At 36.7% G+C, this 144,179-nt stretch overlaps 2 protein-coding genes across 2 annotated transcripts in view; both read left to right on the top strand.

Moving 5' to 3' along the window:
• LOC116420029 (probable E3 ubiquitin-protein ligase TRIML1) overlaps nucleotides 1-1,155 on the top strand; it is a 1,223-nt gene extending 68 nt beyond the window's left edge. The window contains exons 1-2 of the mRNA XM_031943345.1: nucleotides 1-10; nucleotides 514-1,155. The exon at nucleotides 1-10 is cut by the window's left edge and continues 68 nt beyond it. Of these exons, the coding sequence (XP_031799205.1) occupies nucleotides 1-10; nucleotides 514-1,001 (498 nt within the window). The 3' untranslated portion in view covers nucleotides 1,002-1,155. The remainder of the gene's footprint in view (nucleotides 11-513) is intronic.
• Nucleotides 1,156-47,931: 46,776 nt separating this feature from the next.
• On the top strand, nucleotides 47,932-135,277 carry LOC100920583 (zinc finger protein 260-like). Its single transcript, XM_031943512.1, has 7 exons — nucleotides 47,932-48,159; nucleotides 51,624-51,750; nucleotides 53,124-53,219; nucleotides 55,358-55,419; nucleotides 55,754-56,252; nucleotides 134,082-134,135; nucleotides 134,220-135,277. Exons 1-7 carry the CDS (start codon nucleotides 47,932-47,934, stop codon nucleotides 135,275-135,277), a joined length of 2,124 nt encoding a protein of 707 aa, XP_031799372.1.
• Nucleotides 135,278-144,179: the final 8,902 nt, after the last annotated feature.

Genomic DNA, 144,179 nt, shown 5'->3' with positions numbered 1-144,179 from the left:
ACATTCAGAGGTGAGCATTGATGGCACTAAGCCCCTAAATGGATGTGTGGCTTAACTCACTGGGATTCAGGTGGGTGGGGGTGCATGTAGGAGGACCTAGCACTTTTTCCAATCTTGGAACTGGCTCCAGAGCGATATAGGGAGAACCCTGATCATTACTGTGTCCAAGTGCAGTGATATTTATTGATTTAAAAAAAAAACTTGCCATGTATTCTGGTGCTTATTACTGAATATGAAGTCAGATCACAACTGTTATGTTAAAGGCTTCTACTTCAGATAGAGGCAGTCTCTAAACATCTTTGGTGTTGAATGGTGGGGATAGAGTGTATTTAATTTTGAGAACTAAATCAGCATCCACATTTAGAGGGTCCTGGGAGACTTTTATTCTCATTCATTTGTCCAGCTGGACTCCTTAGTAGGAATGCAGTACTGCACTTATGGGCTCATTCAAGTTTTGAGAATCTCAAACCTTGATCTTCTTAACATTTTTTTTTTTTTTTGCTTTTTTTGCAGTGAATGTGACCCTGGATCCTGAAAGTGCCTCTCCCCATCTCATCGTGTCTAATGATCTGAAGACAGTCAGGAATGTAAGATGCCTGCAGAATGTACCTATGACCCCAGACCGATTTGAAGATGAAATCATTTTGGGGGCTCAAGTTTTTACTTCTGGTGTTCACTACTGGGAAGTGGATGTGGGAAACAGTATGAAATGGAAAGTTGGGGTGTGTAAGGAGTCAGTCAGCAGGAATTCTAGTGTCCCATTCTTTCCTGGAGATGTATTTCTGATTACTTATATACAAAATGAGGATACTTGCACTGTGATCAGCAGTTGCTCCCATATACCACCACTGGCAGTGAACCCTATTCGCATAGTTGGGATTTTTCTAGAGTATAATCAAGGCAGGATTTCATTTTATGATGTCCTGAAGAAATCCTTTTTATTGAGTTTTCCAACTTTCCCCTTTTCTGAGCCCCTGAGACCAATATTCCATTGTTCATGAGCACATATTTAATGGTTCTTCTATGATAAATACTTTCTAAGATTTACAGATCAATCATGTTCATATTTTGTGGTGTAAAAGCATTTTTTCCTTAGTGATTAGAAGTCATCCAACATCCATGGTTTGAAGTCGAATTTAATTGGATCAATGTAAATTGAATTATAAAATAAAGGATTTTTTTTCAAAAGAGGTCAGAGTTCTCAAAATTTTTTTAAATAACACTCAAGTGAATCCTAATTAGGTCTTGTTTCATATCTGGTATCATTTTCTGTCCATGCCACAGCTCTACTTCTTTGTATCTATATTTCTCTCTATATAAACTAAGAGGATCAGTTTTTCCTTCAAGACTGACTTTTCATAAACACATACGGTTTTTCTTGGCAAAGATACTGGAGTGGTTTGCTATTATGTTCTCCAGCTCATCTTGCAGATGAGGAAACCAAGGCAAGCAGGGTAAAATGTCTTGCCCAGGGTCACACAGCTAATATGTGTCTGAGATTGGATTTGAACTGAAGAAGAGGAATCTTCATTTCTGCAGCCTGGCATTCTGATAGCTGTGTGACCTAGATGCCTCTGTCTCAAGCCTTCTTCAACCTAAGCCATTTTTCCTTTTCATATTGGAGCACAGTTATGTTTGTTTATGACTATAAAATGTGCTTCACACCACCCTATCCCCAGATCTCAAGCACCACCATTGCCCTTTAAAAGTTGAGCTTTTAAAAGATTTGGAATTTTCTGATTATGGTCCTCCAATGTTTAAATGTAAATGATGGAGTTGGGCATTAGCTGACATACTTTTTCAGCTCCCTCCCAGATCTGATATGAAACAGTTTTTAGCCACTTTTCTACACATAATACAAGTCCATATTGTGGTACCAGAATAAATGAAGGTTTACAATTCATATTACAAGATTGCCTCAAGAATCATAGGCAACTGTTCATTCCATTGTCACTAAATGTGTCTTTATATAGTAGTTACTCCTTAGAAAACAGTTCTTCCTCAGGCAAATAGTAACACATGTGGCTTTGCACTTACCACCTGGTGCTGCCTCTCACATTTGTCCTGGATATCTTTATTGCCTACCTCAGAAATCCAGATGGGCTAGATTCCATAATCTTGTACTGTGTCTACTGATCCATTCGATCTTTGGGAACCTCAACCACTGCAAGGAATCACTGAATCAAAGTAACAAATATAAATCTTTTCTTTCCACACTGTTTTCCTTCAAACAGCCTGCAATTTAGCATCTCCAGTGTCAAAACACCTCACATGATCTGGAAAGAAATTTCCACCTTTGTTTTTGTTAATTCTAAGAATGAATAGGTCATACCAAATCATAGAAACAATACATAATTTCATCCAAGAAAATGACAATAATGAAACAACATACCAAAACCCATAAAATGCAGCCAAAGTACTTCTCAAGGGAAAATTTATATTTCTAAATAGCTACACTAAAAAATAGAGAAAGAGGAGATCAATGAATTAGGCATGCAACTAAATAACCTCAGAAAAAGAAGAAACTGAAACCCCCTAATTAAATATCAAATTATAAATTTTGAAACTCAAAGGAAAATTAATAAAGTAATTAAGCTAATAAACAAAACAAAGAGTTGGTTATATGAAAAACTACAAATTATATAAACATTTGGTTAATTGGAAACACTTGAAGCAGAGCAATACATACAGAGTAAAGGTAAAAGGCTGGAATAGAATCTATTGTGCTTCAGGTGAAGTCAAAAAAGCAGGAGTAGCCATCCTGATCTCAGACCAAGAAAAAGCAAAAATTGATCTAATTAAAAGAGATAAGGAAGGGGACTATATCTTGCTAAAGAGTAACATAGATAATGAAGCAACATCAATATTAAACATATATGCACCAAGTGATGTAGCATCTAAAGTCTTAAAAGAGAAGGTAAGAGAGCTGCAAGAAGAAATAGTCAGCAAAACTTTAATAGTGGGAGATCTCAGCCTTGCACTCTTAGAACTAAATAAATCAAACCACAAAATAAATAAGAAAGAAGTTAAAGAGGTAAAAAGTTAAGTATGATAGATCTTTGGAGAAAACTAAATGGAGACAGAAAGGAGTACACTTTCTTTTTAGCAGTTCATGGAAATTATACAAAAATTGACCATATATTAGGACATAAAGACCTTAAATTCAAATGCAGAAAGGCAGAAATAGTAAATGTTTCCTTTTCAGATCATGATGCAATAAAAATTACATTCAATAAAGAGCCAGGAGAAAAGAGACCAAAAATAATTGACAACTAAATAATCTCATCCTAGAGAATGAATGGGTGAAACAACAAATCATAGATACAATTAATAATTTCACCCAAGAGAATGACAATAATGAGACATCATACCAAAATATGTGGAATGCAGCCAAAGTGGTAATAAGGGGAAAATTTATATCTCTAGAGGCCTACTTGCTAAAATAGAGAAAGAGAAAATCAATGAATTAGGCTTGCAACTAAAAAAGCTAGAAAAAGAGCAAATTTAAAAACCTGTCATACACTAAACTTGAAATTCTAAAAATAAAAGGAGAGATTAATAAAATTGAAAGTAAAAATAAAACTATTGAATAATTAAATAAAACTAAGAGTTGGTTCTATGAAAAAAAAACAAAATATATAAACCCTTGGTAAATTTGATTAGAAAAATGAAAGAGGAAAATGAAATTGTTAGTCTTAAAAATGAAAAAGGAGAAATTTCCACTAATGAAGAGGAAATTAGAGCAATAATTAGGAGTTACTTTGCCCAACTTTATGTCAACAAATTTGATAATTTAAATGAAATGGATAAATACCTTCAAAAATATAGATTGTTCAGATAAATAGAAGAAGAAATAAATTGGCTAAAAAGTCCCATTTTGGAAAAAGAAATAGAACAAGCTATTAATCAGTTCCCTAAAAAAAAATCCCTAGGACCAGATGGATTTCATGTGAATTCTACCAAACTTTTAAAGAACAGTTAACTCTAATGTTATATGAACTATTTGAAAAAAATGGAATTGAAGGAGTCCTACCAAATTCCTTTTATGATATAGATATGGTACTGATATCTAAACCAGGTAGGTTGAAAACAGAAAAAAAAATTATAGACCAATCCTCCTAATGAATATTGATGAAAAAATCTTAAATAAAATATTAGTAAAAAGATTACAGAAAATCATCCCCAGGATAATACACCATGACCCAGTAGGATTTATACCAGGAGTGCAGGTCTAGTTCAATATTAGGGAAACTATTAGCAAAATTGACTATATCAATAACCAAATTAACAAAAACCATATGATCATCTCAATAGATGCAGAAAAAGCATTGATAAAATCCAACATCAATTCCTATTAAAAAACACTTAAAAGTATAAGAATAAATAGACTCTTCCTGAAAATAGTCAGTAGCATCTATTTAACATCATCAGTAAGCATCATATGTAATGGGGATAAACTGGAATTACTCCCAGTAAGATAAGAAGTGAAACAAGGTTGCCCACTGTCACTATTACTATTTAATATTGTATTAGAAATACTAGCTTTACATTTGATAAAATCCAATATCCATTCTTAATAAAAAACACTTGAGAGTATAGGAATAAATGAACTTTTCCTTAAAATAGTTAGGAGCATCTATTTAACAGTCAGTAAGCATCACATGTAATGGGGATAAACTGGAACGATTCCTAGTAAGATAAGGAGTGAAACAAGGTTGCCCACTATCACCATTACTATTCAATATTATATTAGAAATGCTACCTTCAGCAAGAGGAGTTGAGAAAGTGATGAAAGGAATTAGAGTGGATAATGAGGAAACCAAATTAGCTCTCTTTGCAGATGATATGATGGTATATATAGAGAACCCTAGACATTCTACTAAAAACTATTAGAAAGAATCCACAACTTTAGCAAAGTTGCAGGATACAAAATAAATCCACAAAAATCTTCAGCATTTTTATACATCACCCACAAAATCCAATAGCAAGAGATATAAAGAGAAATTCCATTCAAAATATCTGTCAATAGCATAAAATATTTGGGAATCTAAAAATTCTACCAAAGGAAAATCAGGAATTATAGGAGCAAATCTACAAAACACTTTCCACACAAATAAAATTAGATTTAAATAATTGGAAAAATAATAAGTGCTCTTGGATAGGCTGAGTGAATATAATAAAGATGACAATATTACTTAGATTAATCTATTTATTTAGTGCTATACCAATCAGACTCCCAAGAAACTATTTTAATGGCCTAGAAAAAATAACCAAAATTCATATGGAAGAACAAAAGGTCAAGAATTTCAAGGGAACTAATGAAAAAAAAATCAAATGAAGGTAGCCTAGCTGTACCTGATCTAAAACTATATTATAAAGCAGCAGTCACCAAAACCATTTGTTATTGGCTAAGAAATAGACTAGTTCATCAGTGGAATAGGTAAGGTTCATAGGATAAAATAGTCAATAACTATAGCAATCTAGTATTTGACAAACCCAAAGATCCCACCTTTTGGGATAAAAATTCACTATTCCACAAAAATTGCTGGGAAAATTGGAAATTAGTATGGCAGAAACTAGGCATAGATGCACACTTAACACCGTACATCAAGATAAGATCAAAATGGGTCCATGATTTAGGCATAAAGAATGAGATTATAAATATATTAGAGGAACATAGGATAGTTTACCTCTCAGACTTGTGGAGGAGGAAGGAATTTGTGACCAAAGAAGAATAAAAGATCATTATTGATCACAAAATAGAAAATTTTGATTATATCAAATTGAAAAGCCTTTGTACAAACAAAACTAATGCAAGCAAGATTAGAAAGAAAACAATAAACTGGGAAAACATTTTTACAGTTAAAAGTTCTGATAAAGGCCTCATCTCCAAAATATAGAGAGAATTGACTCTAATTTATAAGAAATCAAGCCATTCTCCAATTGATAAATGGTCAAAGGATATGAACAATTTTCAAATGATGAAATTGAAACTATTTCTACTCACATGAAAAGGTGTTCCAAATCACTATTGATCAGAAAAATGTAAGTTGGCATTTTAGAAAACCACATATTCGTTCATTTTTTAAAAATTTAAAACAAATACAAAGTAAGAAAAAACAAAATAGAATCAATCTTCAGCCACTTTTCTACATATAATACAACTCTGAAATACCACTACCCACCTTTCACATTGGCTAAGATGGCAGGAAAAGATAATGACGAATGTTGGAGGGGATATGAGAAAACTGAGACACTGATGCATTGTTGGTGGAATTGTGAATTGATTCAATCATTCTAAAGAGCAATTTGGAATTATGCCCCCAAAGTTATCAAACTGTGCATACCCTTTGATCCAGCAGTATTACTACTGGATTTATATCCCAAGGAGATATTGAAGAAAGGAAAGGGACCTATATATGCAAAAATGTTTGTGGCAGCCCTTTTCATAGTGGCTAGGAGCTAGAAATTGAATGGATGCCTATCAGTTGGAGAATGGCTGAGTAAATTATGGTATGTCAATGTTATGGAATATTATTTCTCTGTAAGAAATGACCAGCAGGATGAATACAGAGAGGCTTGGAGAAACTTACATGAATTGACGCTAAGTGAAATGAGCAGAACCAGGAGATCATTATACACAACAACAATACATTATACTATATAAGGCTCAATTCTGATGGAAGCGGATATCTTTGGCAATTAAAAGATCCAATTCACTTCCAATTGATTAGTGATAAATAGAACCAGCTACACCTAGAGAAACTCCTTTTGGAGTCTTAGCCCTCCTGGGGAAGGCATATCCCCCCAGATAAGTTATCTTTCTGGGATACCAGAGCTTTTGATTCAATTAGAAATCCGGATCAAAAAGGAACCCTTTGAAGTTTTGTTAATTTCAATAGGAGATCTGGGCTGGAGACTGATAAGCATCTAAGCCTGGGAGCCTGAGTCCTGAAGTCTCAAGACTCCTTTTAAAAGGCAGTTTCTGGACTTACTCCTTATAGAGGTCCAAGCAATTTGCTAGGACCCTCTGTCTGCTGAGAAGGCATTCTCTTCTCAGTGCAAGATTCTATTTCCCTGATAGGATTCTGCCAGTATAGAAGTCAGTCTCTTAGCAAACTGGCTTCATTCCAACAATAAACTTTCATTTTGCAATTAATAATTCAGGATAAGTGAATTCTTTCACTTTGAATCTATGGCCGACCAAAAGGGGATTTTAACAACTCTCTTATTGTTACTAACCTCATCACCACCAGGAATAGAGGGGATGTAAACCTCATCAGTTTCTTATAGAACAAACATATAATCATAAAATTTATATATAACTTATTCAACCAATCCCCAACTGATAGGCAACAATTCAGTTTCCAGTTGCTTGCCGCTACAAAAAAAATTTTTTTCTTCACATGTGATTCCTTTTTCCCTTTTTAAGATCTCTTTGGGATACAGGCCCAGTAGAGACATTGCTGGATCAAAGGGTATGCCCAGTTTGATGGCTCTTTGGGCATAGTTCCAAATTGCTCTCCCAAATGTTTGGATCAGCTCACAATTCCATCAACAATATATTAGAGTTTTAGTTTCCCCACATCCCCACCAACAATTATGATTATCTTTTCCTATCACCTTAGCCAATCTGAAAGGTGTGTAGTAGTACCCCCGAGTTATCTTAATTTGCATTTCTTGGATCAATAGTGATTTAGACCACTTTTTTCTTATGACTAAAAATGGTAAAACTTCATCTTCTATAGGAAGCCTTTCCTTAATTCTAGTGCTTTTTAAAATTTTTGCTTTTTTTTTTTTGTTTCTTATTTATCATGTATTTAGCTTTCATGTCTGTGTTTCTTTGCTTATTATCCCGTTCAGCAGATGCTGAGCTTGGGGACAAGAATTTCCTTTGTGTCTTTTTTGTATTCCTAATGCTAATTACTGAATGTGACATATAATGATATTGATTTATGGACTGTATGATGTGGTAAACTCTTCTTCATCCTACCTCTATCCTTTACCTCCATATGCAATGATTCTAGTGATGTTATAATTCTACAATGAACATGGGTTTGCTCAGACTTTTCTAGGAGTCTGTGCTGGTTTCTTTGCCTTGTAGCTAAATGACCAAAGACTGCTAGGCTTTTTGCATTAGGAAAGTAGCCCAGAATTAGTATGTTTCCAACTCATCTTCATAAGGTGTACATTTGGTCTCTGACAATGTCCTTCAATCTCTATAATCTTAAACTTTGAAAGTGTTAAGAGATTCCCTACATAAATCCTCAGCATTTTTATACATCACTAAAAAAGTCCAACAGCAAAAATACAAATGGAATTTAAATTCCATTTAAAATAACTGTTGAAAGCATAAAATATTTAGGTATCTATCTGCCAAGGGAAAGTCAGGAACTATATCAGCAAACCTACAAAACACTTTCCACACAAATAAAGTCAGATCTAAACAACTGGAAAAATTGCAAGTGCTTTTGGATAGGTCAAGTGAATATAATAAAGAAGACAATACTCCCTAAACTAATCTATTTATTTAGTGCTATACCAATCAGAATCCTAAGAAACTATTTTAATGACCTGGAAAAAATAATAGCAAAATTCATATAGAAGAACAAAAGGTGAAGAATTTCAAGGGAACTAATGAAAAATAAAACAAAAAACAAATGAAGGTTGCCTAGCTGTACCAGACCTAAAACTAGATTATAAAGCAACAGTCCTTAAGAGATTATAAATAAATTAGAAGAACACAGTATAGGTAGTCCAAAACAAAGGCTGGGGCAGAGCTAAGTATGAAAAACCCTTAAAAACAAATCTATCTATTAAAATGTAAAAATACTAATTATGCTCTGTGAATGAGATAGAGGCAAAGAATCCACACAAAGGCATTAAATGGGGGAGGAGAGTGGGTAGTTCTAAAAACCTACTTACATTAGGAATGGGTTAAATGGGGAAATGCCTATGTATAACCAAGAAGGGTATAATAACCTCCAAATTCCAAAAAAAAATAAATAATGGGGGAATGAATAATATAACGTGGATTATGTAAGAGTGTTTAGATTAATGGGAATAGGATAAAGTGTGTAAATTAATGAGAATGGCATAAAGAAGGAGAGAAAGGATAGGGGTATAAGATAAGGGAGAGATGCATGGTTAAGGGGGAGGTTAGTAATTGCAAGACAACTTAAAGGTAGCAGGTTAAAGAGTAGAATTAAAATAGAAGAGTTAGCAGGGATAAAAAAAAGAGATATATACAAACACAATAACAATGATCAGGAGTAGAATTTATTAGGACAATATAATGCTAGTAATCACTGATCTCAGAAAAAGTCAAACTTAAAGATCTGATAAAGAGTGAAATTTACATTATGTCTCAGCCATATTAATTTTGTTTCAGTTACATGTTTACATATGGATAAATGTGTATATAGATATGGATGTGTTTCTGTGTGTATATACATATATTTATATGTACATAAATATATCTATGTTTAATTATAGCATGCTGGAAGGAGGTGGAGGGGATAAAAAGGGAAAAAAAAAGAAGAAAGTAAAAATTACACAATAGATTAAAAAAAGAACCTACAAAGAAGCAAAATTAAAATATGGATTGTCACAAATATTATGTCTTCTATTATTACACATGTTTACTAGAAATGGAAATCCACATATTCTGAATCCTCCTTGATGTTCTCCTGGGCAAATAATATATTTTTTTTCATTTTTCTATGTTCTTTTTTTCTATTTTGTTTTTTCTTACTTTGTATTTGTTTTAAATTTTTTTTTTAAATGAACAAATATGTGGTTTTCTAAAGGTTTTCTACTCTATTAAATGATAGGGCGAGATTTAAACCTGTTATAATATCAGATTTGGAACATGTCCAAGTGAGAATTTAGTGAATATTTATTGGCAGCATAGTAACCTTTCTGATAACGTTCTGTTAAAAAAAAAATCAGTATTTTTGCCATATAATAGAAATCTAAGGTTTCCTTACCAAGCACCCAACATAAATGCTTTGAGATAACACTTTATGAATAACATTGAGAGCTAGCCAGATATCTGTTTTGGAGTTGCGTCTTGATTATTACAATGCTTTAAAATTAGAAATATGACAAGGACTAATAGTCATGGGAGTCCTATTCTCTTCCCCTTTTGGAAGAGGAGAAAAGAAAGGCCAAATTGGTCCAAAGAAGGAGAAATGAGGCAAATGATATATGAAGCATTCTGCCAAAGCATGTTAAAAGAGAAGTATCTTCATTACAGTCTAGCAAAATGCCAATTGGATAGATAGGGAAAGGAACTAGATGTTTAAAACAGGAGGGAATAGTCATGATATATTATACTCATCCTCTGTTTTACCACTTGAAAGAAAGAGTAATTTATCAAAAAAGAAAAGGAGACCTCCAGTTCTCCTCTTTGACTTCTTGAATACATCAACTGCCCATTGTCTGGAATCTCCTACTTAAATCCCCAAGTAGTGGATACCAGCTGTGAAGATTTGAGCCCCCCAAATGAAATTACTTTCATCTTGATTGGGGAAAAGGTGTATATTCTGCTGGTTGCTCCTACATATGACAGTCCTCAGGTCATCAGATAGAATGAGAAATGGAGAGATATTTTTTGGGATTCAGGGTCAGGGACACTGATAAGAAAGAACAAGTAGTTAAGTGATTTAGGTTCTTAAAGTCCGAGTAGACAAAGAGACATAATATATTGTTTCCACTAATCAAATTCTTCTGGATCCATGAAATCAGAGCAGAAAAATTCCCCAAAGAAGATTTATTTCAGTTGGAGGACCAAACTGTCTTAAATTACCTCACAGCCTGCATATGGCAAATGTCAGAGAATTACTATTAATTGAAGACAAGAATCTTCACTCACTGTATCACTTGCAGGATGACATTGCTGCTTAGAAATATTTCCAGGTCTAAAAAAAAACAATTTTTTTCCTTAGAAAAACATCAACAACAACCTTGAATTGTTGCAAAGAAATAATCTTCATGCTCCTTTTGCTGCCTCTGGATAATCTTGAATTGAGACAGTATGACAGTTTCCTATATGCCCACCCAAGTAACTGCTTTTAAAAAAGTAACTAGGTACTTTGAAATGGAGATCAAATGACTCCCGGGCTGATTCTAACCTTTGAAGCTTTTCAGCATTTCCCACATTATACTTTTCTGAAACATTATCCCCAAAGTGGTGACAACCTCTGGACATTGACCCAAGAGGAATTCACATCTGCAGAGGACAGACCCAGTTATCTTCAGATATTGACAATGGTTTTTCATCTTATTGCCCTTTCCTCCCATTGGACAGACCCTGCTAATCATTACTTCTTTCCATGTTTGCTCCACTCTTCTTAACAGGACTCAAATTTAAATCTTACCTGGTCAGTGTGCCTCCTACCACATGGAAAGAAGGAGAATGAGAGAAGGTGAGCTCTGGGTTCTGCTATATACTGACACTTTTGTGACATGATTTTCCATCTTGCCCATAAAATCATATACGCTGAGGAAAATTGACCCTCTTTTCTCAAATACTGCATGGATCTCAGCTCATTATGACTTGAGATATTCATCAAGAAAATATGTCAGAAGTGGAAATCTCACCATCCTTCTGCTTACACAAGTTAGTTTGGTTTCTAACATATTTCCATGAAGTCTTATTATAACATAGGCCCTAAATCCCTTAGCTTCTCAACCAGGGTACATGAAACATATTTTAATACATTCCCAGCAACATTAGAAACACATATTACTGTTATGAATAATTGAATGGTACTCTATGAAAGAGTCTGTGGGGAATTTATGACTGCGCTAAATAAGCATAAGTTTTTGATTTAGGAAATTTGCTCCTTTTGATGGTGATGGTTTTTCTATAATAATTGACTTTTTCTGCAGAAGTCTCTGATATTTTTCTTATCAAGCTCTACCATCTTCTAGAAAAATCAGAGGACCAGTCTTATTAGAAATATGTCTAAACTGGGAAGCAATATTTCTTAAGCCTATGATTTATTGAATCAAAGCCAACCTTTGGAGGTCTTGGGGGCAGGGGGCTGGGTTAGTAAAATGCTATTAAATTATTTGATTTTTTTTTCCAGTTCTCACCTTTAGAAGCTGGCTATTGGTCTTCCTACTATATTGTTCTATATCCAAGATCACCTCTCTCAAGCTATGAAATTGTTGGGATAGTGTTATCACACTTTATCTTAAAATCTTCAAGTTGTCACTATTTGAAAATAAACCTTTACTTCTTTATCCAGCAATTCATGGAATGCTCTATACTCAGCTGCCAAACTCTCTCTCTAAACTTTGATCTTTTCCTGCAAGGAAGTAACTTAGTCTGATAAGGTACATGAATCCATGTCCCAAGGCCCTTTCCTTTGTTTTCCCTACAAAACTTTTTCCAGAAGTATAAATATCTCTAGTGCCAGAGACAATTTGAAGTAGTTGTTGCAAAGGGAAGAAAACATGTTTGTAATGCACTATATAGGCACTCAAATGCCCTCAGACTCAAAGTTTGAGACCTGTTTCTGACATTTACTGGCCTGGTAACCTTCTACATATCTCAGTCAATTTTGGCTCTACGTAAGTCTCTGAGACTATAGAGAACTTTTAGGGAAGTTGTTGACATCTGTGCTTTAAGGAGGATCCTAATCCAAAAGTTAAAATGCCAATACAGTTATAAGGTCTAATCCCTCTGAAAAACTTATAAGTGAAATTTGTTTTTTTTTTCTATCATTTATAGTTGTATGCCTAATTCATTGATCTCTTCTTTATTTTATTCATGTAAGTATTTAGATATATAAATTTTCTTTTAAACACTGCTTTGGCTACATTCCTTAAGTTTTGGTATATTGTCTCAATAAATTTTCTCACATGAAATTATTGTCTTTATGATTTGTTATTTGATTCCCTCATTCTTTAGGATTATATAACTTTTACACTTAAAAAGCTGAAATGTTTAAGAGGGAAACTACTGCCTTAAAGTAACCTCAAGAACACTTTTATCAGGCTGTCATGAATACTACTAATTCCCATCTCAAAGAGGGCAAGACAGTCACCTTCTGAGTCTTCTCTTTCTTTCTCTCTTCTGTCAGTATGTTCTAAACTGTTGCTATGTTTTTCCAGAGAAGATCCAAAGTCTTTTGGAGATTTACCTAAGGAAATACCACTCATCATTTCCCATATGTTGCCCTTCCCCCAAGTTAGATCAACAAAATCTCACAGATCAGAGTAGGGAGGCCAATGATGTTTAGATTGCCTCTACTATTTGTAGTCTGGGAACTGAAAGACAAAGCTAACCCATAGGTCACCCATAGGCTCCATGGGATCCAAAACAGTGGCTTCTTACACAAGTGACTGATTCAGAAGATCTACCAACTGGGAGAGAAGGAAAACCTGGATAGTTTTTAACTAGACACACTTACCCTAGAGTCCTCTGCAGCCTTCTTTATAGTTTACATTGTATCCCTGATGTGCTCCTGGGACTGAAAACAGTTGACACAGAGGAAAGATTTGTCCTTTTCATAAAAACATTTTCTCTTCCTGGTGTTTCTCACATGTGACTTTTTTCCCCTTTTAAGTGTGGTAAACAGGATCTCAGGGTCCTGCCTATGTTGGCCGGCTTCCCAAGAGATGGTTGAGCTCTTTGTCTCTCACATGGAAGGGTCTACTGCACAGAGGACAAGGGCAGGGTCTGTCATCTTCTCCCCAGCTCTAGAGAAGACAGATACGGGAAAAGCTGTGGCCACAGCTCAAGGTTACTGGTTGTCTGAAGCAGTGCATGCACACAGAGCAGGTCAGTTCTTCCTTGAAATTTTTAGTTAAATGAGCTTCATCCATGTCCTGAACCAATAAAAAAAATACAAATGAGTCTCCTGAAACAGTGGAGAGCTTCATTTTCTTCCTTAATTCACTTCCTTTAGAAACTCAATTTCACAACCTCAACAATCATTAAAAATATTAAAGTATGATCAATGCTGACTTTTACATTACCTCCATTGTTCAATAATTATAATGGAGAAATTGTCTGTCTTGTTGGGAAAACATAATACCTTTGTTATAGACTATTGCTTCAAACTTCTGTACTTCTGAATCTTCAACACGTGTGGGGGATACTGAAGTGGAACCTGGACAGGTCTCATTCTCTCTGGATCTCTATACCAGACAATTCTTGTGTCCTTAGCACAAGGATGTCTCTGGCTATAGAGTGCCTCTGTGAATCTCATCTTAGAATTCTGCTGTGGTAGTCAAGTCTGTGGGAAGATAATGCATTAATATTCCAATCTTTTTTCCCCTAAGGCAACTGGGGTTAAGTGACTTGCCCAGGGTCAGGAAGTATTAAGTGTCTGAGGCCAGATTTGATCTTAGGTCCTTCTGACTTCAGGGATGGTGCTCTCTCTACTTCACCAGCTAGCTGTGCCTCCAGTCATTTTTAATAGACAGAATTGCTTTGACATAAGACCATGGTGAGAAAAATGGTTGCCCAACATCAAGTTGCATTTTAAACCTCCACTACATGCCACATTTACAAGAATTATCTCAAAAGTCAACTTTCTTCTTTACATAAGCTCAGTTTCTACCCATTTTGTAAAAACAACTCAGATAATGCTCATTTCAGAAAATAATAATATAAATCTATAATAACATCCCCTTGAGAAGAACTAGCATCTCCTCAATTCAATGAAGTCTCTGCAACAGTGGAGTCTTTACAGCCTTGAGCTTCCTTTCTTACCCTTATATATCCTAGAATCTATGAGGCAGAAATTCAGGTGAGAGGTACATACACATGGAAATATTAATATTGGATTTCACTTAAACTTTGAACCTTGAAAGTAAATCAGAGAGAGGCAGGGTTCTTTGTATTATTTATATTATTTGTATGGTTCAATTAATTAAGTTGGATTGCATGCATTGAGAAGTCTAAATTTATTTAGTATTTCCAAAGCATTCCTTCATATATGTGACATCAAATTAATGGAAATCATATATAATCACGTATCATGTATTACATTTAGCTATATGACTTATAGTTAAGATTTTAAGGGAATGACCACAAAAAGAAAGGAAAATCAATAGTGACTCAGATCAACTGTCATATATTGAGAAGTCTTTTAAAGAGAAGTTCCCATTATAAACTCATTTCTTCTGACATTTTATGGATAAATTGGGAAATCACAAGTGTCTTCATTGTCAGATTATTACTGATCTGAGAGGATATTCAAGAATTATGGGTGAACACGATGAGGATATTAAATCAGCATCAGAGGACTTACAACTTTTATAAAGCCAAGGTCATAGTAATATGAATTGAAAAGCACCTCCCCTACAAGACATTGGGAATTTTTAATTTAAAAAATCAAAATGGAAAAAAAATAGACCTAGTTTCCCAGTAATTAATATTCCCTGCCTTTAGAAAAAAAATTAAGAGACAGTCAAAACAACTATTAGATTACCTAAGTCACACTAGAGGCCCATGCCAACTGGTTTTCCAACCACAGGTCATGAAAATGGTAAGTAAAAAGCTTTTCTCTCTTGTGCCTTTAAATTAAGAGTAGTTTTTAATTTGTATATTTTGTTTTAGATAATGTGAGTCAGACATATCAAATACTGCTGGGGCCCAAATGTAAACTGAACCAAATTCAAATCTCTCTCAATATGCCCTCCCTTCTATCAACTTTTTCCTTTTCCTGATTACTTCCTTATGCTTCTACTGATTCCTATATTTGAAAGTTAAATTTTCTATTCATCTCTGGTCTTTTCATTACAAATCCTCTATTTCATTGAATGTCTAACTTTTCCTCTGAAGAGTTATACTCATTTTTGCTGGGTAATGATTTTTGGTTGGGATTGCTCTGCAAAAGATTATATTCCAAGCCCTCCTATCTTTTAATGTAAAAGCTGCTAAATTTTTTGTTATCCTGACAATGGCTCTACTATACTCGAATTGTTTCTTTCTGGATGGTGGAAATGTTTTCTCCTTGACCTGCGACTTCCAGAATTTGGTTACAATATTCCTGTGAGTTTTCATCTTGGGATCTCTTTCAGGAGGTGATTGGTAAATTCTTCTATCCCTCTGATTCTGGAATATCAGGATAGTTTTCCTTGATAATGTCTTGAAATATGATAACTAGGCTCCTTTTTTTTTATCATGACTTTCAAGTAAGACAACAATTCTTCAATTTTTGCTCCTGGATCTGCTTTGCCAGGTCATTATTTTTCCAATGAGATATTTCACATTTTTTTCTTTTATATATTTTTAAAATTTATTTCTCATAAAGTCATTACCTTCCCTTTGCTCAACTCTAATTTTGAAGGGATCATTTTCCTCAGAAAGGGTTTTTTTTTACTCCTTTCCCATTTGTCCAATTTTGCTTTTTTAAGTCATTCTTATCTTCATTAGCCTTTTGTTTTTCCTTTTGTATCACTCTCATTTCTCTTCCCAAGTTTTCCACTGTCTCTCTTACTTGATTTTTACAATTCCTTTTGAGCACCTTCATAGCTTAAGACCAATTCTTATTTTCTTGGAGACTTTGGATGTAGATAGTTTGACTATTATTTTCTTAGGAATGTTTGTGGTGGTCTTCCTTGTCATGATATTAACTTTCTAGGGTCAGAATTTTTTTCTGCTCTTTTCTCATTTTCTCAGACTATTACTTGACTTTTAACTCTTTATAAAAGTAAGGCTCTGCTTTGAGAATAGAGGATGAATCACACCAAGCCTAAGGTGTTTTGTGCAGCTGTTTTTACCCATATTTCTATGGACATGTAAGCTTTTAGTTCTTCCAATGTGGAGAAGTGTGTTAACTACTTTCCCCAGTAAAAGTGTGTTTACTACTTTCCTAGCCCATGCTCTGATCTATGAGTGATCACAAGCACTCTTTTCTGCCTTGAAGTTCTAAGGAGGGTCTTAGATCCATTCTGACTTTAAGTACTAAAGGACTAGTGTTCCTCTTCACTCTGATATTATGAGCCAGCACTGCAAACCAAATCTGAGTAGGGGTAGCAAAATCTGCAATCTTCTGACCAGTTGTTCAATACTTTTACCATCTGTGGACTTCTGAAAGTCATCATCAAATCCACTGCTGGTGATTCAATGGTTTGCTGAGGCTCCCCTCACACCCTAGTGTGGCCTTCCTGATGATCTTCAAGTATTCCTTGGGCTGAAAGGCCTGGAAACTATCTCTACTACTACTCATTCAGAGCTCCCAAGGCCTGCTTCTGCTTTTCTGACACCAGATTATGCTTCCCTTTTTCCCTGCTCACAGATCTTTCCTGTTGACCTTCTAAATTCTCTTTGGCTAGAAATTTGAACCACTCCCTCTTTTTCTGAGTTCTCATGCTCTACAAAATTTTACAGTCATTATTTAAAGATATTCATAGTGGTTTGGAAGCAAGTTTGGATAAGTCCCCACTGTTACTCTGCCATATAGGCTCTGTCTCTCAAGTCAATGCATTTTCAAATTCTTAAGCATGAAATCAAATTGGAAGCATCTTATTTGGCAAAATGAGAAGCTAACTGAAAATCTTGAAATTTCATGAAATTTTTGTTTTGAAAATATGAAAGAAAATTGTGATTATTGTAACAGAAATTCAAAGATATAAAAAGAAACCAGTTTTGAAAACTGTTTGGGACTTAATTTGCAAACAAAGAAGTGAAGCGCTAAGAAACTAGCAATGTTGGAAAGGGGTGGGGGGAAGCAGATTATGTGTAAAAAGAAACATCATTTGCAATTTTTCAGGTTCAGACTGGATCTTTATTCTAACAAAGATTCTAACAAAGAAATTCCAAAGAATTTCCATATCGAGGAGCAAGGAAGACTTCATTTAGGCTTCATTTGGTCTTTGCACTGCTTCAGCAAAGTCTTTATCCCCTCATCTTCCCCAATTTCTGTGATGAATTAAGACTGCACTATTTTAAGAGAACAGTTACCCATAATCATAAAATCACACAATTAAACTAAACCATTAGGTAAGAAGGAAGTGAAATAACAAAAGATAAAGAATTATTTGAAGCTTACAGATACTGCTTTAAGCAAAATATAGATTACAATCTGAATAAAAAATCCACTAGTGGAAAAAGTAACAAAATTGTTTTTTTAATGAAATGATGGCTTTGTTTAAAAAAGCAAAACAATTTTCTTCTTTTATTCAACAGCTTTCAGATGTATCAAGAAATAAAAGTCAGCAGAGTACTGTTAGGGGCAATCAAAATATACATACATAGTTACAGTTAACCACTGAAGAAATTTTCCACAAAATGAAGAACCTAGGACCTGATGATGCAAGAGTCCTGATTCAAATTGCTTTTATATGAATAGCTTAATTGCTAATTAAGAAGAAATTCAGGATCCATGATTTTCTTCTGAGATACCACTGTGTTCCTCAACCAAGATTTTAGGTTTCAAGCTGTAATGCAACAATCTTACCTATTTGTTCTACTCAATTACTACATTTTGACAGAAGAAGTTGTCAATATATTCTTTTGCATTTCTATGCTTGGGCATTACTTGAGTAACAGTGAAAAAAAAGCTGATCCTTTAGGGGATGTTTCATTTGGTGTTTGAAATTGCCTGCAATGTATGTGTTACACAATGAAATGTCAAGGTTCAGTGTAGAAATGAAATAGGTCATTAATAAATAAAAACAATTAAGATTCTAATTAACTGGTTTATTTGGCTATTGTACCCAATTAATGGAAATAAATTCAGCTCTTACCATTGTCCCTTGAGTTAGTAATGGTTTTTATCTTAAACATTCCCCCATTATGTCATCCCCATCCCAGCTGTCTCCCCCCATTAGTTCATCCCCATCCCAGGTACCTGCCCCAATAGGTCATAATTCTCATTACCCCATAAAAGAATCTTTATATCTCACATTCACTGCTGGATTCTTGGAGACTATAGTTTCATTCAGCACTGGCACCAAACCTTGGATCCCTTTGGTCCCAGTAAATCTCTCCCTTTCAAATAAAATATTAAAAACTCTCTAAGCTCTGTCTTCCCTCAGTTTCTCCATCATTACATTTTGGAGGCTCCCCAGCGAGATATTAGAAACTGAGAATGGGAGTAGAGATTAGGGACCTTTGTGTTTCTGCATAGGCCCTTGGGATAGTTGAGGATATGGGTTCTTGGCCTGGAGAGGCTGGCCCTCTGGATTTCTCCAGAGTCTCCAGGAAAGGGCACAGTTTTCAGGCACAAACATGCCCGATGATGGACATTCCATTTTGGCCATGGAGAATAAGTCTGGATGTCTTAGGATGTAATGTGATCTGTTTACCTGTTCTGTCTATGCAAGCATCTGGATTCTAAGAATAACAAAAGGGGGACGGGCATTAAATTCTTAGAAGGGTATCATTCTGGGACACTGGATGATCCCCTTTGGTTTGGGTGTTTTCTAAGACACATCTGGTCTGAACTGATTCTGAACATCTTTTTGGACATTCTCTGGTTATAAGTGTTAAATGTTTTGTTTAATGTTGTAACTATGCAGTCTATATCTGTGTTCTGTGTCCTGTGTGACTTGTCTGTTTTGTTGGTTAAAGAGTTCTACTAAAGGTTTTGGAGAACCGGTTTAAACCTCAGTGAAAAACTAAAAAGTAACCTGGCAGTTAGAGAGGAGGAAAAAAAAAAAACTATAAAATTCAAGCCTGGTCTGGGCTGGGCTGGGCACATATGGCTTCTGGAGGACAGAGGAGTTTATGCTAATTGCTTTTAAACATGGGGAAAGGTTTTGGAGAACTAATTTAAACCTAAGTGAAAACAAAATAAACAAAAAAATAACCTTTTGGGCAGTTTTAAAATGATTCTACTGTTGCCAATGGAAGCTAGATTTGGTTATCTTTGTGTATAAAATCTTAAGAACAATGGTTTGTTAAAGAGAAGTTCTATTACCTTGCCTGAAAGGGGTCACCTGCCTCTAATTAGTTAATTATGTTACCTTCTGAAATACATTGGGTAATTTGTTATGCTTTGCTGTTCATGTGTGGGTTTTATGAAGTCATTTGCCATTCACTATATTGTGAATCTTAAAAGTTTTGGAGGGAAAAGAAGAGAATGGAGGTGATTTATGAATTATTGATTTGTAGGAGCAATTAAAGATTTGGATGATTTAAGAGAAAGTACAGGGAAGGCATTTGGGAGGAGAAAAGAAAAGGTGGGGGAGGGAGAAACGGGAGAGGGGAGCAGTTTAGCTCTCCTTCCCTCCCCCCTGCCTCTTTGGAGGTGGAGTGGGGGGAAGAGTGTCCATGTGGAATTCTGCTCTCCCTCCCCCAAGTGAATTCCAGCCATTTTTTTTTTTTTATCAAATTGTAGCCACCTGGTTCTCAGCTGAAAGGACCAAACTGTAATTTAAGTTAATTGACAGAATATTTGTTTCTTTTGATAAATAATGATTTCCTTGGTTAAAGAATATGATCCAAAACTTGGTAGGGCTGTTTCTAAAAGCTTAATTAATACTTTTAAGAACTTCTTGGATTCTTTTATGTGGAATTAGGATATTCTGTATAAATTTTACTTGATTGTTTTGATTGTATCCTGAGGTTATGCCCATCATTTAAAGGGCTTCTGAAAATAATAGTTATTTTTCTTTGTCCTTTTGAAAATGTTTCTGTTATGGACAATATGTAATTTGGGATATTTGTCTATGTATTGGGTATTTTAAAGCAAACTGATTTGTATCAATATAAGGTCATGGTAAATATCTGTTTAGGATTTAACTGAAACTTTGGTTAATGGGATTTATTATTGGAGGTAAATTTTTTGGGGTTTGTAGTTAATATTATTTGGAAGTTTTAAAGTTCCATTGGGACAATTATCTGGAGTAAAACTGGGTTAAAGTGACTATTTATCCTGTATGAGTTTAGGGATCAGTTTTGATTGCTTATGTTATGTTATAGTTATGTCCCTTCATTTTTTCCTCCTGTGACTGATTTCTATAATCAGAGCAATGATCAATAGAAACTGTTAATGCAATTCAATTATGTCATACCTTGCTGTTTCCAATCTGGTTATCTGTAATCATTATATCCTCAATACTTGGGCAAATAAGTATTTAGTCTGGTTATCTATCTGTTACTGGATATTGTGTCTGGATATTCAAGTTTTTTTTGTTTGTTTGTTTGTTTGTTTTTTATTTTTTTTAAGGTTTCTAACTAATGAGAGGACAATTAACAATGGTTTGTGAAACCTAACTACTGTTTTATCTTTTGGGATTATAGCTGACATTCATTTGCCTGTCCTTTGAAGAAAACCTATTATGCTGCTGGCCAGTTCATACTGGCCTCTTCACATTTTGTCAGTTTGTTGGAATTTTTATTTGTTAGATTTGTGTTTTGTTGTTGTTTTGTTTGTTCTAGATGTTGGTCAAAGTACAGATAATGACTTGCTTCTGGGACCTAGATCAGCTTTATTGTTAGCAGGCCACCTCACACCCATCCCCCCTCCTGAACTGAGCATCTTCATCCATCTTTATCAGGAAGCAGTTTTTGAGAGACCATGGACCCTGCTCCTAGTGTACTTTGGACTGATATGGGGAATTTGGGAAAGGTTGAATGACTGTTAAACCCTGACTGGATCATCTGTTACTATGTGTTTAAGATTTGGGATAGAAATTGTTAAAAATTGTGTAGCTATTGCTGTTATGTATAAGGAAACCCCACTGGCCTAGTGTGTTATGTACAGGGATTTTGATTCACTCTTGGGATTTATATGTGGGATGGTTATTTGATAATTCCTTTCTGAGAGAAAAAAAGGGAGGAAGATATAGGAAATTGGGAAAACTGGTCGATTTTTCTCAAAAAAAAAAAAAAAAACCTGAAAGAATGGGAGCCCCTAGTTCCTAATCACTTTGCCTTAGGCACCTCTGCCCCACCCCTTATCTCGCTAGTTCAGATTGAATTGGAAGTTATATATATACATACATATACATGTGTTCTTAATATATACTCATAACAGAAATATAGCTCCCAAGATTTCTTACCTTTTTATGTTTCTCTTGAGTACTATATTTGGAGGTCAGACTTTTTGTTTAGTTCCAGTTTTTTCATCAGAAATAGATGGAATTCACCTGTTTCATTGAATGTCCATCTTCTTCCCCGGGAAAAAAAATGCTCATTTTGGCTGAGTAAGTTATTCTTGGCTGCATACCAACTGCCTTAGGCTTTCAGAATATCAGATTCCAGGCCCTTCGATCCTTTAATGTGGATGCTGCTAGATCATGAGTAATTCTCATTGTGGCTCCTTTGTATTTGAATTTTTTTTTCCTAGCTGCTTTTAGTATTTTTTCCTTCATCTGATAGTTCTTGAATTTAGCCACAATAATTTTTGGAGTTTTGATTTATTGATTTCTTTCGATAGGTAATCAATGAATTCTTTTTTTTATTGAATAGCCTTTTATTTACAGGTTATATGTATGGGTAACTTTATATCATTAACAATTACCAAACCTCTTGTTCCAATTTTCCACCTCTTACCCTCCACCCCCTCCCCCAGGTGGCAGGATGACCAGTAGATGTTAAATATATTAAAATATAAATTAGATACACAATAAGTATACATGACCAAACTGTTATTTTGCTGTACAAAAAGAATCAGACTCTGAAATATTGTACAATTAGCTTGTGAAGGAAATGAAAAATGCAGGTGGGCAAAAATATAGGGATTGGGAATTCAGTGTAATGGTTTTTAGTCATCTCCCAGAATTCTTTCTCTGGGTGTAGTTGGTTCAGTTCAATACTGCTCCATTGGAAATGATTTGGTTGATCTCATTGCTGAGAATGGCCAGGTCCATCAGAACTGTTGTTGAAGTATATAATGATCTCCTGGTCCTACTCATTTCACTCAGCCTCAGTTCGTGTAAGTCTCTCCAGGCCTTTCTGAAATCATCCTGTTGGTCATTTCTTACAGAACAATAATATTCCATAATATTCATATAGCACAATTTATTCAGCCATTCTCCAACTGATGGGCATCCACTCAGTTTCCAGTTTCTAGCCACTACAAAAAGGGCTGCCACAAACATTTGTACACATACAGGTCCCTTTCCCTTCTTTATGATCTCTTTGGGATATAAGCCCAGTAGTAACACTGCTGGATCAAAGGGTATGCACAGTTTGATAACTTTTTGAGCATAGTTCCAAACTACTCTCCAGAATGGTTGGATTCGTTCACAACTCCACCAACAATGCATCAATGTCCCAGTTTTCCCGCATCCCCTCCAACAATCATCATTATTTTTTCCTGTCATCTTAGCCAACCTGACAGGTGTGTAGTGGTATCTTAGAGTTGTCTTAATTTGCATTTCTCTGATTAATAATGACTTGGAGCATCTTTTCATATGGCTAGAAATAGTTTCAATTTCTTCATCTGAGAATTGTCTGTTCATATCCTTTGACCATTTTTCAATTGGAGAATGGCTTGGTTTTTTATAAATTAGAGTTAATTCTCTATATATTTTGGAAATTAGGCCTTTATCAGAACCTTTGACTGTAAAAATATTTTCCCAGTTTATTGCTTCCCTTCTAATCTTGTCCGCATTAATTTTGTTTGTACAAAAACTTTTCAGTTTGGTATGGTCGAAATTTTCTATTTTGTGATCAGTAATGATCTCTAGTTCTTCTTTGGTCATAAATTCCTTCCCCTTCCACAGGTCTGAGAGGTAAACTATCCTGGGTTCCTCTAATTTATTAATAATTTCATTCTTCATGCCTAGGTCCTGAACCCATTTTGACTTTATCTTGGTGTACAGTGTTAAGTGTGGATCAATGCCTAGTTTCTGCCATATTAGTTTCCAATTTTCCCAGCAATTTTTGTCAAACAGTAAGTTCTTATCCCAAAAGCTGGGGTCTTTGGGTTTGTCAAAGACTAGGTTGCTATAGTTGTTGACTGTTTTGTACCTTGAACCCAACCTATTCCACTGATCAGCTGATCTATTCCTTAGCCAATACCAAATGGTTTTGGTAACTGCTGCTCTATAATATAATTTTAGATCTGGTACAGCTAAGCCACCTTCATTTGATTTTTTTTCATTAATTCCCTTGAAATTCTTGACCTTTTGTTTTTCCATATGAATTTTGTTGTTATTTTTTCTAGGTCATTAAAATAGTTTTTTGGGAGTCTGATTGGTATAGTGCTAAATAAATAGATTAGTTTAGGTAATATTGTCATCTTTATTATGTTTGCTCGCCCTATCCAAGAGCATTTAATATTTTTCCAATTGGTTAGATCAGACTTAATTTGTGTGAAAAGTGGTCTGTAATTTTGCTCATAAAGTTTCTGATTTTCCCTTGGCAGATAGTTTCCTAAATATTTTATATTATCAGTAGTTACTTTAAATGGAATTTCTCTTTGTAACTCTGATTGTTGGATTTTGTTAGTGATATATAAGAATGCTGATGACTCATGTGGGTTTATTTTATAACCAGCAACTTTGCTAAAGTTGTGGATTACAATGAATTCTTTCAAAGTCTATTTTACCCTCTGTTTCTGTTACACCTGGGCAGTTCTTTTTGATGATTTCCTTAAAAATACTGTCTAGGCTCATTTTTTATCATAATTTTCAGGAAGTCCAATAATCCTTAGATTATCTCTCCTAAATCAGTTTTCCAAATCTGTTGTTTTCCTAAGTAGGTATTTAACAATTTTTATATTTTTTTTCATTTTGGGGGTTTTGTTTGACTGGTTCTTGGTGTCTCTTCAAATCATTCATTTCCATGGTTCAACTCTGATTTTAATGAATGATTTATTTTTCATTTACTTTTTTCATTTCTTTTTGTATTTGTCCAATTGAGTTTTTAAATGAGTTGTTTTGTTCTATGGATTTTTTCCATTTTGCCAATTTTATTATTTAGAGAGCTATTTTCTTTTTACAATTCACTAATTCTTTTTTTTCAGGGAGTTGATTTCTTTATCCATTCTATCTTTTAATGAATAGGATGATTTATCCAGACCCTCTTGCCAAGCTTCCCTTTTCTTTCCCCATTTTTTTTGTAGCTCTCTTGTAAGGGCCTTTTTAATTTCTTCTATGAGAGCCCTGTTTGGTGGGGATCAGATCATATCCATCTTTTGTGTTTCATTTAGAGACAATCTGTTTTTAGTTTACTCATGGTTTGAAGTCTTCTCTCTATCAGTATAGATGCTATCTGTAGTTAGAGCCTGCTTTAACTTTTTACTCATTTTGACAAAAAAGAAAGAAAGAAAGAAACAAAAATAATAAGTGTAGACTGCTTTTAAGGCAACGTGGTGCTACCAACCTCCCTCTACAGACAACAGGAAGCAGCAATGAAGAAGCAGTGGGACTGCACTGGGGTCAGTACTTGTGCTCTGAGAGTGTGCTGAGTAATTCTGGGAGTTGGGTGGCTGTGGCCAGGTCACAAGACACTCTAGTGTTTTGGGGTTATAGTCTTTACCCTTTGCATTTATACCTTCTCTGATGATCTATTGGCTTGCTGCGAGAGCAAAGTAGCTCACACTATGGTAAAGTTTTCCCCACAATTTTTCCAGCAGCTGGGACCACACCCTGCCACACTCTGGTCTGTTCAGTGTGAGCTGGCTTTTGTACTCTCACTGCCTACTTCCCTAACTCTGCCTGGTCTAACTGTCCCTGCCCATGAGCAAAAACAGACCTTTTCTGGAAAATTTTGAGAATATCTTCTGTTGGTAATGAGTTGTACTCCCACTATTCATTGGTTTTGATAGTCAAGCACTAATTCCAAGGCCTTCATAAAAGAAGTAGTCTGAGGTGAAAGAAGACCCTAGATATATGAGTGTGTCCTCTCCAGCATCTTGGCTCCCTCCAAGAATGATTCTTAAAGGGAACACAGCTTCAGTAAAGGGAATAGTTTCTCTCCCACTTCAAAAATCAGCATCATGATTTCAGAGAGCCCTAAAGGGACTTCTATGAACTGATGCTAAATGAATTAAGAATGAAGAGAACATCGTACACAGCAACAAAAATGGATGGACATGGCTCTTTTCAGTAATGAGGTGACAGGCCAGTTTCAATAGACTTGTGGTGGAGAAAACCATTTGCATCCAGAAAGAAGACTGTGGGGAGTGAATGTGGATCAAAACATAGTATTCTCACATTTTTGTTGTTGTTTAGTTGAGTTTTGGTTTTCTTTCTAATTTTTTTCCCTAATTGAACTGATTTTTCTTGTGAAACATGATAAATTTGGGAATGTGTATTTAAAAAAAAAAAAAGATGAGGTTTTAGTTGGAACTTAAAGGAAGTAAGGGAAGTCAGTCATCTGAGTGGAAAATGGAGAGTTTTCTAGGCACAGGGGACAGCCACAGAAAGTGCCTAAAGAGAAATGTCTTATTTCTGGAAGAACAAGGAGGCCACTTTGACTAGATGGAAAAAAACTGGGTATTATGGGGTGAATCATGTAGCTAGATGGGCCATAATTGTGGAGCAATTGACAGCAAAGGGATTTTATTGGATTTAAGTGGACTTAAATGGGCCTTTGTTACAGTGGACCCTAGTTGAATTCCCAAAGCCACAACCTGAGCAGGGAGGTAAGAGCATTGACAGGATTACCTTATCCCTAAGTGGGCCCCTTTGTGGTCCTCAAGTGGGCCGTGTCACAGTGGGCCCTTTTGCATTCCCTGCATTCTGTATGTTGACACAAATTACCATGACTCTCACAATTTCTATAACCAATCAGAAGGCCATGTTATGATGTCAACCCCACCAACTTAGTTTTCCTTGTATAAAAACTTACTGATATCCCACTTCTTTGCTACTCTTTGTAGGGTTTACTGGCTTACTAGATGTCACAATGGCTAACTGCTTTTTGGGAATTTAGCCTTCCAGTCAATGATCCCCCATTAACTCATTTAAAGAACTTACCCCAATTACAAAGTGGCAGGTTCATTAGTTTCATCTGGAACGTGCTCAACTCATGGCCACAAGATCTCTAGGAACTTTGTCAGCTAAATGGTGCCCTCCTACTTGTTAACAGCGAATTTTTTTAAGGAATTTACCCCAAATCTTTCCCTTGCTAATTAACTAATTCCCTTTTGAAATTTAGCCTGCCAGTCAATGGCATAATAATACAATCTTTTCCTCTTAATTTGGAGCTTCTCCAAGTCTACAAATTCTTTTGAGACACCTTTCAACACTGGTCAGAAACTCCAATATAAATGGTGGTTCATTCCTCTATACTAAAATTTAGTGGCCCATACAGGGAGAGGTGGCCCAATATACAGAGTACAGAGAGAAGTATTAGAAAATTTGAAAAATTGGGAGGGAATGTATGGGGCATTATATGAACACTATAGAAAGCCATTTGAATTTATTGACTATGAGATGGGACATGGCATTATCAAACTTCAGGAAAACCATTTTTTGCATGTTGTGTGTGGTGGCAAGGAATTAGAAAATGAGTGGATGCCCATCAATTGGGGAATGGCTGAGTAAGTTAGAATATATGAATGTAATATTATATCATTCTAAATACAGAATGATTTTAAAAGGAATGATGAGTAGGCTAATTTCAGAAGAACCAGGAAAGATTTATATGAAGTGATGCTGAGTGAAGTGAACAAAACCAGGAGAATATTTTACACAGTTACAGTAAGGTTAATGAATAATCTACTATGATAGACTTGGCTCTTCTCACCAGTATATTGATCCAAGACAATTCGAATTGATTTGGGTTGGAAAATGATATCTTCATCCAGAGGGAGAATTCCTGAGATTGAGTGGGGGTCAAAGGTTACAATTTTCAGCTTCTTTTGGTTTGTTTTTTCTTGCTTTTTTTTTCTTTTTTTTCCTGATTTTTCTTTTACAACATGACTGTGTCGAATAGAGAACTATAAGGTGAAGAACTTACAGGAATGTATGAATTCTTTTTCTATATTTTATTTTCGTTATTTCTGTGTTTCCCTTATGACTTGTATAATATGTGCAGGCTTATATTACTTGAGCCTTGATCAGCTTTAAACATATTTACTTAATCTGAACTGATGACATTTATCAATATTTGACATTTATCGATTAAGCCTAAAGGCCTGATTTTCTGTTTCCTAGAAATCAGGAGATTTTGGGAAAACAGAAACCTTCCATTCCAATCTCTCCAAATAGCAACAACCAATTCAATGCCTTCCCCTCCCCTTCTCAGGGCTCTCTTACTTGTGATGTAATCTCTTGTATAAAAGCTATGTATCTTTACTACTTCTTTAGCCCTCCTACCACAAGCTTTCTCTTTCTTATCTCATGATGGGATGGCTCATCCTCCAGAAATTTTCAATAAACAACTTTTCTGCTTTTTTACTGAATGATCTCTCAGTAGTCATTTTGGGTAAAAGGTCTTCTACATCCCTCACATGACTAATTTGGAAATGTGTTTAAAATGACTGTTTATGTATTACCTATATCAGATTGGTTATTGTCTTGAGGAGGGGGAGGGAAGAGAAGAAAGAAGAAAAAAAGTGGAAATCACAATCTTACAAAAATGAATGTAGAAAATTATATTTATATGTAATTGGAAGAATAAAATACTGTTGAAATTAAAAAAGAAAAGGAAAGAGATTCATTCATAATATCATAATAGAGATGAGATAATAACTCATATTCCCTCAGCTTTTAATGAGATTATTAAGCAATGGTCACACATATTTTTGAAAGTGAACAACTTATACAAATAAAAAGCATTAACACCATTTTATATTTTGCATTTACATTACAAAGAACTTCAGTTATAGTACATCATTTTGTCTCTTAATCACCCATGTACAGTCAATGGAAAAGGGGAAAATATGCTCATCCCTGGTATGAAAAAACACAAAAACAATAATATCCTGTGTATTCAAAACAGTGCATCTATTAAAGGACTTGCTCCCATGGCAACACCATATTTTGATTAAGTTCAGTTGATGGGTTGTTGGATGTTTATATTGGAAGAGAGCTGGCTTTCTGGAGAGGCTTCTTTGATAAATCAATATTGATATCAAATAATGTTTCCCTACCAATCACCCAAAAGGAATGCTTTAAGATTGTACATTATGATCTGTATCTGTAATAGGCCAAACATATCTTAGGCCTGGAGCTGTGTCCCTTAGGAAAAAAACTAGGAAGAGGGTAACTAGGTGGCAAAGTGGATAGAGCACCAGCCCTGAAGTGATATGGCCTTAGATATTTACTAACTGTGTGAATGGACAAATTACTTAATCCTGTTTGGGGGGGGGGAAGGAATTGTCTAAGAAAAAAGCTATTTCAAGCATACTTGAGGGTCATTGGAATTCCTCTCTCTTCCCTTATTGGAGGACAAGGAGAAAAGAAGGGTCGAAGATGTTCAGGGGAGGGGATGAAGCATTTCTTGAAGGTATCATAAAATGAGACAGACCCTTCATCACAGTTCAACCAAATTCCAATTCTGAGGATAGGACAATGAACATCATGACTGAAGTTGGGAAGAGTAGTCATGATAGTATAATGATTTCCATTCCTAATATGTGAAAGAAGGAATACATCCTCAGCAGAGGGGACATCATCTCTCCTCAATGATTCCTTACATACACCAACTTTCCATTTCCTATTGTTTCCCACGTCAACCTCCCAGTAATGGATTCCAGATTGAAAGACTTAAGTCCCCAAAATGATGCTCTCTTTAAATCGGTTACATGTGAAAGTTAAAACCTGTTGGTAACCTCCATGTGCAACACTTTTCTGGTTATCAAACCCAATGAGATATGGACAGGCATTTTCAGGATCCAGGGTCACATTCTCTGAAAAAAAAGAACAAGAAGTTGTTTCTCAAAACCTGAATGGACAACTAGATATAGCACAGTTCCCACTACTCAATGTTTGTTGTACTCATGCACAAATTTTGCAGAAAAAAAAAAATTCTGCCTTGTTACAAAGTGGTAATTTGGAGGTTTCTTTGGTTGATCTGTAGCTAGTCTGGGGACTGAGAAAATGTTATGGCTTCCTTAGGATGCCCACCCACTCAACTTCCATTGATCAATATTCAATACCATGAGTGCAGATTCTCACCTTTGAAGCTTATCAGCATGTCACACATCATAGTGTAAGAAAAGAACATCCTTGGGGTGGTGACAATTTCTGGACAGGAATCTAAGAGTGATTCACATCTGAAGAGAGGACAGACTCATTTACCCTCAGTGATAGGGAAAAGATACCCAGTTTCTCTATCTTCTTTCCATCAGACAGACCTTCCATTACATAACTGTTCATAATTTCCATTCACAAAGCTCTGCTGCCCTAGTTCTGATAGAAGACTCCAAATAAATCTTACCTGGTCAGTATATTTTCTGCCACCTAGGGAGAAAAAAGAGAGAAGGTGAATGCAGGACTTTGCCATGCCTTATACACTGGCACTTCAGTGACAGAATTTTCTATTTTGCCTACTCAGTCATATGTACTGTACACGATTGACCCTCAATTCCCATGTACTTTATTGACCTAGGTTTGTATGGCTTGAGATTTTCCACCAGAGAATTGTCTAAAAAGGAAAACTCAAGGATTTTAGGCTTTACACACTTAAGTCTGATTTCTAACACATATTCCTATGTTTTGCTAAAAACTTAGATCTTAGATCCCTGTCTTCTGAACCAGAACACATGCATTTAATTTTAATATTTTTTTCCTTTGCTTGGTGACACAACAGCATTATGAGAAACATGTATTAATTTTAAGAAAAATTTAATGATTTCCCTAGTTCTACTGATGAGTGTGTACCATTACTATACTTTTTGAATAAGGAAAAAAAATTAATGTTGCTTTTTATTTGCCAGCCATCATATTTTTAGACCCATAATTTCCAACTCAGCTTGAGGAAAATCCCCAAATAATTACCTTTTCCTCATCTACTCTACCCTGAGAAATCTGAGGATTGAGCATGTTAGAATTCTATTTAAACTAGGAAGCAACCAGCTTCCTAGATCCTGCTATTAATTCCATCTGTTATTTGCTCATTCTTTGACAGGATTTGGAAATCATTAAGAGCTGTGTAAGTCAAGTATTACTGAATTATATGACAATTTAGTTATGTAAAAATTATTTGATAAACATCTAATAATAATCCAATTAATACTTTGCCATTCCTACCTACAGAAGCTGGACATCGGGTTTCTGATAATTTTGTTCTATGAGCACAGTTGCTTGTCTCAAGCTTTGAAGGTACTTGGAGAGTCTGGTCCCATTTTCTCTTATATACTTCAGATGGTCACATTCCTTCCTGGTTTCCAAGCAAAGATGATTCTTTTCTTCCATCAGCAGTTCATGGCAACTTTTGTCTTCAGCCCTCAGACTCTCCCTCTAAACTAAGCCCTTTTCCTACAAGGAAATAGTTTAGTGTGATTAGGTCAAAGTTCTCTCAATCAATGTCCAGAAGAAAACATGGTACTTATCTCCACTTCATTAATATCTTTCTGCACAAATAAGTATTTATTTACTGATATTTCTGATTATTCTTTAAATTGAGAGATTTGTTGATTTAGTGGATAAAGAGATGATGTTAAATTCAGGAAGACTTGCTTCTGACATATAATATCCTAGTGAGCCTATCTAAATTCTTTAACTTTTGGGAGGTACAGGGGCATCAAATATCAAATAGAAATGAATCCCTACTTGTTGCACATCCTCAGAAAACCTCAAATTAACACTATCTGTGTTGTATTATTTTTTTCTTCTTTTTCATTTTTTGTTAAATACTTTGCAATTACATTTTAATTTGATTCAAGTTAAATCAGGAATTTTGTAGGCTGCTTGTTGTCCAGTTGGCCTTGAATTGAACAACACTGCAGGCAGCCAACTCTCTTCCTTCCTTCCTCTCTCCCTTTTTTTCTTCCTTCCTCCTTTCTTCTTCCCTCCCTCTTTCCTTTCCTCCCTTCCTTCCTCTCTTCCTTCCTTCCTTCCTCCCTCTCTTTCTCTCTTCCTTCCTTCCTTCCTTCAACCAAATCTCTAAAACCAAAGTTCAGAGAAGTTTCAGACCTATGTCATTGGATGACATTCCTCCTTTACAAATTTCCAATGAAATAGCAAGACCCAGGACTTCTGGATAATATTTCCCATAGTGGAAAACTTTTAGGAAATAAGACTGTCATAAAGATCTACACTCTGAAAGAAGTCTACAAACTTTCCTTTGGGATTGTGCTAAAGTCTCTGGAGCTGCAGACTGTCCTACATTTACTGTGTCCAATCAAAGGGAACTCAATTTACCTTTTAATTATATTCTTTCTCTCTCTCTATTCAGCAGTTCCTCAACTGTCTTGATTTCTTTCCAGCAAAGATGTGAAGCCTTTTGGAGCTTGCCCTAAGGAAATATCACCATTAATTCACACATTATGCTCTTTCATAAGCTTGATCAGCAAAGTACCAACACATTAAATCATGGAGGTCAGTGATAGTGATGTGGTGCAATCTTTTGGAAGAATATAGCAGTACCCTCAGGCCACTTCACCTTGGGAATGATATAGTTAGAAATTATATATTTCTTCCCTTAGTCTATCCTGCCCCAGTTTATTCTAGGTGGCTAGGATTCTGAATACATAAATATTGTTGCCTGTCAGATAACAGCCTGCTGTCAGTGATAATAGAGTTTCTGAAATTAATGAGCAATAATGAGGTGCTTAAAGTTGACACAGGTACAGAACAAAATTGGGTGCCCAACACTTAATCTAGTGACATTCAGGCCCCAAAATACACTTTCAGAAGATCACCTACCCATTATGCATCCTGTACTTGCCACAAAGTCAGAAGCAGACCACTCCTCAGCTCCATCTCTAAGCCAAAACATGAGCTTATCACTGACAGGAAACATCCGGTCCCTCTCACTTTTCCCTATACATTTGCTTTCTTGTTTCTGGTTTTTGCTAACTTCTTTTGGAATTTAATCTGCTTTAATTGGTGTTACAATTATAATAAACTGTGCCCCTAGACTTGAAAATGGGTCCCAGCCAACAAATTCTTTTGAGAAACCTTGTGACATTGGTCAATGAGAGTAATGTAGTACAGCCTTTTGGAAGGATGTAGCAGGCCACCTCACCATAGGAATGCTGTAGTTAGAAATGATATATTTCTTCCCTTAGTCTATCCTGCCCCAGTTTACTCTATGTGACCAGGATGCTGAATGTACAAATGTTGTTGGCTTTCATATAACAGCCTGTTGGTCAGTGATAATAGAGTTTATGAAATTAATGAGAAACAACCAGGTGCTTAAAGTTGACACAGGGCCAAAAGAAAATTGGATACCCAACACTTAATCAGGTGACATTCAGGTTCAAAAACACATCTTCAGAAGATTATCTACCCATTATGAGTCCTGCATCTGCCACAAAGTCAGAAGCAGACCACTCCTCAACTCCACCTCTAGGCCATAAAATTAGCTTATCACTGAGGGGAAACACCTGGTCCCTCTCATTTTCCCTATACATTTACTTTCTCCTTCTTGGTTCTTTGCTAATTTCTTTTGGAATTTAACCTGCTTTAATTGGTGTTACAATTATAATAAATTTTCCCCCTAGATTTGAAAATAGGTTCCAGGCAGCAAATTCTTTCATAAAACCTTGTGACATCAGTCTGGAACCTCAATGTTTTGGGGGTTCCCCTTGAGTCCCAACAATAGTTAGAGTATCTTCAATACATTCATAGCCTCCAACCCAGATATATTTAACACAAGTGATTGGTTAATAAGAACCACCAGTGGGAGCAAGAGAATGTAATTCCTTCTCTGACTTGCTTCTCCATAGACATATTTACCTTCTACAGCCTTTTCTATAGGTTGTTCTGTATACCTCCTATGCTCTGGAGTTTGAAAGCAAAATGCAGAAAGGACGGCTTGGTCCTCCTCACAGAATAGGTTTTGCTCTGCCTAGTGTCTATTACACAAAGTGCTTTCCTCTTTAATCTTCAGCAAGTGGGGTTTGATGTACCTGGCCACGTTGGCCAAGTTTTCTAGATTGTGATTGTACCCGAAGTCTCTCATCTGGAAGGTTCTTTGGCACTCGGGACAAGGGCAGTGTTGGTCAACTGTTCCTCAGTTCTTCAGGAGGCAGGAGAGGGGGCAAAAGCTATGGCCACAGCTCAAGGTCACTGGGCATCTGAAATAGTCCTTGCACATAGAGCAGGTCAGCTCTTCTGGGATGTTTTCCACTAACTGAGCCATGGCCATGTTTCTGAACAGGAACAAAGACTGATGCAGTTTCCCCAAGTAATGAGAATGGGTTCTCAGCTTGTGCTTATTTATCTCCTCTAGCTACTTTCAGCTTCTCTCCTTTGCTGAAAGAGAAATATCATTTTACTGAAGATGATGAGGAAAAGCCAAACAGGCCTAAAACCCAACCCTTCAAGCATCTGGATTTGAAAAACTTCAGCTCTTTCCCCTGAACCCACCAATAGTTAGATCAGCTATTTCAGTGAACTTGGAAGTCACCCTCCCTCTTCCCTTCTAATGGATCAAATTGTCCCCTCTGCTTCTACTCTTCTCCTTCAACCACAAAGTCTAATACATGCCCAGGTTCTCTTAGAGATAATAACCAGTGATTAAAAAGGAGACATATTCTGAAACTCCAAAACTTAAACTCTTCCAGAAATTCCAACTTCTTCCTAAACAGGTGTATTTAACAAGCATTTAATGATGATTTCTGAACACTTTCACATTAGAGCTTGGCCAATTTTGTGATGTGAATTTTAAACTTCAAATTATCCTCGTATCTAAATGGTATGCTCATCCTTGGAGAGCAAAGATCACAATGATGAGGCTCTCAGGTATCTGAGCAGGCAGAGATCAGAGAGTCTGCTAGCCAAGGTCCTCATTTTTCATTTAGGACTTGGATGTCCAGCAAATCTTAAATCTCTCAAAAACCCAATTTTAAGCTAGACAATTAGTCATCAGAGTAATGAAATATAAGACTAAATAACATTATGTGACTTCATCTGGGGCTGGAAACAAATGTACCTTTGCTATAATCTGAATAAAAGTAGCTGTGTAAAACTGAAACCCTCCAGGTTCACTCGCACCTCTATTATCTGCTCCTTTCTCTGATTAAACTGGTGGCTTCATAATTTTTTTCACCTGGAACAAGCCACCTTCATGTCTTTTCATAGAAAGGAGTTACTACCTGGAAATGAGAAAAAATGATTTCATAGTGACAAATTTAACTTTACTGGCACAGGTCTAGGTTTCCTTTGGGGTCTTCATTCCAGAACTGAAATTCCAAGAATGGAACTCTGATCTTAGATTATTGACATGGCCCTATTATTCCCCTAAGAACCTCTAGGTTCCTTCTCTCTGGTGTGAACTTCACTTAACACCCCAGTGAATTGATTCTGTTTTAGATGGAGCTGTCACTGCACCCTCTATTTCCAGGTCTGAGTTCACACCTGAGTTGGAATCTCTAAGCCAGAGCTTCACAGAGTACTAAACTCAAACACTTCTTAAATTCATATTAGTGTAAAGTACTATTCTAAGTAATGTTGAGGATATAAAGGTGAGAGCCTTAATGATGCTAATAGAATGATTTATAGAAAAATATTATAGAGAAAAAGGAATTTTGAATGACTTCAGAATGCTAATCAAAGCACTAATAAATCACTATTCCAAAATAATGAACACACACTTATCTTTCAACAGAAGGTGAAATATGGAAAGACATATTTTTTGGTTCATATCTAATATGGGGATAATAAAATATGTATTGAAAGATTTATTTTGTATTTTTACACAACATTTTTTTTTGCTCAGTGAACAAGACGGTAGAAACATTAAATTCTTCTTAATCTTAAAAATGGCAAAATATTTAAAAATATTTAATGAGAAATCTTGATTTTTTTTAAATATAAGAATGATTTTGGAAGGAGGAGGGGTCCACACTGATAGCATCATGTAGGTTTTTTGTGTTAGAATATAAACTATAGCAACAATTTCATCTGCAGATATTATCTACTTTCTCTCCATTACAAAAAAAATGTTTGCTGGTTTTAAATAGAAACTACTTATTCTTTTTAGAAAAGCTCCCTTTATCCCTATACTCTTTAGTGTTTTTAATAGAAATGGATGCTGTATTTTGTTAAAAGCCTTTTCTGTGTCTATTGAGATTATCATATGAGTTCTGTTGGTTTGCTTATTAATATGGTCGAGTATAATAGTTTTCCTAACTTTGAACTAATTCTACATTCCTGATTTGAATCCCACTTGGTCATACTGCATTATCCTGCTGATAAGCTGCTATAATCTCTTAGCTAATATTTTCTTTAAAACTTTTGTATTAATATTCATTAGGTAGATTGGTCTGTAAATTTCTTTCTCTGTTTTGGCCCTTGCTGGTTTAAATATCAGGGCTATATTTGTGTCATAGAAGGAATTTGGCAGTAGTCCTGCTTTACCTATTTTTCCAAATAATTTGCATAATATTGCAAATGATTGTTCTTTAAATATTTGGTAGCATTCACTTGTGAATCCTTCTGATCCTGGAGATTTCTTTTTAGGGAGTTCATTAATGACTTGGTCAATTTCTTTTTCTAAAATGGGACTATTTAAGTATTTTACTTCCTTTTCTGTTAACATGGTCAATTAATATTTTTGTAAATATTCATCCTTTTTGTTTATATTGTTAGACTTGTGGCTAGAGTTGGACAAAATAACTCCTAATTATTACTTTAATTTATTTTTTTTACTGGAAATGAGTTCACCCTTTTTGTTTTTGGTGCTGGTAATTTTTTTTTCTGATCCAATTAACCAAATGTTTATATAATTTGTTAGTTTTTTCATAGAACCAAGTCTTTGTTTTGTTTATTAGTTGAATTTCTTTATTAATTTTCCTTTGAGTTTCAAAATTTATGATTTGGTATTTAATTAGGGGGTTTCAGTTTCTTCTTTTTCTGAGGTTATTTAGTTGCATGCCTAATTCATTGATCTCTTTCTCTATTTTTTAATGTAGCTATTTAGAAATATAAATTTTCCCTTGAGAAGTACTTTGGCTGCATTTTATGGGTTTTGGTATGTTGTCTCATTATTGTCATTTTCTTGGATGAAATTATGGATTGTTTCTGTGATTTGATATGACCTACTCATTTTTAGAATTAACAAAAACAAAGGTGGAAATTTCTTTCCAGATCACGTGAGGTGTTTTGACACTGGAAATGCTAATTTTCAGGCTGTTTGAAGGAAAACAGTGTGAAAGAAAAGATTTATATTTGTTATTTTGATTCAGTGATTCCTTTTAGTGGTTGAGGTTCCCAAAGATCGAATGGATCAGTAGACACAGTACAAGATTATGGAATCTAGCCCATCTGGATTTCTGAGGTGGGCAATAAAGATATACAGGACAAATGTGAGAGGCAGCACCAGGTGGTAAGTGCAAAGCCACACGTGTTACTATCTGCCTGAGGCAGAACTGTTTTCTAAGGAGGAATTACTATATAAAGACACATTTAATGACAATGAAGTGAACAGTTGCCTATGATTCTTGAGGCAATCTTGTAATATGAATTGTAAACATCCAGTTATTTTGGTACTTTAATACAGACTTGTATTATGTGTAGAAAAGTGGCTGAACATTGTTTCATATCAGATCTGGGAGGGAGCTGAAAAAGTATGTCAGCTAATGCCTAACCCCATCATTTACATTTAGACATTGGAAGACCATAATCAGAAAATTCCAAATCTTTTAAAACCTCAACTTAAAGTCCAATGGTGGTGCTTGAGATCTGGGGGTAGGGTGGTGTGAAGCACATTTTATATTCATAAACAAACATAACTCTGTTCTAATATGAAGAGGAAAAATGGCTCAGGTTGAAGAAAACTTGATATTGGGGCATCTAGGTCAAACAGTTATTAAAATGCCAGGCCTGGAAAAAGGAAGATTTATCTTATTCAGTACAAATTCAGTCTCAGACACATATTTAGTTGTGTGACCCTGAGCAAGCCATTTCACCCTGCTTGCTTCAGTTTCCTCATCTGTAAAATGAGCTGGAGAAAATAATAGCAAACCACTCCAGTATCTTTGCCAAGAAAACCCCAAGTGGGATCATGAAAAGTCAGCCTTGAATGAAAAATAACTAACTCTATAGTAATATAGATTATAAAGTAGAATTTGGGGCATGGACACAGAATGATACCAGATATGAAACAAGACCTAATTAGGATTCACTGAGTGTTATTTAAAAATTGTTTGAGACTTCTGACCTCTTTTGAAAAAATTTGCTTTATTTTGTAATTCAATTTACATTTATCCAATTAAATTTGATTTCAAATAATGAATGTTGGATGACTTCCAATCACTAAGGAAAACATGGTTTTACACCACAAAATATGAATATGATTGATCTGTAAATCTTAGAAAGTATTTATCATAGAAGCACCATTAAATGTCTGCCCATGAACAATAGACATTGGAACTGAATTTTCCTCCAAAATTGGTGGACAAGGAGAAAATATTGGTCTCAGGGGCTCAGAAAAGGGGCAAGATGGGAAACTCAATAAAAAGGATTTCTCCAGGACATCATAAAATGAAATCTTGCCTTGATTATACTCTAGAAAAATCCCAACTCTGCGAATAGGGTTCACTGCCAGTGGTGGTATATGGGAGCAACTGCTGATCATGGTGCAAGTATCCTCATTTTGTATATAGGTGATCAGAAATACATCTCCAGGAAAGAATGGGACACTAGAATTCCTGCTCACTGACTCCTTACACACACCAACTTTCCATTGCATACTGTTTCCCACATCCACCTCCCAGTAGTGAACACCAGAAGTAAAAACTTGAGCCCCTAAAATGATTTCATCTTCAAATCGGTCTGGGGTCATAGGTACATTCTGCAGGCATCCTCCATTCCTGACTGTCTTCAGATCATTAGACACGATGAGATGGGGAGAGGCACTTTCAGGATCCAGGGTCACATTCACTGCAAAAAAAGGGGGAAAAATTGCTAGGAAGATCAAGGATTAAGATTCTCAAAACTTGAATGAGGCCATAAGTGCAATACTGCATTCCCACTAAGCAATCCAGCTGGACAAATGAATGAGGATAAAAGTCTCACAGGATCCTCTAAGTGTGGATGCTGATCTAGTTCTCAAAATTAAACACACTCTATACCCCACTCTATCCCCACTCTTCAATACCAATGATGTTTAGAGACTGCCTCTATCTGAGGTAAAAGCTTTCAACAAAACAGTTGTGATCTAACTTCATATTCAGTAATAAGCATCAGAATACATAGCAAGTTTTTTTTTAAAATCCATAAAAATCACTGCACTTTGACATAGTAATGATCAGGGTTCTCTCTATATCGCTCTGGAGCCAGTTCCAAGATTGAAAAAAGTGCCAGGTCCCCCTGTAGCCCCACCCACCTGAATCCCAGTGGGTTAAACCACACATTTATTTAGGGACTTAGTACCATCAATGCTCACCTCTGAATGCATTCATCATTTCGAATATCCCAGTGATGTGAATCCTTGCCAGGCTATTTCTTGCAGTGTCTGGACGCTTGCTCAATAGTGTCTGAATCCTAAAAGGAGAACAGATTCATTTACTATTGGTGATTAGTAGAAGCCGTTCATGGATCTTGCAAGGTACTTTAGCCCACTCCCCCATTGAAGGCTCTCCACTTAATCAGTCCTTGTTACAGGCTTTCTTCCTATGCCCCAAACATCCATACACTCACATAACTCATGTGGTCTAAAGAGAATCTTACCTCCTAGATGTGTCTCCAGCAACCTATGGAGAAAAAGAAACAGCAGGTTAATAAGGAGTTTAATATACCCTGGGACCAAGAATTCCTTGACAAGCTGGGGACAAAGGTCTCTAGCTATACTTTTATTTTTTTGTTAAAGCTTTTTATTTTTCAAAACATACCTGGATAATTCTTTGACATTAACCCTTGCAAAATCTTGTGTACCAATTTTTCCCCTCCTTCCCACATACCCTCCACTAGATGACAAGTTGATCGATACATGTTAGACATGATAGAAATATATGTTAAATACAATATATGTGCATATTTACATAATTATCTTGCTATGTTGTGAACCACACTCAGTTCCCACAGTCCTTTCTCTGGATGTAGATGGCTCTATGCTTACAGGTCTCACCAGTTAAGGTTTCATTCAGAAAGTACAAGTAAAATAGAAGAAAAAGTCAGAAAAAGAATTCCAGAGAGAGGGAAAGATGGAAGGAAGGAAGGAGGAAGTAAGAGAGGCAGAGAATGAGGAAGGAAGAAAGAAAAGAACGGAGGAAGAAAGGAAAGAAGGTAGAGAAAGAAGGAAGAAAGGGAAGAATGAAGGGAAGGAAAGAAGGGAGGAAGGGAAAAAAGAAAGAAGGCATGGAAGGAGGGAGAAAGGAAAGGTTGTTGGTAAATTCTCCTAGTGAAAATGAAAATGATCCAAGTCTCATCATCAGAAAAGGGCCACTGGTTACCCTGTGGTAAAGAATCATCAAGAGTTCCCCATTTCCCACATACCTCAGGGAACTACAGTCATTATAGAAACCCCGTTCTGACAATAGCTCAGATGTAAAAACACTGTACTCAAAGTATTCTATTTCCTTTCTTCTATTCTTCCTTTCAAAATTAAGACATTCCTCTTTGTTCCATTTCATTGCAGGGAAACCAGAGCACTTTGTAATTAAGGGAACATGTGCTTGCTGACACTTCTTTTCCCTTACATCACTGGGGACATCTCATCCATAACTCTGGTGATACACTGTATGGTTTGCTCAGACTCTCTCGGGGAACCTGTGCCAGAGTCATTATTCTGATCCTAAAATACAAGTGGGCTTCTAGGCTTTTTGGATTAGAAAAGTGTCCCAGCTGATACATTGTTGGTGCAATTGTGAATGCATCCAATCATTCTGAAAAGAAATTTGGAGCTGTGCTCAAATTGTTTATCAAACTGTGCATACCCTTTGATCCAGAAATGTTTCTACTGGACTTATATCCCAGAGAGATCTTAAAGAATGGAAAGGGACCCATATGTACAAAAATGTTTATCGCAGTCCTTTTAGTGGTGGCTAGAAACTGGAAACTGGGTGGATGTCTATCAATTGGAGAATGGTTGAGTAAATTGTGGTAAATGAATGTTATGGAATATTATTGTTCTGTAAGAAATGACCAGCAGGATAATTTCAGAGAAGCCTGGAAAGACTTACATAAACTGATGCTATACTATACGATGATCAATTCTGATTGACGTGGCTCTCTTCAACAATGAAATGAACCAAATCAGTTCCATTTATGCAGTAATGAAGAGAACCAGCTACATGTAGTAAAACAACTATAGGAAATAAGTATGGACCACAACATAGCATTTCCACTCCTTCTGTTATTATCCACATGCATTTTTGTTTTCCTTCTCAGATTATTTTTACCTTCTTTCTAAATCTGATTTTTTTGTTCAGCAAGATAACTATATAAATATGTATACATATATTGCATTTAACATATACTTTAACATATTTAACCGGTAATGTTCTACCTGCCATCTAGGGGAGGGGGTGGGGGAAAAGAGGGGAAAAGTTGGAATAGAAGGCTTTCCAAGAGTCAGTGCTGAAAAATTACCCATGCATATATGTTATAAATAAAAGGCTATTAAAAAAAAAAGAAAATTGTCCCAGGATTATTCAATATCTTTCCAAGTCTCACCTCTAAAAATTGGAGATTGGGAATCTGGCAAATTTGTTCAATCTTTGTGACCTCCTCCTTTAAATTCTGAAGGTGCTGGGAGAGTCTGTTTTCACTTTCTGTGAACTTCTGCAGGTGTTGCTTTTCGTCCCAGGCCAACTTGGTAAGGTGCCGCTTCTCTTCCAACTTGAGGAAATCCAGTAATCTTCTATATTCAGCTCTAACACTCTCCCTCCAAGCATTTGTCTGTCTCTGTAAGAAAATAATTTAATATAATTGAGGCCAGAAACTTCTCAAGCAGGTTCAAAAGAAGACAATGATCCTCTCCTACATCACTGTGAAGTCTTTATGTATACAAGTTGCATAAAATAATTGTAAATCTTCTTAGGAAGGAATATAAAGTCACAATACAAGAACCATTTTGAAACACACTTTATAGAAGAATAAGAAGACCTAACTGATTACATAAATAAGAATTATTCATGGGAAGGCAGAACCAAAATCTTCAAAAATCATTCACTAAAAGTAACAGAATTCAAATTGAGGAACAGGTAAGCAGAATTCAAATTGAGGAAGAGGTGAACAGAACCAAAAGAAACCAATTCATGATAACAAGAACATCATAAGGACAACCAACTTTGCAAGTCTAAAGAATTCTGTGCAATGCAAAGACCAACCACAATCCACAGGACCAGGGATGAAACATGCCAACTCCTCCAGGACAGAGTGGTGAGGAGATAAGACATGTACATTATGTATAAAACATAGCTGATTTTGGAATTCTTTTGCTTGACTCTGCATTTTGGTTATAAAGATTATGGTTGGCAGTTTTGGTTTGTATTTTTTGGGGGGGAGGTCAGGGTAAGAGGGAAGGAAAGAATGGTGTATCCACTGAATAAAATGAGGCAGTTTTAAAGGACACTGTGCAAATGAAAACCATTCTGAAGAAAGTGATTCCTCTTTGAGCTGTAAGATTGTGGGGTGGGTTTGACAGAAATTTCTTATCCCTGGGAGAGACCTCAAGACTTCCCCTCTGGATTGTATTAATGTCCTTTCAACTCCAGACCGGTATTGGGGTCCTTCCCCCTCCCCTGAAATGACAAGATACTTACTTTCCAGTTCTCTTTTTTCTTTCTCTCATTAGTCAGCATGTTCTCAATTGTTTCCATTTCTCTCCAGAGAAGATTTGAAGTTTCTTGGAGCTTGTCCTGGGGAAACAAACAAACAAACAAACAAAAAAACACATGTTCACCTTCAGTGTTTTCTTTATGCTCTGGAGCTCCTGTGCTGGCCCAGCAAAGTCCTCCTCACCTCCTGAAAACCCCTGATATTTGGAGGAGGTGTCTATATAGCTGTCCCTGTAGGGTACTTGGTAGAGCTAATGAAAACCCCTGATATTTGGAGGAGGTGTCTATATAGCTGTCCCTGTAGGGTACTTGGTAGAGCTAACACAGAGCCTCAGGATCTCTCTGGCTTCCATTTCTATTTGGTCAGTGTCAAGAAGTAAAGATAAAGATGCTACAGGGGGAGCGAGGTAGCTGGTCTGGATTCTTTCTAAGCAGAAACACTTACCCTGGAAGCCTGTGCAGCCTTGTTTATAGGCTGCACCAGGTGGCTGCTGTGCTCCTGACTTTGGAAGCAAGATGCACAGAGGAAAGCCTGGTCTTCCTCACAAAACAGGTTTTGCTCCTCCTTGTGCTCCTCACACATGGTTCTTTCCTCTCTGATCTGCAACAAGTAGGGTCTGAGGTTCCTGGCTATGCTGGCCAGCTTCCGTAGGCGATGGTTAGGCTGGACTTCTCTCATCCAGAAGGCTCTCCTGCACTCAGGACAAAAGCTGGGCTCTCGACCTCCTTCCCAGCTCCTGAGCAGACACAGGTGGCAAAAGCTGTGGCCACAGCCCAAGGTCACTGGATGGTTGAAATACTCCAAGCACACAGCACAGGTCAGCTCTTCCTTGAGGTCTTCAGCTAAATTAGCTGCAGCCATCTTCCTGAAGAGAGAGACAAAGGACAATGAACTGCTGAAATGATTGGAAGAAAAAGTCCTCAGCACTTTCCTAATTGAACTGATTGAGCCCCCATGGCCTCTGAACACTTCCAGCTTTGTATCTTCTCTGAAAAAGAAGCAGCAGCATCCCAAAATATTTCCAGTTGGGAAACTCACCTGTATTTCTGTGAATCTTATTGATTTCTCTCAGGATCTGCACTTTCCCATATGAACTCCCAAGAATCAGAGTGTGGCCTGTATTCATGCTATATCCCTTTTATATTCCTCAGAGCCCACAGTCTCCACCTCTGTAGAGTCACAAGTGGGGATGGGAGGGAAGCTAACTCACCTAGTTCACACCTTGGTGCGGGTTGTGCCTTAGTCAGGTTCCAGAGCTGAATTCACATCAGGTGACTGAGTTAGCAAGTCAAAAGCTTCACAACTCAAGGAATTCACTTCAGCAAACATTAACAATGTTTTTTATTGAAATGACAAGCAGGCAGAATTCCGAAAAATTTGGAAAGGCTTATGTGAACTGATACTTAGTGAAGTGAGCAGAACCAAGAGAACACTGCATATAGTAACAGTAGCACTGCTTTGATCAATTGTGATTGACTTCATTCTTAGCAACACAATGATCCAAGATTTTTATGACCATGTCTAGAGAAAGAACTGATGGAGTCTGGATGTAGATGGAAGCACACTATTTCACTTTTTCCCTTGGTTTTGTTCTTTGGTTCTGTTTCTTCTTTCAACAGGCAACTAATATGGAAATCTGATTTATATAATTGCACATATATAATGTATATCTGATTGCTTGCCATCTTTGGCAGGAGAAAGGGGAAGAAGGAAGGGGGGAAATAGACTTAAGATGGAAAATGGAGACTGGATGAGGATGAAAGTATACTATGTTTAGTTTTTTTTTTCTTTTCCTTTCTGATGGTTTTTCCCTTTTTTCCAGATTTGTCTTTCACATGAATAAGGTGTAAATATGTTTAACATAAATGCATGTATATAACTTATAAAAAAATTTCTTAAAATCTTGAGTATGAGGGAGGGGAAGGAGAAAAATTTGAACCTATATAAAATTTCTTAAAGTCTTGTGTATAGGGGAGGAGAAGGAGAAAAAAATTGAATGTTGAAAACTCTTTACATATAATTGAACAAAGAGTTTATATGAAATGAAAAAACATTTTTAAAAAAGTATGAGTCATACATATTAAGTGTTCCATTTGATTAATCCCTTCATAAAACAATCTGTATATTTTATGATAAACCAAGGTGGAAATAAAACTTTTCCTTTTGTATGGCTATAAATGTTGCACTTCTCAGGAGGAGAAAAGGAAGGAACAAAAATATAACTATAATTTGCTATCAGAAAAAAAAAGAAAAAAAATGATTGTTGTGTTTACCAAAAACAAAAGCAGACATCAAACAACCCAAGCTATTCAACCTAGAATTATAGTCCTTTATATATCCTAAACAACTAAGTACATGAATATTTAGCCTAATCATTTGATTATTATAGATATAAAGTTCTGCATAAAATACAGTCCTTACAGAACCAAAAGAACAAGATTATGTTATGATCACCTGTGATGACAATTGGCTCTTTTCATCAATGAAGTGACTCAAGGCAATTTTCTGTGATGACAATCAGCTCTTTTCATCAATCAAGTGACTCAAGGCAATTCCAATAGACGTGTGATAGAAATTGCCATTCACATCCAGAAAGAGAATTGTGAAAACTGAATATGGATCAAAGCATACTATTTTTATTTTTTGTTGGTAATTTTTTTTCTTTCTTATGTTTTTTCCCCTTTTTGATATTTTTCTTGTGCAGCATGATGAATAGGGAGATATGTTTAGAAGAATTGCACATAACTAATCTATATTAGATTGCTAGCTGTCTTAGTGAGACAGGAGGGGAGAAGGGAGCAAAAAAAGGAACACAAGGTTGTGCAAAGGTGAATATTGAAAATTATTTTTGCATATATTTGGAAAAATAAAATACTATTATAAAAGAAAAATAATATAAACAGAAAAAATGTAAAAACAAAAAATAAGGTCCTTAAATATTTCTAAATGATGTAAGAATAATTAGGTATTGATAAACAATTTATGGGATTAAACTGTTGTTCTATTAAATATTTTTTCATACTTTATTTTTCTTTCCCCGTTGAACATAAAATTGTTTAAACATTTATTTATAAAACTTTGTGTTCCAGATTTGTTTTCTTTCTCCTTTCCTACCTCACCACTAAATGAGAAGGCAGGCAATTTTGTATGGTTAAATATGTGTGGTCATACAAAATATTTCCATAATAGACATGCAAAGAAAACATTGGCCAAAAAGTTCAAGAAAAATAAAGCATAAAAAATATTCTTCAGTTTGTATTCAAGTAAGATGTAAGTAAGCAAAAGGAATGTGAGATCAGGCTTCCTTTAACATGTGCTGGAGAGGTTTATGAAGGTCAGGAAGGGTGTGTTGCTCATAATGGGATAGGTTCATGAAGGGTATTGGCATTGCATCTATTAGGGAGTAGTAACATGACCAAACATACAGAAACAGGAAATCTGGCTGACTACAGGGATGGCTTGATGATTGGTGAAACTTCCATAAAGTTGATTGCCTCAGTTCATTAAGAAAAGAAAGTTTCTGGCAAAGAATTATCAGTTATTCTTAAGAGGAAAGAGGGAATCACAGGATTATGAGAAAAAGAAATTTTTTTATTGCATTTTATTTTTTCCCATTATATGTAAAGATAATTTAAAAATTGACTTTTACACAATTTTGAGTTTCAAATTTTTCTCCCTGAGAAAGTCAAGATAGAGATTAGAAAGTATTTAATATTTTATTTAAAAGGGAGAGATTTACTGGAACAAAATATATCCATGGTTTGGTCCCAGGGCTGAATGAGACTATAGTCTCCAAGAATCCAGCAAACAATGTGAGTTCTCAATGACCATATATCCATGTGGCTCAGACACATGGGATAGACTGAGGCAGGGGTTGAGTCAGGGTGCTGAGAGGGGGAATGGGACTCTGACAAGATGGGGTGAGTCACTAGACATGGAGATGACATAATGGGGGGAGGCACTCCAGAGATGGGAGATGGTATCTGATATTCTGATAACTTGGGATGGGGAGAGGCATTCTGATATTCTAAAATATAAGATCTTTTATCCTTATCAAATATTCTGATTAGGAGGGATGGATGGTTTTACAGGATTGAGCAGACCAATTATAAACTGAACCAAAACAAATAGGGAAGCCAAGGCAGCACAATTTAGGGAGACTGAGTCAGGATAATTAGGGAAACTGAGTCAGGACAATAAAAAGGAATTGTGACATAACAAAGAACCTTGTGATCTCCCACTTCATCTATGAGGTGCCTTAAGAAATGAGTCCAATGGAAACTTCACTTTAAAAGACTTCTCATTATATGACAGTTAACCTGAATCACTATGGGATTATCTTTCCTTTATGGTCATTCCCTTAAAATTTTAACTATATATCATATACCTAAATGAAATGTATGGCTTATCACTGTTTTGCCCTTGATTTGATCTCGCAAATATGAAGGAGTGATTCAGAAATACTAAATAGATTTATATTTCTCAATGCAGCAATTCAAGTTAATAAATTGAACCATACAAATAATATAAATAATACAAAGAACCCTGCCCCTCACTATCTGATTCACTTTCAGAGTTCAAAGTTCACTTTAATAAAGGCTGCAAGATTAATATTTCCATGTTTACCTCTCATCTGAATTCCTACCTCATAGATTCTACTGCCTGTCCCAAAAGCACCCAGAAGCAAAAAGATTACATCACATATGTCTTCTTCTCATATAAACTTGTCCACTTACCTATCTTTTCTAATTCTATTATAAATCTCTGTTCCAGGTCTCCATCTTTAAGATGGGCATTATAAAATTAGTTCAATTAACATCCAAGGATAGGAAAAGGCATTTGAAAAGTTTTAGTTGAGGTGAAATCAAGGAAGTGTGAAGCTTTAGTTAGTTTCAAGGAAGAGTTGAACTAAGCAGATCCCAGGTCCTCAAGGTGTGAACCAAGTGAGTTCGTACCTACTAGATGTGAAACTAGAGGGTTGAGTGGTATGGAGGGAGGAGAGAGAACACATATAAAAAGCCAGCCTTTTGCAGTCCAAAAGAGGAATCAGAAGCTGACTCCAGGGATCTTAGATCAGGAACTACAGAAGCTGAAGCCAATCTACTAAATTGGAGGAAGCAACAGTAAGTTTCATCAAAGGAATATATCTATACCTTTATGTATGTCTATTTGTTTTATATATATATATATATATATATATATATAATCTATATAATAGGGTAAGTAATGGTTGAGAGACCTGGGAGTCAGTCAGACTGTATCAGACTGCTGAAGAGACTGGTTCAGACTCTGAGACTGAAGGAGATAATAAGGACTTTGGACCATCCTTGTGGTGACTCTTCTGCTAAGACCAAGGCTAGTCCAGAGATCCTCCAGAAAGCTAGCCCGGACACTTGGGAGCAGCAGGACCCCGAGATAATGACCAGGGACTGGAGGGAGGAATTTGACAAAAAGGTTTCACTTTGGTTGCTTTGCTACCTCTACAGGGAGCCTGGAGCCAAAGGGAATGGACTCTGAGGGCCTCAGACCCCCTCAGGTGAATGAAGTGCATCCCCAGACCTGACCAACATCAGCAGTCACAGCCATTTCCCTAGACATGGAGGTTGGGCTGTGGAGCTGTAAGGCTCTGATGTATAGGTCATTTCTGCACAAAAACAGGCATCAGGGGAGCCCAACAGTAACACTGCCCCGCCCAACTGATTCCTTGCACCTTTGGCTTCTTGGCCACATACTCACACACACTCAAACACACTCACACACTTCACCATTTGTTTCTATGTTCCTCCTCATTACAAGGGACTGACAAGGTCCACCGGAGCAAGTTTGCTCTCCTTGGGCCTACCCAATTCCCCTCCCCATCCAAAGTGTCTCCCCCTTCCTCTTGCTTTCCTGTGACAAGTTCCCCTGAAGCTCCTAGAAAATCCTTCACAGAGTTTGTCCTAGTCAGGCCGGGAGCTGAGCCTGGAAGGCTTCCCCAGCTCTTGTTCTGGTCATCAGGAAAGAAACTATCCTCCTGGGGTGCTCCTTTCTTTCTGCCACAGGGTCCCCAACTTTTGCAGGTCTTCCCCAATCCCTCCCCTTGACCATTCTTTGGCTCTCAGCCAGGCTGAGAAAAGCCTGAAGTCCAAGCCGAGGAATTCTAGTACACAGATTCTGGGGCCATCCTGCTGCTCTGGTGCTACTAAGACCAGCCCTGGCACAGGGACTCATATCTTCTGTCTAAAAGAGGTTTCTGGGATTCTCATCCTCTGTCATTCCTGGGCCCCAAGGTACTATACCAACTGCTTTTTTTGCTGGTTTGATTTAGGCTTCCCTATGCAGAGTGCCAGGCACTCACTGGCAGAGACCTTGAGAATAATAAGAGAAAAGGAAGGATTAAGAGAGTCACATTAATGTGTCATGGCACTTCAGGTTCTTGGATATTATGATTGGTCTAGGCTGCAGTAGGTCCTAAATTGATCTGGAAGAGGATAATGGATAGAACTGACTTGAGTCAATTCACTAGGGAGTAAACTGAATTTCTGCACTTATCTGCCTATGTCCTAGGTATTCTTTATTCCTTTGACTAGATGACTGAGGCACAGATGTCCCCAATCCCTCTTTGGTAGGGATATCAAAGGCCTTCCTTGCCAGAGGCAACATTTCCTAGTCCTCTTTTCTCTCCACCCTCTTCCCCTCTTTCCATTCTCTCCTTAAGATCATCCAGACATAACAGAACCCCTCCCTGCTTTACTCTACTTTGATTCCCTCTGTGAGTTCAAATAGGAATCAGGGAATCAATGTCATATCACTATGATTGTATATAACTAGTTCGTCCTTTTATTTAGAGTCCCTGAGAGTAGCTCATTGTGGATTATTTTTTGTATTTCCCCTCACACGTTAAACTTAGAAAGTTTTCTACATTTGTGGTCGTTTCCTTAGGAATGCTTGTACAGACTTTCATTAAAGGTCCTTTTCCCCTGAAAGAATTCCATTTGTTTTTGCTTCATAATTTACTCTTGACCATAAGATCAGGTCCTTTGCCTTCTGGCATATCCTATTCCTAGTTCTCTACTCCTTAATGAAAGTTGCTGCTAAATTGTGTCTAGTCCTAACGGTGGCTCCTTGGTGCTTGAATTGTACTGTATTTCCTTTTTGGAGGTTTGCAGGATTTTTTTCAACAACTTGGCAGATCTGCATTTTGCTGATGCTTTCCTAGGAATTTTCATTTGGACATCTCTTTCAAGAGGCTGGTGTTGTTCAAAATAGATACAGAAAGAAATCTGACAATTTTTCTCTTGGCTATCAGGAGCTCTATTCACTTAAAAGCATCTAGGCTAGTCACTGGAGAGGCTGCCAGGGCTACTAAAGGAGGTTGCTCATTTAACTTTCCCATTTGCTACTTTAGTGACTGTATTTTATGCTCTTTCTTTTGATCAGTTTAGCTAAGTGTTTTCTCTACTTTTTGAATCATTTCAAAGAAGCTATTTTTGTTTTTATTTGTCACTTTGTATATCCAATTTATCAATTCATCTATGTCCCCTCTAATTTTAATATCTCATTTTTTGGACTTATTTTGGGATTTCCATTTATTTTTCTACTTTTTTAAATGCATATGCAGTTAAACATCTCTTTTTCTATATTCTTAATGTTATGGTAAGTCTTCCACACACAGCCCCCCACCTCCACCCCGAGGCCTGCTTCAGCTGAACCCCAGAAATTTTGGGATATTATTTAATTAATCATTTTCCTTTTCCTTTACAAAGTTATCACTTCTAAGATTTGTCCTCTAACTCGGTCATTATGTAATATGTCACAGGTAAATCTCCTGTTAGGTTTGTATTTTTTGTTGGTGATCTTTGAATCAATTTTCATTCTTCTTTCTGCAGAGAATGAAAGAATATAATGTTTTTTTCTTCCTTTTTACATCTGTGTGGAGGATCTTTATATCCCAATGGTTAATTTTTGTAAAAGAACCATGTGTTGAAAAGAAATAGGCATATTCCTCTGTTGTCCCATTTAGAAGATGCCATAAGTCTTTTATTTCAACTTTCTCTAGGCATTTGTTCATCTCTTCTAATTGATCTCATTCTGCATTTCTTCATCGTCCTTGTCCTCTTAGTTCTCTTGTAGATTCCCCTCCCTCTCTTGTCCTTCAACTAATCCTGTCTATTAGTTTACTAATTTCATCCATTTTTCTTCCCCTTTCTAACAAGGATTTCTCTTCCTCTCCTCACTGTCCTCCTTCCTTTGCTGTTTTCCCTACATTCTCATTCTCTGTCACATAGCTCCTCTGCTCACAAGGCCTTTTTTTCCTTGACACTTCATGCCATCAAAGGCTCCAAGGGCCACATTTGCTGTAGGAGTTTTCAGCCACTGCTTGTAGATGAACTGCACAGATGCCTTCCTTTCAAAACACTGTTGTTTTCTAGAAGCAAAATGATAGAAGAAAGGAAATAAACTGTGAAATTTGCCTTCTACATAGACCGTGACCAGATCAGGAAAGCAATATCTAGCTTGAAGTAAACATGTGTAAAATTCACAGTGGCCATTTTCTTTGGCAAAAGGTGGTTTCTTTAGGAAAATAGGTTATAGATAAAAGGAAGAGGTAAAAGAGGCACAGCGAATGGGAAATAGGAAATGTGGTTGGGAGAGCCATAAGGTTACCAAGAAAGAGTGTGGAAGAATTCATTAGCACAATAGGCTCTATGCCCTTAGGGTGCATTCTGTAATAAGTCACTTCTCAGTTTTATTTCAACAGATCCTAAATTCAATCAGTCTCTTAATGACCAATCAGTTGACTCTGATTCTCAGAAAGCCTATGACCTTTGGGCAAATCGCTTCTCTGGGTTTCAGTTTCCTCCTGTAAATTGGAGGGGGTTGGACTCTACTTCTGAAGGATCTTTCAACTCCACATCTTCTGATTTTTGATGCTGCAGGAAGTGATAATGTTCAAGGATGTGGCTATAGGCTTCACATGGGAGGAGTGGGAGCTATGGGTCCCCTCTCAGAAAATGCTGTACAAGGAGGTCATGGTGGAGAACGCCCAGAACCTGCTCTTCCTGGGTAAGGGCGCTTCCCCTGATAATTGAAAGTCTGCACTCAAAGGGAATATTGCCAAGTGTGCAGGTTTTGTGGTGGGGGAAGACAAAGGAAAGAGCTGGTTTTTGTATTGTGTGACAGGACCTGGAGGTGTCCTTTATTGTTCCTGAAGTTCTCTCTTACCCACTCCCAGGTCAAAGTTTACATCAGGGGCAGCTTCTCAAACATGGAACTAATCTTAGAGGTTAGCCTCTATGTGGACATGAATTCTGTCTGCCAAAACTTTGAAAAATGCTCAGGAGGCTTCTCCTTTCAACTCCTTCCTTTTTTGGATTGGGTCTAGTATTTGGAATATTCTTTTTTTAGCAAGAGTCAATTTGTAACAGCTCAAAACAACTAGTTGGCCCTAGTATGGGAAGTTTCTTCTTAATCTGGTTTGGATTACTTTCATAATTCCAGTACAAGATGTGGCAAAGGAATGGAAGGGAATAAGCATTTATTACTACCTCTTCTTTGCCTGGTGCTGTGCCATATGCTTTCTTTACAATATAGAAAGAATACTGTTTATGAACAACTTCCAGCAAATAAGTTATTTTGATGATTCCAAGTACTTAAATTCATGACAAAGGACAAATCAAGAAACATGCTATTTGCATCTAGGGGAGAAAATCTGATAAATAGAAATATGGATAGCATCATTTTACATCCATCGCTGTGTGTATGTATATTTATGTGTGTGTATCTGTGTGTTTATTATTTATTAATGTATATATATATATGTATATATTTCTATGCAATGGCAGCCATCTCTAGGGTGAGTGCAGGCAAACGGAAATGAAAAAATTTACTTGATAACTTTCTTGTCTATTTCAAAGGAATAGCACGTTTTGCATTGTGGATTTACAGTTTCATGTGCAATCATCTTTTTATTGAACTATAATATTGAAATACTTGTTCTAAATTAAGAGTACAAGAAAATATTATATCACTTTTACCTCATCTTAACATTTTAAGTTGGGTGATATTGTTATCCCCGTTTGAGAGTTGAGGAAACTGAGGAAAACAACCAGAATTTAATTGACTTGCCCAGAGGCACACAGTTAGTAAACACAGGTTTGGGATCAGAAGTTTCTGCCTGAAGGGAGCCTCACAGGATGGGAGGTGGGAGGAAAGGCCTTTGGCTCTCGCTCAGGGGAAGTTGTACAAATAGTGGGCACATTCTGTCTTAGGTAACTTGCTTTACAAGCCCCAGTGGGTGAGTTTAGATGAATATGTCTGAACATCAGGGGCTGAATTTCAGTATGAAGCAGCTGTGGATCCTCATCCTTTCCCTAAAGAGAACTACACGACCAACTTCTCTCCGTCTTCATTTCTAACTCTTTTTTTTTCATGCCCAGGGCTTCCAGTTCTCAAAGAAGAGGTGTTCTCTTATTTTAAGCAAAGGGAAGCACTGCAGATGCTGGAACAAGAAGGCCTGAGGACCTGCTCTCCAGGTGAGTGAGGTGAAAGCAGAGATATGAGAGCTGTGGTTACAAGGGGCTTCTAAGAGTTACCCTGAAGTAAATGCTCAGTTTGGGAGAGAAAGGCCAGACTTGGGATTCAATATTGGATATTTCTTGGCAGCAACATCCCGGGCTCCTCTGTGAACCTGGGTTTCCCATCTACAAAATGAGTGAGTCGCACTCCATGTCCCTGTAGGTCCCTACTAGTATTCATCTATGATCCTGTAAGATGCCCCTACTTGGGATTTGGGGCAATGGACCTCTCCTGAATGTGCCCAAAGGGATTAGGTTTGGATCATGAGCCCTTTCTTAGAACTTCTAGTCAGTAAACAATTAAGGGCCTGCTACATGGCAACCCTGGGCTAAATACCAGGAACACAAAGAGATGTGAGGGACATCCCCTGCTCTTAGGGAGGTCCCAGAATGGTGGGGCAGACAATACATCAGGTGCTGTGAAGAGACCCACTGTGCACCAGATAAACTAAATAATTGAATGCCTCAGTGCATCATCAATTGATGAGGATCATGATGGTTTAAAAGGAGAGCAGGACTGGTGAGGAAATAGTCAAAGTGAAATAAGATAGGTAGCATTTATACAGCCTTGTGTGTCATGCTCTGCACTGTCTTATTTCATCCTCATGAGAACCAGAGGACTTAGGTGCTATTATTATGCCCATTTTGCAGATAAAGAAATTGAATCTAACAGAGGTCCTATAACTTGATTTGCAAGGTTCTCAAGTGGGATTAAAACCCTGGGTTTCCTATTCAAGATCCTATTAACATTCTATAACTGTATTCTGATTTGAAACAAATAGATGAAAATCATACATTAATGAAAAACAAAAAAAAGTGATAACCCTGGGAACAGAAACCATTATTTAAATCTAACCAGTCCAAAAACCATGGAATACTTTAAAATTATCTTATTCTATTCCATAACACATGTTACCCTAAAGCCTACATCAAACCAAATATTTTTTACACCTTCTCATAAGAATTGAAAGATTCAAGGTAACCCAGAAGGAGAAACACTGGGAGAAAACCCTAATCTCTTGCCACCTAGCCATTTCAAGATATGTCAACCTTCCTGAATCATGGAACACTATTTCAACGAAACCAGAAAATATTTGCATTTGAAACATCCAATTTATGAACCACTCAATCTACCACAATGTTGTTGGTAATCATATATCTGAATCAAACAAAAACTTAAAGGTAAATATTAACCTTTTGTCCCAACCACTACCTTATAACCAAATCAACATTTATTACCACCAAAGTCCCACTAAGATATTTTGGTCAACCTCGACCTTATCCAATTATTCAATTTTGTGAAACTCTAAAAGGGAAAGGATTCAATAGTCCAGCCTTCACTTCTTCCATTCCTTATAGGAATAATAACCATTTTCTAGAAACATTTCAAATGTATAATTTACATTTTTAAAAAATTTTTTGTTTGTTAGGGTATACAGGGCACATGGATGATAATATTTTACACACAAATAAGTAATTAGCTACTTGAAAAATTAATGGTCAGAAAATCACTTTACCCAGTAAAGACAACTATAGTTGCCTTTAATATAATCTCAGTCAATGATAAGAAAAATGTATTGAAAGGATCAAATGAAAAACATTAATTATCAACCGCCTACAGAGGAACAATCATGAAAATTTGAATTTCTATAAGCACCAAATTATTATACGAAAACAAGTGAAGAAATAATGAAAAGGAAAGGAAATAGAAGATAATTATTACATAATTGTGCAAAGCATCCTATTTCAATGTCAAATTTTAATTCAGCTGTGGGTTTTGATCCAAGTCAACTAATCCATTCTGGAAAGAATAACCTGAATGCATCTAAGAAAAATGAAGGCACTCTGTGTTTCACAGGTTTATTGTGAAATCCCACTGTATTTAGCATGAAAGTTTTAGAAAGTAAATATTATGGAATTGAAATAATGAATATAAAAAATGATTAGTTCTTATTAATGTTTTTCTTTGCCTAAGAAAGAGAAAATAACCTTTTCTGTGATGGAGGAAAATATAAATTGTTTTTGTGTGTTTTTTGTTACACCTTCATCATGCTATATTTACTTTATTGTTCCTTTTTTCTTTCTTCTTTTTTTAGAAAGGAACAACTTAAATGAAGGAAAAGCAAAGACTGAGCCATTCTATGGTAGAAACTTCCAAGCAACAGCTCATGGGTGATGGATCTTGTGACTTGACTTGGAGAGAAAACTATGCAACACATGAGAGAATCCAGATAAGAGAGAAACCTTATCCTTGTAACCAGTGTAGAAAGGCTTTTAAAACCAAAGGAGGTTTTATTGTACATCAGAGAATCCACACTGTTGGAAAATGTTATGTATGCAGCCAATGTGGCAAGGATTTTAATCAATGGAAATATCTTAATAGACATCAGAAAATCCACACTGAAGAAAAACCATATGAATGTAACCAGTGTGAAAAGGTTTTTAGAAGCAAGAAAGGTTTTACTGGACATCAGAGAATCCACACTGGAGAGAAACGTTTTGAATGTAACCAGTGTGGAAAGGCTTTTCAAAGGAAGAACAATCTTATTATACATCAGATAATACACACTGGAAAGAAACCTTATACATGTAACCAATGTGGAAAGACTTTTAGAAGCAAAGGAGGTTTAACTAGACATCAGATAATACACACTGGAGAGAAACCTTTTGAATGTAACCATTGTGGAAAAGCTTTTGGAAGGAAGAGCGATCTTATTGTACATCAGATAACACACACTGAAGAGAAACCTTATGAATGTAACCATTGTGGAAAGGCTTTTAGAAGCAAGAAAGTTTTTACTGCACATCAGAGAGTTCACACTGAAGAGAAACCTTATAAATGTAACCAATGTGGAAAGGCTTTTAGAAGCAAGGGAGGTTTTACTGGACATCAGATAATGCACACTGGAGAGAAACCTTTTGAATGTAACCATTGTGGAAAAGCTTTTGGAAGGAAGAACAATCTTATTGTACATCAGATAACACACACTGAAGAGAACCAGAATTAACCATTGTGAAACGCTTTTAGAAAAGAGCGATTCTTTATTATCCAAAATCCACACTGGAGACAAACCTTTATAAATGTAACCAGTTGGAAAACTTTAGAACGAAGGAGCTCTTAAGGACATCAAAATTCACACTGAAAAACCCTATGAAAGTAACCATGTGAAATTTTTAGTGTGAAGGAACTCTAAAAACATCAAAATGCACACAGAGAACCATGAATTAAACATGTGGAAAGGCTTTTAGAAGGAAAATGGTCTATTGTACATCATAACCACACACTTAAACTTTAAATGTAACAAATGTAAAAGCTTTAGAATGAAAGACAACTTATTATCATCAAAATCACACGAAAAACCTTAAATTCCAGTTGGAAAGGCTTGAAGCAAGAAATCTTTACTGACATCAGATAATTCCACTGAGCAAAACCTTGAATGTAATCATGTGGGGCTTTTAAAAGGAAAGCTTTAAAACAAAGAATCCACACTGAGAAAAACCATATGAATACCGTGGGAAGCTTTTAAGAAAGGACTCTAATAAACATCAAGAATTCACATTGAGAACCATTTAATTAACCATGTGGAACTTTAAAAAAAGTCTTATAACATGCAATCCACACTGAGAAACCAAATAACCAGTGTGGAAAGGCTTTTAGACATAAATCCAGTCTTACTCACCATGAGCATACCCACACTTTAAAGAAACCTTATGAATGAAATCAATGGGGACATGCTTTTGAAATGGGGAATTACTCTACATCAGCGAATCCACATTGGAAAGACATTTTATCAATCAACTATGATATAATTAACTAATGTCAGCAATACAATGATCCAAGACAACTGGAAAAGAATCCAGATGGAAAATATTGTCCACATAGATAGAACTACAGTCTGAAGAGAGATCAAAGCAGAGAATTTTGATTTTGTTGTTGTTTTTCTTCATGACTTTTTCCTTGTGTTCTGATTCTTTTTTCACAACATGACTAATGTAGAAAATGTTTATCATGATTGTACCTGCATAATCTGTCATCACTGTGCTTAGTCCTTTGGGCAAGGGAGGTGGATAGGGAGGAAGAAAAATATTTTGGAAGTAAAAATCTTACAATGATGAAAGTTGAAAATTAATATTAAAAAATATTAAGTGAAAAAATGGAATCATTGTGCTAAAAATAATTAAAAACTGAGTAATCAAGAGCAAACCTGTAGTGTTCTTCTCTAAAATGTAATGTTCTCTGGGAGCAGGTTTCTTGGGGGGCTTCTGGGAGTAGCCTTAGTTTCAGCTCAATATCATAATCACCTCAAATGCAGCCAGGGATTAAAGTCCAAATCCTTTATTTTCTCAGTGAAAATCTTATCTCCTTCACTTGGGGCTTGGCTAGTTTTCTGGAGACCTTCCAGATCTTGCCTCTTTTTGCCTCTGCCAGCTTCTTTCTCTAACTCCCTTGGAATGTCTCTGGATCCAAAGATTTGTACTTTAGCCTTCAGTCTGCAGAAAGATGGAAAAATGGAATGAATCTGTCTCTGCCTCTGAGAGTGATCTTGTCCTGTAGTGGTCTTGAGAGTTCCTCCTTATATCTACTCTCTTACGTGTGAATCTTGTGGAATTATAGTAAGCACTAAGTATATGTTGATTAGAGAATCATTATTTCATCAATTCCATTTAGTACCTTGTTTCAAGTTCTGGCCCATAACATCTCCTTGTAGGATCAGATCAATTATACTGAACCATGCTAAATTAGATAATTATTGTCTCTATCAATTCCACTCTCTTAGCACCTTGTAAGAATTCTAACACAAACCATAGAAAAAATAGTTTCATTAAAAATTACAAAAATGAACCAATATTCCAAAAATTTATAGAATACCCTCTAATATGTTATTTCATACATCCAAGTACTTAGCATACATTTTTAATTAGGTATTTCTTTGCTATCTCCAACTTACCACATCCAAAACAAAACCTATTAACTTCCAGCCAAATCATATTGCTCTTCCAAATATCCATACTTCAGTTCAAGGTACCACCTCGTCTCTAGTAACTCAAAATTAAAATTCTGCAGCATTATCTCTCAGCTCTCATATGTAATCAATTGCTACATTTGATCATTTCTATGAAAACTGTATCTTTAATATCGCTCCTTTATTCACACATCAATTGAATTAGAATTAAGGTTCTTTCCCCCTCTTATTTGGGTCCTAATTTCAATCAGACTCTTTACTCTCAAATCTTTCTTCCATTATGTCACCAAAGTGGTATTCCCTAATGTAAAGCAACAAATGTCACTCTCCTACTCAGTAACTCCAAAAGTAGAGAATAAGTTTAAATTAAACTTAAATAAGTTTAAGTCACTTATCATTCTAGTGAGTGGCACTTGAAGGCCTGTTTCTACATAAAAGTTGTTCAGATCCATAATAATTTCATGGTGGCTTCTTCTCTGCATGTCTACTGACCACAGTTTTAAGTAAACTGCCATCACTGCCACAAGAATGAGAGCACAGGTAAACATATTGACTTGATGATTATAGGTTTGAGAGGATATGATTACAAGGTAACCTCTCAGTGAGAGAACCACTCTGGGGCATTGAGAGACAGCCACTCAGGGTCTTTGCATACCTGTGGTCCTTTGCATATGAATGTCCAACTTTCCTGGAATTGTGGACATAATTTGATATCAAGTTTAGTTTCTGAAACACTAGGCTCCACTTAGAGGCAGACAGAGTTTGATATAATCACTGCACAATCTCCCAAAACAGGGCACTCCTAATCATGACAGTTTAGAATCACTGAAGAAAGGCAACAGATGAGGTGGGAATATGCACATACTTGTTGTACAGAAGGATAAATATCTTTGGACAATTATTTACCACTTAAGGTACCTCTGACAAAGTTTAGGATCAAATTCCTTGGATCATTGTCTCAAATTAGGGAAAAGTGATACAAGGGAATAATGTAAAGCCCATTTTAAAAGGGGAGAGAGATGGTTTTATCCAACATTCAGAAAGCACACTAGAGAGAACACTTATGAATGGAATCGATGTGGAAAAACTTTGACCCAGAAGAATGGTCTTGTTCAAAATCAGAGAATTCAACCAGGAGAGAAATCTTATGGATGTAATCAGTGTTGAAAAACTTTTAGAGAAAACGGAGCTCTTCCTGGGCATCAGAGAATTCACAATTGAGAATCCTTATAAATGCAGCCAGTGTGGAAAGTTTCTTATTGGAAAGTTGGTTTTATTATGTTGAATTGACACTGGAGAGAAACCTTAGGAAGGGAATCATTGCCTTCAGGACCAAGTCAGTCATTCTTTACCATCACATAGTTCATGGGAGATAAAGGCATCTTCTCACTCTGGATGAGGAAAGGCATTGAAATGAACTACAATGTATCTTATCAGAAGGCTTTCTACCAGGAATCATCTCAGGAAGCAGCTCATGGGCCTTATGTATGTATGCATGGTATCTGCCAGTCGGAGGAGAGCCCGTTCAACAATTTAGCAACTCACTTTCAGGACAGAGGCCCTTTCAAGGTGTCCCTGCTCATGAGCAACTAGCTGTGACCCTCTGCTTACACCCATTCCCATGATCATAAATCCATGTTCCTTGCTCAATAAGGGCATTTCTGCAACACAGGAAAACTTATTGCATCAAAGGTTGAGGTGGCCTCAATACTCCCTCTTAGCAGGGTCCCATAACTCAGCAGGAAACAACCTTCATGACCAAGCGAATGATTGCACTGACCAAACAGATGAAACCACAGCAGTAACTCTCCAGATTCTGAAAGGCAAAACTTCTACAGCATGCCATTGAGAAGAGGTTTAGTTCTTTTTATGTGCAAAACTCAGTTTGGATTTTTAATTGGCCTCTGGGAAATTTCCAATTCCTAACCCTCTTCCCTCAGCCCCACCTTTGTGGGCCAAGGGAGGAGGAAGAAGAGGAACAACAGGAAAGGTGATAAAATCATCAACACTGCCCATTAATCCATTCAAAACTCCTATGTCTTCAGCTCAAAAAGCAGGAGTAGGCTTTATGGCCTGAGACAAGCAAGACTTGTGGCAAACTGAGGACAGTACTTACTATAGTATCCAGAAACATTTTTAAAATACAGCTCAGTTAGTTTCCAAGCAACCTTACAAGGGTAAGACCTTGCACTTGGAGAGAGTGGAGTTCTATACCTATAGAACTGCAAGTTTAGTCTTTGCAGAGTTGGAACTCCCCTTTGTTCACCTCATGGATTTTTCACTTCCACAGGTTGGCTTGATTCCCCAACCCCCTGCAAGTATTTATAAAACACTGTTTATTTATAGAATGATTTGGGAAACTGCTGTCTCAATCACTGGTATAGATAGACAGTCTTTGATCTGTGACCCAGGAGGAGAAGTAACATCAGATTTATTGATTCACACTCCTGAAATACAATTTAGTATTAGTAATCCAAACTTTGATTTTAGGCAAAAGAATTTAGGGATATTATGGACTGAAGCTTTTATGACCGAGAGTCCTTTGCTCATTATCTGTATGAATGGCAGACCATTGAAAAGGTTGATAGACGCAGATGTAGATAGTGCAGCTATTAGAGGTGCCAACTCCCTAGTAATTGATTAAAGACCATAGCAAATACCTATATGTCTGGCATAAAAGGATCTATAATAGCTACAAAATAGTGCTACCTCTTGGAAATGGGAATTTAATATAAGACAGAAAATGTATATTTTACGTTGAAAGGTCCCCATTGACCAGTGGGAAGAGACTCTTAAAAATGAAAAAATTCAGATTTCACTAGGCATAGGACAGAAACACTTAACCAAGGACATTTACAAGTTTCTAAATCTGGAATTCTGAATTTGTTATAAAAAGGAAATTTGGGGAATGGAGAATGTTTATTGATGCAAGAAAAATAATGGACACAAGGAGATAGTAAAGCTTTAGCTTGGCTTCCATCTCCTCAATTGCTTAAGAATGGTCTTTTAGGATTAAGAAATATATCCTCTAATAAGGAGGATATGAAGGAATTTAGCTTTTCAGTGCCCAGCATTAATCCAGCTGAGCCTTATAAAGGATTTGAATGGATAGCCTTGCTACATGGCATAAAGAATACCTCTATTTTGAGTCAAAGGCCTGAGGCTGATGACCTTGCCCCTGTGAGAAAAATATCTCCAAGAGCTAAGGTGGTACTATCTTTAAAAGGAAACAGTGATTTAGGCTCACAGTACCAGCTTAAAGAAGCTCTAGACACAAGGGTCCTCAAACTATGGCCTGCTGGCCAGATGCGGCAGCTGAGGACAATTATCCCCCTCACCCAGGGGGATGAAGTTTCTTTATTTCAAGGCCCACAAAACAAAGTTTTTGTTTTTACTTTAGTCTGGCCCTCAAACAGTCTGAGGGACAGTGAACTGGCCCCCTATTTAACAAGTTTGAGGACCCCTGCTAGAGGCTCTAAAAGAGATTGAATTGACTTTATCTAATATGGCTGAAAAAAATAAATAAATATTGGAAATATCATATTTTGTTATATAAAAGGCACCCATAGCAATCCTTCATCAAGGAGACAGTATAAAGTGGGTGAACCTTCTAACACAATCAGATAAAATTTAAAATTTTACCCAGTGCTTGTGGTTAGAAATTCAATAAAAGCCATTGAGAAAGTAGTAAAATTATCTGGAACAAGACCTGGTAAAATATATCTCTCATATCAATGCACAAATTGATGTGTGTTGTGAAACCATCCCAGCGTGTAAAAATTTTTGGCTACAGCTCTAAGCCTTGCACGAGGGTATGGAAAAATAATTTTTGATTCAGCTTATTCAGTAGATGTGGTACAAAGAATCGCCACAGCTCAAATAAAATTGGTAGTTTTTAATATATATATATTATCAGCTCTTTAAAGAACTTCGAGAGCAAGTGAGGGAGCACTCAGGTAAATATTATACCCTACATGTTCATTTTCAGAGTGGATCTTTAAATCATATCTTTTATAATCAGCCTGCTAGAGTCTTATATCTGTAAATTATGATAACTAAAGAGGAAGCTAGGAGCATGGCAAAAGGCTGTATAGCTTGTCTTTCTTTCCACTCTCTTATGCTCCCGGTAGGACAAAACCCTTATAGTTTGAAATTTAATGTTTTAAGATCAATGGACATTACTCTTTTTAAGAGGCAAAGCATCCATGTAACTGGATTTGCATTCTCAATTCTTTATGGCTTCACTCCAATCTGGAGAAGCAGCTAGGCATGTGATCAACCATCTTTCCATTATAGAAATCTCACATGCATTTAAGACAGGTTATGGATTGTCTTATAAATCTTCTGCCTGTAAGTCTTTTTGAATTGAATTTGGCTTTGCCCATTCCATTGGCATTTCCTATAACCCTACTAGCCCAGTCATTCCTGGATGGACTATTTCTTTCCCCAAGATGTTCCCTTTTAAACAAGAGAATTTTGGGATATGCACAAGATGTGGCGATACATACATATGATTGCTTGCAATTTTAAAATTATTTTAATTTTAAATTCTTTTGATTTTACATTTTTAAATTCATTGGATTTTACCTTAGCAATGTGCTTCTGGTATACACAGAAAATGCAACTAACTGACAGATTTACTTTTGTCTGACTTTTGTTTGTCTTTTTGACAAGAACTTTCGCTCCACAATGATGTGGAAAAGCCTGGGTAGCACTTGGAAAGGCCCAAATTAGGTCAGGGTTTAGGGCCCTGGGTACATTCTTTGCATTCTAGATGCAGATCCAACAGCAGAGAAGTGGATCCCCACCAAAGACATTCGTGACTTGGGGATCCAAGAGAAAGATCAGACAACAGCCCAAAGGGACCAGCCAGATGTCAACAAGCCTTCAGATGCTGATGGCAGCCATGTCCTTCCTGACCGTGACACCACAGACAGCAGATGCAGTTCCAGTGTAGCATGTGAAATGGACTGTCTTGGGTGATATGCAATATATATATATATATATATATATATATGTGTGTGTGTGTGTGTGTGTGTGTGTGTGTGTAAATAAAGACTGTAAATGGACAATGGACTTGTATGCTTCTCCCATGGCTACGGCCTGGGGAGAGGAATTGCCCTGTTTTTCTATTTAAGGACTATGCCTCTAAGTAGTGGGTGAAAAACCAACACATCCACCTGTCAATGTTACTGAGGCAATGTTACTGGATATGACTTTACTTTATGCACTTTTCTCTGTGTTTGCACCTTTATCTGTGTTTTCCTTTAAAGGACGAATACAAGTGCAATGGAATTGTGACCAACTAGAATTGTGACACTCTACCTCACTGGTATTTAATTGTCAACTAGAGTTGTGATATTTTACCATGTTGATGTCCCACCTCATTGGCATCCAACCTCTGGCACATTATCTCCTTGAGCATGACTTTAATGAATGGGTTGAACACTTGGCCACTGTTGAGCTTAGTTCTCATTGTCATACTTCTGTTTATTGATCTGCTGCTTTGTACCTTCTTGGGCATAACACTCTGTTATCAAATGGATCAAGTGAACTATAACTGATGCTAAAAAGTTTAGCTTGATGAGATAGTGGTTCCCAAAACAAGAAAGGGCCGCCCGTTAAATGGGGCCACAGTCTAATAGGAGATTTGAGTGGCCGGGAAGTGATCTCTGTGGGTATAAGACTGCCCCTTGGCGGTGTCCTGACCATACACAGATAGCTTCTTAATGAGAGATAAGCTCTCTCGCTGGTTGGCTGTGTGGCATGACCTCACAGACCCTTTTTAAGCCTACTCGAGGCAGCACGTTTCTCTCTTATCCTGGGTAGCCAAGCCAAGTGGATGGATAGCCAAGAGATAAGGAGGTTGATAGTGAACACATGTGTCTTTGGACCAGGTGTTCAATAGGTATTTAAAAAGTCAGGGCATTATGAATTTTCAAACTTTAATAATTACTAAACTAAGTTTGGAGATTAGAACTAAGGACAAATGAACAACGATTTACCACAAACTTCAGAATACCTCAAGACTTCCAAAAATTTAAGAAAAGACTTCCAGTATGTTTAAAATCATTGTACATGTATATTAGATTGCTTGCTGCATTGAGAGGGCAAAAGGTGATGAAGGGAGAAAAACATCAGAACTCAAAATCTTAAAATGAATTTGAAAACGATCTTTATATGTATTTGGAAAATACAATTCTATCAAGATAAAGAAAAGATTTTGAGCAAGCAGGCGATTTGGGTTAACTTACTTTTCTATTCACATAATGATTCTCTTGTTTGAATCTATTCTTCTCTGATTTTGTATACAGTTTTGGAAGTTTGTCACAAACTTGGAATGGGGCTCTTTTCTGACAACTATTCCTAGGGAAAAACTTTAGAGTTTTTTTTTTGGTTTTTGTTTTTATTTTTTATTTTTTTAGTTTTATAAAATCTTTTACTTTTTAAAAGGTTATTAATTTCTTGATTTGAAAACACCTGGAATACTCACAGGGGTCCTCAAGCTTTTTTTTTTATACATATCATTATAGATTTTTTTTATTATAGTAACTTTTATTGACGAATCCAAGCCAGGATAATTTTTTACATTATCCCTTGCACTCACTTCTGTTCCCATTTCTCCTCACCTTCCACCTCCTCCCTTAGATGGCAAGAGTCCTATATATGTTGAATATGTCCTAGTATATCCTAGATACAATGTATGTGTGCAGATCCAAACAGTTTTCTTGTTGCACAGGGAGAAATGGATTCAGAAGGTAAAAATAACCTGGGAAGAAAACAAAATGAAACAGTTTACATTCATTTCCCAGTGTTTTTATTTTGTTAGCTGCTTCTGTCCATCATTGATCAATTGAAACTGAATTAGGTCTCTTTGTCAAAAATCCACTTCCATCAGATTACATCTTCATATAGTATTTGTTGGCGTATATAATGATTCTCTTGGTTCTCTCATTTCTAGCATCAGTTCATGTAAGTCTCTCCAAGCCTCTCTGTCTTCATCCTGCGGTCATTTCTTACAGAAAATAATTTCCATAACATTCATATACCACAATTTCCCCCATTCTCCAATTGATGGGCATCCCCAGTTTCCACTTCTAGCCACCAAACAGGGCTAACAAACATTTTGGCACATACAGGTCCCCTTTCCCTTCTTTATAACTTTTGGGATATAAGCCCAGTAGAAAACTGCTGGATCAAAGGGTATGCCAATTTGATAACTTTTTGGGCATAATTCCAGTTGCTTCCAAATTGGGTTGGATTTGTTACAACCCACCAATAATGTATCAAGTGTCCCAGTTTTCCCAATCCCCTCAACAATCATCATTATTTTTTCCCTTCATCTTAGCCAATCTGATAGGTGTGTAGTGGTATTCATAGTTGTCTTAATTTGCATTTTCTGATTAATTGATTTGGAACACTCTTTCATATAGTGGTAATAATTTCAATTTTATCATCTGAAAATTGTCTGTTCATATCTTTGACCATTTGTCAGTTGGAGAATGGCTTGGTTTCTTATAAATTAGAGTCATTTCTATATTTTGAAATAGGCATTTATCAGAATTTAACTGTGAAGATGTTTTATTTGTTGCTTCCCTTCTAATCTTGTTTGATTAGTTTTGTTTGTCAGAAGCTTTTAATTTGATGTAATCAAAATTTTTATTTTTGATCAGTAATGGTCTCTGTTCATCTTTATTTAAAATTCTTCCTCCTCCACAAGTCTGGAGATAAACTATCCTATGTTCCTCAATTTGTTTATAATCTCGTACTTTATGTCAAATCATGGGCCCATTTTTATCTTATCTTGGTATCGTTTTAAGTGTGGGTCCATGCCATTATACTAATTTCCAGTTATCGGTTTTTGTCAAATACGAACCACCCAAAAGTTAGGTCCTGAGTTTGTCAAACACTAAATTCTAAGGTTTCTGTCTTTGAACCTAACCTTTCCCTGATCAAAACTATTTCTTAGCCAATATTTAAACTTTTTTAAATGGGGCCAGTTCACTGTCCCTCAGACTTTGGAGGGCCGTTTAGTAAAAACAAAAACTTTGTTTTGTGGGCCTTTAAATAAATAAACTTCATATTCCTGGGTGAGGAGGATAATTGTCCTCAGCTGCCACATCTGGCCCGCACACTGTAGTTTGAGGACCCCTGTGTCTAGAATTTTACTTCTCATACTGAATAGAGGGACAATTCTTTCCTCTTCTAATCGCAGTAAGTAGGGTACAAGGTTCTTGGCTTTGTTGGCCAGGCTCTCTAGGCAATAGTTGGGCATAAAGTCTCTCCTCAAGGGTTTTTCTACACTCCCAGACAAGAGCAGGCTTGGTTAGTTTCTCCCAAGTATCTATAGAGGCAGGAGAAGCAAAAGTTGTGGCCATATCCTCAGATCACTCTGTGGCTAAAGCAGTTTGTATATATAGGCCATGTCAGCGCTTTCCTGAAGTTTTCAACTAAATGGGTCAGAGCCAGTTCCTGAGCAAAAACAAAATCGAATTCAGTCTTCTGAAGCGATGGAGAATAGGTCGTCAGCAATTCTCTGTTCCTGCTTATCTCCCAGGATTCTCTGGTCACCTTTAGTCTCTCACTCTTTCTGAAAGAAACACCATTTTTCTCTAAAATGACACTGGGGGGAAAGCAATTAACAAACTGAAAACCAGGAAAAGAATAAAGTAGAATAAAAACTCAGCCTTCATCAATAATCTGTGTGTCAAGATTATATCCATTTTTCCCTGATCCCACCAGTATTCAATATGAGCCAATGGAAATAAAGTCCAAAATGTAGGCAATTTATCGCTCCTTTTTCTAGTCTTGTGGATTAAACAGCATCCTATGCTGACATCTCTCTTCTCCAATTGCATGATGCTCATCAATTGCATTATGCTCAGCTTTCTTCCTAGGATATCCAGGAGACATTACTCAGTGACAAAAGTATAGCAGCTGCATACTTGGACATTCCAATAAACTAAAAACGACAACAAACATACTTAAATATTCTAAATATAAACAAATATTTTCTTAAATTTCTACACATTAAGGGGGGGGGAACTGCTGAGAAACAAATATTTGATGAGCATTTAGTAGCAGTTACTCAAGAGTCTTTGGGAAAATCTGTAATTTGAGTTGTGAACTTCAATTTACCCGGGAACCACATTATGAGCTTTTATTTCAAGTGCAAGTGTCCAGTTAAATATCAGCTGAATGGCACCAAAAAGAACATGTCAACTAACCCCAAACTTGGTCATTTTACTTTTAGGACTTGGAAGTCTATAACCAGAAATCCCTAAATATACTCAGAGGCCAACTTCAAGGACATTTGTGGGGCATGAGATTTATGAGTGGAAAGATAAAAAGCACATTTTGTAGCCATAGCCTAGAGATTGAAATGAACATATCTTTGCTCAAAGCTGGATAGGAAAAGTGTTTCTCCCCCCTCCCCCTTTTTAAGAGGAAGCCTGAGACTACAATGAGTAAGTAGCATTCTCTACTCTATTATCTTCATTTTTTTCTGACTGAACTGCTGGATTCCTATCCCCTACACCTTGGAGAAATGGTCTTTCTTAAATGAGCATCATTGACTTTTATGCTTATTCTAAAGGAAAAAAGAAGGGAAAACATTTGACAAGTGGAAAACTGCACTTTTTGCAATAGGAGAAAGTTTCCTTCTTTCAGGGTCTTCCAAATCCAGAACTAAGTTTCCAAGAGTCACGAACTGACCCTAAATTAAACATCAGTCTGGCCCTTTTGTAGCCTGGTGTTGTGATAGGGGAGCTACCTGCCAGTGGCTGCTGAAGGTCTAACTTGGACCTGTAGAATGGATCTCTTCATATGAGAGGATGAGTGTTGGAATCCTTACAAACTGTTAAGTCATTAGAGTTGATAGAGACAATAATTATCTAATTTAGCATGACTCAGTATGATTGATTTGATCTTACAAGGAGATGTTATGGGCCAGAAGAAACAGAACTGATAGACAATAATGCTCGTGTTCCCACCTTTAGAGAGCTCATATAGGCAAGAAGTATTTAAGTACTCAATGGAGTTCACAAGTATGGGAGATTCACAAAGTTACCTTTGTAACATTGCAAATTCACACCTCCCTTGAAGCTCTCAGGGCCAGACAGCACTCTGGGAGAAACACATAATCCCACTCTCTCAGAAGAGATCATATATAAGAAACAGAGGCTCTCTCAGGGAGTTGAGCTGAAAACATTGAGAGGGGAGCATCAAGTCAGTTCAGGAGAAGCCCTATCTCGGAGGTGCAACCAGATTCACTTCATCTCACACAACTGTGGTGGCTGGGCTCCTGCACTTCCCCCACTGAGACCAACACTGGTCTGAAAGGCTCTCCAGAAGGCTGCCCAGCCCCAGGCAAGGAGATGCTGGCTGGAGGCTGAAGAAAGCAGAGGCAGAAGCCAAGGACAAAGCCGCAAGAGCTCTTAGAACTAAGCAAAGAGAGAGAGGCCTCTAAGAAAACTACCCGGGCTATACTGGAGACAATAAAAGATCTGAACTTTTAGCACCTGGCTGCATTTGGGTGATTATTTACTTTTAACTGAAATTAAGGCTGCCTCCAGAAAGCCTCCCCAGAAACCTGCTCCCAGAGACAACCATTATATTTTAAAGAAAAAGAACACCACAGATGATGATACAAGGAGATTTAGAGGCAGTTGCATTCTCTGACCTCTCTTCTCTTCCTTCTTGTCTCCAATTTATTTCATTCCCAGTCCACAAGGAACATCTGCCAAGGTTGCTATGCAATGCCTTCAAGTGTTATGATCCACAGCTGGGGAGGCTCTCAGAGAACTGACCTGCCCCCTTCACTTAGGCATGGTCCTTAACATTCTGGTCCCACCTCTCTGGATTGTATTGGGAGAATGATGGTGCTACTCATACTTAATTTAATCAGCATTTACTAGGGTCATTGTGTTTTACTAAATAGCAATGATTGCATCAGTGAATTATCTAGAAATAAGCCTGACTGGGATAATGCTATCAGAATGGTAGTCTTATAGGTTAGAATTAATTCATAATTTATTGATTTGATTATATTGCTTTTTAATTGATTTCTAGAATAGATTCACACAGACAAGCCTGTTATATTCATATTTACTTATGTATTAGTCTTGCCCTACATTACCCCTATGAAGGTACCATGAGAGCTCTGTTTCAAAAAATTTCCCTTTTTTGGATTGTTCTTTTATGCCTGATGTTCATAATTGTTTTGGAAAGCCTCAAAAACCTAGTGATTAAACACTGACTAACCACTCATGATTGATGACATATGGAAGTCTGATGACTAAACTTTTGTAATTGATGCACATTTTCCTTTTCCTGCTTCTAGAGTTGATGAATTATGGAATTTTATCATCTCATGCTGGTAATACTAATACTACCTCAATGTCCTAAAAGCCATTTTCCCTACAGTTGAGGGATCCTTGACTGCAGTCTTGAATTGAATTGATTAGGAAGCACAGTTCTCCCTAATAAATTAATATATACTCAGTATTCTGCCTCAGTTGCATTTGCAGTACATTGGATTTAGGAGGGAGATCTATATTGTCTACAATGTACTAACTTGGCTGCTTCACCCCTTTTTGACCTGGTACTCTACTTTATTATTAAGGCTTAGAGTTCCATTCCCATTTGGGCTGTGGTTAACAAAGCTGAAGATTCTTACTTTATAGCGTTCACTAACACTTCTTAAAACAATGCTCCTGTCTTCCTGCTCAGATTGTGGCTTTGGAAATTCAACTAGGGCCTACTGCAACAAAGGCCCATTTAATTCTGCTTAAATCCAACAAAATCCTTCTCCTGTCAATTGCTCCATCATTGTGCCCCACATAATACCCAGTCTTCTTCCATCTAGTTACACTGGCCACCTTGTTCTTCCAGAGATAAGACATTTCTCTTTAGGCATTTTCTGTGGCTGTCCCCTATGCCTAGAACACTCCTTTTTCTACTCAGATGACTGACTTCTCTTATTTCCTTTAAGTCCCAACTAAAACCTCATCTTTTTTTGTTAATATATATTTCCAAATGTATCATGCTGAACAAACAAGAAAATCAGGTCAATATGGGAAAAAAATTAGAAAGAAAACCAAAACTCAACAACAACAAAAATGTGAGAACATTCTAGGTTGTGATCCACATTCACTCACAATCATCCTCCTTCTGGAGGCAGATGATTTACTAAATCACAAATCTACTGGAATTGGCCTGTCACCTCATGTTTGAAAAGAGCCCTGTCCACCCATTGTTGTTGCTGTGTACGATGTTCTCTTCCTTTTCCTCACTTCACTCAACATCAGTTTATGGAGGTCTCTCTAGGACTCTCTGCAATCATGCTGCTGATCATTTCTTATACAACAAACATATAATCATAACATTATTTAAATGTTATGATTATATGTTTGTCATTCCCCAACTGATGGGCATCGACTCAGTTTCCAATTTCTTGCCAGTACAAAAAGGGCTGCTACAAACAGTTTTGCATGTGTCGTTCCCTTTCCCTTTTCTATGATCTATGTGGGGTATAGTAGAGACACTATATAAGTAGAAACACTGTGGGATCAAAGGGTACCACACAGTGTGATAGCTCTTTGGGCTTAGCTCCAAATTGTTCGCTGGAATGGTTGGATCAGTACACAACTGTGGAATGCACAACTCGTGGAAATGCCAGAAGTCAGACCACCTGTTCTGACTCTCACAGAGATTATGAAAAGCAAGAGAAAGAAAGACAAAAAGACACCGATGTTCTTCCAAAGCGAAGTAGTAAAAAGATTTATTACCATTAACTGTATGCTTTCTTAAATGCTTTCTAATCACAATGTTGCTAAGGAAACACAAAATAAAAACAAAAAGTAGATAAATCAGTCAGTGAATTTAGGAACTATTTGAAAGTTGGGTTCAAGGAGAAATTTTAATATGCTTAGACAAACTGTCTCTCCTGCTATCTGGGTAGATGGCTAATGGCTCCTGCAGATCCATTCCCATAACATTTTAGATCCCAAAGCTTCTTGGCCTCTACTAGCCATTGAGCAGATAGAAGTGGGGATTTGTGCCAGGTCAGAATGACACAAATTACTGCAAACTGAGTGTAGATTGAGCAGACCAGAATGCCTGGGAAAGTACAGCTTGGAAACATAGCAAGCTATGCACAGAAGAGGCAGGTGTGATTTACCTGGGAATTCACACACAACTGCACCAACAATGTATTAGAGTCCCAGTTTTCCCACATCCAATCCAACACATATCATTACCCTTTCCTGTCATCTTAGCCAATCTGAGAGGTGTGTAGTGGTACCCCAGAGTTATATTAATTGGCATTTCTTGGATCAATAGTGATTTAGCTCATCTTCTATAGGAAGCCTTTCCCTTAATCCTAATGCTTTTTAATTTTTTTTACAATTCTTTTGCTTCCTATTTATCATGCACATGGCTTTCATGCCTCTTTTTTTTTTTTTTTTTTTTTTTTTGCTTGTTATCCCATTCAGCACATGGTGAGCTCCATGGGGGCAAAAACTTCCTTTGCCTCTTTTTGTATTCCTAACACTTAATATAGAACATGGCATATAATGATTAATTGAGTTATGGACTGAATGATGTGCAAACTCTTCTTGTTCCTACCCCTCCCCTCTACCTCCATCATCTGCATAGTTTTACACTGAACACAAGTTTGCTCAGACTTTTTCTGGGAGTCTCTTCTGGCTTCTTTGCCCAAAGACTGCTAGGCTTTTTACAGTAGGAAAGTAACCCAGAATTAGTATGTTTCCAACTCATCTTCAGAATTTGTACATCTGGTTTCTGTCAATGTCTTTCAGTCACTATAATCTCTTCCCTTAAACTTTAAAAGTGTTATGAGATTTCCACCTCAGATTCTATTAAATTCTTCAGTTTCCCCGGCCACATTGTGAATATACTAATGCTCTTCCTGTTTGAGAAACTTATATAATCACCTCGATTTAGCTCTACTATTCCCTTAAAGCTTGTGCTTTTTTTTCAGAAGACAATCTGATAAAGTTCAGGGTCTTGCCCATTCTACCTCTCTTTGCCGACTTCAAAATTATAATCTCTCTATTGCTGCTTCATACAGAACCTTTTTAATACCTGTGGCTTCCTCAACCTTGACTGTACTACTGTCTTTTCCCATTCATTATAAAAAGTCCCTTCACTGGTGCTTCAAATGATAAGAAGAGAAAAGTAGCAACGGGCCTAGAAGAAGGAGATACTTTTAAACATTGGAAGGAAACTCAGGAGCAAAGAAAAGTTACAATGAAGTCTAACTGTTGCTTTTTAGGGGGAAATGCTTTTATCATAGTTGAAAATCTTTTGAACTGGACAAGCTACGTGAAACTCTATGTAAGAGGGAATGGTTATTAAGATTTTAAGTATCTTTGTTCTGTTAACATCTAAGCAGAAATAAATACATCTCAGAGAGAATGAAAGATTAGTCTTCCTGCTCAATGAATTCCCACATATACTAATATATTTTAATATAGTTTCAAAAATAAGTTTCAGAGACTTTATCTTAATATTCTTTAAAAACTGCAAGAATCTTAAAATATCTTGTATTTGTTCAGGGATTATTAGTTTATATACAAACTGGAACATTTGTATTTAATCTTCATTATTTTTCTTTGTAATAAGCTAATATGTATTCTGAGGCATGCATTTCCATTTTGAGAATAATTCAGCTTGCTGATTAGAGTTGTTCTGCTTTTTTTCAATGTTATTACTCTCATTAAGACCAATCTAGCTACAACGATGTGTTCTTTGACACACTCATTCCTTAAAATGATTTTATTCATTTGTCCAATCTGTTCTTGAGTATTCATTCTCTACTCCCCCAATTATGTTTGCCATTGTTATGCAACTCCTTGTAGAGACAAATTACAATAATAATCACTTCCTTTAAAGTTTCAACATTTGAAGACATTCAAAGAGATGGACATGCATCTTTTCTTTAAGGTAACACTTTATTGTTGGAGCAGAATTTCTGTATAAATAACAATTATTTGACATGGTTGTCAAATGGAATTCTACCCTTACAAAAGACTTTTGATATGTTATCTCCTTTATATTTTACAATTATCCTGCTAAGTATAGGAGTCAGGGTGGGGATTAGGAAACTTATTTTTAGAGTACAAAAAAAAAAAAAAAAAAACCTCTGTCCTTAAAAATAAGGAGGAAGATTCTGGAAAGTAATTCAGAGAATTCCAAACTCTCCAGATTTCCCCTATAAACAAAGCAACATTTTGTCTTCAGGCAAATACAGACAGGTTAAAAACTTAAGACTGGGGCCAAACCAGAGTCCTCCTGGGACAATATCCCTCTTGGTATAAACAGAGTAGACTCAGAAGGAAGACTCCAAGACAGAGATTTAACAAGTGTTAAGTGAAAATACCTTCAGACTAGCTCAGCATAAACAAGTGGAGAGCCCTGTGGTTACCTAGATTCAGGTGGAATCTCAGTGGGAACAAGAACTTTTACCTCTGAGACAGCATGGGGAGTTTGGGCTGAGTCCAGGAAGAGAGTTGATAAGAAAAACCAAGCCCAGTTGTGCTGAGTTGTTACCCTAGGCAAGAAGGAATCAGCACACCTGGTCAGAGTAGAAGCAGTGGGCAGGGACATTGCTGGCTGCAGGCATTTATAAGAGGGGAAAGTTTTTGGTTCATGTTTCCAGGTCAGAAGGGAGATCTGAAGTGAAGCCATAGGAATATATATATATATATATATATATATATATATATATATATATAATATATAAAGTAATAGAATAAGAAGGGAAAATAAAAATAAAAGAAAAAGAAATATTGATCACAACCTCAAAGAGATCCTATGAGAAAAACACATAGGAATGCTATACCTAAATTTTGAAAAACCCAAGTTCAAAGAGAATTTTTTACAAGAAACATACAATAAAAAATTAACTCAAATATTCTGTAACTACGAGAGTTGTATAGGATTTATCAACAGCTTCAATATTATTGGAATATTATATATCAACAATCAAAAAACTAGACCTGTGACCAAAAATATAATTTTCAGCAAAATTAAATATAATATTGAATGAAAAAAAGGACTTTAATGAACTCTCATTTTTAGATTTTTTTTCTCAGACATAAACCATACAGACAATTTAATAGAAAAGAGCCAACATCAAAGATTAATTTTAAGGGACTCAATAAGGACAAACTGTTTATGTCTTGTATGGAGAAATGAAAACTATACATCTAAGATTGACAGCACTAATTGGGTAGTCCAAAAGAAAAACTGGGGCAGAGCTGAGTAGGATATTTAACCTTTAAAAGCAAAATTGTTGAGTAAAAGGTAAAAATAGTAATTATGATCCATGAAGGATATGTAAGGGAAGAATCCATACAGAGGCTCTAGTTGAAAAAGGAGATCTGATAGTTCTAGAAACCTACTCACATCAGAAATGGTTAAATAGGGAACAAAATATACATATACCAAGAAGAGTATAATGCCCTCTAAATTCCATAAAGAAATAAGGGATGAAGGAATAGTATAAAGTGAGTTATGTAAGGGTGTACAGATTAATGAGAATGGGATAAAGAAAGAGAGAAAGAATAGGAGATAAGGGAAGGATGCATGGGTAGGGGGGAGGTTAACAATTGCAAGGCAACTTCAGATAGCAAGTTAAGGAGTAGAACTAAAATAGAAGAGTTAGAAGGGACAGAAAAAATAAGAGATATATACAAAAACAACAATGATCAGGAGTAGAATTTATTACAAAAAAATCAGGCCATCTTATCTCAGACAAAGTCAAACTGAAAGATTCAGTAAAGAGTGAAACTGATACTATGTCTCAGTCATATTAATTTTGTTTCAGAAACATCTTTACATACAGGCAAATATATATGTATTTTTGTGTATATGGATTTATGTTTGTATATGGGTATGTTCCTATGTGTGTATACATATATTTATATGCATATAAATATATACATTTTGAACTGTAGCATACTGGAAGAATGTGTGGGAGAGGATAAAGACAAAAAACAGGAATAAAGTACATAGTAGAGAACAAAAGTAGAACCTACAAAGAAGCAAAAATAATGGACAGCCATGAATATAATGTATTATTTTATTACATATACTTGCTTGAAATGGAATTTACATATTTTGAATCCTCCTGAGCACATGACAATTTTTTTTATTTTTCTAACTTTTTTTCTTCTTTTGTATTTGTTTTAAATTATTAAAAAAAATTTAAAAGGAATATATGGTTTTCTATAAGTAAAGAATCTATGAAATGATAGGGCTATGGTTAAACCTCTTATGATCCCAGATTTAGAATAGTGGTTTTTCTGACAAGGTTCTGTTAAAAAAAAAATCAGTATTGGTTACAAATAATAGAAACCTAAGGTTTTCCTATCAAGTAACCAACATAAATGTTTTGAAATAACACTTTATGAATGGTATTGAGAGCTGGCCAGACAAATATTCATTTTGGAATGCTTGTTATCTGGGGGAGGGGGTGGAGGGAGGGAGGGAAAAATAGGAACAGAAGTGAGTGCAAGGGATAATGGTGTAAAAAATTACATGCCTTCTTCAGACATGATAATTTACAATGCCTTAAAATTAGAAATGTGTCAAGGTCTAATAGTCATGGGAGGTGCCATTCTCTTCCCTGTTGGAGGAGAAGGAGAAAAAAGGGGCTGCATTGGTCCAGAGAAGGAGAAAGGAGGGAAACGATATATGAAGCAATCTGCCAAAGCATCATAAAATGAGACAGTTTCTTCATCACAGTCCAGCAAAATCCCAACCCTACGGATAGGGAAAGGAATTAGATGTTCAAAGTAGGAGGGAATAGTCATGATAGTGTATCTATCCTCTGTTCTAACACTTGAAAGAAGGAGTAATTCATCAAAATGGAAAAAGAGACCATCATTTCTCCTCATTGAGGTCTGGAATACACCAACTGCCCATTCTCTGGAATCTCCTATTTCAACCTCCCAGTAGTGGATGCCCGCTGTGAAGACTTGAGCCCCCCAAATGAAATTATTTTCATAGTGATTGGTAGGAAAGGCTATATTCTGCTGGTTGCTCCCATGTATGACAGTCCTCAAGTCATCTGACAGGATGAGAAATGGAGAGATATTTTGAGGATCCAGGGTCAGGGTCACTGAAAAAAAAGAACAAGCAGTTGAGTGACTGAGCTTTTTAGAGTCCAAGTAGACAAAGAGACTTAATACAATGTGCCCACGAATCAAATTCTTCTGAATCCATGAAATCAGAGCAGAAAAATTCCCCAAAGAAGTGTTATTTCACTTGGAGGACCAAACTGTCTTAAATTGCCTCACAGCCTGCATGTGACAAATATTAGAGTTTTGTGTATTACTTTTAACTGAAGACAAGAAAGAATTTTCATTCTCTTTATGACATGCAAGCTGATATCGCTCCCTTAGAAATATTTCCAGATCTAAAAGAACATTTTTTTTCCATAGAAAAACTGCATCAACAACATCCCTGCAATTGTTACAAGTCCTTTTGGTGGGGTTAAGAAAATATTCCTGGCCTTAAGAAAGTATAACAGTTATTGAAACTATTTCTAGTCATATGAAAAGATGCTCCAAGTCATTATTAATCAGAGAAATGCAAATTAAGACAACTCTAAGATACCACTACACACCTGTCAGATTGGCTAAGATGACAGGAAAAAATAATGATGATTGTTGGAGGGGATGTGGGAAAACTGGGACATTGATGCATTGTTGGTGGAGTTGTGAACGAATCCAACCATTTTGGAGAGTAGTTTGGAACTATGCTCAAAAAGTTATCAAACTGTGCATACCCTTTGATCCAGCAGTGTTACTACTGGGCTTATATCCCAAAGAGATTATAAAGAAGGGAAAGGGACCTGTATGTGCACAAATGTTTGTGGCAGCCCTCTTTGTAGTGGCTAGAAACTGGAAACTGAATGGATGTCCATCAGTTGGAGAATGGCTGAATAAATTGTGGTATATGAAAATTATGGAATATTACTGTTCTGTAAGAAATGACCAACAGGATGATTTCAGAAAGGCCTGGAGAGACTTACACGAACTGATGCTGAGTGAAATGAGCAGGACCAGGAGATCATTATATACTTCAACAACAATACTATATGATGACCAGTTCTGATGGACCTGGCCATCCTCAGCAACGAGATCAACCAAATCATTTCCAATGGAGCAGTAATGAACTGAACCAGCTACGCCCAGAGAAAGAACTCTGGGAGATGACTAAAAACCATTACATTGAATTCCCAATCCCTATATTTATGCCCACCTGCATTTTTGATTTCCTTCACAAGCTAATTGTACAATATTTCAGAGTCTGATTCTTTTTGTACAGCAAAATAACATTTTGGTCATGTATACTTATTGTGTATCTAATTTATATTTTAATATATTTAACACCTACTGGTCATCCTGCCATCTAGGGGAGGGGGTGGGGGGGTAAGAGGTGAAAAATTGGAACAAGAGATTTGGCAGTTGTTAATGCTGTAAAGTTACCCATGCATATAACCTGTAAATAAAAGGCTATTAAATTAAAAAAAAAGAAAACAAAGTATAACAGTTTCCTATATACTGTGACATATTTTAACATATATAGGACTCCTTGCCATCTGGGGGAGAGGGTGGAGGGAGGGAGGGAAAAATCGGAACAGAAGTGAGTGCAAGGGATATTGGTGTAAAAAATTACCCTGGCATGGGTTCTGTCAATAAAAGTTATAATTATTAAAAAATAAATAAAAAAATAAAAGATGAAAAAAAAAATTTCCTAAGTGCTCCCCTCACCCACCCCCACCTGCTCCCCTCACCCACCCCCACCCCCCAACTAACTGCCTTTAAGGAAGCAACTAGGTACTTTGAAATGGAGAATTAATGACTCCAAGCTAATTCTTACCTTTGAAGCTTTTCAGCATTTCCCACATCATTGTTTTTGCAAAAATGATCCCAGAAGTGATGACAACCTCTGGACAGTGACCCAAAAGGAATTCACATCTGCAAAGAGGACAGACCCAGTTATCTTCAGATATTGCAATGACTTTATTATCTCATTGCTCTTGCCTCCCATTGGACAGACCCTCCTAATTACTACTTCTTCCCATGTTTCCTTTCTCTATATTCCCACCAATTGGAATCCTTACAAAGTGTTAAGTCATTAGAATTGATAGAGGCAATAATTATCTAATTTAGCATGATTCAGTCTGATTGATCTGATCCTACAAGGAGATGTTATGGGCCAGAACTTGAAACAAAATACTAAGTGGAATTGAGGAGACAATGTTTAAATCTAGTTTAGAATTGATTTAATCCTACAACAAACAATGGTTTCCCAGTGATATAATGATTGGTGTGTACTCAGTGTATAGCATATAAGCAAGAAGCTCTCAGGGCCAAAGAGCACTCTGTGAGATTGAGAGCCAGGAGTGAGTGGAGGCTTCAGTTGAGAAGATTCAGAAAGAGCTGGAGGCAGAAGGTGGCAGACAAGCTTCAAAAGCTCTTGGAACCAAGGAGTGAAATAGGCTTTTAAGAAAGCTAACTGGACCCAAGAACTTTGGATCTCAACTGCTGGCTGTATTTGAGGTAATTATTACTCTTGAACTGAAACTAAGGCTGCCTCCAGAAACCTCCCCAAGAAACCTGCTCCCAGAGAACTATCATATATTTTAGAAAAGAAGAGAACACCACACCCACCAATAAATTTCACCCTTCTGTTGCACTCCTCTTAACAGGACTCAAATTTAAATCTTACCTGGTCGGAGTGCCTCTTACCACTTAGAAAGAAAGAAAATGATAGAGGGTGAATGCTGGGTTCTGCTATGCTTTATATATTGATACTTTTGTGACATGATTTTCGATCTGACCCATAAAATCACATATGCTGAGGAAAGTTGACCCTCTTTTTTCACATACTGCATGGATCCTGGCTAATTGTGGCTTAAGATATTCAAGAAAACATATCAGAAGTGGAAAGCTCACCATTCTCTGTTCTTGCATGTTAGTTTCATTTCTAACATGTTTATATAAAGTCTTATTATAATGTAGACCCTAAATCCTGTAATTTCTCAACCAAGGTACATGAACTATAATTTAATATTTTCCCCAAGATCATTAGAAATATATATATATATATATATATTTTATATTATATATATATTACTGTTTATACTGTTATACTGTTTATATTATATATATATATATATATATATATATTACTGTTATTCATAAAAATTCTAAATGGTACTCGATCAAAGAGTGGGACACTTGTGATAGTTTAGCAGACTGTGCTAAAATCCTATAGTCTACAAGATTTTTTGATTTAGGAAATCTGCACCATTTTATAGTAATGGTTTTGCTCTAATAAGTGACTTTTCCTGCATCTATATAGTCAACTTTACTTCAAGACAAGTCTCAAGTAATTTTACTATCATTGTCTAATATACTCTGGAAAACTCAAGAATACCAGAGTAAAACTTAGAGTCCCAGTCTTAATAGAACCCTGTCAAAGCAGGAAAGCTATATTTCTTTCTTTCTTTTTCTTTCTTTCCTTCTTTCTTTTTTTCTTGATGCAGCAAATCGGGGTTAAGTGACTTATCCAGGGATCACACAACTAAGAAGTGTTAAGTGTCTGAAGCCCATTTGAACTCAGGTACTCCTGACTTGAGAACTGGTACTCTAATCACTGCACCACCTAACTGCTCCAGAAACTGTATTTCTTAAGCCTACAATTCATTGAATCTAAATCAGGCTTAGGAGGCCTTAGGGAATTGGGTTAGAAAAATGCTATTAAATTATTAGAATTTTTTCTCACCTTTAGAAACTGGCTACTGGTCTTCCAGCTATCTTGTTCCATATCCAAGATCACCTCTCTCAAGCTATGAAGTTGTTGGGACAGTCTGATCTGAGTTTCTCTTATATTCTTCAGGTTGTCCCTTTCCTGCTTGTTCATTATGTGAAAAAGAAGCTGTGCTTCTTTCTCCAGCAACTCACTAAATGGTCTATATTCAGCCGTCAAACTCTCTCTCCAAACTTGGATCTTTTCCTGCAAGGAAGTAACTTAGTCCAATAAGGTATATGAACCCATGTCCCACAACGCTTTGCTTCTTTTTCCCCTAGGAGATTTTTTTCAGGAGTATAAATATCTCTAAAACAAGAGACAATTTGAGCTAGTTGTCTCAGAAGGAAGAAAACATGTTTATTATGCACTATATAGACACTCAAATGCCCTCAAACTCAGATTTTGAGACCTGCCTCTCATATCTACTGGCCTGGTGACCTTCTACACATCTCTTAGTAAATTCTGGCTTGAGGTAACTCTCTTAAGACTACAGAGAACTTTCAGTTCTCCCAATAGCATAGGGAGGATCCTAATCCAAAAACTGAAATGCCAATAAAATCACAAGGTCTAATCCATCTGAACAAACTTTTATGCTAAATTTCTTCTTTTTCTACCATTTTTAGTTGCATGCCTAGTTCATTGATCTCTTTATTTTATTCATGTAAGCATTTAGAGATATGCAATTTCTTCTTAGAACTGCTTTGGCAGCATCCCATACATTTTGTTTCATTATTGTCATTATCTTGGATGAAATTATTGTTTCTATGATTTGTTCTTTGATTCCCTCATTCTTTAGGATTAAATTAACTTTTACACTTAAAAAACTGAAATGTTTAAGAAGGAAACTAGTGTCACCAATATCTACTGCCTTAAAGGAACCTCAAGATCCTCTTTAGCAGACTGTCATGAAAACTTCTGACTCCCTTCTCAAAGAACTCAAAGATTCTCACCTTCCAAGTCTTCTCTTTCTCTCTCTCTTCTGTCATCACATTCTGAACTGTTGTGACTTTTTTCCAGAGAAGATCCAAAGTCTTTTGGAGCTTGATCTAAGGAAATACTAGTCATCATTTCACACATGTTTCCCTACCTCAATCACAGCAGGGAGGCCAATGATGTTTACATTGCCTCTATTATTTGTAGTCTGGGATCTGAAAGACAGAGCAAACCCATAGGTCAGCTATAGGACTCCATGGCCTCCAAAGCAGCTGATTCTGATAGAAGTCATTGATTCAGAAGATCTATCAATGTGGTGAGAAGGAAGGCAAACTAGAAAGTTTTAACTAGACACACTTACCCTAGAATCCTCTGCAGCCTCTTTTATACTGTGCACTGTATGGCCCTGATGCTCCTGGGATTGAAAACAATATACACAGAGGAAAAATGTATCCTTTTCACAAAAAAGAGTTTTCTCCTCCTGGTGTTTCTCACATTTGACTTTTTCCTCTTTTAATTGTAGTAAATAGGGCCTCAGGGTCTTGCCTATGATAGCCAGCTTCCCTAGGCAATGGTTGAGCTCTATGTCTCTCATGTGGAAGGGTCTCCTGCATAGAGGACAAGGGCAGGGCCTGTCATTTTCTCCCCAGCTCTGGAGAAGGCAGATGTGGGAAAAGCTGTGGCCACAGTTCAAGGTTACTGGGTGTCGGAAGTAGTCCATGCATACAGAGCAGGTCAGCTCTTCCTTGACGTTTTCAACAAAATAAGCTTCATTCATGTTAGTGAGCAGAAAAAAAAAAAAAAAAGGTCAAATGAATTTCCTGAAGCAGTAGACTGAAGCAGCACCTTCCTCCTAGAGTTGATTCACTTCCTTCAAAAACTCAATTTCACAACCTCAACTCTCATTAGGAATATTAATCAGAGTATGATTGAAACCGACTTTCACATTCTCTCCATTGTTCAATAGTTATAATGGAGGAATTATCTGTCCTATTGGGAAAACACAATACTTTGTTTTAGACTGTTGCCTCAGACTTCTGCAGCTCTGGATCTTTAACACGTGTCGGGGACACAGAAGTGGAATCTGCACAGGTCATTCACTCTGGATCTCTGTATCAGACAACCACAAAAACTGTGTATAAAGTACCTCTGTGAACCCGTCTTAGAGTTCTGCACTGGTAGTCAAGTCTATGGGAAGCTAATGCATTAATACACAAATCATTTTTAATAGAATTGCCTTGACCTAAGCCCATGGTGAGAAAAATGATTGCCCAAGATCAAGTTGCAGTTTAAAACTGGACTTCCTGCCACATTTAAAGAATTATCTCAAACGTCATCTTTCTTTATATATGCTCAGTATGTAACCATCCTTTAAAAATTGAAATGATGCTCATTTCAGATTCTTTCTCTAATAACACAAGTCTATAATAACATCTCCTTGAAGAGAACTAGATTCTGCTCAATTAAATTTAGTGCCTGAAACAGTAGAATCTTTAGAGCCCTGAACTTCCTTTCTTACCTTTACATTTGTCAAAAAATCTGTCCACAACCCTACTCTCTCTCAAAACTGAATTTAAACTTTGCCACCTTCCCTAATAACAGGGTTGTATATTCTTTCAGCCTTTTATTCCCTGCAATCAACTTTCCTTAATTAGTTACCATTAACTAATCTGAGTCCACCAAGACCATTCTCATCTTCATTGAAAAATGACTATAACTATGCTTGGTAATATTAACAGTTACTGAGATTAAACAAACAAACAAAAACCTAACCCCACCAATTCTTGGATAATTTCAGGAAACTCAATATTTCTTAAATATTTTCAGATCTTAAGAGAGAAAAACAGAAATTTCTGCTTTGTAATAAATAAAAAACTTAAAACTTAATGACCATATAATATTTAAGTTTGTGAACCACAAACTTTTACTGTTCTAATGTCTTTGTCCTTTTTCATCCTTTTCTACAAGTGCATATATATGCATATATATACTTATACATATGTATGTATACACATATACATCTAATATATATTTGCATGAATATATATATTAGATGTATATATCTTAAGATACATATATATCTTATTTATACGAAATATAGATATAAATAGAGGCATAGATATAGATGCATTCCTTTGGTGAAACTTACTGTTACTTCCTCCAGTTTAGTACATTGCCTTCATCCCCTGTAGTTCCTGATCTAAGATTCCTGGACTCAGCTTCTGATTCCTCTTTTGGACTGCAAAAGGCTGGCTTTTTATATGTGCAATGTCTTCTCCCTGCATTCCAATCAACCCTCTAGTTTCACATCTAATAGGTGTGAATTCACTTGGTTCACACCTTGAGGACCTGAGATCTGCTTTGGAATCTAGTTCAACTCTTCCTTGAAACTAACTAAAGCTTCATACTTCCTTGATTTCACCTCAAAACTTTTCAAAAGCTTTTTCCTATCTTTGGATATTAATTGAACTAATTTTACAATTCCCATCTTAAAGATGGAGACCTGGAACAGAGATTTATAATGGAATTAGAAAAGATAGGTAAGTGGACAAGTTTATATGAGAAGACAGATGTGATGTAATCTTGTTGCTTCTGGGTGCTTTTGGGACAGGCAGTAGAATCTATGAGGCAGGAATTCAGGTGAGAGCTACATATGGAAATATTAATCTTGCAGCTTGTATTGAAGTGAACTTTGAACTCTGAAAGTGAATCAGATAACTAGGGGCAGAGTTCTTTGCATTATTTATATTATTTGTATGATTCAATTCAATAACTTGGATCGCTGCATTAAGAATATAAATCTATTTAGTATTTCTGAAGCACTCCTTCACATATATGAGATCAAATCAAGGGTAAATCAGTGATAATTCTATACCATACCATACATTTAGCTGGCCTTCCAAGTATGAGTTACAGGTCCACAGGTTCCTTCATCCTTGATATAAGGTAACATAATTAGTTATAATCAGTAAGAGTCATCAACATCTAGGAACAGAGCCCAGTGAAAGGACTAGCATTTTCACAGAGCTTGATATTCAGTAGAAAATTGGGCCCTGTACCTGTTACCAGGTACCTCTCTAAAGGAGAGACCTCATGGAGTATGTGTTCCCCAGAGAAATAACAGGACTTATAGAGAACGTAGAGAATGATCATCTTCACAGAAAAGCTCCTGGGCCTTGTGGTGTTCTTCACAGAAGCATATTCTTCCCACGGGTTGCAGTAAAAGAGGTTTGCCAATTTGCCAGTGATAGTTAAGACAGCTAATGTAGCATTTGCAATAAAATATCAGGATTCATTGACTGCCTTAAACCAGGGGCAAATCCTTGTTGTGGCAGCTTCATCCCAACACTGGCGCAGTTATGCTTTACAAAAGGTGTCCATAGAGGGAACAGTCACTGACTAAGTGGAATAGTTGAAATAAATAGCACAGGTAAGGTCCTGCTTAAATTGTACAACTAGACCCAAAGCTATCCATATAGCTAGACCTGATTTTTTATCTCAAGAATCACCCACTCAGTTGCTTCCCTTTAGAAATTTTCTAGTAATTTTTAAAATTGCACATCACATACATTTCCCAATATATTCCTCCTCCTTTTCCCTTCCAGAGACTCTCCCTTTAAAACATATTTTTTAAGTTTTTTTTTAAATGAGGAATGTTAAGCATTAAATTAATGTGACAGTATATGTGTTCCATAGCTATATAGAACACAAACATCCTTATTCAATATAGTGGAAATAATATAGCCTTTCAATATAGAAGAGCTTACATAAATGACCCAAAGATTTTTCTCTTCAGATTTTAGCTCTATTGGTTTTGTGTGTGAGAAAAATTTTCAGTTTTATGTAAATTGTCCATTATTACTCCTGTGATCTTTTTATTCCTTGTTTGCTCACGAAATCTTATCTTACATATAGAAGTGATGATAGTTCATTCCTGCCTTCTACCTCAAATTTATTTTAGGATGTGACTTTCTGAATCTAGCTCACAAATCTATTTGGAACTCATCTTACTAAATATTATGAGGTGAATCCTTACTCTAGGTGCTGGGGCTTGGGGAATTGTCAAACACTGTAACTTAAAATATTTGCTGGCCTCTATATGTGGTGGCACTAATATGTTCTATTGTTTTATTTCTCTATTAACCAGTAGTTTTATTTATTACTGCTTTGTAATAGTTTGAAAGCTGGCACTAAAACAGAACCACACAGCACATTGCCATGTAGTAAATGATGCATGGATCATGAAGCTAAAAATGACTTAAAAAGAAGCAACCAAAAAGAGAGTCAATGATATTAGCAGACAGTTGTGAAAACCAGGGTGATGAAGTTCCTCAACCGTAAAGAGTTTTTCATTCCTCAAAAGAACAGAGAAGAAAACTGGAGAAAAAAACAAATCTACCTGCCACAGCTAATATTACAGAACAGATCTTGAAACCCAAAAGCCAGGCCCTATTTTAGAGTTTGCCTAAAATGAAATTTATATCCATAAGAAATCTCAGGACTTGAAAAGTCAAGAAACAATAGAGATAGTGTATCAAAATAGACTTACTTTTTATCAGATATTCTGAGATGTTTCAGAAATCAGTACCCAAAATCCCATTCGTATAACTAGACTTCTTCATATAACATCTTGTAGTCATTCTGGAAATTTTTGAAAACTTGACAAAATCTAGAAAATTCTCTCTCTGATAGCTCTATGAAATGTTAGTGAGGTTTTTTTTTTTTAACCTCTAACCCTAAACTGGGCCAGGAGAATGAATTTGTTTGCCCTTTGCTGGCTCCCACCACATTCCTTTTTTCCCCTCAGTCATTCTGAAAACTATTTTAAAGGATTGCTTCATGTGTCACTCATCATCCATGAAATAAGCTCATCTACAGGTGGTTTTCACTCTATCTTCAAGTAACTGACTCACCTGTTTTCCTTCTTCAGGATTTTAATGCGTTTTCCATTCCTGTCTTCTCAGTTAATCAACTTCCTCATCAAAGAATCTTTCCTTATCAAGTTTTCCAGTTTATCAACTTCCTCAGTTATAATGGCATATAGTCACAGTACTTCAGCACCTAAAGTCTTGTCATATCTCACCAATATCATCATTATCACACATATTGACCATGGGGTCTGATCCCCTACTTCATTCACCCCAGCTAGGGTGGGGATCTGTTGGGGAAAAGTGCATGTGATCTTGCTGTAGCAATACCTTCTAAGATACTTTCCCTTTTCAGTAGCCATTCTAATCTTTATGTAAAGGAGATGGTATTTTCCTTTCTTAATGCTACAGAAGGGGACTCAGGGACAAAATAGGAAATTAAGAAAGGGCTAAAACCCCAAAAGATTACTATTTACTTATTTTTTCCACTCTCTTCATTTCTGGGCTTTCTGCCTATTAACTTTCCAGGCACATTAAAACTACTAATTTTGTGACTGTATACATATTATATTTGGCATTCAACATATACTTTAACATATTTACCATGTATTGGACTACCTGCCATCTAGGAGAGGGGATGAGGGGAAGGAGGGGAAAAGTTGGAACAGAAGGTTTTGCAAGGGTCAATGTTGAAAAATTACCCATGCATATGTTTGGTAAATAAAAAGCTATAATAATAATAAAATAAAAACAACTGATCTTGACAATTGTTTAAAAAAAACAATTTTAAACTTTTTAATAACATTTAATCTTTATTTGTCCTTAAAATAAATCCATTTTTTGGTGAGGCACATGGTGTTAAACTACTTGCCTAGGGTCATACAGTTAGTAACTGATAAATATTTAAGACTACATTAGAACTCTGGTCCTCTAGACTGTAGGATTAATACTCTATCCTACACACCATTCTTTTCTAGTTCTAATATACATCTCTGTTTCAAGTCTTTATCTATAAAATAGGGATTGTAAAATTTGTACAAATATCACCCAAAGATGGGAAAAGGCATTTGAAAAGTTTTAGTTGTGGTTTAATCAAGGAGGTGTGAAGTTAAAGCCAAATTAGATTCCTAAGTGTAAACCAAGTGAGTTCACACCTACTAGATGTAAACCCAGAGGATTGGAGGAGACAAAGGGCATATAAAAAGACAATTTTTTCCTGTCCAAAAGAGGAAACAGAGTCACAGATCATAGATCAAGAATTACAGAGCCTGAAGGAAATCTATTGGAGTAAGCAACAGTACTTTTCACCAAAGGAATATATCTATATCTATACCTTTATTTCTATCTATATCTTGTATATAGAAGATATTTTGCCTATCAACCACAAAGATATTAGAATAGTGAAAGTTTATGGTTCACATCTTTTAATATTAAAGGGCCATTAAGTTGTTTATTTAGTATAGATCAGAGAATTCTTTTTTGCTCTCTTAACATATGAAAAAATATTTAGGAAATATTCAGTTTCCTGGAAAATATCCAAGAATTTGTGGGGTCATGTTTTTAATTGTTTGTTTAATCTCAATAACTCTTAATATTGTCAAGCAAGGATATCATCAGCTTTCAATGAAGATTAGAGTAGTCTTAGACTACTCAAATCAGTTAGTAAGTAGCTAATTAGAGAAAGTGGATTCTACAGAAGAAAAAGCTGGAAGACTACAGGAACAGATACATCCCTGTTATCAGGAAAGGTGTCAAAGTTTAAATTCAACTTTTGACAGAGGGTAGGGTTGTGGGCAGACTTTCTGACAGTAATGTAAAGGTAAGAAAGGAAGTTCAAGGCTCTAAACACTCTACTGTTTCAGAGACTATATATTTAATTGAACAGAGTCTAGTTCTCTTCAAGGGGATGTTATTATAGACTTGTATTATTAGAGAAAGATTCTGAAATGAGCATCATTTCAGTTTTTACAGGATAGGTAGAAACTGAGCTTATATAAAGAAGGATGACTTTTGAGATAATTCGTTTAAATGTGACATGAAGTCGATGTTTAAAATGCAACTTGATTTTGGTCAACCATTTTTCTGATCATGGCCTTGTCAAGGCAATTCTCTCTATTCAAAATGATGGGTATATTAATGCAATATCTTCCCACGGGCTTGATTAGCAGTACAGAACTCTTAATTCTGCGTTTACAGAGGCACTGTATAACCAGAGAGACAGTCATTGTGCTGAGGGGACAAGGTTTATCTGATTCAGAGATCCAGAGAGAACAACCTATCCAGATTCCACCTCGGTGTTCCCGACACGTGTCTAGAAGATCCAAAAGCAGAAGTTTGAAGCAATAGCCTACAAAAAAGGTATGATGTTTTCCCAATGGGACAGAAAATTGGTCCACTATAATTATTGAACAGTGGAGGGAATGTGAAAGTTAGCATCGATCATAATCTAATTAATATTTCTAATGATATTTGAGGTTGTGAAATTGAGTTTCTGAAGGAAGTGAATCAGCTTAAGGAGGAAGGTGCTGCTTCCCTCCACTTCTTCAGGAGACTCATTTGTTCTTTTTTATTCTACTCAGGATCATGGATGAAGCACATTTAGCTGAAAACTTCAAGGAAGAGCTGACCTGCTCTGTGTGCATGGATTATTTCAGACACCCAGTAACTTTGAACTGTGGCCATAACTTTTGTCGCATCTGCCTGTTCAGGAGCTGGGGAGAAGATGACAGACCCTGCCCTTGTCCTCTGTGCAGGAGACCCTTCCACATGAGAGACATAGAACTCAACCATCGCCTAGGAAAGCTGGCCAGCATAGGCAGGACCCTGAGACCCTATTTAGCACAATTAAAAGAGGAAAAAGTCATATGTGAGAAACACCAGGAGGAGAAAACTCTTTTTTGTATAAAGGATAAATCTTTGCTCTGTGTCAATTGTTTTCAATCCCAGGAGCACATCAGGCATAAGGTGCACCCTGTAAAGGAGGCTGCAAAGGATTCTAGGGTGAGTGTGTCTAGTTAAATCTATCTAGGTTTTCCTTCTCTCCCTGGTGGTAGCTCTTTGAACTATTCACTTCTATCAGAACCACTGTTTTGGAGGCCATGGAGTCCCATAGCTGACCTATGGGTTAACTCTGTCTTTCAGTTCTCTACAAATTGTAGAGGCAATCTAAATACCATTGGCCTCCCTGCCAATCTGTGGGATTTTGTTGATCTAGCTTGGGGAAGGGCAACATGTGTGAATGATGATTGGTATTTACTTAGGTCACTCTCCAAAAGACTTTGGATCTTCTCTGGAAAAAAGTAGCAACACTTCAGAATATAGTGACAGAAGAGGGAGAGAAAGAGAAGACTTGGAAGGTAAGTGTCCTGAATTCTTTGAGAGGGGAGTCAGAAGTATTCATGATAGTCTGTTAAAAGGTATCTTGAGATTCCTTCAAAATAATAGGTATTGGTGCCACTAGTTTCCCTCTTCAATATTTCAGTCTTTTAAATGTCAAAATTAATTCAATCCTAAAGAACGAGGAAATCAAATAATAAATCATAGAGGCAATGATTTCATCAATAATGAGACAATATACCAAAAGTTATGGGATGTAGTCAAAGCAGTGCTTAGAAGAAATTTTACAACAATAAATGCTTACAGGAATTAAATAAAGAGGAGGTCAATGAATTGGGCAGACAACTAAAAAAGGTAGAAAAAGAACAAATTTAGCCTAAAAGTTTTTTCAATGGGTATAGACTTTGTGATTTTATTGCCATTTCAACTTTTGGATTAGGATCCTCCCTATACCACATATGTAGTAAAATCACTGAAAGTTCTCTATATTCTTAGAGGCAGAATTGGATAAGACATATGTAGAAGGTGCCAGGCCACTATATCTGAGAGGCAGGGTGCAAATGTTGAGTTTGTTGGCATTTCAATGCCTATACAGTGAATTACAAACATGTTTTCTTCCCTCTAAAACAACTACCTCAAATTGTCTCTCACAATAGAGATACTTATACTCCTGGAAAAAGTTTCCTAGGGAAAAAGAAGCAAGGGGTTTGGGGACATGGATTCATATACCTTATTGGACTAAGTTACTTCCTTGCAGGAAAAGATCCAAGTTTGGAAAGAGAGTTTGGCTTCTGAATATAGAACATTCCATGAACTGCTGGACAAAGAAGCAAAGGTTCATTTTCACATGATGAATAAGCAGGAAAGTGACAACCTGAAGAATGTAAGGGAAAATATGATTAGGTTGTCTCAACAACTTCATAGCTTGAGAGAGGTGATCCTGGATATGGAAGAATATACCTGGAAGACTAATAGCCAGCTTGTAAAGGTGAGAATTGGAAAAAGGTCAAATAATTTAATAGCATTTTTCTTTTTTTTTTTTTGTTCTTTGATTTATTTTTATTATTATAGCTTTTCACTTACAAGTTATATGCATGGGTAATTTTACAGCATTGACAATTGCCAAACTTTTTGTTCCAATTTTTCCCCTCTTCCTCCTTTCCCCTCCCCTAGATGGCAGGTTGACCAATACATGTTAAATATGTTAAAGTATAAATTAAATACAATATAAGTATACATGTCTAAACAGTTATTTTGCTGTACAAAAAGAATCGGACTTTGAAATAGTGTACCGTTAGCCTGTGAAAGAAATAAAAAATTCAGGCGGACAAAAATAGAGGGATTGGGAATTCTATGTAGTGGTTCATAGTCATCTCCCAGAGTTCTTTTACTGGGTGTAACTTGTTCAATTCATTACTGCTCTTAACAGCATTTTTGTAAGCCAGCCTGCAATGCCTGTCAAAAAGTGAACAAACATTTGATTAAATGAATGCTAGCCTTAAAAAAAGACAGCATCCCAGTTCAGCCAGAATTCCAATAAGACTGGTCCTAGATTTTTCTAGATGATAGTAGATGATGACCACAAAATTACTTGAGACTTGTCTTGAAGTAGAGATGACTATATAAATGTAGAAAAAGTCACTTATTAGAAAAAATCCTTCACCACAAAGAAGGTGCAAATTTCCTAAATCAAAAAATCTTGTAGACTATAGGATTTTAGGCACAGTCACAAGTCCCCCACAATCTCTTTGATAGAATACCATTCAGTTATTCATAATAGAAACGTGTTTCTAACGATGCTGGGAAAAATAGCAAACTATGTTTATGTACCCTGATTGAGCAATCAGGGCATTTAGGGTCTATATTGAATTAAAATTTCATGGAAATATGTCAGAAATCCAACAAACACGGATAAACAGAGGATGATGAGCTTTCCCCTTCTGACATATTTTCTTAAGGAATATCTCACACCGCAATGAGTCAAGATCCATGCATTTGAGAAATGAGGGTCAATTTTCCTCAGACTTTATGGGCTAGATGGAAAATCATGTCACAAAAGTGTCAGTATATAAGGCATAGCAGAACCCAACATTCACCCTCTCTCATTTTCTTTCTTTCCAGGTAGTAGGAGGCACACTGACCAGGTAAGATTTAAATTGGAGTCCTGTTAAGAGGAGTGGAGCAATAAGGTGAAATTTGTTTGTTGGTGGGAATATAGAGAGAGGAAACATGAAAGAAGTAATGATTAAGAGGGTCTGTTCAATGGGAGGAAAGGGCAATGAGATGAGAAAGTCATTGCCAATATCTGAAGATAACTGGGTCCATCCTCTTTACAGATGTGAACTACTCTTGGGTCATGGTCTGGAGATTGTCACCACTTCTGGCATCACTTTTCCAAAAACAATGATGTGGGAAATGCTGAAAAGCTTCAAAGGTAAGAATCAGCCCTGGAGTCATTCAACCTCCATTTCAAAGTACCTAGTTTCTTCCTTAATGGCCATTAGTTTAGGTTGCACTTGGGAAACAGTCACAGTTTCTTAACCCCAGGACTACCCAACTACAGCTAAAGGAGCATGAAATTTTTTTCTTTGTAATAATATAGGGATGTTGTTGATGTTGTTTTTCCAGGGGAAAAATGGTTTTTTTGGAGTGCATCTAGGTGGCACAATGGATAAAACACCAGCCCTGAAGTCAGGAGGACTAGAGTTGAAATCTGGTCTGGGACACTTGACAATTCCTACTTATGTGACCCTGGGCAAGTCATTTAACCCCAATTGCCTCAGGGAAAAAATGTTCTTTTGGATCTGGAAGTATTTCTAAGATTCTTATCTTCAGTTAACATATACATATTCTGATATCTGTCATATGCAAGCTGTGAGGCAATTTAAGACAGTTTGGTCTCCAACTGAAAACTAAAAAAATCTCTTTGGGGAATTTTTCTGCTCTGATGTCAAGGAGTCAGAAGAATTCAATGAGAGGGGACTTTGTATTAAGTCTGTTTGTCTATTTGGACTTTAAGAAGCTAAGTCACTCAACTACTTGTTCTTTCTTTTCAGTGGATTTGTCCTTGGATCCCAAAAATATCTTTCCATTTCTCATCCTGTCTGATGACCTGAGGACTGTCATACATGCGAGCAATCAGCAGAATATACGCTTTCCCACCAATCACTATGAAAGTAATTTCATTTTGGGAGCTAAAGTCTTCATAACTGGCATCCACTACTGGGAGGTTGAAGTAGGAGATTCCAGAGAATGGGCAGTTGGCGTATGCAAGAAGGCACTGAGGAGAAATTTAGGTCTCTTTTCCGGTTTTGATGAATTACTCCTTCTTTCAAGTGTTAGAACAGAGGATGGGTACATTATCATGACTACTCCCCAGCTTTTTAAACACATAGTTCATTTCCCTATCCGTAGGGTTGGGATTTTGTTGGACTGTAATGAAAAGACCCTCTCATTTTATGATGCTTGGGCAGAATGCTTCATATATCGTTTCCCTCCTTTCTCCTTCTCTGGACCAATTCGACCTTTCTTTTCTCCTTCTCCTTCAACAAGGGAAGAGAATGGGACTCCCATGACTATTAGATCTTGACACATTTTAATTTTAAGGCATTGTAAATCATCATGTCTAAAGAAGATAGAACTTCAAGAGAAATATTTGTCTGGCCAGCTCTCAATACCATTCATAAAGTGTCATTTCAAAGCATTTGTGTTCATTACTTGTTAGAGAAATCTTAGATTTCTGTTATTTGGCACCAAGAATGAATTTTTCTTAACAGAATCTTGTCAGAAAGATAACTATACTGCCAAATAAAAATTCATTGTGTTGTCAAGTGGGCTTCTTTCAGTCTGATGGTGTTTATAATTCTCACCTATTAAACCTCTGTCTTGGAGTTTTCCTTCCGAGTCTACTCTGGGTTTTTCCAGGAGGACCCTTGTTTTTATGCAGTCTTTTTTTTTAATTGTGAATTTTTATTGACAACATATGCATGGGTAATTTTTTACAACATTATCCCTTGCACTCACTTCTGTTCCAACTTTTCCCTTCCCTCTCTCCACCCTCTCCCTTAGATGGCAGCCAGTCTTATACATGTTAATATGTTATAGTATATCCTAGATACAGAACAGTACATTTCTCTTATTGCACAAGAAGAATTGGATTCAGAAGGTAAAAATATCCTGGGAAGAAAACCAAAAATGTTCACATTCATTTCCCAGTGTTGCCTCTCTGGGTGTGGCTGATTCTGTCTATCTGATGCAGTCTTAATGAATTTACAACCTGTTTCTGTTTGCCCTCATACAAAATTTTTTTCTTATTGTTTATAGAGGATATTTAGAGAACTTGGAATTTTCTGAACTTTTCTTAATCTTATTCCCTCATATTTAAGAACAGAGTTTGTCATTTTTAAATTGTTTTTTATACTTTAGAAATGGGTATGAAGAATTGACAAATGGTTTCCTAATCTCCCCCTTACTCAACAGGATAATTGTAAAATATAAAGGAGATAATATAAGAAAAGTCCTTTGTAAGGGTAGAATTCCATTTAACAATGTTATCGAATAATTGTTATTCATAAAGAGATTCTTCTCCAACAATAAACTGGTTATCTTCAATAAAGATTCATGTCCATCATTTTCAATGTCATTAAATGTTGTAAGTTTACAAGAAATTATTTTTGTTGCAATTTGTCTCTACAAGGAGTTTCAAAGTAATCGTGGCAAACATATAGTTGGGGGAAGGCAGAGGACAAATGCTCAAGAACAGATTGGAGAAATGAATAAAACAATTGTAAGGAATGAATGGGTCAAAGAACAAATTATTGCAACTACATAGGTCTTAGAGAGAGTGATAACAATGAAATAACTCTTAATAGGAAGCTGAATCATTCTCAAAAGGAAAATGTATGCCTCAGAAAACACATTATTGCATTTCAAAGAAAGAAAAATAATACAAATTTTCTAGTGTGTAGATACACTAATAATCCTAAAAGAATTACAACACATTTTAAAATACTTGCAATAATTTTTTTTTGAGGCAATTGGAGGTGAGTTATTTGCCCAAGGTCACATAGCTAGGAAGTGTTAAATGTCAGAGGCCAGAATTGAATTCGGGTCCTCCTGCATTCAGGGCTGGTGCTCTATCCACTGTACCACTTAACTACCTCTGCACTAACGTTTTTAAAAACCTGTTAACATAAGGGCTCTGAAACTGATTTTTAAAAACATATGAGTATATGTGGGATTTCATTGAGCAGGAAGACAAACCTTTCGTTGTCATTATGAGGTGTATTTATTTCTGCTTAGAAGTTATCAGAATTAGGCTAAAGCCTAATAACCATTCCACTTACTTAGTGTCATGTAGCCTGTTCTGTCCAAATGCTACAGATTTTCTTCAACTATGATAAAAAGGATTTTTCCTTAAAAAACCCCAGTTATACTTCTTTGTAACTTTTCTTTATTCCTGAGTTTCCTTCCAGTGTCTAAAATACTTCCTCTGGCTAGAATCCTTGCTACATCTCACAAGACTTTGTATAGTGTTCAGAGGATGGAGAGAGTAGAACCAGTTGAAAGATTATATGAGTCTCCATGAAGGAGTTGACAATCTAGCCCTGGTGCGTAGGAAAGGATTTGACAGAGTAATGCAGTATTGATCTCCCCTGATTTTGACAAAATCAAAAGTATAAATCAAGAAAGAAGCAAGGTCAGGTAACAATATGCTGGATGTAGGGCTATAGCTAGTTAGATTTGGGTTTATCAAATGTAGAGGAAATTGCAAAGAATGGGAATGGTTACAAAGGAGGGATGCTCTTTACACCATTTGTAGGCCCCAATCATATGAAGGGAGAGATAACAGGAGAGCAGTCTAATCTTTACTTGAACCAGTGAATGTTAGGATAACTAAAGACAACAATTGTCTAGAAAGAGAAGACATTCAGTGGTTTAGGATCAGAAGCTTTCCCATGACAAGTGCAGGAATCTGGATGTTTTTCTATGCTGTGGGAATAGTTTGTTTCAGTCAAATAGATTGTTTCCTCTTGCATCCCTTAACGCTACCCTAACCTCGTAGCTCCCCTTAGAGCTACTCTTAATGCCATTCCCTCAAAAGCATGGCTAGGCCACACTTACCCCTCTTTGGGCACCAACCCGGATCCCACAGAGACAGGCTGACCAGGAGAAAGGGTGAAGCAAAAGAGACCTTTATTCTTAGATAGCACATATTTATACTCCCTTGAGCATCAGGGGGAAGAGGAGGTCCTCCAGGAACCTGGCATAATGGAATTGGCCTGAGAAGAGGGAGCAAGGCATGGTAGGCTTTGAGAGCATTAAGGCCAGAGATATGGTAACTGGGATCAGACACTGCCTCTTGGGTCTGTGCCCCACCTCCACATAGCACTCACCTGCTCCTAGGTATCTCTCATCCCTCAGGTCCTCCCACATGCCTTGAACCCCATTCCTTGCTCCTAGAGGATTTTTAACATTTACAGTTTCCTATACCAGAGGTCATTATTTCATGGGGGGACAGGACCAGAGTTTTGTGATGCAACAGCTTTTATGATTTTTCATTCACTTTACTTAACATACATAGGAGAATATTGTCAAGAATTGCTCCATCATTTCCAGCTGCATTTTAAGACTAACTCCCAGCCTAGAAGAAGCAGCTCTGATAATAATTAATATATTCATTACACACATCATCATGATAATTGTAAAAATAATAATATTTCCTTTATTTGATCCCTTTGACCAAAAGATTGAAATTCCATGAAGCTTGATGAGGAACATTCATTTCAGACATGATTTGGATTTTATGTAAAATAAGTGAGTTATAAAGTGAATGCCAAGGTAGATGGCAAGGCAAATAATATGTCTGAGACATCATAAAATGTTATAAGTCCCTATTCATAATCAAGAAAAATGCCCTAATTATGGATCAGTTGGCTCTCATAAAAGTCATGTTGTGAATCCTAAAAAAATTATTTGAAGCCAAATAAGATTCTTATTTTATTAGATAAGGAGATTCTCCCCTTTCTAGTAACTGAATCTGTGCAAATGCCCACTGACCATTCTGTGTTATCTTCCACCATTCCTTCCCAATGTATTTGCCTGAGGTGAAAGGCTGGGTCCCCAATTCAATACGATGACAAGACAGTCAAATCTTCTTGCATGGGCAAGTATATCATGTGGGACCCTTGTACACTCCACAGTCTTCAAATCTTCAGAAAAGATGATGAGTATGGGTTGTTTCAGAACCCAGAGTTATATGCCCTAGAAAAAAAGGGGAAAAAATAATAGCAGGCTGTACATCTGGGAAGTTAAGAATAAAGAAAAATTGCCTAGTTCTGGAAAACCTTACTTTTCTATCACAATCCATTTGAGATTATATAAGAAGATTATATAAACCAAGAGGACTATCCTGCTTCTGACTTACTAGAACAAGCACTTAAGTTTTCTATTGGTTCAGTTTCTTGGAATGTAAAATAAAGTATTTTAAGCAGATAAACTTGAGGACCCTTGTAGCACTAATTACAATTTATTCTGTTTGAAAGTATTCACTAAATTATTAGATTATTAAGCACTTAGTGTGGTCAAATAGAATGTCAGAAAGGAAGATGGATAGCAAGGAAGGAAAGAAGATGGCTGGTAAGGAAGGAAGGAAGGAAGGAAGATGTATAGTAAGGAAGCAAGGAAGATAGATGGTAAGTAAGGAAGGAAGCAAGGAAGATAGATGGTAAGTAAGGAAGGAAGCAAGGAAGATAGATGGTAAGAAAGAAAGCAAGGAAAAGGGTGTGAGAGAAAGGATGAAATTTAGGAAGGGAGGAAAGAGGAAGTCAATGAGTCAGAAAGCCCTACTATGTGCAGCACTGGATCACGACTTAAAAACCCCTGATACCAAGTTAGAAGCAAGTAATTTGAGAATGCTGGCAAGGAAATAATTCATCTTGGATTTGGAGGTCTTGGAGATTTAATAATAACTTTCTGCTGGTTGGCGTAGATGGAAAATGTGAGTTCTGAGACTGTAGACATGGTTTCATCTTACAGAAATGTAATTGGAATATAACTTGGATACTCAAACTAATATTGCCTTCCAGAGTCAATTTCAAAAGAAGCCTCTTCCAATGTGACCTATACTGCTAATATCATTTGATTTAGATTTTGGACTTGTGCTAATTTGCCCTCCTCTTGGGCTTCTGCAATATTGTCCCTGAATTCCTCATCTAATCTTTGCAGGGAAAGATTTTCTTCAGCCCATAAAAATTGATGGATTTTCTTACATTCATGTTTAATTAGCTCTTTACAAGTATAAGTATCCTCCTGTGCCAAGAAAAAATTAAGATAAAGGAAAGAAATGAAAAATCTAAGATGGAAGGGGGTGGGTGGGTGATCAACATTGTTATTTCTGAAATACTAGTGATCATCAAAGGATATTAATAAACTCTGTTAGCCGACATAGCTGTTTTGATCCACATCTTCCATTTCAGGATTTCTGAGGTACATTATCCTTTAAAAGATCATTTTTAAGGAGTGTGTTAATGTTGAAAATAATAGTGATACTGTATAAAGGAAAAATCCTCAAAAATGCTCCCTAAAAATACCCCAATCCTTTCTGGTATGATTTGGTGCCAGTTGTTACCCAAAAAGAGTGATAATATACATAATACATCCTTTGATCATTAATATAAATCTCATTCCTGGTAGAAAAAATAAAAAGCTCTCCATTCCTTACATTTTCATCATTAATTCTTCCTTTTGAGAAGGGAAAAAGCCTTCAAGGGATAATATCCCTATCATTCTCATCAAAAAACCAAACACTGATCTTAAGCACTGTCTCTCTAATCCTCAGTGGCCAATAAAAATGTAAATTCTTGCTGTTTACTACCTAACACATTCTTTGTTTCCTGGAGTTGATCCTGCAGAAAAAAATGATTTTAGTGAAACCTCTGTTTTAGAACAAAAGGCCCTCATGTTTAAGAATCACTGGCTAGTGAGAACCACAATTTATATAATCCTTCAGGATGATCAAAAGCCTATGTAACTTTTCAAGTGGAGTCTTACAATAAGTATAAAGGTTAGTGGTTATTCTTATCACTGGCATTTAAAAGATGAGAATACTGAAGCAAAAAGGATCTGGAAGGTCAGTAAAAATAACTGGATTTTATACAGATGAGAGGCCCCTAGATTTCCCTTATACCCATTGGGTGGAGTTGCTTTTAAAATATGGTAGTGGGCTAGAAAGATAGTTGAATGAAAAAGCACTTTTTCTCTTCTGGCAGGGATTGATATTAAGTACCCACTCTTACCTTGCCTTCAGCAATAACACTGTGCAATGGAAGAATTCGGTGATCCTTGTGTTCTTGGGTTATTGAACAAGACTCGCAGAGGAGTTTTTGGTCTTCCTCACAGAAGAACTTCTCTTTTTCCCAATGTTGCTCACAGGTGGTCAGGGTCACTATGCTCTGAAGCAAGGGAACACCGATTGTTTTGCCAGCCATAGAAAGCTTCTGCAGATTCAGGTTGGACACCAAATTGCTGATTTGGATGAGTTGTCTGCATTCTGGACAGGGTAAGGTGTCACCAGCTCCTCTCATGCACTGGAGAAGACACTCTCTGCAGAAGCTATGGCTACATTTAGCAGTTACCGGGTCAGTAAAGTAGCCCAGGCAGATGGAGCAAGTGAGCTCTGTCTTGAAGCTTTCAATTAAGCTTTTGACATCCATGTTCCTAGAGCTGGGGAGAAAGAATCAGTGTCAATTTTGAACATGGCCTTACTGTGTCATCCAAAGTATCTCAGAACTTTTGGTATATGTTGTATTTCAGAGCCTCCAAGGCAACAGAGGATATGCAAAAGAGGTGATCTCTCACCACCACACATTCTGAGTAGATCCATCTGACATCCCAAATATGTCTGCCTTCAGATAAAACCAGGGAATCTAAAAGTTGTGAAACTCAGATCCACATCAAGTCTATGTTATAGGTAGAGTCCACAAAAACCCGATCTTACAGGGAGTCTCACCCGTAGTCATCATGAAAAGACTACAAAACAAGTCTTTTATTTTTTGTATTAGATCAATTTGTCCCCAGGGAGCAGATCAGGGAAACTGAGTGCTTTCCACTATGATGAAAACGAGATCTCTCCAAGGAACCCAGGTTTGTTTGTTTGTTTTTTTCAGTGCTCATTTTTTTACTATTTTCAATGCTCATTTTCTTCCTCTTAACCCACACTTCAGAGCCAGCATATTCTGAAGAAACATCTTTGATTCCTTTTAAATACTGCTAAAAGTCTCTGATTAAGCCAAACTTACAACTTTATTGAGTAGTTTAAGATTAATTGATCTCATTTTAAAGGCTAACAACAATCCCATTTCTTATTTAATATGACAATAAGGCAACGACAATCCCAACTCTTCATCTCTGTATCCTGAAGCTCTCTCCACCACTACTCACTCATACTACCTTCTACACAGAATTTCTTTTCTCCTCCAATTCTCATTTTTGTCCCCTGTCCAATTTATTATTCTTTTTTATTGGACTGAGAAGGCATTCCTTAAAGTTCATAGAGAAATTTAGATATTTTCCCAAGAGAAACTTACCTTTGATTCTGTTCTCCTCCTAATATTACTCTCAGGATTACTCTTTCCCTGGAGCTCTGGCAGAAAAAGTCTTAAAAGAGTCGATTCTGGGACTGGGTTGTTGGGGCCTTTTTATATGTCTTCCTTTGATTAGCCCTTCCCTCTACTCCACCTACAAAAGGTGTAAATTCAATGATTTGATAGTGCTTTTCACTTATGTCTCTGAATTGTCATCTTTGTTCTTTTAAAGGGTAATGAGTTTCCATTCACTATCGTGTTCACACCTAGATTCTTCAGAATACAGTAAATCTTGTCCTTCAATTCCAAGTAAAAATTGCTTTTCATTCCTTCCATCTTAAATATTCTTCTCAAGGGCGTTGATAGTGTCTCTTTCCCTTACATTCAGCCTGCAAAGTTTTTAAGATACTGCTGTTGGAATCGTTTAGGTTTTCCTTTACTCTGCCCAGAAAAAGTGAGAACTCCTATGTCCTCATAGAGCTTCTAGCTTCTGTCTTTTTACTGAATTCTCAGATTTATCTTTTTCATAGAAGAATGGGCTATTATTCTCAGTGGTGTTTACACCTTAGTTACATGAAGCCAGAGTTGTCTTGCTTCTAAATTCATCAGGCCTGTGGCTACTAAGTGCAAAGTATTCATGCTTCATTGTACACATTGTTGACAATATTAAAGTTGTTTTAAAATGTTTCCTTTGATGTGATGGATCTCTAGAGAGAAGGAAATGTAAGTCTTCACCAGAACAGGAGCATAAAAAGAGAAGGTTGAAATAAAACTTATTTTGAGAAATGTGTTGCTTCAGATTCCTACTTCTTCCTTTGAACTTTCCTGTTCCTTGCTCCCACATGTCATGTTTAAGTTAATCTATTTATTAATAAAGTAGTTTTGTGTAGTTGTCTCATCTTCCCTGATTTAGTGGAAATTCCTTTTGGCCAGTGAGATCCTCTCAATCATAACCTAACAATTTTTTGATCAAGAGATGGAACTTAAAAATCATTTTGAATGGAACCCATTTCATTATTTATTGAATTGTATTAATCAGGTGACTGGTGATTTCAGATCAGCTTTTCTGAGGTTGATGTGATAGAATTTGAAGGAACTAGTAGAGCTACAGAAAGTTGCTGGCTCTTGGTCTTGGATTGAACGAACCCTGAAGAGTGAAAAGGAAAAGGGTTAGAAAGCATGAATTAGCATCCCTTCCTGACCCTTCACTTAATCCAGATAATCTAGAGCTGAGATTAAGGACAGCAATTAGAACTTTTTCTTTTCATTATTATTTGGTTTTCTGTTCTATCTTCCAACATTCCTTTATTTGTCTGTCTATTGATCTATATACCTAGCTAACTATCAGGTAATTATATTGGATTGTTGGGGAGGAAGGGAGAGAATTTTATCTTCATCAGTCCCTTCCTTCTGGACAAACTAGGAATTACTTATTGACCTCCAGGATCCTGCATTTTCATCTATAGGCATTGTCTTCCAGTATGGGGACTAAAAGGAATATAGCCTGAGACTCCCCATTCCCAGGTTGAATATATGTTTCTAGTGAGGACGAATAGAGGCAGAAAAGCAGCATAGATGGTCAGGGAAAATGAAGGAATGGGAAGACAAAGGGAGAGGGAGAGGTAGGTGAGAAAAGGAGGGAGGAGAAACTCTGATGTAGGAGGATAATGGAAGGACAGAGTGAAGGTAAAAAGAGAGTTTATGGTATAGGTATAAATATAGATATATGTGATAATACATACTTTCTTCAATACATACTTTAATTACTATTTCTTTCCATGTGGATTGTTATGCCAAATCATTTGAGGCATTATGAATATGGTTAACGAAGTACAGAAGTTTTCCAGGGCTTGAAACAACTATCCATTCAAATTCTGAATCATGAAAGAAATATCACCATTGAGGCAAAGTGTTTTTCAGTTTATATTTTATCCTGGAATGAGGAGGTCCTTTGATAAAGATAAACCTTGGAAGTAAGCACTATTATCTTAAAAAGGATTATGTTCTAGGGGGCAGTAGAAAGGTGTGGTTATTAGTAGGTTGTAATACCTCATATAAACAAGGATTGGTGAAAGAGAATCTGGATTCAGATAATTCTAGATGTGAAAAAAAAAAGATACCCTTAAAAACATAAAGAGAAATTCATCTCCTTTCATTCTGACTAATCAGTGCTTCAAAAAGAAAGAAGTCTTGATGTGGGTGTTAGGCCATTGGAATGCCATAGTTTTGGGGTCAATCTTAATCCTTTATCTTTTTAGTGATTGGCAATTATGATCAAGGGAACCATAATTTTGACTCTAACTCATGTTAGAAATATTAAGGCTTCTAAAAACAGGGTCTATGAAAAACAGTTAAAACAGAAACTTAGTTGTCTGAGTTTAAGGAACAGCTTACTGGGTGAGTAACATATTTTTGTTAGTGATTTTAGAAAATGTTTATGTTTAGGCTCAAGGCTTTAAAGCTCAAGGTCAGCATGTCCCTTAGTAAAGCTGGCACACAAACTGGAATTGGTCATTTTGAAGTCTTACTTCCTTGTTTGTTTGCTTCCATCCTCTCTCACTTCCTCCTTACCTTTTATCCTCTCTCTGTCCACATAGGGTATCATACCCTTATCTACATATGTTCTTAAAAACATTTTTTCTCTTTTGTGACCTAAATCCTCTCAAGATATCTTGGGATTTACTGGATATGTTCTTTTAAGACTATGCCTTAAACAAAAACCAATCTGATTCTCATGGGCTACCAATGGCTACTAGGTGAAGCCTTATTTGGTAATTGATGGAGTCCTGATTTATTCAGATTGAATATAAATACTGTTCATTTCTGCTTTCTCCAAAAACCCTGAGGATATTCCCTTCCCAGATTCATTAATTTATTTATTTAGATTTTTTTTTTTTGATTAGGCAAAAGAGATGTTTTTGCCTCAATTGCTACCTAGCCTTAATCACTAAATTGATGTACCCTCAATCAAACTGAGACCTTTTGAAGACCTGAGCTTAAAAAGGCTGAGGTTTCCTACTATATCCACACCCATCTCCAGTCATCCTGATCTATATCTGGCCACTGGATCCAGATGGCTCTGGAGAGGAAAGTGAGACAGATGACCTTGCACAGTCCTCTCTCACATAAATCCAATTCACTTGCATCACATGGCATCATCTTCCTGATGTTGTAGTCTGTTGTATCCTGCTTTATAGATCCCCCATGTTGGGGTGACAAAATGTACCATGCTTCCTAGAGCCTCCATGCCAGGGTGTTATGTGCTTTCTGGAACCCCCAAGTTGGGATGGTTAAAATATACTGTCTTAGTGGAGAAGTGATGAGGCAAGCCTCCCAAGAATGGTGGAAGTTCCCAACTACTTTTCAACTCCAATTAAAATTTTCCATTCTTAAAGGAGTGTTTCCTCTTTTTTCATGTTAGTCCCTTTATCCTATGGATTATCTAAGATTTGTCTTGTATATATTGTGGCCAAACATGCCTATTTTCATGTTTTCTCTCTCATTAGCCTGGAAAATTTACATTTCTGAACTCATTTGATCATGAAGAAGGGAAATGGACCCACATGTGCAAAAATGTTTGTAGCACCCCTTTTTGTAGTGGCAAGGAACTAGAAATTGGGTGGATCTCCCTCAGTTGGGGATTGGCTAAATAAGCTATGGTGTAGGAATATAATGGAATCTTATTGTTTTATAAGAAATGGTGATAGAAAGTCACATAATCTGGCGCAAAGTGAACAGAACCAGAAGAACAGAGTAACAAGAAGATTATATGATGATTAACTTGTGATAGACTTGGCTTTTCAACAATGAAGTCATTCAAGGTAATTCCAATAGACTTGTAAGAGAAAATTCAATCCACATCCAGAGAAAGAACAATGAAAACTAAATGTTGATCAAATCATAGTATTTTCATCTTTCTTGTTTGTTTCCTTCTTTGTTTTCTTCCTTTCTGATATGTCCACATTCAACTGTTGTTGGAATCCTAGTGTCAACTCAACTTGAAACAAGGTGAAAACTCAAGGGAGATGGCAGAATCCTGGTGTTAACTCAGTGGAATTGATACAGTGCTTATAGGTTCACACCTTAGAGCAAATCCTTACAAGGTGATAACTTGCTAATACTGATAAAACAATGCTTGTGTTCACCCCTTTAGAAACCCTTATAAGGGAAGTATTTAATACCATTGGGTTTACACGTTTGGGAGAATTTCAGAGTTTAGTATGGGATATCTAAATTTACACCTCCCAAGCTCTCAGGGCCAGAAGGAATACTGGGAGATCCCCACAATCCCACTTCTTGGAAAGGCATAAATAGAGGCTTCAGGGGAAAGTTGGGAAGTTTTTACTTGGGAACATTCCCACGGGTTTGGAAGGGAGACTCTGGGAGGAAGCCCTGCCCTCTCTTGAGGCAAGAGATTCATTGATCTTTCCACCTTTGGGGCTAAAGGCTGAAAAAAAGCAGAGGTAGACGAAAGGACAAAGTTAAAAGAGTTTTGGGAACCAAACGGAAAGATAGGGCCTCTAAGAAAAGCTAATTGGGCTATATTGAAGGACACAATAAAAGATCTGAACTTTTTAACACCTGGCTGCATTTAGAATTATTGATTTTAATTGAAATTAAACTTGCCTCCCAGAAAACCTCCCCCAAGAAACCCTCTCCCAGAGGAGAACTTTATTTTTAAAGAAAAAGACAATTAAATTGAAAACTGGTTTCCAGCCCCTATTGGGTTGGATATTCAATAATAAAAACAAACCTTTCATCAGAGGGACATCTATGTTGGATATTCTTTCTAAGCCCTTTAACTAGAGCAGCAAAACCAAAAATAAATAAGGGTTAGCTTATATATGTTTTCCCCAAACATTTCCTCACCCAATGATCTGTGTGGAATACTGATATGGAGCAACTGTAAAATATAAGGTCTTTCCCCCCAAAAACTTTTGGGTTTGTTCCCTTTATCCCCCTTTTTCCCCTTTTAGACAAAGAATGTATCTAGGTATTCATCAATCAATTCTTAAAGTGATTACTAAGGTTTAGATTTGTACTAAGCCTTGGAATAAAGGCAATGCAAAAATACAATCCTTATCTTCTAAGAATTACCTTGTAGGAAAGAAAACTTGAAAAAAAAACTTGAAATTTCCAAGTACCTTAGAGAACCTTAGATATGAAAATGGTTTGGAAAGAGGAGCTGGCAAATGATATCAAAATATTGTCATTTAAGGGTGGAAAGTTTTTTGTTTTCAAGGGAAAAGAAAGAGGAAATTGACTAAACGAAAATTAATTCACCTAACTCCTTTAATACCTAAGGTAAATTGGAAAGTAATTACCAGTTCTTGGTTTTTTACATTAAAGGTTTTTTTTAGTCCAGTTATCTTTTGCATGCCATGACATCAGAGACCCCCATCATCTGTTAAATCAACTGAGATATACGTTTTGGAAGACCAATATACTTTTCAATAAGGAGAAAGATAAAGTCCATGGTTTTCAGGCTGCCGAAAGAAAGGGATCTAAAGTTTTAGAATTGCCAAAGGGAATTTCTAATACAAGATGGATGGGATTTTTGAAATTAGGCATTTTACTTTATGTCTAACTTTTGTGAAACCTATTTGGAATTTTCTTAAAAATACTGGAGTGGTTTGCCATTTCTTTCTCCAACTCATTTACAAATGAGGAAATAACAAGGGGTTTAGTGACTGGGCCCAGGATAACAAGACTAGGAAGTTTCTGGGACTACATTTGCCCTTTTTGACTCCAATTCAGACACTATATTCACTGGTACCATCCTCCTCAATTCTCCTTTATCATTTCCTCAATAATTCCATTCTTTAAGTTCCAGTACTTCTTTTTCAACCTAATTGGTTCTGAAACTCCAATTAAAAATATATAGTCTTTAGGAGGCCTTTGAGGCCTGTTGAAGTCAGTAAACATTTTTTGAGGTTAATGGTTAGACTAAACTATAGGCCGGTAGTTTCAGAAACATGGTGGGATGGGAGGTGGTGGGAATTTGCCCTTTTGTAGATCCAGCTTAGGGTGTATTCCAAATATACCTAAATGATATGTCATCCTTGGGGCAAAGATCACAATAATGTTTCAGGTATCTGAGCAAGGAAGAGACCAGAAGAGGCCTGCTAAAGGGTCCTCATTTTCATTTAGGAATTGGAGTCCAGCAAATCTTAAATCTCTCAAAAACCAATTTTAAGCTGGGTTAAAGAATCGATAATGAAATATAAGACTAAATAACATTATGTAATTCATCTGGGGCTGGAAACAACTTTGTAATTTTGCTATAATCTGCAAAAAGTACCTGTGTAAAACTGATCCCTCCAGGTTCACTCTCTCCTCTATTATCTTCTCCTCCCTCTGATTAAACTGGTGGTTTCATAATTGTTTTCACCTGGAACAAGCCACCTTCATGTCTTTTCATAGAAAAGAGTTACTACCTGGAAATGAGAAAAAATGATTTCATAATGGGAAATTTAACTTTACTGGCACAGGTCTAGGTTTCCTTTGGGGTCTTCAATTCCAGAACTGAAATTTCAAGAATGGAACTCAGATCTTGGGATTATTGACATGGCCCTTTTATTCCCCTCCTAACCTCTAAGGTTTCTCCTCTTGGTGTGAACTTACTTAACTTTCCCAGTGAACTGATTCTGTTTTAGATGGAATGTCCTTCCACCTTTATTTCCAGGTCTGATTTCACATCTGAGTTGGAGTTCTAAGCCAGAGCTTCACAGAGTACTAAAAAACACTTCTTAAATTCATATTAGTGTAAAGTCCTTATTCTAAAATGTTGAGGGACATAAGGGTGAGGGCCTTAATGATGCTAATAGAATGATTTATGAAAAAACATTATAGAGAAAAGAATTTTGAATGACTTTGAATGCTAAATCAAAGCATTGATAAATCCTACTCCAAAATAATGGTACACTTATCTTTCCAACAGAAGGTGAAATGTAAAGCATATTTTTTGTTCCGTATCTAATATGGGGGATAATAAAATTATTAAAAGATTTATTTTGTATTTTTACAATTTTTTTTTTTTTACTAGTGGACAAGAGGGTAGAAATAAATTCTTCTTAATCTTTAAAATGGCAAAATATTTAAAAATATTTTAAGAAAATCTTGATTTTTTTAAAATATAAGAATGATTTTGGAAGAAGGAGGATCCACACTGATGGCAATCATGTAGAGTTTGTTTATTAGAATATAAACTATAGAACAATTTCATCTGCAGACTTTCTAGTTTCTCTCCATTACAAAAATGTTTGTTGGAGGTTTTAAATAGAAACTCTTATTCTTTTTTTAAAAACCCTTTTCCTTTATAACTCTTTAGTGTTTTTAATTAGAAATGGATTGTATTTTTTAAAAGCTTTTTCTGTCTATTGAGATTATATTATTTCTGTTGGTTTGCTTATTAATTGGTCGATTATAATAGTTTTCCTAACTTTGAACCTTCCAATTCCTAGTGTGAATCCCAGTTGGTCATACTGCATTATCCTGTTGATAAACTGCTATAATCTCTTAGCTAATATTTTCTTTTAAAAATTTTTGTAATTAATACCATTAATTAGATTGGTCTGTAAATTCTTTTCTGTTTTGGCCCTTTGCTGGTTTGATATCAGGGCCATATTTGGTTATGGAAGGAATTTGGAGTAGTCCTGTTTTTATTTTTCCAAATAATTTGCATAATATTGCAAATGATTGTTCTTTAAAATTTTAGCATTCACTTGGAATCCCTCTTGATCCTAGAGATTTCTTTTTTAGGAGTTCATTTAAAGCTTGGTCAATTTATTTTTCCTAAAACGGGACTATTTAAGTATTTTTATTTCCTTTTCTGTTAACATGGGCAATTTATATTTTTTTTAAAATATTCATCCTTTTTGTTTATATTTTTTGGGCTTTTTGGTTAGAGTTGGACAAATTCTTCCTAATTATTGCTTTAGTTTATTTTTTACTGGAAATGAGTTCACCCTTTTTGTTTTTAATTGCTTTGGAATTTATTTTTTTTCTGATCCAATTAACCAAAGTTTATATAATTTTTAGTTTTTTCATAAGAACCAACTTCCTTTGTTTTTGTTTTTGGTTGAATTAGTTGGAATTGCTTTATTTTTTCCTTTGAGTTTCAACATTTATAATTTGGTATTTAAAAGGGGTTTCATTTCTTTTTTCTAGGTTTTTGGTTTTGCCCTAATTTCATTGATCTCTTCTTTTCTATTTTTTTATGTAGCTTTTTGGAAATATAAATTTTCCCTTAAATCTTTGACTGCATTTTATGGGTTTTGGATGTTGTCTCATTTTGTCATTTTCCCCAAAAAATTTATGGATTATTTCCCGGTTTTTTATGACCTAACCATTTTTAGAATTAAGAAAAACAAAGGTGAAATTTCTTTCCAGATCCCTGGGCGTTTTTTGACACTGGATAATTTGCTAATTTTCAGGTGTTTGAAAAAAAACAGTGTGGAAAGAAAAGATTTATTTTTTCTTTGATTCAGTGATTCCTTGCAGGTGGGTTCAAAAGATCAATGGATTAGTAGACCAATACAAGATTATGGAATTCTAACCCATCTGTTTCTGGTAGGCAAAAAGAATCCAGGACAAATGTGAGGGCAGCACCGGTTGGTAAGGTGAAAGTCACATGTTTAAATATCTGCCTGAGGCAGAACTGTTTTTCTAAGGAGGAATTACTATATAAAGGCAATTTAATGACAGTGAAGGAACAGTTGCCATGATTCTTGGAGGCAATCTTTGTAATTATGAGTTGTAAAACCTTTCATTTTTCTGGTAACCACAATATGGACTTGTATTATGTGTGGAAAAGTTTAAAAAACTGTTTTATATCAGATCTGCTAGGGGTTGAAAAGATATTCAGCTAATCCCTAAGCCCATCATTTACATTTAACTTGGGAACCATAATCAGAAAATTGCAAATCAAAAGCTCAACTTAAAGGCCAATGGTGCTGCTTGAGATCTGGGGATGGGTGGTGTGGAAGCACATTTTTATAGTCAAAACAAAAAACTGTGCTCCAATTGAAAAGGAAAAATGGCTTGGTTGAAGAAGGTTGGAACAGAGGCATCTAGGTCACATAGCTAATAAATGCCAGGCGAGAAAAATGAAGATTCCTCTTCTTCAAGTTCAAACCAATCTCAGACATATTAGTTGGGACCCTGGGCAAGAATTTTACCCTCTTGTTGGTTTCCTCATCTGCAAAATGAGCTGGAAAAATAATACAAACCACTATTCTATGCCAAGAAAAAACCCCATATGTGGTTTATCAGCCTTGAAGGAAACTGACATTAGTTTATAGATAGAAATATAGATACAAAAGAAGTGACTGTGGCATGGACACAAAAGTACCAGGATATGAAAAAAGACCTAATCAGGATTACTGTTTTATTTAAAAATTTTTGAAACTCTGACCTCTTTTGAAAAAAATTTTTTTTTGTAATTCAATTTACATTTATCCAAACCTTAAATTTGACTTAAACAAAGGATGTTGGATGACTTCAAATCACTAAGAAAAAATATGCTTTTACACCCACAAATATTGAACATGATTGATCTTGTAAATCTTTTAGAAAGTAATTACATAGAAGAACCATTAAATATGTTTGCATAAAATGGACATTGGGGCTGAATTTTCCTCCCCAGTTGGTGGACGGGAAATATTGGTCTTAGGGGGGCTCAGAAAGGGGCAAGATGGGCAACTCAATAAAAGGTTTCCAGGACACCATAAATGAAACCTGCCTTGATTATATTAAAAATCCCAACTCGGAATAGGGTTCAATGTCAGGTGGTATTGGGGCAATTCTGACCACGGTGCAAGTATCCTCATTTTGTATTGGGTAATCGAACATCTCCAGGAAAAGAATGGGAACTAGGAATTCCTGCTCACTGACTCCTTACACACCCCAACTGTCCATTGCATACTGTTTCCCAACATCCACTTCCCAGAGTGAAACACCAAGTAAAACTTGAGTTCCCAAAATGATTTCATCTTCAAATCGGTTTCCGGTACATTCCAGGCATCCTCCATTTCCTGACTGTTTGGATCATTAGACACGATGAGATAGGGAGAGGCACTTTCAGGATCCAGGGTCACATTCACTGCAAAAAAAAGCAATAAAAAAATTTCTAGGAAGATCAACTTGAGATTCTTAAAACTTGGATGAGCCCATAAGTGCAGTACTGCATTCCCACATTTAGCTGGACAAAGGAACCAGGATAAAAGTCTCCCAGGACCCTCTAAGTGTGGATGCTGATCTAGTTCTCAAAATTGAACACACTCTATCCCCACCCTTCAATACCAATGATGTTTAGAGACTGCCTCTATCTGAGGTAGAAGCCTTCAACATAACAGATGTGATCTGACTTCATATTTAATAATAAGCACTAGAATACATAGCAAGTTGTTTTTTTTTTTTTTTTTAAATCAATAAAAATCACCACAGTTCGACATAGTAATGATCAGGGTTCTCCCTATATCACTCTGGAGCCAGTTCCAAGATTGAAAAAAGTGCCAGGTCCTCCTGCACTTACCCCCACCCACCTTAATCCTAATGGGGTAGACCACACATCCATTTAGGGGCTTAGTGCCATCAATGCTCACCTCTGAATGTATTCATCATTTCAAATATCCCAGTGATGTGAATCCTTGCCAGGCTATTTCTTGCAGTGTCTGGACGCTTGCTCTTAGGCCTGAATCCTAAAAAGAAAACAGGTTTTTAATATTGGTGATTAGTAGAAACCCCTTCCATTGAACCTTTAAGGTACTTTAGCCCTTTCCCCATTGAAGGCCTCTCCACTTAATCAGTCCTTGTTAACGGCTTTCTTATCCCCAAACATCCACACAATCCACATAATTCATTGGTCTAAAGGTTTTTCCTAGATGTGTCTCCCAACCTGTGGAGAAAAAGAAACAGTAGGTTTAAGGAGTTTAATATACTCTGGGACCAAGAACTCCCACAAGGTCTCCTTTAACTTTTATTTTTTATTAAAGCTTTTTATTTTTCAAAAATAATGCCTTGATACTTCTTTTGACATTAATTGCAAAACTTTGTGCACCTTTTTCTTTCTCCTTCCCACACACCCTCCACTAGATGACAACTTGTCCGATATATGTTAGATGAGAAGAAAATTATGTTAAATACAATATATGCATACATATTTATATAATTTTCTTTGCTATTTTGAACAACGCTCAGTTCCCACAGTCCTCTCTCTAGATATAGATGGCTCTATAATTATAGGTCTCACCAGCTAAAGGTTCATTCAGAAATTTTAGGAAAAATAGAAGAAAAAGTCAGAAAAAGAATTCCAAAGAGAGGGAAAGAAAGAAGGAAGGAGGGAGGGAACAAGAGAGGCAGGGAGTGAGAAAGGAAGCAAAGAAGAAAGAAAAAGGAAAGGGAAGAAGTAAAAAGAAGGGGAGAGAAAGAAGGAAGAAAGGGAAGACTGAAGAGAGGGAAGGAAGGAAGGGAACAAAAAAAGAAGGGATAGAAGGAGGAGAAAGGAAAGGTTGTTGGCAAATTCTCCTAATGAAAATGAAAATGATCCAAGTTTCATCAGAAGAGGGCCACTGGTTACCCTGTGGTTAAGAATCATCAAGAATTCCCCATTTCCACATCCTTTGGGGAACTACAATCATTATAGAAACCCCTTCCTGACAATATGAAAACAATGTACTCAAAAGTATTCTATTTCTTTTCTTCTATTCTTCCTTTTCAAAATTAAACATTGTTTCTTTGTTCCAATTCATTGCAGAGAAAACCAGATCCTTTGTAAATAAAGTTAACGTTTGCTTAACTTCTCCTTTTTCCCTTTACATCACGGGACATCCTAATCCATAACCGGTGATACACTTGTGGATTCAGACTCTCTTGGGGAACCTGTGCCAGACTCAATTCTGATCCTAAAATACCAGTGGGTTTCTAAGCTTTTTGAATTAGAAAAGTGTCCCAGTAATGTTGGTGGAATTGTAAAGGCATCCAAATTTCTGGACCAAGAAATTTGGACCTGCTCAAAGTTATCAAACTGTCCTTTGATCCAGCAGTGTTTACTGGGCTTATATCCAAAAGATCTTTAAAGAATGGAAAGGAACCCTATGTACAAAAATGTTTATGGACCCTTTTTGTAGGGCTGAAATTGGCAACACTGATTGAATGCCCATCAATTGGAGAATGATTGAATAAATTGTGGTTATATGAATTTTGGAATATTATTGTTCTGTAAAAATGACCCAGGATGGATTTCAAGAAGCCGGAGACTTACATAAACTGATGCTAAGTAAATAAAAAACCGGGATATCCTTGTACACTTCCAACAATACTATACAAATCAAATTTGATTGATGTGGTTTCTTCAACAATGAAATGAACCAAATAGTTCCATTTGTGCAGTAATAAGAGAACCAGCTACAGGGAAAGAACTATGGGAAATAAGTATAAACAAAATAACATTTACCCTTCGGTTATTATCCAATGCATTTTTGTTTTCCTTCTCAGGTTATTTTTGCCTTCTTTCTAAACCTGGGTTTTTTGTTTAAATAACATATAAATATGTATCATATATCGCATTTAACAATATACGTTAACATATTTAAATGTATTGGTCTGTCTGCCATCTAGCGAGGGGGTAGGGGGAAGGAGGGGAAATTTTGGAACAGAAGGTTTTGCAAGAGTCAATGCTGAAAAATTGCCCATGCATATATGTTATAAATAAAAGGCTATAATAAAAAAGAAAAGAAAAGTGTCCCAGGATTATTCAATATCTTTCCAAGTCTCAATTTAAAAATTGGAGATTGGAATCTGGCAAATTTGTTCCAGTCTTTGTCATCTCCTCCCTTTAAATTTGAAGGTGTTGGGAGAGTCTGTTTTCACTTTTCTGTGAACTTTGCAGGTGTTGTTTTGTCCCAGGCCAACTTGGTAAGGTGCCGATTTTCTTCCAACGGGAAATCCAGTAATCTTCCATATTCAGCCTTCCCAACACTCCCTCCAAGCATTTGTCTGTCTCTGTAAAAAATTTAATCTAATTGAGGCCAGAAACTTTTAAAACGGGTTCAAAAAAGACAATGACCCTCTCCTACCTCACTGTAAGTTTCTTTTATGTATACAAGTTGATAAAATAATTGTAAAATCTTCTTAGGGAAGGAATATAAAGTCACAATACAAGAACCATTTTGAAACACACTTTATAGAAGAATAAGAAGACCTAACTGATTAATAAATAAAATTGTTATGGGAAGGCAAACTTAATATCTTCAAAATCATTCATTAAAAGAAAGGAATTAAAATTGAGGAAGAGGTAGTAGAAACAAAAGAAACCAATTCATGATAACAAAGAACATCCCTAAGGACAACCAACCTTGAAAGTCTAAAAATTCTGTGCAATGGACCAACCACAATCCCACAGGAAGGGATGAAACCTTAACCCTCCAGGGAAGAGTGGTGAGGCGATAAAGACATGTACATTATTAATAAAACATAGGCTGATTTTGGAATTTTTTTGCTTGACTTCAAATTTTTGGTTATAAAGTTATGGTTGGCAGTTGTGATTTGTATTTTTTTGGGGAGGCCAGGGTGGAAGGGAAGGAAAGAATGGTGTATCCCTGAATAAAATGAGACAGTTCTAAAGGAACTGTGCAAATGGAAACCATTCTTGAAGAAAGGATTCCTCTTTGGGCTGTAAGCTTGTGGGGTGGGTTTGACAGAGATTTCATCTCTGGGGAGACCTCAAGACTTCCCCTCTGGACTGTATTAATGTCCTTTCAACTCCAGACCGGTATTGGGGTCCTTCCCCCTCCCCTGAAATGACAAGATACTTACTTTCCAGTTCTCTTTTTTCTTTCTCTCATTAGTCAGCATGTTCTCAATTGTTTCCATTTCTCTCCAGAGAAGATTTGAAGTTTCTTGGAGCTTGTCCTGGGAAACAAACAAACAAACAAAACACATGTTCACCCTTCAGTGTTTTTTTATGCTCTGGAGCTCCTTCTTTGGGAAAGTCCCCTCCCCACCTCCTGAAAACCCCTGATATTTGGAGGATGGGTTTGATAGCTGTCCCTTGTAGGGTACTTGGTAGAGCAACACAGAGCCTCAGGATCTCTTCCTTTCCATTTCTATTTGGTCAGTGTCAAGAAGTAAAGGAAAAAGATGCTCAGGGGGAGGTAGCTGGTCTGGATTCTTTCTAAGCAGAAACACTTACCCTGGAAGCCTTGCAGCCTTGTTTATAGGCTGCACCAGGTGGCTGCCGGCTCCCTGACTTTAGAAGATTTCAGAGGAAAGCCTGGTCTTCCCCACCAGAACGGTTTTGCTCCCCTTGTCTTCTCCACATGGTTCTTTCCTCTCTGATCTGCAACAAGTAGGGTCTGAGGTTCCTGGCTATGCTGGCCAGCTTCCCAGGCGATGGTTAGGCTGGACCCCTCTTCCAGAAGGCTCTCCTGCACCCAGGACAAAAGCTGGGCCTCGACCTCCTTCCCAGCCCTGAGCAGGACAGGGGGTGTTGGCCACAGCCCAAGGTCACTGGATTTAAAAATACTCCAAGCACACAGCACAGGTCAGCTCTTCCTTGAGGTCTTCAGCTAAATTAGCTGCACCATCTTCCCCAAAGAGAGAGACAAAGGGACAATGAACTGCTGGAAAGTTGGAAGAAAAAAGTCCTGCACTTTCCTAATTGGAACTGATTGAGCCCCATGGCCTCTAACACTTCCAGCTTTGTTCTTCTCTGAAAAAGAAGCAGCATCCCAAAAATTTCCAAGTTGGGAAACTCCCTGTATTTCTTGGATCTTATTGATTTTCTCAGGATCTGCACTTTCCCATATGAACCCCAAGAATCAAGTGTGGCCTGTGGTCATGCTATATCCTTTTATTTCCTCAGGCCCAAGTCTCCACCCTGTAGAGTCACAAGGGGATGGGAGGGAAGTAATACCTAGTTCCACCTTGGTGCGGGTTGTGCCTTAGTCGGGTTCCAGGCTGAATTCCATCAGGGCTGAGTTAGCCAAGTCAAAAAGCTTCCAAACTCAAGGAATTCATACAAACATTAACAATGCTTTTTTATTGAAAATGACAAACAGGCAGAATTCCGAAAAATTTGGAAGGCTTATTGAACGATTTAGTAAGTGAGCGAACCAAAGAACACTGCAATATAGTAAATGCACTTTTGATCAATTGTGATTGACTTCATTCTTAAACCAAGATCCAAGATTTTTTATGGACCAAGTTCAGAGAAAGAACTGATGGAGTTTGGATGTGAATGGAAGCAAAATTATTTCACTTTTTCCTTGGTTTTTTTTGGTTCTGTTTCTTCTTTCAACAGGTAAATTAATAAAATTTTGATTTATATAATTGCACATATATAATGTATATCTGATTGCTTGCCATCTTTGGCAGGAGAAAGGGGAAGGAGGGGGAAATGAATTTATTGGAAAATGGAGACTGGATGAGGATGAAAGATACTATTTTTAGTTTTTTTTTCTTTTCCTTTCTGATGGTTTTTCCCTTTTTTCCTGATTTGTCTTTCACATGATTAAGGTATAAATATGTTTAACATAAATGCATGTATATAACTTATAAAAAAAATTTCTTAAAATCTTGAGTATGAGGGAGGGGAAGGAGAAAAATTTGAATCTATATAAAATTTCTTAAAATCTTGTGTATAGGGGAGGGGAAGGAGAAAAAATTGAATGTTGAAAACCTTTACATATAATTGAACAAAAGAGTTTATATGAAAATGAAAAAAATTTTAAAAATTATGGCAATGTATTAAGTGTTTCCATTTGATTAGTCCCTTTTACAAAACAATCTTGTATATTTTATGATAAACCAAAATTGGAAATAAAACTTTTCCTTTTGTATGGCTATAAATGTTGAATTTCTCAGGAGGAGAAAAGGAAGGAAAAAAATATAAATACAATTTGCTATCAAAAAAAGAAAAAGTTTGTTTACCAAAACAAAAGCAGACTCAAAAACCCAATATTCAACCTAGAATTATAGTCCTTTCTTATCCTAAAAACTAAGTACATGAATATTTAGCCTAATCATTTATTATTATAGATATAAAGTTCTGCATAAAATACAGTCCTTACAGAACCAAAAGAACAAGATTATGTTATGATCACCTGTGATGACAATTGGCTCTTTTCATCAATGAAGTGACTCAAGGCAATTCCAATAGATGTGTGATAGAAATTGCCATTCACATCCAGAAAGAGAATTGTGAAAACTGAATATGGATCAAAGCATACTTATTTTTATTTTTTTTTGGTAATTTTTTTTTCTTTCTTTATGTTTTTTCCCCTTTTTGGTTTTTTTTCAGCATGATGAATAGGGAGATATGTTTAGAAGAATTGCACATAACTAATCTATATTAGATTGCTAGCTGTCTTAGTGAGACAGGAGGGGAGAAGGGAGCAAAAAAAGGAACACAAGGTTGTGCAAAGGTGAATACTGAAAATTATTTTTGCATATATTTGGAAAAATAAAATACTATTATAAAAGAAAAATAATATAAACAGAAAAAATATAAAAACAAAAAAATAAGGTCCTTAAATATTTCTAAATGATGTAAGAATGATTAGGTATTGATAAACAAGTTATGGGACTAAACTGTTGTTCTATTAAATATTTTTTCGTACTTTATTTTTCTTTCCCCATTGAACATAAAATTTTTTAAACATTTATTTATAAGACTTTGTGTTCCAGATTTGTTTTCTTTCTCCCTTCCTACCTCACCACTAAATGAGAAGGCAGGCAATTTTGTATGGTTAAATATGTGTAGTCCTACAAAATATTTCCATAATAGACATGCAAAAGAAAACATAGGCCAAAAAATTCAAGAAAAATAAAGCATAAAAACTATTCTTCAGTTTGTATTCAGATACCATCAATTCTTTCTCTTAGGATGAATAACATTTTTCATCAAAATTCTTCAGAATTGTCTTGGATGATTGTATTGCTGAGTTAGCTAACCTGTTCAAAGTTGATCATTTTAAAATATTGCTCTTACTTTGTACTCAGTACATTTCATTTTTCATCAATTCATGGAAGTCTTTCCAGGTTTTTCTGCTCATCATTTCTTGTGGCCATTTATTGGCATATACTCAATTTCAAATCCTTTGCCCCTAGAAAGGAGCTAGCATAAATATTTTCATATATAGAGATCTTTTTCCCTTGAAAATTTTTTTTCAAAATAGAACTAGTAGTGGTATTACTAATATGCATGATTTTATAACCCTTTGGGCATAGTTCCAAATTGCTCTAAGACTTATCCAAAGTGGATCAGTTCCCAACAGCATCAAAAGTACATTCTCTCTACTTTCTCTCCAGTATTTGTGGTCCTTTTTTTATGTGTGGGGATCCTTTTCTGTTTTATTAGGCAATTTAATTAGAATAATAGGTATGAGGTAGTACTTTAGAATGTTTTCATTCACATTTGTCCAATCAATAGTGAATTAGAGAATTTTTTCATATGTCTTTAGGTGGCTTTACTTCATCTAAAAATTGTTCATGACTTTTGGTTTTTAAATTGGGGAATGGTCCTTATTTTTATAAATGTGACTTAGTTTGCTGTATGTTTGAGAAATTAGGACCCTTTTAGAGAAACATCCTTCAAATTTTTTTTCACATTTATTTTTGCTAATTGTATTTCTCTTCATTCTATTCTTTTTTCCCTCTCTGTTTTTAAGCAGTCCATCCTCAAAAGTGATTTGCTTCTACCTACCCTGCTGCTGATTCAGTGTCTCCCAGGACTGCTGCTGGTATGCTGGGGCTGAGCTACCTGAGCTGAACTGTGTTCCACTCTCACTGTGGTGCAACAGACTTTTTCCATTGATCTTCTAATTGTTTAAGGCTGGGACACCGTTTTTCTTCATCTTTTTGTAGGTTCTGCCACTCTAGATTTTGTTTAGAGGCATTATTTAAAGGTATTTGGAGGGGTCTGGAGGATATTTCAGGTGAATCATTCCCTTTACTTTGCCATCTTGCCTATGCTTCCCTCTGTTATTAAAACTAAAATTAGAAAAGAATTTTTCTTAGAAAAGGATAACTTAATGGAATATTTTTGTTACATTAATGGAAAAATCAATGTCGTTTTTTTCAATATGGTAAAAATATGAGTAAATCCAATATAAGATTTACAAATGTATACAATTATCTTGCTGCACAAGAAAAATCAGATCAAAAAAGGAAAAAAGAATGAGAAAAAAAAGAAAATTCAGGCAAACAACAACAAAAAAAGTGAAAAGCTATGTTGTGATCCACACTCAGTTCCCACAGTTCTCTCTCTAGGTATAGAAGGCTCTCGTCATCACAAGATCATTAGAACTGGCCTGAATCACCTCATTGTTGAGAAGAGCCATTTCCATCAGAATGGATTAATGTACATTCTTGCTGTTGCCTTGTACAGTGATCTCCTAGTTTTGTTCATTTTACTTTGCATTAGTTCATGTAGGTCTCTCCAGGCTTCTCTGAAATCATCCTGCTGGTCATTTCTTACAGAAAAATAATATTCCATAACATTCATATACCACAATTTATTCAGCCATTCTCCAACTGATGATCATGCACTCAGTTTCCAATTTCTTACCACCACAAAAAGAGCTGCCACAAATATTTTTGTACATATGGGTCCCTTTCCCTCTTTTATGATCTCTTTGGGATATAAGCCCAGTAGAAACATTGCTGGATCAAAGTTATATGCACAGTGTGATACCCTTTGAGTTTAGTTCTGAATTGCTCTCCAAAATGGTTGGATCAGTTCACAATTCCACCAACAGTGTAATTTTCCCAGATCCCCTTCTACATTCATCATTATCTTTTCCTATAGAGGACCACAGATAGTGGTAGGAATGCTGGGTGAGGTATAAGACCCTTCAGTCCAGAGGAAACCTGCTAACATTATCTGGTTTGGCTCCCCATTTTCCCTTTGGTGTTCTCACCTTTCCTGAGAAGTCAGGGAGGGAGTGGCCACCTCCCTTTGGTGTTCTCATCTTTCCTGAGAAGTCAAGGAGAGTGTGGCCACCTGTGTTATACCTGAAATAAGGATACTTACAACAAGGTGTTAACTCAGTGGACTTAATGAGACTATGGTTATCTAGTTTACATAGTATGGATGGTGATGTAATAGTAATCTAATTCACACATATTCAGTATGTTATAATGATGCAATTGTAATAGGGTATATAAGTACTAGGGACTGCCATTGAGAACTCACATTGGTGATGGATTCTTAGAGACAATAGTTTCATTCAGCCCTGGGACCAAAGCATGGATCCATTTGGTCCCAGCAAATCTCTCCCTTTCAAATAAATTCTTGAAAACTTTCTAATCTCTACTTTGCCTCAGTTTCTCCATCATTACATTAAACACTGATAAACTCAAAAAATTTTGATTACTTATTGCTCTTCAAAGAGTCTGGTGATCTCTTTGAACAAGAGGCAGGAATGTTTACTTGGGTTTCATAATAATTATACCACCCTTTCAGAATCATACAATAAAAGGACACAATCAGAAAGAGTTCTGAAGCCCAAAATTGCTTGATATACTAGTGAACCTCTGTGAGGGAACGCCAGCTAAATTTGGAGATAACTGTGGCTGCCAGAAACCAAAGATCTAGTCTTGACCAATTAAAAGGAAACCTTGAGTGGTAGCTACAGAGTGAAAACCTAGCTTGGGATTTTCTAAAGATCCTACTTCCTGGCTGATTAGGTCAACGGGAGTCTTCTCCCCTCAACAAGAGTTATATTACTTCACCCTTTTTCCATCCCTCCTTAGAACAGATGAGAATTCTCTCCATTTCTTTCTCTATTCCTTTCTCTCTTTGTTTTCTTTCTCTCTTTTTCTGTCTTCCTCCTTCCCTCCCTTCCTTCTCCTCTTCTTTCTCTCCTCCCTAACAAGCTCTCTCTTGCAAGTCCTTCTCAGACAATAATACTTTTATAATTTGTGATTGGACTCTTTTTTTTTTTCTTAGGGTTCCACTTTTTGGTCCCAGGGCCTTTTGTTAACAAAAACGAAGATGGAAATTTTGCTTCAGATCCACATGAGGCATTTTGAGACTGGAGGCACTAATTTTGGAAGCTTTGTAGAGGTGAAGGAAACCAGTACAGAAAGAAAAGATGAAAGGATAGACAGTATCTTGGGCAACATCTATATTTCTGAGACAAGGAGAACATAAGGGAATAAAGGAAAGAGGGAGATATAGAAAGCATTTAGGAAAAATAACCCTGAGATTGACAGCTCACAAAATGATATATATAGGGTCTTTTCCCCATATTTCCAAGGCAGTAGTTATTTCTTATTTTACTTGCCACCCTCCTCAAAATGGAACACATCGCAATACATTTCATATTCAACCTCATTAGGATTATTATTCTCCTCAACCTATTGAATGTTTGCCATGCCTTTCAAATTATTCATGTCATCTTTGTTCCTCCATTTATGCTAGAAAGACATGATTACATATGTAACAGGAAAAAATTAATAAAAAACATTGATTAATCTCCTACAACATGCCAGGTCAACAGAGATCACATCCAAATCTGCACAAAGGAGAGTAGCAGGTTAAATACACTCCAAATAACAGTAAATGTAACACAGGGATCATACCTTAAGATGGAAAAGACCAGTTTCTGCATCCTCAATCTGTTTGAGGACATTTTATGCATGATATTAGTATCAATGCCTTAATATACATATTTAATGATAACAGTGAAGATTTTATTCTTAATACTGGTACTAATGTACCAGTAGTTTAATGGGGAAAAAAAAAGATGATTGAAATCTCAAAGTATTTTCAGTGTAAGAAAGGCACAGAAAGCTCACACAAACCTAGAGAATATTTGGGGAAAGTCCAGGGAGTAGAATTTTCAACCTTTATTAATTACTTAGCTAAATTTGAAGAAGTTCTACATCACAGACTAAGGACAAATGAACAAAGATTTACCACAAACTTCAGAATGCCTCAACACTCCCAGAAATTTAAGAAAAAGACTTCCAATATACTTAAAATTATTGTACACGTATATCAAATTTCTTGCTGCATTGAGAGGGCAGAGGATAAGAAAGAAAAAAAAATGGAACTCAAAATCTTAGCAAAATGAATGTTGAAAACTATCTTTAAATGTAATTGGAAAATAAACTATTATTGAATAAAGAAAAAGATATTCAGCAATCAGGAGATTTGGGTTATCTCTTTTTTCCTTTCCACATAAGGATTCTTGTTTGAATCTACTTTTCTCTGACTCTGTATATATTTTTGGTAAAGTTTGTCACAAACTTGGAATAGGGGGTGTTTTCTGCCAACTATTCTTAGGGAAACACGTTAGTAAATACCCTTTTTAAAAGGTTTATTAATATAAATAATACAAAGAACTTTGCCCCTCCCTATTTGATTCACTTTCAAGGTTCAAAGTTTAAGTGAACTCCAACATTAATATTTCCATATTTACCTCTCAGTTGAATTCCTGCCTCATACATTCTACTGCCTTTCCCAAAAGCACCCAGAAGTAATAAGATTACATCACACATGTCTTCTTCCCATATAAACTTGCCAACATACCTATCTTTTCTAATTCTATAGATCTCTATTCCTGGTCTCCATCTTTAAGATCAGAATTGTAAAATTACTGTAATTAACATCCAAGGATGAGAAAAGACATTTTAAAAGTTTCGATTGATGTAAAATCAAGGAAGAGTGAAGCTTTAGTTAGTTTCAAGGAGGATTTGAACAAGATTTCAAAGCAGATCTCAGGCCCTTAAGGTGTGAACCAAGTGAGTTAGCACCTAGTAGAAGTGAATCCAAATTGCAAGTTTATTTTCAAGTTTTCTTTCCTGCTAGTTAATTCTTAGAAGACTGGGATTATATTTTTGTATTGTTCTGTGATCCCCAAGGCTTAGTAAAAATTTAAAATTTAGTAATCACTTAAGTAATTGATTGATTGATTGATGAGTGCACACCTAGATGCATTCTTTGTCTACAGGGAAAAGGGGGATAAAACAGAGTAACAAATCACAAAAGGGTTTTTTTTGGAAGGAAGAAAGTCCTTATATTTTACAATTGCTGCATGTTAGTATTCCACACAGATTATGTGAGTGGGGAAATGTTTGGAAAAAACATATATAAGCCAGACCCTACTCATTTTGGTTTTGCTGCTTTAGTTAGAGGCTTAGGAGAATATCTAACTTAGATGATCCTCTGAGGAAAAATTTGTTTTTGTTTGTTTGTTTTTTGTTTTTTGTTTTTTTGTTATCAAATATCTACAATTCCAACAGGGCTGGAAACCTTAGAAGTTATCACAGTTGTATGTGGACATATCAGAAAGGAAGAAAACAAAGCAGGAAACAACAAAGATAAAAATAACATAATTTGATCGACGTTCAGTCTTCATAGTTCTTTCTCTGGATGGGGATTGAATTTGCTATTACAAGTCTATTACAATTGCCTTGAATGACTTCATTGTTGAAAAGAGCCAAGTCTATCACAAGTTAATCATCATATAATCTTCTTGTTATTCTGTTCACATTGTACCAGATTATGTAAGACTTTCTATCTTCATTTCTTATAAAACAATAATATTCCAGCACATTCCTATAACATAACTTATTTAGCCATTCCCCAACTGAGGGAGATGCACTCAATTTCTGATTCCTTGCCACTACAAAAAGTGATGCTACAAACATTTTCACACATGTGGGCTCTTTTCCCTCTTTCATGATCAGAGGAGTTCAGAAATGTGAATTAAACTAATGTCTTCTGACCTGAAATCCAATGCTGGGTCTAAAAGTTGTCTGATGCTGAAGGTAGTATCTCTCTTCCTTATTGGTGGAGCTTTCTGATCTGTCTTGCACAGTCTTAGACCCTTTCACCAATCAAAGCAGAAAAGTGATGTCTCCAGGGAGGGATAACTATCAGGGATAACATGATGGAACACATTTGACAAATAAGCTTTGTGAAATACAAGTTTTCTGTTACAGTGGTGTGAAATAATTACCCTTGGCCTTGAAAGAATACTTGGAAAACAGTGAGTCAGATTATCCTTCCACCATCATCTTCTTTAGTAAAAGTCAGTCAGTAAAGACATGTTAAACTTGTCCTATATGTTAAATACTGTTTAAATTGGTGGGAGAATTCAAAAGACAAAAGTAGACTCCTGCATTCAAGGAATTTCCAGACTAATGAGAGAGAAAACAAGCACGTTTGGCCACAATATATTCAAGATAAATCTTACATAATCCACAGGAGGAAGGAACTAACATGAAAAAAGAGGAAACAATCCTTGAAGAATGGAAGATTTTAACTGGAATGGAAAGGAAGTTGGGAACCCATCAGACAGTGATGAGTCCAGAATGAGTTCCTAGCATTAAAGAAATTCCAGTCATAAAAGGAATCTGTAAATGTATCCTATGGGAGGAACAAAGGAATCTGTAAATGTATCCTATAGGAGTATCAAGGAGGCCATTGTCATTGCAACCCCAAAATGTATGGAGGACAGTGATGTTGAGGAAGAGTGGAGAACTTAGACACATGCTTCCAATGCATTTCCAGTCAGGCTGGCATTTTCTTATTATCAGCCTTATGTAGAAGAGGCAAGTACTAATAGTTCTCTTCCAATAGGTGTAAAACCACTGTTTTATATTCCTAGTGAGGAGATTGCTACAAATACAGCAATAGTTACACAACTAAGATGCACTTTATGAGGAGAAATGGCTTCAAAACACATCTTTCTCCAGAATTTAGCTGTATTTGTGTCTAGTAAGCAAAAAGAATGTGAGATCAGGCTTCCTTTAACATGTGCTGGAGAGGTTCAGTAGATGTGGTACAAAGAATCGCTACAGGTCAAATAAAATTTGTAGTTTTTAATACATATTATCAGCTCTTTAAAGGACTTGATAACAAGTCAGAGAGCACACAATATTATACCCCACATGTCCATTTTCAGAGTGGATCTTTAAATCATATCTTTTATAATCAGCCTGCTAGAGCCTTATATCTGCAAATTGTGATAACTAAAGAGGAAGCTAGGAGCATGGCAAAAGGCTGTACATCTTGGTCTTTTTCTTTTTTTTACCTCCCATGCCCTTGCAGGACAAACCCTTATAGTTTGAAATTTAGTCGTTTTAAGACCAATGGACGTTACTCATTTTAAGAGGTGAGCATCCATGTAACTGGATTTGCATTCTCAATTCCTCAAGCGGCTTCACCAGTCTGGAGAAGCAGCCAGGGTATGGATCAACTATCTTTCCATTGTAGAAATCCCACTGGCTTAAGATGTTATGGATTGGCTTATAAATCTTTCTGTCTGTAAGTCTTTTTTTTGCATTGTACGGCTTTTGCTCCATTCCATTGACATTTCCTTTATAACCTTACTAGCCAAGTCATTCCTGGACAGACTATTTCTATCTCAAGATGTCTCTTTAAAACAAGAGAAGGAATTTTGGGATATGTGACAAGATGTGCAATACATATATTGCCCGTACCTTAAAGTTATTTCGATTTTAAAATTATTTTGATTTTATAGCTTTAAATTTTTGATTTTATATTTTTTAAATTCCTTTGGCTTTACCTTAGCAATGTGCCTTGGTATACAGAAAGTAACTAACTGACAGATTGACTGACTTTTGTCTGACTTTTGTTTGTCTTTTTGACAAGAACTTTCCACACTGATGTGGAAAGGCCTGGATAGCACTTGGAAAGGCCCAAATTGGGTCAGGGTTTGGGGCCCTGGGTACATTCTTTGCATTCTAGATGCAGATCCAGCAGCAGAGAAGTGAACTCACCAGAGACATTCGTACTTGGGATCCAAGAGGCGACCAGATAACAGCCCAGAGGGATCAGCCGATGTCACCAACCCTTCAGATGCTGATGGCAGCCATGTCCTGACCGTGACACCACAGACAGCAGATGCAGCTCCAGGTAGCAGCTGAATGCAGTGTCTGGGGTGATGTGCACAAAAGACTGTAAATTTACAATGGGCCTGTGTTCTTCCCATGGCTACTGGGACCATACAGGGTTTGGGAGGCTTTTCTCGCCCTGATTTTCTATTTACGACTAAGCTCTAAAGTGAAAAAGTGAAACCAACACACCCACCTGCCAATGTTACTTTGAGGGAATGTTAAGAACATGACTTTGCTTGTATGTACCTTTCTTATTTGTAATCTTTTATTGTATTTTCCTAAAGGATGGTATACAAATGGAAGAATTCCATCAACTAGAATTGTGACACCTGACCTCATTGAAATTTAATTGTGAACTAGAGTTGTGGAGATGGCCTTGTTGCATCCCCACCCTCAGTGTTGACCTCCCACCTCATTGGCGTCGTCCAACTTTGGCACATTACCTCCTGAGCACAGACGGGGTTGAAGACGCAATACTGTTGGGAGCTTAGTTCTCATTGTCATACTTCTGTTATTGATCTGCTGTTTCGTACCTTCTGGGCATAACACTGCTATCTCATGGACTGTTGAACTATACTGATAAAAGTTTAGCTTGATGAAATGAGTAGTCCCTGCAAAACAAGAGAAGGGGATTGTAAGGGTCCTTTAAATGGGCTACCACAGTGCAACAGGAGATTTGAGGGCCTGAAGTAATTTCTGTGGGACGCCTGCAGGATCCCACTGAAAAGAGATAGCTTTGGGCCAGGAAACCGCCTTTGGTGGTTGGCTGTGTGTGTGTGACCCTGTGGACTTAGTGCTTCCAGCAGCACATTTCTTTCTTTATCCTGGGTAACCGGGCCAAGTGATGGACAGCCAAGAGGGTAAGGAGGGTTGATAGTGAACACACGTCTTCAGAACAGGTGTGCTGACCAGGAAGGAAGTCCTATAATATGTGCAGTAGTAATAAAAGGCTTTAAGTTTCCAGATGTATTGAGCACACTATGGGCATAACTTAACCAAGAAATGGTATTAGCCCTGAAGGCCCCAGAGGAGTGTGAGTTGGTAGAATTAGTTAACACTACAAAGGTCAATGGTTTAGATGTTCGAGGGCTCAGAACTGTGAGAGATCGGTGGTCGGTAATCACAGTGAAAGTTACATCCAATGACCTTTAATTCCTTCATCTTCCTTGTTCTTATCCTCATCACCTTCTTTAATGCTAAAATAAGAGATTCACCTTAAGGTCTAGTCTGTACAGGGTCCAAAATCACACTGACAAAGTGAGAGTTAAATACAATCCAGATGGATTTATAAAAATAAATGCTGTCTGAACCCTGATTTTCTCCCAGAGCTATTTGATTCCCTTGTTCAGGAGTAGGTGTCCCTTACTTTTGGTTAATCTGGTGAGGCACTCTTCAGTAGGTGCATTTCTGTCCAGAAAGAGGTGGGTATGTGGAGGAGGAGCTCAGAGAGTAATTCAGCCAGAATGTGGGGGTGGATGTCCAGAAGGACTTGGAGGTCTAGGTGACTTAAAACAGCAGATCTTTTGTGAGGGGGCAGTGACTAAGCTCAGAAAAATCATATGTCAGAACCTCAGCATAGGACCCACATCCACACTCCATAACAAAATAAGGTCAAAATGGTTACATGATTTGATAGATAAAGTGATGAGCAGTATGAATAAATTAGGAGAGAACAAGGATAATTACCAACCGATCTTGAGTATGGAGGAATTGATGACCAAAGAACTAGAGGAATACCGTGAAAGGCAAACGACAACTTTTGATTACATTAAATTAAAAGATTTGCACAACCAAAACAACAGAAACAAGATTAAAAGGCAAACATAAATCTTGGGTCAGTATTTGACAAAGATCTCATTTCTAAAATATAGAAAGAAGTCTGTTAAATTTATAATAAAAGTCATTCCCCAACTGATAAAAAATGAAAAGATATGAGCAGACAATTTTCAGATGACAAAATTAAAGTCATCTATAGTTATATGAAAAAAGCTCTAAGTTTTTATTGATTAGAGAAATGCCCATTAAAACAACTGTGACATACCAGCTCATATCTCTCAGATTGGCTATAACAGGAAAAGATAAGACAATGTTGGAGGAAGATGTGGGAAAACTAAGAATAATAATGCATTGTTGGTGGAGTTGTAAATGATCCAACCATTCTGGAGAGAACAATTGAAAACTAGGCCCAAAGGGCTTGCAAATTGTACACCAGTCCTGAAGTCAGACGGACCTGAGTCTAAATTTCATTCTCAGACATGTTACCTTACCTAGGTGGACCTGGGCAAATCAATTTAACCGGGCAATTGCCTCAGTAAAAACATTGAAGCTGAAGTATTTAAATGTGTTGTAATTTTAAGGATTCTTAGTGTATCTACAAACTAGAAAATTTGTATTTGATCCTACTAATTATTTTTCTTTCTATGAAATGCACAATGTGTTTTCTATATATGTTTTCCTTTGAGAATGATTCAGTTTCATTAAGAGTTGTTCTGCAAATTGAGACAACTCTGAGATACTGATTACATACCTGCTGATTGGCTAGAATGACAGGAAAGATAATGTGGAATGTTGAAGGATGGGAAACAAGGACACTGACACATTGTTGGTGAACTGTGAATACATCCAACCATTCTGAGAGCAATTTGAACTATGTCAAAAAAGTTATCAAACTCTGTGTGATATCTTTGATCCAGTAGTGTTGGCTACTGGGTTTATGCATCCCAAAGAGATTATGGTAAAGAAGGGTGACCTATATGTATCGAATGTTTGTGGCAGCCCTCTTTGTAGTGGCTAGAACTGAAACTGAATGGATGTCCATCAATTACAGAATGGCTGAATAAATTGTATATGAATATTATGAATATTATTGTTCTATAAGAAATGACCAACAGGATGATTTCAGAAAGATCCTGGAGAGACTTACACAACTGATGCTGAGGAAATGAGACTTGAGCCAATTCACCAGGGAGTAAACTGAATTCTGCATTTATCTGCCGATGTCCTAAGTATTCTTTTCTTCCTTTGAAGAGATGACTGAGGCCTCAGGATGTCCCCAATCCTCTTGGTAGGGATATCAAAGGCCTCTTGCCAGAGGCAACATTTCCAGTCCTTTTCTCTCCAATTCCTCTCTCTCCCCGCTTTCCAGTCTTCTCCCAAGATCATCCAGAGTATGTTATAACCCTCCCAGCTTTTACTTACTTTTGATCTCTGGTGAGTCCGGGGTTAGAATCAGCTGGAACGATGTCATATCACGATGATTGTATATAACTAGTTCATCCTTTTATTTAGAGTCCCTGAGAGTAACTCATTGAGGATTATTTTTTGTATTTCTCCTCACGGGTCTAAACTTAGAAAGTTTTCTACATTTGTGGTCGTTTCCTTAGGAATGCTTGTACAGACTTTCATTAAAGGTCCTTTTCCCCTGAAAGCAATCCATTTTTTTTTTTTTGGCTTCATAATTTACTCTTGATCATAAGATAAAGTACTTTGCCTTCTGTCATCCTATTCCTAGTTCTCTGCTCCTTAATGAAAGTTGCTGCTAAATTGTGTCTAGTCCTAATGGTGTTCTTTGTTTAATTGTACTGTATTTCCTTTTGGAGGTTTGGTGATTTTTTCAACTTGGCAGATCTGTACTATTGATGCTTCCTAGAATTCTATTTGGTATCCTCAGTGTTGGTGTTGTTCAAAATAGATGCAGAAAGAAATCTGACAATTTTTCTCTTGGCTTTCAGGAGCTCTATTCACTTAAAAGCATCTAGGCTAGTCATTGGAGAGGCTGCCAAGGCTACTAAAGGAGGTTGCTCATTTAACTTTCCCATTTGCTACTTTAGTGACTGTATTTTATGCTCTTTCTTTTGACCAATTTAGCTAAGTGTTTTCTCTACTTTTTGAATCATTTCAAAGAAGCTATTTTTGTTTTTATTTGTCACTTTGTATATCCAATTTATCAATTCATCTATGTCCCCTCTAATTTTAATATCTCATTTTTTGGACTTATTTTGGGATTTCCATTTATTTTCTACTTTTTTAAATGCATATGCAGTTAAACATCTCTTTTTCTATATTCTTAATGTTATGGTAAGTCTTCCACACACAGCCCCCCACCTCCACCCCGAGGCCTGCTTCAGCTGAACCCCAGAAATTTTTGGGATATTTAATTAATCATTTTCCTTTTCCTTTACAAAGTTATCATTTCTAGGATTTGTCCTCTAACTCGGTCATTATGTAATATGTCACAGGTAAATTTCCTGTTAGGTTTGTATTTTTTGTTGGTGATCTTTGAATCAATTTTCATTCTTCTTTCTGTGAGAATGAAAAGAGGAACGGTTTTTTCTTCCTTTACATCTGTGTGAGGATCTCATATCCCAATGGTTAATTTTATAAAAGAACGCGTGTTGAAAAGAAATATATCTCTGTTGTCCCATTTAGAAGATGCAAGTCTTATTTCAACTTTCTAGGCATTTGTTCATCTCTTCTAATTGATCTCATTCTGCATTTCTTCATCATCCTTGTCCTCTTAGTTCTCTTGTAGATTCCCCTCCCTCTCTTGTCCTTCAACTAATCCTGTCTATTAGTTTACTAATTTCATCCATTTTTCTTCCCCTTTCTAACAAGGATTTCTCTTCCTCTCCTCACTGTCCTCCTTCCTTTGCTGTTTTCCCTACATTCTCATTCTCTGTCACCATAGCTCCCTCTGTTCACAAGGTTAGCCTTTTTTTCCTTGACACTTCATGCCATCAAAGGCTCCAAGGGCCACATTTGCTGTAGGAGTTTTCAGCCACTGCGTGTAGATGAACTGCACAGATGCCTTCCTTTCAAAACACTGTTGTTTTCTAGAAGCGAAATGATAGAAGAAAGGAAATAAACTGTGAAATTTGCCTTCTACATAGACCATGACCAGATCAGGAAAGCAATATCTAGATTGAAGTAAACATGTGTAAAATTCACAGTGGCCATTTTCTTTGGCAAAAGGTGGTTTCTTTAGGAAAAAAGGTTATAGATAAAAGGAAGAGGTAAAAGAGGCACAGCGAATGGGAAATAGGAAATGTGGTTGGGAGAGCCATAAGGTTACCAAGAAAGAGTGTGGAAGAATTCATTAGCACAATAGGCTCTATGACCTTAGGGTGCGTTCTGTAATAAGTCACTTCTCAGTTTTTTTTTCAGCAGATCCTAAATTCAATCAGTCTCTTAATGACCAATCAGTTGACTCTGATTCTCAGAAAGCCTATGACCTTTGAGCAAATCGCTTCTCTGGGTTTCAGTTTCCTCTTGTAAATTGAGGTTGACCTCTACTTTCATGATTCCTAACCCACATCTTCTGATTTTTGATGCTGCAGGAAGTGATAATGTTCAAGGATGTGGCTATAGACTTCACATGGGAGGAGTGGGAGCTATTGGTCCCCTCTCAGAAAATGCAGTATAAGGAGGTCATGGTGGAGAACGCCCAGAACCTGCTCTTCCTGGGTAAGGGCGCTTCCCCTGATAATTGAAAGTCTGCACTCAAAGGGAATATTGCCAAGTGTGCAGGTTTTGTGGTGGGGTAAGAGAAAGGAAAGGACTGGTCTTTGTATTGTGTGACAGGACCTGGAGGTGTCCTTTATTGTTCCTGAAGTTCTCTCTTACCCACACCCAGGGCAAAGATGCTTCAGGGGAAGCATCTCAAACATGGAACTAATCTTAGAGGTTAGCTTCTATGTGGACATGAATTCTGTCTGCCAAAGCTTTGAAAAATGCTCAGGCGGTTTCTCCTTTCAACTCCTTCCTTTTTTGGGTTGGGTCTAGTATTTGGAATATTCTTTTTTTTTAGCAAGAGTCAATTTGTAACAGCTCAAAACAACTAGTTGGCCTTAGTATGGGAAGTTTCTTCTTAATCTGGTTTGGACTACTTTCATAATTCCAGTACAAGATGTGGCAAAGGAATGAAAGGGAATAAGCATTTATTACTACCTCTTCTTTGCCTGGTGCTGTGCCATATGCTTTCTTTACAATATAGAAAGAATACTGTTTATGAACAACTTCTAGCAAATAAGTTATTTTGATGATTCCAAGTACTTAAATTCATGACAAAGGACAAATTAAGAAACATGCTATTTGCATGTAGGGGGGAAAAAAAACCTGAGAAATAGAAATATGGATAGCATCATTTTACATCCATAGCTGTATGTATGTATATTTATGTGTGTGTCTGTGTGTTTATTATTTATTAGTGTATATATATATATATGTATATATTTCTATGCAATGGCAGCCATCTCTAGGGTGGGTGCAGGAAACGGAAAGGAAAAAATTTTCTTGATAATTTTCTTGTCTATTTCAAAGGATTAGCTCGTTTTGCATTGTGGATTTACAATTTCACGTGCAATCATATTTTTATTGAACTATGATACTGAAATACTTCTTCTAAATTAAGAGTACAACAAAATATTATATCACTTTAACCTCATCTTAACATTTCAAGTTGGGTGATATTGTTATCCCCAGTTGAGAGTTGAGGAAACTGAGGAAAACAACCAGAATTTAATTGATTTGCCCAGAGGCACACAGTTAGTAACCCAGGTTCTGGGATCAGAAGTTTCTGCCAGAAGGGAGTCTCACAGGATAGGAGGTGGGAGGAAGGGCCTTTGGCTCTCTCTCACAGGAAGTTGTACAAATAGTGGGCACAACCTGTCTTAGGTGACTTGCTTTACAAGGCCCAGTGGGTGAGTTTAGACAAATATGTCTGAACATCAGAGGCTGAATTTCAGTATGGAGCATCTGTGGATCTTCATCCTTTCCCTAAGGAGAACTACATGACCAACATCTCTCCATCTTCATTTGTAACTCATTTTTTTTCATGCCCAGGGCTTCCAGTTCTCAAAGAAGAGGTGATCTCTTATTTTAAGCAAAGGGAAGCACTGTGGATGCTGGACCAAGAAGACCTGAGGAGCTGCTCTCCAGGTGAGTGAGGTGAAAGCAGGGATATGAGACCTGTGGTTACAAGGGGCTTCTAAGAGTTACCCTGAAGTAAATACTCAGTTTGGAGGAGAAAGGCCAGACTTGGGATTCAATATTAAATATTTCTTGGCAGCAACGTCCTGGGCTCCTCTGTGAACCTGGGTTTCCCGTCTACAAAATGAGTGAGTCGTACTCCATGTCCCTGTAGGTCCCTACTAGTATTCATCTGTGATCCTGTAAGATGCCCCTGTTTGGGATTTGGGGCAATGGACCTCTCCTGAATGTGCCTAGAGGGATTAGGTTTGGATCATGAGCCCTTTCTTAGAGCTTCTTCTAGTCAGTAAACAATTAAGGGCCTGCTACATGGCAACCCTAGCTAAACACCAGGAACACAAAGATGTGAGGGACATCCCCTACTCTTATGGAGGTCCCAGAATGGTGAGGGAGACAATACATCAGGGACTGTGGAGAGACCCACTGTGCACCAGATAAACTATATAATTTAGTGCCTCAGTGCATCATCAATTGGTGAGGATCATGATGGTTTAAGAAGGAGAGCAAGTGAGGAAATAGTCAAAGTGAAATAAGATAGGTAGCATTAATACAGCCTTGTGTGTCATGCTCTGCACTGTCTTATTTCATCCTCATGAGAACCAGAGGATTTAATTGATATTATTATGCCCATTTTGCAGATAAAGAAATTGAATCTAACAGAGGTCCTATAACTTGACTTGCAAGGTTCTCAAGTGGGATTAAAACCCTGGGCTTCCTGATTCAAGGTCCTATCCACATTCTATAACTGTATTTTGATTCGGAAACAGATATGATGAAAATGGTCATACATGTATGATGTAGAAAACAAAAGAATTGGATAAGCTCCTGTGGAGACATGGAAATTCATTATTTAAAATCTAACCAATCAAAAGCCATTGGTAATTACTGTTAAAAATGATCTATGTTTCTATTGGCTCATGCCAAATGTTGCCCTAAATGGCTCAAGGGTCAATTACAAATATTGTTTTTAGCACAACTTTCTCAGGTAATTAGAGATTGAATGAGATGGGGTTGCTAGGTAACCCAGAAGGGAGAGAACTACTCTGGTCTGGGGAGAGACAGCCCCTGATGCTCTTGGCAGGCCTGTAGCCATTTCAACATGAGTGTCAAACCTTCCTGGAATGCTGGGAATACTCTGATTTCAATTTGAGAAACCAGAAGAATATGTTGCACTTTGAAACATCCAGAGTTTGATGGACTCACTGCACATGCTATCACAGCAGTGTTGTTGGTGATCATGATAGACCGAAATCACAACAAAAAGACTTGTAAAAGTAGAAATATGCAGATCTGTGTTGTCCCAGAGGACAGCTACCTTTATAACCAAATCAGACATTTATTCACCACTTAAGGTCCCACTAAGACATTTTTTGGTCAGATCCGTTGGATCATTGTCTCAATTGTTCAAGGGGTTTGTGAGGTGCTAAAGGGGAAGGATTGCAATAGTGCAGCCTGCCCTTCCCTTCCATATCTCAGGTTAATGAACTCAATTTTCTGTATGAAACATTTTCAAATGTGGATAATTTCATGCACTTTTAAAAAAAATTTTGTTTGTTATTGTATACACGGGACACATAATAATAATATTTACACAAGAAATAAGTAATAGCTATCTTGAAAAAATTAATGGGTCAGAACAAAATCACTTCTACCTCATGTAAAGACAACTACTGTTAGCCTACTGAACATCATCTCAGTCAATGTAATAGGAAAAAATGTAATCGAAAGGGATCAACATGGAAATTAAGGTTACAGGCAGGACAGATCATGACATAATTTGAGTAATTCCTATATATGCACCAAATGTCATGTCTATGAAAACAAGTGAAAATGCAAATAATGAAAAGGAAAGGGAAAAATTGAGAGTGGAGCTAATTTGTCACATACTGTAGGCAGAACAGGCCCATTCTCAGTGTGCAAATTCTAATCTCAGCTGCTGGATTTTGGTCCAATGATGACCTGAATTGTGCATCTAAGGAGAATGAAGGCACTCTCTGTGTTGTCACAGGTTTATTGTGAGGTCCCACTGTAATTGTGCATGAAAGTGCTTAGAAATTAAATTATGTATGGAATGTGAAATAATGGGATATAAAATGATTAGTTCTGCTCATTTAATGTTTTTCTCTTTGTCTAAGAAAAGAGAAAATAACTTGAGTTTCTTTTCTGGTGATGGAGGGAAGGGAATATAAATGTGTGTGTGTGTGTGTGTGTACACCTTCATCATGACTATATTTGCTTTATTGTTTGCTCTTTTTTGTCTTTCTGTCTTTTTTTTTTTAGAAGGAGGGATCAGATTGAAGTGAAGGAAACTATTGCAGACCTGAGCCATTCTGTGACAGAAACTTCCAAGCAACGGCTCATGGGTGATGGATTCTGTGACTTTACTTGGAGAGAAAACTATGCAACACATGAGAATCCAGCTAAGAGAGAAACCTTATGGTTGTAACCAGTGTAGAAAGGCTTTTAAAACCAAGGGAGGTTTTATTGTACATCAGAGAATACACACTGTTAGGAAATGTTATGTATGCAACCAATGTGGCAAGAATTTTAATCAATGGAAATATCTTAAAAGACATCAGAGAATCCACACTGGAGAGAAGCCTTATGAATGTAACCAGTGTGGAAAGGCTTTTACAAGCAAGAAAGATTTTACTGAACATCAGAGAATCCACACTGGAGAGAAACCTTTTGAATGTAACCAGTGTGGAAAGGCTTTTAGAAGGAAGCGAGCTTTTAATGAACATCAGGGAATCCACACTGGAGAAAAACCTTATGAATGTAACCAGTGTGGAAAAGCTTTTGGAAGGAAGAGCAATCTTATTGCACATCAGATAACACACACTGAAGAGAAGCCTTATGAATGTAACCAGTGTGGAAAGGCTTTTAGAAGGAAGACCGATCTTATTATACATCAAAGGATCCACACTGGAGAGAAGCCTTATGAATGTAACCAGTGTGGAAAGGCTTTTACAGAAAAGGGAACTCTTAATACACATCAGCAAATCCACACTGAAGAGAAGCCTTATGACTGTAACCAGTGTGGAAAGGCTTTTAGAAGGAAGACCTATCTTATTATACATCAAAGGATCCACACTGGAGAGCAACCTTATAAATGTAACCAGTGTGGAAAGGCTTTTAAAGAAAAGGGAAGTCTTAATACACATCAGCGAATCCACACTGAAGAGAAGCCTTATGAATGTAACCAGTGTGGAAAGGCTTTTAGAAGGAAGACCGATCTTATTGTACATCAAAGGATCCACACTAGAGAGCAACCTTATAAATGTAACCAGTGTGGAAAGGCTTTTGGAAGGAAGACCAATCTTGTGATACATCAAAGGATCCACACTGGAGAGCAACCTTATAAATGTAACCAGTGTGGAAAGGCTTTTAGAAGGAAGGGACATCTTGTTGTACATCAGATAATACACACTGGAGAGAAACCTTATGAATGTAACCAGTGTGGAAAGGCTTTTAGAGAAAAGGGAACTCTTAATACACATCAGCGAATGCACACTGGAGAGAAGCCTTATGAATGTAACCAGTGTGGAAAGGCTTTTAGACATAAATCCAGTCTTACTCACCATAACCGTACCCACACTTTAAAGAAAACTTATGAATGAAATCAAGGGGACATGCTTTTTGAAATGGGGAATTAATTACTCTACATCAGAGAATCCACATTGGAAAGACATTTTATGAATCAACTATGATATAATTAACTAATGTCAGCAATACAATGATCTAAGACAATTCCAAAAGAATCCAGATGGAAAATATTGTCCACATACATAGAACTACAGTCTGAAGAGAAATCAAAGAGTATTTTGGTTTTGTTGTTGTTTTTCTTCATGACTTTTCCCTTGTGTTCTGATTCTTTTTTCACAATGTGACTAATGTAGAAAATGTTTTTTATGATTGTACCTGCACAATCGATCATCACTGTGCTTGGTCCTTTGGGCAAGGGAGGTGGATAGGGAGGAAGAAAAACATTTTGGAACTCAAAATCTTACAATGATGAAAGTTGAAAATTAATAAAAAAATATTAAGTGAAAAAAATGGAATCATTGCGCTAAAAATAATTAAAAACTGAGTAATCAAGAGCAAACCTGTAGTGTTCTTTTCGAAAATGGAATGTTCTCTGGGAGTAGGTTTCTTGGGGGGCTTCTGGGAGTAGCTTTAGTTTCAGCTCAATGAAATAATCACCTCAAATGCAGCCAGGGATTAAAGTCCAAATCCTTTATTGTCTCAGTCAAAATCTTATCTCCTTCACTTGGGGCTTGGCTAGTTTTCTGGAGGCCTTCTGGATCTTGCCTCTAGTCCTTTGCTTCTGCCAGCTCCTGTCTCTAACTCCCTTTGAATATCTCTGGATCCAAAAGTTTGTACTTCAGCCTCCAGTCTGCAGAAAGATGGAAAAATGGAATGAATCTGTCTCTGCCTCTGAGAGTGAGCTTGTCCTGTAGTGGGTTTGAGAGCTCCTCGTTATATATACTCTCTTAAAGGTGTGAATTTTGTGGAATTATACTAACTACTAAGTATATGTCAATTAGAGAATCATTATCTCATCAATTTCATTTAGTACCTTGTTTCAAGTTCTGGCCCATAACATCTCCTTGTAGGATCACAGCAATCATACTGAACCATGCTAAATTAGATAATTATTGTGTCTATCAATTCCACTATCTTAACACTTTGTAAGAATTCTAACACAAACTATAGAAAAAATAGTTTCATTAAAAATTACAAAAATGAACCAATATTCCAAAAATTTATAGAATACCCTCTAATATGCTATTTCATACATCCAAGTACTTATCATACATTTTTAATTAGGTATTTCTTTGCTATCTCAAACTTAACCACATCCAAAACAAAAACCTATCCAGCCAAATCATATGGCTCTTCCAAATATCCATACTTCAGTTCAAGGTATCACCTCGTCTCTAGTAACCCAAAATGAAAATTCTGCAACACTATCTCTCAGCTCTCATATCAATCAATTGCTAAATTTGATCATTTTTATGAAAACTGTATCGCTCCTTTATTCACACATCAATTGAATTAGAATTAAGGTTCTTTTCACCTCTTATTTGGGTCTTAATTTCAATCAGACTCTCTACTCTAAATCATTCTTCCATTATGTCGCCAAAGTGGTATTCCTTAACGTAAAGCAACAAATGTCACTCAGTAACTCCAAAAGTAGAGGATAAGTTTAAATTAGAAAACACCCTTATTATTCTAGGGAGTGGCACTTGAATGCCTGTTTCTACATAAAAGTTGTTCAGATCCATAATGATTTCATGGTGGCTTCTTCTCTGCATGTCTACTGACCATGCTTTTTAAATAACCTGTCATCACTGCCACAAGAATGAAAGCCCAGGTAGACATCTTGACTTGATGATTATAGCTTGGAGAGGATGTGATTACAAGGTAACCTCTCAATTAGAGAACCACTCTGGGGCATTGAGAAGCCACTCAGGGTCTTTGCATACCTGTGGTCCTTTGCATATGAATGTCCAACTTTCCTGGAATTGTGGACATAATTTGATGTCAAGTTTAGTTTCTGAAAAACTAGGCTCCACTTAGAGGCAGACAGAGTTTGATATAATCACTGCACAATCCCCCAAAACAGGGTGCACCTGATCTTGACAGTTTAGAATCACTGAAGAAAGGCAACAGATGAGGTGGGAATATGCACATACTTGTTGTACAGGAGGATAAATATCTTTGGACAATTATTTACCACTTAAGGTACTTCTGAGAAAGTTTAGAATCAAATTCCTTGGATCATTGTCTCAAATTAGGGAAAAGTGGTACAAGGGAACAATAGTAAAACCTCTCTAAAAAGGGGAGGGAGGTAGTTTTATTCAACATTCAGAAAGCACACTAGAGAGAACACTTAGGAATGGAATCAATGTGGAAAGACTTTGATCCAGAAGAATGGTCTTGTTCAAAATCAGAGAATTCAACCAGGAGAGAAATCTTATGGATATAATCAGTGTTGAAAAACTTTTAGAGAAAACGGAGCTCTTCCTGGGCATCAGAGAATTCACAATTGAGAATCCTTATAAATGCAGCCAGTGTGGAAAGTTTCTTACTGAAAGTTGGTTTTATTATGCTGAATTGACACTGGAGAGAAACCTTAAGAAGGGAATCATTGCCTTCAGGACCAAGACAGTCATTCTTTACCATCACATAGTTCATGGGAGATAAAGGAATCTTAGTTTGGATGAGGAAAGGCATTGAAATTAACTACAATGCATTTTATCAGAATGGTCACCCTGGGTACAAGCCATCTATGGACTCAATGTTAGAAGGCTTTCTAACAGGAATCATCTCAGGAAGCAGCTCGTGGGCCTTGGGTATGCATGGTATCTGCCAATGGGAGGGTCACCGATCCAGCAATTTAGCAACTCACTCACAGGAGAGAGGCCCTTTCAAGGTGTCCTTGCTCCTGAGCAACTAGCTGTGACCCTCTGCTTGCACCCATTCCCACAATCATAAATCCATGTTCCTTGCTCAACAAGGGCATTTCTGCAACACAGCAGAAAACTTACTGTGCATCAAAGGTTGAGGTGGCCTCAATACTCCCTCTTAGCAGGGTCCCATAACTCAGCAGGAAACAATCTTCATGACCAAGTAAATGCTTGCACTGATCAAATAGCTGAAACCCTGGCAATAACTCTTCAGATTCTGAAAGGTAAAACTTCTACAGCATGCCATTGAGAAGAGGTTTAGTTCTATTTATGCGCAAAACTCAGTTTGGATTTTTAATTGGCTTTTGGGGAATTTTCCAATTCCTAACCCTCTTCCCTCAGCCCCATCTTCGTGGGCCAAGGGAGGATGATGAGGAGGAACAGGAAGGACAATAAAATCATCAACACTGCCCATTAATCCATTCAAAACTCTTATGTCTTCATTTCAAAAAGTAGGAGTAGGCTATATGGCCCGAGACAAACAAGACTTGTGGCGTAGTGAGGATAGTAATTACTATAGTATTCAGAAGAATTTTAAAAATACAGCTCAGTTAGTTTCCAAGCAACCTTACAAGGGTAAGTAAGACCTTGCATTTAGAGAAGTAGCGTTGTATACCTATAGAACTGCAAGTTTAGTCTATGCAGAATTGGAACTCCCCCTTGTTCACCTCATGAATTTTTAACTTCCACAGGTTGGCTTGATTGCCCAACCCCCAGCGAGTATTTATAAAACAGTATTTATTTATAGAATGATTTGGGAAACTGCTGTCTCAATCACTAGTATAGATAGACAGTGTTTGATCTGTGACCCAGGAGGAGAAGTAACATCAGATTTATTGATTCACACTCCTGAAATACAATTTAGTATTAGTAATCCAAACTTTGATTTTAGTCAAAAGAATTTAGGAATATTATGGACTGAAGCTTTCATGGATGAGTGTCCTTTGCTCATTATCTGTATGAATGACAGACCATTGAAAAGGTTGATAGACACAGATGTAGATAGCGCAGCTATTAGAGGTGCCAGCTGGTCTAGTAATTGGTTAAAGACCATAGCAGATACCTATATGTCTGGCATAAAAGGATATATATAATAGCTAAAAAATAGTGGTACCTCTTGGAAATGGGAATTTAAATATAAGACAGAAAATTTTGTGTATTTTACAGTTGAAAGGGTCCCCATTGACCAGTGGGGAAGAGACTTCTTAAAAAATGAAAAAATTCGGATTTCACTAGGCATAGGACAGAAAATACTTAACCAAGGACATTTACAAGCTTCTCTAAATCCTTGGAATTCCCCTGAATTTGTTATAAAAAGGAAATTTGGGGAATGGAGAATGTTTATTGATCTGAGAAAAGTAAATGGATAGTAGAAGCTCTTCAGCTTGGGCTTCCATCTCCTCAATTGCTTAAGGAATGGTCTTTTAGGATTAAGAAATATATCCCTCTAGATAAGGAGGATATGAAGGAATTTAGCTTTTCAGTGCCCAGCATTAATCCAGCTGAGCCTTATAAAGAATTTGAATGGACAGCCTTGTCACATGACATAAAGAACAGCTCTATTTTGAGTCAAAGGCCTGTGGCTGATGACCTTGCCCCTGTGAGAAAAATATCTCCAAGAGCTAAGGTGTTACTACTTTAAAGAGGAAACAGTGATTTAGGCTCACAGTACCAGCTTAAAGAAGCTCTAGACACAGGGGTCCTCAAACTATGGCCTGCTGGCCAGATGTGGCAGCTGAGGACGATTATCCCCCTCACCCAGGGGGATGAAGTTTCTTTATTTCAAGGCCCACAAAACAAAGTTTTTGTTTTTACTATAATCTGGCCTTCCAACAGTCTGAGGGAGAGTGAATTGGCCCCCTATATAAAAAGTTTGAGGACCCTTGCTAGAGGCTCTAAAAGAGATTGAATTGGCTTTATCTAATATGGCTGAAAAAATAAATAAATATTGGAAAGATCAAATTTTGTTATATAAAAGGCACCCATAGCAATCCTTCATCAAGGAGACAGTATAACTGGATGAACCTCCCAGCACAATCAGATAAAATTTAAAATTTTACCCAGTGCTTGTGGTTAGAATTTCAATAAATGCCATTGAGAAAGTAGTAAAATTATCTGGGACAAGACCTGGTAAAATATATCTCTCATATCAATGCACAAATTGATGTGTGTTGTGAAACCATCCCAGCGTGTAAAAATTTATTGGCTACAGCTCTAAGCCTTGCACGAGGGTATGGAAAAATAATTTTTGATTCAGCTTATTCAGTAGATGTGGTACAAAGAATCGCTACAGGTCAAATAAAATTTGTAGTTTTTAATACATATTATCAGCTCTTTAAAGGACTTTGATAACAAGTCAGAGAGCACACAATATTATACCCCACATGTCCATTTTCAGAGTGGATCTTTAAATCATATCTTTTATAATCAGCCTGCTAGAGCCTTATATCTGCAAATTGTGATAACTAAAGAGGAAGCTAGGAGCATGGCAAAAGGCTGTACATCTTGTCTTTCTTTTCACTCTCCTATGCTCCCTGTAGGACAAAACCCTTATAGTTTGAAATTTAATGTTTTAAGACCAATGGACGTTACTCATTTTAAGAGGCAGAGCATCCATGTAACTGGATTTGCATTCTCAATTCCTCATGGCTTCACTACAGTCTGGAGAAGCAGCTAGGTATGTGATCAACTATCTTTCCATTGTAGAAATCCCACTCATTTAAGACAAGTTATGGATTGGCTTATAAATCTTCTGCCTGTAAGTCTTTTTGCATTGCATTTGGCTTTGCCCATTCCATTGACATTTCCTATAACCTACTAGCCAAGTCATTCCTGGACAGACTATTTCTATCCCCAAGATGTTCCCTTTTAAACAAGAGAAGGGAATTTTGGGATATGCACAAGATGTGGCAATACATATATTGCCTGCAATTTTAAAGTTATTTTGATTTTAAATTATTTTGATTTTACATTTTTAAATTCTTTTGATTTTACATTTTTAAATTCTTTGGCTTTTACCTTAGCAATGTGCTTCTGGTATACACAGAAAATGCAACTAACTGACAGATTGACTGACTTTTGTCTGACTTTTGTTTGTCTTTTTGACAAGAACTTTCCACACTGATGTGGAAAGGCCTGGATAGCACTTGGAAAGGCCCAAATTGGGTCAGGGTTTGGGGCCCTGGGTACATTCTTTGCATTCTAGATGCAGATCCAGCAGCAGAGAAGTGAATCCCACCAGAGACATTCGTGACTTGGGGATCCAAGAGAAGGACCAGATAACAGCCCAGAGGGATCAGCCAGATGTCAACAACCCTTCAGATGCTGATGGCAGCCATGTCCTTCCTGACCGTGACACCACAGACAGCAGATGCAGCTCCAGTGTAGCAGCTGAAATGCAGTGTCTTGGGTGATGTGCAATAAAAAGACTGTAAATGGACAATGGGCCTGTGTTCTTCTCCTATGGCTACTGACCATATGTGGCCTGGGGAGAGGCTTTGCCCTGGATTTTCTATTTAAGGACTAAGCCTCTAAAGTAGTGCGTGAAAAACCAACACACCCACCTGCCAATGTTACTGAGGGAATGTTACAGAACATGACTTTGCTTGTATGTACCTTTCTCTGTATTTGCACCTTTATTTGTATTTTCCTTTAAAGGATGTATACAAATGCAATAGAATTGTGACCAACTAGAATTGTGACACCCGACCTCATTGAAATTTAATTGTGAACTAGAGTTGTGATATTTTACCTTGTTGGCATCCCACCTCAGTGTTGACCTCCCACCTCATTGGCGTCCAACCTCTTTGGCACATTACCTCCTTGAGCATGACGGGTTGAACACTTGGCCACTGTTGAGCTTAGTTCTCATTGTCATACTTCTGTTTATTGATCTGCTGTTTCGTACCTTCTTGGGCATAACACTGCTATCTCATGGATCAAGTGAACTATAGCTGATGCTAAAAGTTTAGCTTGATGAAATGAGTGGTTCCCGCAAAACAAGAGAAGGGGATTGTAAGGGTCCTTTAAATGGGCTACCACAGTGCAACAGGAGATTTGAGTGGCCCAGAAGTACTCTCTGTGTGTATAGGACTGCCCCTTGGGCAGGATCCTGACCATAAAGAGATAGCTTCTTAATGGGAAATGGCTCTCTTGGTGGTTGGCTGTGTGTGTGTGACCTCACAGACCCTCTATAAGCCCACAGCACATTTCTTTCTTTATCCTGGGTAACCAAGCCAAGTGGATGGATAGCCAAGAGGGGTAAGGAGGTTGATAGTGAACACACGTGTCTTCAGAACAGGTGTTGACCAGGAAGTTAACAAGTCCCAGCATTATGCAAGTAGGTATAATAAAGGCTTTAAGTTTGCATGTGGCTGAGCACACTATGGGTTATTAAACTACAATTCAAGAAATGGTGGCCAGGGGCCTCTGAAGGCCTCAGAGGAGGTGAGTTGGTAGAATTAGTTAACACTACAAAGGTCAATGGTCAGAGATAACCTGAGGGCCTAGGAATCAGGAGAGACTGGTAATGGTAACTGCTATGAAAGCATGTTACATCCAATGACCTTTAATTCTTCATCTTCCTTGTTCTTATCCCTCATCACCTTCTTTTAATGCTGTATTTTAAGAGTATTTCACCTTAAGGTCTAGTCTGCTTGTACAGGGTCCAAAATCACACTGACAAAGTGAGAGTTAAATACAATCCAGGATGGATTTATAGTAACAAATGCTGTCTGGAACCCCGATTTTCCCAAGAGCTATTTGATTCCCTTGTTCAGAGTAGGAGGTTCCTTACTTTGGGTTAATCTGGTGAGGTACTTTCAGCAGGGTAGTATTTCTGTCCAGAAAGAGGTGGGGTGAGTGTGGGAGGAGGAGCTCTCAGAGAGGACCAGCCAGAATGTGGGGTGGATGTCCTAGAAGGACTCTGGAGGTCTAGGAGGACTTAAAAACAGCAGATCTTTTTGTGAGGGGGGGGCAGGACTAAGCTCAGAAAAATCATATGTCAGAACCTCAGCATAGACCTACATCTCACACTCCATAACAAAATAAGGTCAAAATGGTTACATGATTTGAGCATAAAGGATGATAGCATGAATAAATTAGGAGAACAAGGGATAATTTACCAATCCGATCTTTGGAGAAGGGAGGAATTGATGACCAAAGAACTAGAGAACACTGTGAAAGGCAAAATGGACAACTTTGATTACATTAAATTTAAAAGATTTTGCACAAACCAAAACAACAGAAACAAGATTAAAAGGGAAATACAAATCTTTAGGGTCAGTATTTCTGATAAAGATCTCATTTCTAAAATATAGAAAGAAGTCTGTTAAATTTATAATAAAAGTCATTCCCCAACTGATAAAAAATGAAAAGATATGAGCAGACAATTTTCAGATGACAAAATTAAAGTCATCTATAGTTATATGAAAAAAGCTCTAAGTTTTTATTGATTAGAGAAATGCCCATTAAAACAACTGTGACATACCAGCTCATATCTCTCAGATTGGCTAAGATAACAGGAAAAGATAAGGATAAATGTTGGAGAAGATGTGGGAAAATTGAGACAATAATGCATTGTTGGTGGAGTTGTAAAATGATCCAACCATTCTGGAGAACAATTTGAAACTAGGCCCAAAGGGCTATAAAATTGTACACCAGTCCTGAAGTCAGACGGACCTGAGTTCAAATTTGGCCTCAGACACGTACACTTCCTACCTATGTGACCTTGGGCAAATCACTTAACTGCAATTGCCTCAGTAAAAAACATTAGTTGAAGTATTTTAAAATGTGTTGTAATTCTTTAAGGATTCTTAGTGTATCTACAAACTAGAAAATTTGTATTTGATCCTAATTAATTATTTTTCTTTCTATGAAATGCAATAATGTGTTTTCTGAGGCATATGTTTTCCTTTTGAGAATGATTCAGCTCCCTATTAAGAGTTGTTCTCCAGTGCAAATTGAGACAACTCTGAGATACCACTACATACCTGTCAGATTGGCTAGAATGACAGGGAAAGATAATGTGGAATGTTGGAAGGGATGTGGG

Source organism: Sarcophilus harrisii, chromosome 6 (assembly GCF_902635505.1).
Source record: "Sarcophilus harrisii chromosome 6, mSarHar1.11, whole genome shotgun sequence".
Lineage (NCBI taxonomy): Eukaryota > Metazoa > Chordata > Mammalia > Dasyuromorphia > Dasyuridae > Sarcophilus > Sarcophilus harrisii.
The sequence above is the reverse complement of the archived record's forward strand: the minus strand, read 5'-3'. Positions and strand labels throughout refer to the sequence as shown.

Excerpts from the sequence above, each read along its gene's own strand:
- LOC100920583 (XM_031943512.1), top strand. The coding sequence starts at position 47,932 with ATGGTTGAGAGACCTGGGAGTCAGTCAGACTGTATCAGACTGCTGAAG. Across the intron at positions 48,160-51,623 it reads GGGAGGAATTTGACAAAAAG|GAAGTGATAATGTTCAAGGA; the intron begins GTTTCACTTTGG and ends TTGATGCTGCAG. Across the intron at positions 55,420-55,753 it reads TCTATGGTAGAAACTTCCAA|AAACGTTTTGAATGTAACCA; the intron begins GCAACAGCTCAT and ends CACACTGGAGAG.